Below are 133,877 nucleotides of genomic sequence, written 5' to 3' on the forward strand. Positions count from 1 at the left end.
AATTACAACCAGCACCTTAAGATCTCCCTCCCCCATCCCTCCTTTCTTCGCAGGCCCAGCTCACTGCTCCCGATATCTCTACCTCCTTCCCCATCAATGGCTCAGGGGGGCAGGGAATGGGGAATGTGGTCAGTCTCTCACAGATGGGCTCTGCCACTTCTGTCTTCTCAGATAAGGACAACTCCTGGCATTCTTCTCCTGCTCCAACATGGGGCTCCTCCCCCAGGACACAGTCCTTTACGAACTTCTCTGGTGTGGATTCTTCCCAGCAGCTGCGGTTTCTGCTGATACAGGGTCCCTCACACGGGACACAGTCCTTAGTGAATATCTCTGGTGTGGGTTCCTCTCCACAGTTGCAGCTTCTGTGAATATTGGGTCCCTCCCTCAGGACATGGCCTCTTCCAGCCTTAGTTTTAATGAAGAAAATCACTGCCCCTGGCTTGGGGCCTTTAATGAAGTGAATCATTGCCCCTGGCTCAGGGTTCGTAATGAAGTGATTGGGTTCCTCTCACAGTACATGGCCTCCTCCAGCCATAGTCACTGCCCCTGGCTCGGGATTCTTAGCAAAATGTGTCTTTGCCTCTGATACGGGGCCTGTAGCAAAATGAGTCACTGCCCCTGATACAAAGTCATTATCAAAATGAGTCTCTGCCACTGATACGGGGTCTTTAGCAAAATGCAAACAAATCTCAGCTTCACCAGTCCTCCCCACAGGATGCAGGGGAGTCTTTGCTCCAGCACACCTCCTCCTCTCTTCCCTTGCTGACCTTGAAGTCTGCATGGTTGTTTCTCTCACTCTTCCCACTCCTTGCACCACCACCAGCCAGAAAAGAAGAAGGGACAGAAGAAAGGAAACAGGAAGAACCCTCCTCTTCCGGCTTCTTAAAAAGTGATTGTGGAGGTGTCTAATTGGCTCAGCCCCAGAAGTGGGTCTGGCTCAGAGCTGGGGAGAGTTTCGAGCAACTTCTTACAGGAGACATCTTGGCCTATGTTGTTTGTGAATTTTTGGTGAATAAACAAATGATGGGAAATGAAAAAAATTTTAGGGGAAATTTAGGAGAGTGTGTACATGAAGTTAATATGAAAAATGTGTGAAAAATGTGTAAAATGATGTTTTTGTTCTAGGGGAAATTAGGCAGTGATGGAAAGTGTGAACATGTGTTGATGTGATGGCAAAAATGAAAAAATTTTTGGTGTCGTATCTAGGAGGATTCCTCTAGCCAAATTGGCAAATAGCAGAAAAGTTAGAGGAAGCAAAAATAGAAAACGTTATGTCTTTTGAGCATTAATTAAATAACCTCATATATTGAAGGATATAAAACAGGCATGAGAAATGCATGACAAAATGCATCAGTATCAAAATGATTCCCCGGACACCTGACACCGTCTCATTCAGTAAATCCGAAGGAAAGACAGGAATTGACCGAAGTCCACCAATGCCCACGTCACGCAATAGTAAGCTCTTGCAGCGCTGGCAGGGTCCGGTGAAGTTGCCCGAAAAAAAAAGGGAACCAAAAGTAGAGAACCGGCCAGTGACACGATAAAGAAACCAAATGTTGATAACACACAACCCACATGAAGTAAGTCAAGAGCAATTTAAAGGAGGTACAGCCCCTTTAAAAAAGAACACAACCTCCTACAGCAGATAACTAACCATCTCACCCAACTGTGGGCCTTAAAGCAGCCATCAATAAAGAGTGCGTCAAAGCTCTAAACTAAAAATCCACAAACAACATGACTCCCTTTATCAATTAACAGGCTAATCTATCACAATAGAAGAATTAATGCTGAAATAAGTAACTTGGGGCCTCCCTCTCAAGCACAAGCTTACATCAACACATTATTAACAAAAAACAATACCTCAACTCAAACAAGCCCACATATTGACCTACATTGTTAACCCAACTCAGGAGTGCTCATTAGAAAGATTAAAATCTGTAGAAGGACTAGGCGAACCCAGGACCTGACTATTTACCAAAAACATAGGCTTCAGCTAACCAAGTATTGAAGATGACGCCTGCCCAGTGACACTAAGTTCGACGGCCCCGGTACCCTAACTGTGCGAAGGTAGCGCCATCAATTGTCTCACAAATAGAGACTTGTATGAATGGCTAAATGAGGCCCTAACTAGAGGTGATCGGTGAAATTGATCTTCCTGTGCAAAAGCAGGAGTAATAACATAGGACAAGAAGACCCTGTGGAACTTAAAAATCATTAGCCACCCCAAACATCCCAACATCCCTCACTGGGGTCACAGACTAACCGAAACTTGGCTAACATTTTTTGGTTGGGGCGACCTTGGAGAAAAACAAATCCTCCAAAAACAAGACTTCACCTCTTGATCAAGAACAAGCCCTCAACATACCAACAGTAACCAGACCCAATATAATTGATTAATGAACGAAGCTACCCCAGGAATAACAGCACAATCCCCTCCAAGAGCCCATATCAACACAGGGGCTTACGACTTTGATGTTGGATCAGGACATCCTAGTGGTGCAGCCACTACTAAGGGTTTGTTTGTTCAACAATTAACAGTCCTACGTGATCTGAGTTCAGACCGGAGTAATCCAAGTTGGTTTATATCTATGATAAACTTCTCCTAGTACGAAAGGACCAGAAAGGTGGGGCCAATACAACAAGCATGCCCCCGCTTTAAATAATGAACCCAACTAAATTATGAAAAGAATAACCACTCTCCCCTAGACAAGGGCATTACACTAGCGTGGCAGAGCTCGGCAAATGCAAAAGGCTTAAGCCCTTTATCCAGAGGTTCAAATCCTCTCCCTAGCTCTGAAACACCAATGACCCTGCCCATGTCCATAGTCCAGCTAATCCTATTCTTATACTACACAATCCCAATTCTAATCACCGTCACCTTCCTAACATTAGTAGAATGAAAAATTCTAAGTTACATGCAATCTCGAAAAGGAGCAAACATCATAGGCCCATGCGGACGGAGTTAAACTATTCATCAAATAACTCATTAAACCATCAACCTCGTCACCTATCCTTTTCCTAATTACCCCAATACTAGCCCTCCTCCTAGCAATCACAATCTTGGCCCTTCTCCCTCTCCTCTTTTCACTCACTGACCTGAACTTAGGATTTTTATTTCTTCTAGCAATGTCAAGCCTAACAGTATACTCGACCCTGTGGTCAGGTTGAGCATCCAATTCAAAGTATGCCCTAATCGGCTCCCTGCGAGCGGTAGCACAAACCATTTCTTACGAGGTAACCCTAGACATTAATCTCTTTTCAGTAGTTATCCTCAGTGGTAACTATACCATAACCACCCTAGCCACCACCCAAGAACCCCTATACCTGATCTTCTCCTCATGACCTCTCGCAATAAAGTGATTCATTTCAACACTCACCGAAACAAATTGTGCCCCATTCGATATAACTGAAGGAGAATCAGAACTTCTATCTGGCTTTAACGTAGAATGTGCCACAGGCCCATTTGCTCTATTTTTTCTAGCAAAATATGCAAACATCATACTAATAAATGCACTAACTACCATCCTATTTTTTAATCCCAGCAGCATTAACCTACCACAAGAATTATTCCAAACACCTCTCGCTATAAAAACAATACTTCTCTCCTCAGGCTTCCTATGAATTCGAGCTTCATACCCACGATTCCGATATGATCAACTCATACATCTCTCATGGAAGAACTTTCTGCCCCTTACACTAGCACTATGCCTTTGACACACCAGCATACCAATTTGCTACGCAGGCCTGCCTCCTTGTCTAAGGAAATGTGCCTGAATGTTAAAGGGTCACTATGATAAAGTGAACATAGAGGTTTACCAATCCTCTCATTTCCTTAACAACTTAGAAAAGTAGGAATCGAACCTACACAAGAGAGATCAAAACTCTCCATACTTCCTTTATATTATTTCCTAGTAGAGTCAGCTAATAAAGCTATCGGGCCCATATACCTGAAAATGATGGTTTAACCCCTTCCCCTACTAATAAACCCACACGCAAAACTACTTCCATACTTAAGCTTACTCCTCAGAACTTCCATTACAATTTCAAGTAACCACTGAACAGCAGCCTGAGCAGGCCTAGAAATCAACACTCTCACCATCATTCCCCTTATTTCCAAATCCCACCACCCGTGAGCTATTGAAGTCACAATCAAATACTTCTTAGTGCAAGCAGCTGCCTCACCACTAATCTTATTTGCAGGCACAATCAATGCATGATACATCAGACAGTGAGACATCACCCAATTAACCCACTCAACCTCATCCCTCCTACTAACAACAGCAATTGCAATAAAACTAGGACTGGTCCCCTTTCACTTTTGACTTCCAGAAGTACTTCAAGGATCCCCGCTAACAACAGCACTTATCCTATCAACAGTAATAAAACTACCTCCAATTGCCATCCTCCTTACAGCCCATCACACACTCAACCCCACACTATTCACCTCCATAGCCCTAATCTCCGTTGCTGTAGGAGGCTGAGTAGGCCTGAATCAAACCCAAATTAGAAAAATCTTGGCCTTCTCATCCATTTCCCACTTGGGATGAATATTATTCTGATCTACAACCCCAAGCTCACGCTATTAACATTTTACCTATACCTTGTGCTTATAACCGCAGTATTCCTGGCCATCAACACAATCAAAACTTTAAAACTAGCAACAATAATAATTTCATGAACAAAATCCCCCACACTAAACGCAACTCTAATGCTCATCCTACTATCACTAGCAGGACTCCCACCCCTAACAGATTTTTACCAAAATGACTCATTATTCAAGAATTAACAAAACAAGCAATAACCACAACAGCTACAATTATTGCCCTACTTTCATTACTTGGACTCTTCTTCTACCTTCGCTTAGCATACCACTCAACAATTATATTACCACCAAACTGCACAAACCACATGAAACTGTGACATGTTAACACTAAAGCACATAAACCCACTGTCATCCTTACCTCCATGTCAATCTGACTTCTACCACTAGCCCCCATAATCACCTCTTCTATCTAAAAGAAGCTTAGGATGGACCCTAAACCAAAGGCCTTCAAAGTCTTAAACAACAGTTAAAACCTCTTAGCTTCTGCTAAAGCCCGTAGGACACTAACCAACATCTCCTGAATGCAACTCAGGCGCTTTAATTAAGCTAGGACTTCATCTAGACAGATGGGCCTCGATCCCATAACACCCTAATTAACAGCTAGATGCTCAAACCACCGAGCTTCTGCCTACCAGACTCCGGTACCTACTAATGTACATTGAAGAGCTTGCAACTCAACATGAATTTCACTACAGAGTTGATAAAAGGAGGAATTAAACCTCTGTAAAAAGGACTACAGCCTAACGCTTTAACACTCAGCCATCTTACCTGTGACCTTCATTAACCGATGATTATTTTCAACCAACCGCAAAGACATAGGGACCTTATACCTAATCTTCGGAGCATGAACTGGCATAATCGGCACTGCTCTCAGCCTTCTCATCCGCACAGAACTTGGCCAACCACGAACTCTCCTAGGAGATGACCAAATTTACAACATAATCGTTACTGCCCACGCCTTCATCATAATCTTCTTCATAGTAATACCAATCATGATCAGAGGTTTCGGAAACTGACTTGTCCCACTTATACTCAGTGCCCCCGACATGGCATTCCCACGTATAAATACCATAAGCTTTTGACTACTTCCACCATCCTTCCTCCTTCTACTAGCCTCCTCCACAGTAGAGGCCGGAGCAGGCACAGGATGAACTGTATATCCAACAGTTACTGGCAACCTAGCCCATGCTAGAGCCTCAGTGGATTTAGCCATTTTTTTCTCTCCACCTAGCAGGAATTTCCTCCATCCCTGGGGCCATCAACTTCATCACAACTGCCATCAACATAAAACCCCAAACACTCTCCCAATACCAAACACCACTATTTGTATGAACAGTCCTAATCACCGCTGTTCTCCTCCTTCTCTCACTCCCAGTACTTGCCGCAGGCATCACAATACTATTTACAGACTGAAACTTAAACACTACATTCTTTGATCCTGCTGGTGGAAGAGACCCCATCCTATACCAACACCTCTTCTGATTCTTTGGTCACCCAGAAGTGTATATTCTTATCCTCCCAGGATTTGGAGTTATCTCCCACGTAGTTGCATAATACACAGGTAAAAAAGAGCCATTCGGCTACATAGGAATAGTATGAGCCATACTGTCAATTGGATTCCTAGGCTTCATTGTATGAGCTCACCACATATTCACAGTAGAAATAGACGTAGACACCTGTGCATACTTTACATCAGTAACCATAATTATCGCTATCCCAACCAGTATTAAAGTATTTAGCTGACTAGCCACACTACATGGCGGCACTATTAAATGAGATTCTCCAATACTATGGGCCCTCAGCTTTATCTTCCTCTTTACAATTGGAGGTTTAACAGGAATTGTCCAAGCAAACTCGTCACTAGACATTGAATTACACGACACATACTATGTAGTTGCCCACTTCCACTATGTCCTATCTATAGGGGCTGTATTTGCTATTCTAGCAGGATTCACCCACTGATTCAAAGGATATATTCAAAGGATATACCCTGCACCCTTCGTGAGCCAAAACCCACTTTGGAGTCATATTTACTGGAGTAAACCTAACCTTCTTCCCACAGCACTTCCTAGGCTTAGCTGGCATGCCACGCTGGTACTTGGACTATCCTGGCGCCTATGCACTATGAAACACCGTATCCTCCATCAGCTCTCTAATTTCATTAACCGCTGTAATCATACTAATATTCATCATCTGAGAAGCCTTCGCATCAAAATGAAAGGTTCTACAACCAGAACTAACTACAACTAATATTGAATGAATTCACGGCTGCCCTCCACCCTACCACACCTTCGAAGAACCAGCCTTTGTTCAAGTACAAGAAAGGAAGGAATCGAACCCTCACATGCTGGTTTCAAGCCAACCGCATCAAACCGCTTATGCTTCTTTCTTAAGAGACATTAGTATAACCAACTACATAGCCTTGTCAAGGCTAAATTACAGGAAAAATCCTGTACATCTCTAATGGCTAACCACTCCCAACTAGGATTTCAAGACGCCTCATCCCCAATTATAGAAGAACTAGTAGAATTTCATGACCACGCCCTAATAGTTGCACTAGCAATCTACAGCCTAGTACTGTATCTCCTTACTCTTATACTCATAGAAAAACTATCATCAAATACCGTAGATGCCCAAGAGGTCGAGTTAATCTGGACAATCCTGCCAGCAATCATCATCATTATACTAGCCCTCCCATCCCTACAAATTCTATATATAATAGATGACCAACCGGATCTAACACTAAAAGCCATCGGCCACCAATGATACTGAACCTATGAGTACACCGACTTTAATGACCTGACATTTGACTCATACATAATCCTCACAACAGAACTCCCACCATGACATTTTTGATTACTAGAAGTCAATCACCACATCATTGTCCCCATAGAATCCCCAATCTGCATTATCATTAGAGCTGATGATGTACTTCACTCTTGAGCTGTCCAACTCTAGGAGTAAAAACAGATGCAATTCCAGGACAACTAAACCAATCGTCATTTATCACTACCCATCCAGGAATTTTTTACAGTCAATGTTCAGAAATCTGTGGGGCAAACCACAGCTACATACCAATTGTAGTAGAATCCACACCCCTCACTCACTTTGAAACCTGAGCCTCCCTATTACAACCCTAATTACTAAGAAGCTATGCACCAGCATTAGCCTTTTAAGCTACAGAAAGAGGACTACGCCCTCCTTAATGACATGTCACAACTAAACCCAAACCCTTGATTTCTCACCATACTAACTAACCACATGATTTGTCTTCACATTCATCATTCAACCTAAACTCCTATCATTCATCAACTCCAATCCCCCATCCAATAAAGCATCTATCACAGCTAAAACCACTCCATGAGCCTGACCATGAACCTAAGCATCTTTGACCAATTCACAAGCCCATGCCTTTTAGGAGTCCCCCTAATCATCCTCTCAATATTATTCCTTGCCCCATTAATTCCAAACCCCAACAACCGATGAATTACTAACCACCTATCCACCCTACAATTCTGACTCTTCAACCTCATCACCAAACAATTAATAATTCCCCTAGACAAAAAAGGGCATAAATGAGCCCTAATCTTAACATCTCTGACAATCCTCCTACTCTTGGTCAACCTCCTAGGGCTACTCCTGTATACATTTACCCCCACCACCCAATTATCAATAAATATAGCACTAGCCTTCCCCTATGACTGGCTACCCTCCTCACAGGCCTATAAAATCAACCCTCAATTTCCCTAGGACACCTTCTTCCTGAAGGAACCCCAGCCATTCTAATTCCAATCCTAATCCTAACTGAAACTACTGGCTTACTAATCCGCCCACTAGCCCTAGGAGTCCACCTTACAGCTAACCTAACAGCAGGCCACTTCCTCATTCAACTCATCTCTACAGCTGCAACAGCCCTATTTCCTATTATACCAGCAATCTCTGTCCTAACTACAATCATCCTCCTCCTACTAACCATCCTAGAAGTCGCAGTAGCCAGGTTTACGTTTTGGTCCTACTACTCAGCCTCAACTTACAAGAAAACATCTAATGGCCCATCAAGCACACTCTTACCATATATTCGACCCAAACCCCAGACCAATCTTCAGGGCAGCAGCTGCCCTACTCACAACTACAGGACTAACCATGTGGTTCCACTATAATTCATCCTACCTATTATTCACCGGTCTTACCTCCATACTCCTAGTCATAATTCAACGATGATGAGACATTGTACGAGAGAGCACATTCCAAGGACACCACACACTCACAGTAAAGGCCTACGATATGGAATAATCCTACTTAGCACATCGGAAGCCTTTTTCTTCCTAGGCTTCTTCTGAGCCTTCTTCCACTCAAGCCTCGCCCCCACTCCAGAACAAGGAGGACAATGATCCCCCACAGTCATCAAACCCCTAAACCCTCTAGAAGTGTCACTTCTAAGCACAGCTTTTCTCCTAGCCTCAGGTGTAACAGTCACTTGAGCTCACCATAGCATCACAGAAAGCAATCACAAACAAGTCATCCAGACATTAACACTAACAATCCTCCTAGGATTTTACTTCACCGCTCTCCAAGCAATAGAATACTATGAAGCCCCCTTTTAAATTGCAGACAGCATATATGGCTCAACCTTCTTCATCGCTACAGGATTCCACAGACTCCATGTAATCATTGGATCCTCCTTCCTACTAATTTGTCTCCAACGACTCATTAAATTCCATTTCACTTCAAATCACCACTGTGGCTTTGAAGCAACAGCTTGATACTGGCACTTCGTAGACGTCATCTGATTATTCCTCTACATAACCATCTACTGATGAGGATCCTGCTCTTCTAGTATAATAATTACAATTGACTTCCAATCTCTAGAATCTGGCGAAACCCCAGAGAAGAGCAATCAACATAATAATATTTGTATTCACACTGTCCTTCACCCTAACCTCTATCCTAACTTTCATAAACTTCTGACTAACCCAAATGACCCCAGACTCAGAAAATCCTATGACCCTATGAATGCAGCTTCAACCCCCTTGGGTCTGCTCGGCTCTCATTTTCAATCCAATTTTTCCTCAGTAGCAATCTTATTCCTACTATTCGACCTAGAAATTGCCCTCCTCCTCCCACTCCCATGAGCAATTCAACTCCCACATCCAACCACTACCCTATCATGAACTTTTGTTATACTCAGTCTCCTCTCACTAGGATTAATCTACAAATGAATACAAGGAGACCTAGAATGAGCAAAGTAATTTATAGAAAGTCTAGCAAAGACAGCTGACTTTGGCTCAACAAACCATAGTAGCACTCTACGACTTTCTCTATGTCCATTCTCCACTTAAGCTTCTACTCAGTTTTTACCCTAAGCAGCCTAGGACTAGCCTTCCATCACACCCATTTAATCTCAGCCTTACTATGTCTAGAAAGTATAATACTATCTTTATACACTATGCTATCAATATGACCTATTGAAACTAACACAACATCAGCCGCCCTAATCCCAGTACTTATACTAACATTCTCCACTTGTGAAGCCGGAGTGCGCCTTGCAATACTAGTAGCCTCTACCCGAATTCACGGCTCAGACTACCTACACAACCTAAACATGTTAAATGCTAAAAATCATTATCCCAACCATTATACTCCTACCCACAGCCCTCATATCTAAACAAAAATATCTATGAACTAACACTACCATGCACAGCCTCCTAATCAAGACCGTAGCCCTACAATGACTCCTACTTATCACCCTCATAAAAACCTAACCCTATGGACAGGCATTGATCAAATCTCTTCTCCCCTATTAGTACTATCATGCTGACTCCTCCCGCTTATGATAATAGCAAGCCAAAGCCACTTACAATCCGAGCCCATATCACATAAATGTATCTTCATTGCAACATTAATCATTACCCAACAGCTCCTCATCATTGCCTTCTCAGCCACAGAGCTTATACTATTCTATATCTCATTCGAAGCAATCTTAATCCCCACACTAATCTTAATTACACGATGAGGAAATCAGCCAGAATGACTAAGCGCTGGAAGCTACCTCCTTTTATACCCTAGTCAGCTCAATTTGCTTACTTATTGCTATCCTTTACACCCACAAACTAACACACTCTATCTCACCGTGCTGAAACTAACAAACACCCTCCATACCACCCCTTGAACAAACTTACTCCTAAACCTAGCCCTACTAACAGCATTCATGGTAAAAGCCCCATTATATGGGCTACACCTATGACTCCCTAAAGCCCAGGTAGAAGCCCCAATTGCAGGGTCTATATTACTTGCTGCCCGCCTCCTAAAACTAGGTGGGTATGGCATTATATGAGTTACCATACTAACAAACCCTCACACTACACATTCATCACCCTAGCATTATGGGGAGCCTTAATAGCTAGTTCTATATGCTTACGTCAAACTGAGCTGAAGTCATTAATTGCTTACTCCTTCATAAGCCACATGGGCCTAGTCATCACTGCAAGCCTGATTCAAACTCACTGATCCTTCTCAGGAGCAACAACCCTCATAATCTCCCATGGCCTAATCTCATCTATATTATTCTGCCTAGCCAACACAAACTACGAACGCACGCACAGCTGGATTTTACTACTAACACAAGGCCTACAACCCCTCTGTCGTGGTTTGACATGACAGCCTTTTCTGGTAAGCAGGAAGGGGCTGTAAAGATGGCTCCTGTAAGAAGTTGCTCACAGCTCTCCCCAGCTAAGAGCCAGACCCACTTCTGGGGCTGAGCCAATTAGACGCTTCCACGATCACTTTTTAAGAAGCCGGAAGGGGAGGTTTCTTCCTCCATCTTCTTTCCTTCTTCTGCCTTTTCTTTTTCTTCTGGCTGGTGGTGGTGCAAGGAGCAGGAACAGTGAGAGAAACAAGCATGTGGACTCCAAGGTCAGTGATGAAAGAGAGGAGGAGGTGTGCTGAAGCAGAGACTCCCCTGCATTCTATGGAGAAAACTGGTGAAGCTGAGATTTATTTTCATTTCTTTAAAGACCCCGCATCAGTGGTAGAGACTCATTTTGATAATGAGCTCGCATCAGGGGCAGAGACTCATTTTGCTAAAGCTGGCCCTGGACCAGGGGCAGCAATTCACTTCATTAAAGGCCCCAAGCCAGGGACAGTGATTTTGGCCGGAGGAGGCCATGTCCCAAAGGAGGGACCCTTTATCACTATGGCCGGAGCAGGCTGTGTCCCGAAGGAGGGACCCAATATCCACAGCTGTAACTGTGGGAAGGAACCCATGACAAAGCAGCTCATTAAACTTATGGCCAGAAGAGGCCTTGTCCCGAGAGAGGGACCCTGTAACTGCAGAAACTGCAACCGCGGTGAAGAATCCACGCCAGAGATATTCACCAAGGACTGTGTCCTGTGTATCAGCAGAAGCCACAGCTGTTGGGAACAACCCACACCAGAGAAGTTTGTTAAGGACTGTGTCCCAGGGGAGGAACCCCGTGTCGGAGCAGGGGAAGAATGCCAGTAGTCGTCCTTATCTGAGAAGACAGAAGTGGCAGAGCCCATCTGTGAGAGACTGACCACATCCCCCATTCCCTGGCCCCTGAGCTGTTGAGCGGGGAGGAGGCAGAGATATTGGGAGCAGTGAGCTGGGCCTCATACACCCTATATATGCTCCTAGCAGCCTGACGAGGACCAACACCAACCCACATTACATCCATTCAAAACTCAAACACTCAAGAACATCTTTTAATAACCCTACACACAGCCCCCCATACTCCTCTTAATCCTAAAATCAGAACTAATCTCAGGAATCGTCTCATGCAAGTATAGTTTTAACTAAAACATTAGACCGTGACTCTAAAAACAGAAGTTAAACCCTTCTTACCTTCCAAGGGGAGGCCCTACCAACAAGAACTACTAACTCCTGTATCTGAGCATAAAACCTCAGTCCCCTTAACTTTTAAAGGATAGTAGCAATCCACTGGTCTTGGGAACCGCCCACCTTGGTGCAAATCCAAGTAAAACTAATGGAACCAGCCCTGCTCATCAACACTCTGCTAATTCTCGCACTATCATCCTAACCCACATACTCTTGTCCTTATTATCAAAAACCACAAAAAACACCCCAACCCTAATTACACGCACCACTAAAACAGTCTTCATCATCATCTTAGCACCCATACCCTTGTTCATATGAACAAACACAGAAAGCATTACATCCCACTGAGAATGAAAATTCATTATAACATTTAAAATTCCCCTCAGCTTTAAATTTGATCAATATTCTATAATATTCTTCCCAATTGCCCTATTCGTAACGTGATCTATTCTACAATTCGCAACATGATACATGCACCTAGAACCACCTATTACAAAATTTTTCTCCTACCTATCAATATTTCTAGTTGCCATACTAACTCTCAGAGCAGCTAACAACAAATTTCTCATATTTATCAGATGGGAAGGCGTAGGTATTATGGCATTCATGCTAATCGGCTGATGGTATGGTTGGGCAGATATTAACACAGCTGCCCTCCAAGCTGTGCTATACAACCAAATTGGTGATGTTGGCCTAACCCTAAGCATAGCATGACTCGCTCTAACCTCCAATACGTGAGAGATACAAACCTGCCCAACCCAAGTCCAAACACTACCCCTCTTGGGGCTCATTCTAGCTGCCACTGGAAAATCAGCCCAATTTGACCTGCATCCATGACTACTCGCAGCCATAGAAGGCCCAACACCTGGTTTCTGCCGTAGTCCACTCCAGCACCATAGCTGTAGCTGGAATTTTCCTACTAATTCGCACCCATTACATATTAAAAACCAACCAATCTGCCCTAACCTTATGCCTATGCCTAGGAGCCCTTTCCACTCTATTCGCCGCTAACTGTGCTCTCACACAAAACATTAAAAAAATCATCACCTTCTCCACCTCCAGTCAATTAGGGCTTATAATGGTAACCATCAGACTCAACCTCCCACAACTAGTCTTCCTACATATCTCAACACATGCTTTCTTCAAAGCCATACTATTCCTATGCTCCGGATCAATTATCCATAACCTTAACTGAGAACAACACATTCGAAAGATAGGCAATCTTCAAAAAATCCTTCCCCCTTACCAGAAAAGGCTGTCATGTCATACCATGACAGATCACCACCTGATCCCGGACTCACATATTTCCCAGTCTTTCTTCTTTTTTTCTCTCTGTGCATTTGTCTTCCTGGTGTTTTCTATGCCTCACCTGTCTACTTCCATCTTACTTCCAAACATTCGACCTTCACTGCTTTTCTCCTATCTGTACTAATCCTTACCAGTCCTCCTTCTCTCCTGCCAAGACTCTCTCTCCAATGACCAGTACTGCTCAGGGATGAGATACTATGACTGTTTTCAGTCTGCTAAATGTAGACCCCAGCCTTGAACATATGAGCAGCTAGATATCTATGACATCCCTTGAGAGGGCTTTCTCCACATCCTTAAACATTTGCAGGATTTGGATCTTTGATTCTCAGACCCTTGAGTCAGAGAATGCATCATTCTTTTTGCATGATCAACAGCACTTAAGGCAATTACACTCAGAAAATAATATTCAATATGCATATGCCTACATAAAAGCAGCACGACACTGACATTTAAAATGCAGAATTAAACTGATTTGGCCTTTATTTTCTAAGAGTACTTAAGACATTTTAAACAATACAGCATCAGGCAAGCAAAAGATTTTCATGATGGGAACTGAAAATTATTTGCAAGTTAGTGCTCTCTTGGCAGTATGAGCAAACTTCCCTTATTTCAGTGGGACTGGAGCAAGGCAATTAAACCATTAAGCAATAACATTAAAAAAAAAAAAGCCCATTTCAGGCAAACAGTATTTTTAGATGGGTTTGAGGGGGGAAGTCACATAGCAGAATGTAAGAAAATCCAATTGATCTGATGGAAAGAAACCGGCAATTTGAGTTAAGCATCCAACAGCAGGTGAAACGCTTCTGTAGAAGTTACACATGTTCTATATTCCGCAAAGACATTTCCAAACCATCACATGTAAAAATACAAACTAATTATAATCTTTGCATCAAATAGGAAAACTGCCCAATCTCTGTGCTTTTGTCTCAGCTAATTTATGTTCACTGCGCTCTTCATGCAAATGAGCACATTTGTTGCAAATGGAGTGAAATTACTTTGCTAATCATCTAGCATTTTATCATCGGAATTTCAGGCTTTAAATAACTTGTTTGTGCTATACCTGTCTGTTAGCCATGGTATGGCATATGGTAGACTTTTGGTATCATCATGTTGGCTCTGCAAAATTCACCCCAGGGCACGCAAACAGCCTCTACACCAGAGTTTTCTAGGGAATGTAGGAAGAAAGACTGATCTTTGTTTAGCTGCATGTCTCTGCTGATCTGCAAGTCAGGAGAGTGCTGTGTGTCCCCTCTGGTGACAGACAGTCCCCAGGCTTTTCCCCAAAACACTATGTGAAGGGGAAAAAGCTTTCACCCCCAACTCGCAGTCCAAGTCCCAGGCAGGCTGCTTGGCACTTGTGTCTTTTTGTTGAGGTGAAAGTCCAGTGCAGACAGTACTGTCACATACTGACAGATGCAGCAATGTGGAGGATGGAAAGGGTATCTCATTTCTAACCTGCTGTCAATGACAGCCTTTTCTGGTATGGGGGAAGGGGCTGTAAAAGTTGGCTTCTGTAAGAAGTTGCTCAAAACTCTCCCCAGCTCTGAGCCAGACCCAGAAATAACAGAGTAACAGAAATAACGGCAAAATAACTCTCTTTGTCACTAGATCTGTGAATCCTCAAGCTACAGAGGCACTGGAGCTGGCATGGCTAAGCGCAGATGGCATTAAACTCCTTTCAGTGGCACTTCTTGTATGTAACATATAAATACATAGCTGCATAAATTAAAACCAAAATTAACATTTTTAATCTGTGCTGTTTACCCCTTAAAAAACCAAAACAACCCAAAAACTGTGACAGAGGTGTTTTGTCTCCTGCTCGTTAATTTACAAAAAAAATATTATTAAATCAATGACAAAGCTCTTTGACTTCAGGAAACAGCTTGTGAAATGCTCAGTAAAAAAAAAGGCAGTCAACTTCAAACACAACAAAAATGCAGAATTCTTCAAAAATGTTGTCTGCAAGAGACCTCTGGAGCTTACCCACTTACAGTGGGTCCACAGCAGGGCCAACTAAATGAGGTTTCCTCAAGGTGGAGAGATCTCCAAAGGGTGGGGGTCTGGGCTCCACCCCAGACAGTAAACACCAAGAGGATAACAGGCTCCTCTGACCTCCTGGCAATGTACCATACTACAACTTGTACCTGCTACCTTTGAGGCTGTGGTTGTGCCCTTCTGAGAAAAGTCTATCTCTGTACCCTGCCTCCTGACTGCAGCCAAAGGGATGCTGCCTCACTCAAGGGACACTCATCCACACGCTGAAACAAGAACCCAGTCACCGTGAACTTAGGTGATTAAAGACTATTCACAGTTAACATAAAGGTCTGGAGAGGCTCAGGGAAATAAGGACCTGCTGAGGATCTCTACTCACCTAATCGCCTAATCAGTAACTTATAGCAATTTATTTAGATGATAATCACTGACTAAGCAATTAGACAATTGTCTGTGGTGTGAAGCCCACCAGGATTAATTAAAGAAACTCCTTTCCTGGGAAGGGGCACAGGACTCATGAGAGGCACAGGGCAGAGCACAGGAGGATTCTGTAAAACTTATGGGACGTTTTTAAGAGGGTTGATGGAACATGTATAGCATTATCTAATGCTTAGGGAAAGGACCAAATGAAGGGAAAAAGAAAGCTCAAGATGGCTTGGGGAGGAACAAACATGGGAATGCTGGGGAAAAAAGTGGATAAAAAGGGCTGGTTGAGTAGTAAACAGGTGGCTAGTTGCTATATTTCTCTGACAGAGCCTTTCATGTCATCACTGATATGTGTCCCACCCTTTCATCAAATTCTACCTCTTTGTGAGTGCAGGCACTACTCATAGTAGTTATGTGTGAACACCAGTGAACTTCAAGCTGGACTTACCAGAAAGATAAGAGATCTGGATACCAGCAACTGGAGCATGGCTGCAAACCTCTGGGGTTCCCTTGTCTGGGTGCTCCCAGCAGTGCTTTGGTGTTTGATAAAGGAACTATGCAAATGTGTATGTATGTGTTCCCTTGTCTGGGTGCTTGTAGCAGGGAGTTGGGCCAGGTGTTGGATAAACAAACTATGTAAACATGTGTGAGTGTGTGTGTGTGTGAGAGAGAGATCGAGTGAGCAAGTGATCAGTGTTGCCTGTGATCCCCCTTGCTACCTGCTGGGTCTCCAGAGTAGTTTCCCAGCCCACAGGCCCCTCCTAGGTCTCATCACAGCCAGGGGCAGGACTCAGCATTTGCCCAGGCTCTACTCCAGGTTGCTGGCAGCTCATTTCTCCAGCCTGACAAAGGGGGACCCTCCTCTCCAGCATAAGAGTGCTCCCCAAATTTGGTACCATCTCCAGACTTGCCCTGGTTTTGCCATCCTCTCATCCAACTTGCTACTTGCTGAAGCATTGCTCCTCTGGGACACCATTGCTCACCAGCCAACCGTGGGACCGCAGACCACTGAAGCCAGTGACCTAGTCCCTCTTAGTCCTTTGCCCTGCATCTAGTTTTTGGGAAACAGTTTCCCTCTCCATTGCTGCCTGAGGACCAACTGATAGCCATTCCCCAGACCCTTCTTATACTTCTGTAAGATGGTGTAACGCCATTCTCATGAACATCACTCCCTTGCAGATGCTTTTCACAGTGTGAGTAGATCAGGCAACTCTCTCTCCTGCCCCACACATCAGTGTGGGCTATAGTTTTCTTTCCCTTCCATTCAGGGAAGCTTCACAAAGGAAGCCCTTCATGGCAGCTTGCACATGTGGCCCTTCCTTCTGTGACTGTGTAGTTGTGGAGATAAATCTTTTTTGACTTGCAAATGCATTACTTGAGGAATTCAAAAAATTGCCCTGACCTCTACAACATGCAGGAGCAGTGGTTTAGCATGAATTCATCATCTACTGCCAAGGCTGGAGCACAGGGTGTAGAAGTTCTGTGCTGGCTGACATTCAGACATGGAAAACTTCGGGTTTTTTTTATAGAGAAGAAATACTGACTTATAGTATCCAAAATACAAATAGATTTTTTTTTTTCTTAAACTTGGATTCATTTACAAGAGTCACTTCCCAGCTCATGCTTCATCACACACTCTGGAGCTTTATGATTCCCTTTGACGTACATTACAAGCTTTGCATGTCAGTGAGCTGCACTGACTGATGGCAATCTAGTGAAATCTAGCAGAGGAAGCTATATATCACCTCAGCTGAATTAATCTGGCTCTGTACCATGTGGCACAACCTTATCCACACAGAGAAGTCGTCAATATCCCTGCTCAGAATCTACTGAGGGAGGTACACCCAGGGAAGCTGCGGCCCAGGCTGACATCATGCCAGAGCAGGCACCACAGAGGACTTAGAACAAACTGGTACACTCAGAATGGCAGAAACTATCTCCTATACTTGTCTTGTTTCCCATGTAACTTGTCTGGACGTTTGGGGCATGCTGAACATGACAAGGTGAGCTGGGAGAAGGAGAGAAGGGAAGTAGCTAACCAGTGAGATAAGAATTTGCTTTCTCTGTACATTCATACCAATTGCCAAAATGTTGTGTTGATTTAAAATAAAATGATTTTTACATAATTCCCTGTTCAAGTCTGTTTGCCTGAGACAAGAACCAACTTACTTCTTCATTGCCTCAGGTTTGCACTGCCAAAAACCTGATGAAGTTAAAATAGTATTGCTTTTGTCTATAACCAAAGAGTTAAAAAACAAAAATGCCAATGCTGCATGTTTTCCTTCCTTCCTTCCTTCCTTCCTTCCTGTGGTCTTGAGGACCTAAATAACAGAGTTTTCCAAAGCCATTTACTTTTCTCCTCTACATATCTTCAACTTCAGAGGAGAAAGGGAACACTACAATTATTTAACTAAGTAATCTGAAGAAATGCAACCTTAATACATACACAGTAGTTTAGTTTCCACTGTTGGATAAAATGTCCAAGAGATACACTAGAAACAAAAATTATCAGAAGGAACAAAAGATATTATGAATGTCACCCTATATTGTTGTAGAACTCTCTACCCCAGAAGCAACTTCCCCTCCAATCCTTCCATCTCTATATTAGCCTTCTTTCTCTTCAAGCCAAACCTCCTGTAAACTTGTTCTGCATAAGCATTAGGGAGGATTGCTCAGGAATTAACCAAGTAAAGCAAACAGAGAAGATGTCAATAATCCCCATATGGTTCCTAAGCAACGGGTAACCAGAAAAAAGCCAAGAATTATGAAAATGGTAAATGTGCACAGCATTCACAAATGCAAGCTGTTTTAAATGCCCCATAATTTGCAGCAAACAACAATTTATTAAAAGTATTTAATTTTCAAACTTCCAACAGGTCACAGTGAATGACATTAAGACCCAGCAGTCTCTTCTCCAAGTGAACAGCAATATGTGGCCAGCCTAATGAAAATTTTGTTGATTTAGAGTAAAAAAAAAATCCATTATTAGTGATCAAGATGGCCTATTATTAATATATACAATATATATTATTTTATACAAAAAAATAAAGTCCTACTTTTTGAGATGTGGTCTATCAGAAACATAACATACATTGATAACATAAGTGTTACCTGTGATTCTAACAGATGTTGCTGTCAGCTGCACAGGGCTTAAAAGCTTTTTAGTTTCAGATTTATAACAAAAGTTAAAGCTCCCTGTGTGCTCCTCCTCTGCTACATCTGTAATATATTTAGATTAACATCTATTGGCTGCTAACATGGACAAAAATACAAGAGAAATAAAAAACCCACATAAAGAATATTGATTCTCAGGACAGTCATCAATGTGTATCTTCTCAACAAGGAAAACAACAGTGTTAGGAATCCATTACACATTAAAGAGTGGTGGCTAGATGGTCACTAGGGGGAAGATAACACAAACACAGCTTTTGTTCTGGGGGTAACTTAGCCCATTAAACCCATTTCCTGCTCATGGCTCACAACTCTCCAGCCTAGTGTGGAAAATACAAAATATGATCAAATATTCAGCACAGCTGCCACCAACTTGATTTAATGTTTATACATGAATAAAGAGAAACAAGATTTTAACAGGGAATGGACTTCACAAAAGGTTCATTACTTTGTTAGCCCATTAGCATTTCTTATCCAGTGCCTGAACTCCAGATCGAAATCCATTACAGATAATGACTGTACTCATCTTTCAAAGGAAATATTGCCTTTAAATAGAAATGATGCCTATGCGAAACAAAGAAACACAATATCTTACTTGGGATATTTATATAATAATTCAATAATTTCATAATCATTTCAATGCACATGCTAGGAAGAAAATAAACAACCCTCCCCAAGGCTAATGAATATAAGACCTTCTCAACAGCACTAAAGTATTCTGCATGCTTTTTGGATTCTGCAGTCTAGGAAAGTAAAAAAATTGTAGGTACAAAAGATTTTTTTCAGTGCCTATGAGACACTGGTCTGTATTCATATTATGATGAATGTTTTTAAGTTAAAATCACGTAATATTGCCATTCTGTTATTTCAAGAGTGCTATAATGACAGCTATAGAACAAAAGCTACCCATAAACAGTTTATTCAACATTTTTAAAGCAAACTCAGTTTTAAAGCAGGACATGCCTTTCAGATGCTGATCTTGACTAAAATAAACAAGGTTACCCTTCAAATTCCGCACAACAATTTAAAACCACAATTTCCCTTCTTCCATTCCAGTGACACCCTAGACATTGTAATGCAGAACTGCATACCACAGACTTATTTTCCATCTCGCATTTTTTAAGAGTGCTTCTGATCCATGGCTGTGAAGAACAGGCAGATAGCAGCTGTGATGAACACATGCACTCCCTCATAGAGCAGTTTTGGTGAGAAGACGCTCCATATGAACAGGTGGTAACGCAGAACTGTTACTAAAACAATGTAGATGGCAACTGGAATTGAATGCATTAAAGCGTAGCAGAAGCAGCCGTGACCCACTGCCGTTGAACTCCTGGTAACAAAAATAGAGGAGTTTATTGTCAGGCAACGTAGCAAAGGCATCAGAGTTCCTCCACTCTTCAGTATTATTTCACAGTAGAAAGAATACTAACAGATTTCTGCTTCATGTTAGAAAACTGATTACTGGTGCAAGGATGTAACTAACAAATCTTGTCTTTATCACCTCTACACTTCCTAAATGGGTAAATACATTAAGTGTAAGCACAGAAATCGTACCCACAACAACGGCAACCAGTAGTTTACCTCACACTTAGAAGGTTCTGTGCTTTAACAGACTTTGTTCTAATTGTTAAAGTCTCCATTAAGCAGTTTCAAGACAGCTTTGTCTCTTGTTGGCTTTCCAGTGCCTTTCCACAGAATCTGGATGGTAAGAGGCAGAGAAGAAATACTTCAGTACTCTACACAAAGCTGTGTAGCCTGTACAATGGATAATCAGATGGAGCCTGCTGTAAAGGGCATAAGCCAAAGTATGCTGCTGCCTACAGACAGTAAGATTGTACCAAGCTACATTAAAATGGTGCTATTAGGAAACTTTGCAAAGTTGGTCAACATAACACTCTCCAGAGAATACCATATTCTCAGGTTTACATCAGAAATACACTGCATTCCTGTCACAGCAGCTTAGCTCAGCTGAGCCCACTGAGAAAGAAAGATTGCAAGAAATTGCAAGAAAGGTCTGCCCAACATGTAACCTACAGGGTCCAAATCTACCACATTGATGTATTATTGGAAACAGAATGGATTTTCTGCTCTTTGACTCTTCTCTCTCCCCTGAGGTGCCAACTCGCAGCAATGGTGCTGGGTTGGCAGGCGTCTGCATTCCCTAAACCACATCCACAGAGAATAATTCACACCAAATTCAGATGCTTACCTGCTCACACAAAACGAAAGAATAAACCCATTTCACTGGAATAATCATAGAGTCATAGAATGGTAGGGGTTGGAAGAGGCTTTTAGAAATCATCTAGTCCAACCTCTTTGCAGAAGCAGGTCAACCTAGATCAGGTCACACAGGATAGTTTTTCCAGGCGAGTTTTGACGACTTTCAGAGAAGGAGACTCCATAACTCCCAGTGCTCTGTCCACCTCACAGTAATATATGTTCGTATATGTTTTCTTATGTTTAAATGGAACTTTTTGTGTTTCAGCTTCATCCCATTACCCCTTGTCCTGTTGCTAGATACAAAAGAAAAAAGGGATGCCCCAACTGCCTGATATTTCTTATATCCTGATATAAATATACATTTATATACTTGTAAATAATAAGCAAAACATTTTCCTCTCCCCATCAAAACATTTTACATCATCAGTTCCCAAAAGAACATGTCATTAAAAAAGTGGAAATTATTTACACTGAAATCCTGATCTGAGACTCTGTTCTGCTCCTCTTAGTTTTTATTTCTGATCTTCTTCCAAATAATAAAAAATTAAGATGCCTAGCACTTCTGTGAGAATTAGTCACTTATGACTAAGTAAACTACAGAATGAAGCATTTTACATAAACTATTAACCTTATTATTCTTTATATTAAAGTAATTAGGATACAGTCCTGTCTTCCAGTGAAGTCAAGAGCAAAATTCCCAAGGCTTTCAGTGGAAGGAAGAAGAGGTCATGAAAGAAGAGTCAAAAAATCAGCTAAGAACAGCAGGTGTGAATGACTGCAAAACACATTCAGTTCATAGACAACTATTTCCTTTGCTTCTTAGCTGAGGAAACTCTGACTTCACAGTGAGCTAGGCTGCTCCCTGCTTCTGCCTAACTATCTTCAGTGAGCTTGTGTAAATAACCAGCTTTGTTTTTAATAACTCATTTGTTGATGGGGATTAAGCAAACTGCAGTTCACCGAGTCTTAGCTCTTTTCACGCTGATATGAGTAAAAAGAGATTTTGTAGTAGTTAGATGATGCAACTGAATAAACAGAAGTTTTTGAGTGATATAGGCAATTTTTAAACCGTCTTCTAGAGTTAAAAAATGCACTTGATAGACTAGCTAGATGAAAGCTAACAGTGGTTGTGGCTAACACATTTATTAAGATGAATTATGGGATTTTCAAGGAAATACTAAAAAGAGAGGAGTGAAAGTGTCTGTAAACTTTGAGAGAAAGCTCCTAATCATAAATCATTGGTGTTAATTTTTTTAAAAAAATGATACTTTTTAAATGATAAAGAAACTGACTGGAAGATTATTTTGCATTGACTCTCTGTGTTCACTTCTTTGGCTTAAAAATTAGGTAGCTGCTGTATTTCAGATACTCACATTTTATACTGGAATGGGAGCACACAATAATCTTTACTAGTAACATGTAAATTCTGCATTTTCACATTATGATTACTTGCAAAGAATCCCCAAATGAACAAGTAAATTTTTTATTCCTTCTGTACTCTGATATAGTAAAAATAATGAGCAGTTCTCTGCTTATACGATACTTATACTTCAAAAAAATCAGCACTCGCTTTGTCTCTCAACAAAACACAGACACCTACTTGCAGAGGCAAATTTTAGATAGTTTCTCACTACAACACTGTGGTGCAATTTAGAGACAGTAATAGAAGGACACTGTATGCACAATGTTAAACTGCAAGTGGGGATTAGTGGCATGAGAATCCAGTTTATTTTGGAGATGGTATATGAGCTCAGGTCAGTGCTGTTGCAAAAACTGCACTGGAATGACTGAGCACAAGCAGTTAGACCTACTTGGCTTATTCTGACATTAGGCAATGGCTTCGTTCTTTGAGTACAGCATCGTTCTTTCTTGTTGCTTCTGCTGAGCACCCAACTTGCTGAATAGCTAAGAATAATGACTTTGTGTGCTCCTTCTGCTCATCCTACACATACAGTGTGACCACAGGATCCAGGGCTTCACCAGGCCACAGGGAACATAGTGGCCAAGGATCAGGCTTGTGCAGATAACACGACCAAGACAGTCCAGGTAGTTCATCTGCTTCTCAAGTTATTGCAAAAGAAGTCGTCAGCAGGGCACAGAAAACTGGCTGTGGCATGCCTCTTGTATACCCAATGTTTTTAGCCAGATCAGTCAGTAAGAAATAACTTTGCAACCTCTCAGGGCTGTTTCAGTGAAAACTACAGAAGATTACAGGACACATCTAAAGCATCAAGTTGTAGCTACTCTATATTTAATTGTCTCCACGGCAGTCAATACCTTTTCTTAGTTAAAGTAGTAGAGCACAGAGGGATGTAAACTGTACAGACTACCTTCATGTTCTGTCAGAACCAGCACAATATTAAGGCCCCTGCATAATGCAGGAGTAAAAAAACCCCAGGTATCCAGCCTCTAATACTGAGCTTGTCTAGCAAGTTAGCTTCTGGGGAACTGAACAAGAAATACAAATGCGTTAAAAATGACAAAGCATATCCAAACTTCACACAAGAGTAATGCTGAAGACTGCTAAATGCAGAAAAAACAACACCTTCAGAGATTTCTGAAGCAATGAATGCTACAGATTTACACCACTAAACACACCATATTTAGACTGTAAATGTTAAGTATAGTCTAGAGCACATTCTGGTTTTCAAGAAAAATTCTCTCCTTCAAATGAGTATTTAATATGTAGAAAGATATGGCCAAGAGATTGTGCTATTAATAGGTTTTCTGCTTCTTTGGATCTCCCAAGTCCTAACTGCCAATGTTTTGTCAACAAATCTTTCATCTTTCAGTCTGTCTCTAAGGTGCTCTTAAAATGGGTAATATAAGGTTTGTAAAATGAAAAAATCTTGATGCCAAAAACACGAAAGAAAAACAACGCTTTTCTTGTGAAAGCACATCTCCCAGAACACTTGTCTGTCACAGGTTTTGTAGTTGGAAAATCAAGCAAAAACCTCCAGACAGCTACAAAGCCTTCCACAAGGAATTTTAAAATACACTGCTTTACATCCTAGTTCTAATCCACCAAATTTAATATACACTTTAGAAATATACATATTTAGAAACAAGCACTTGAGTGAAGAATAAATACCTCAAGATTGTTTTTTCTGGGACTAGGGGAAGAGGGTCATTCCTGAAAGGTTTCAATATGAAATGTGCTGAATCCTTTGAATTAAAGTTATCACCCAGCGTTCCTATCCTCTAGCTCCTCCTTTCTAGCTGAAAATCACTGCCTAAGTTACCTCTTACTGGGGATATTGAATTTACGTATTTGAAGGCAGGTTTTACTGTATTAACACTTCTTACTGTATTCATGGCATTTTTCTCATTGACTTGCTGCTGTTTCAGTTTCCAAGATCTCCCTCAAATGCTCTCTGAAAAACAGTTGGCATCTTATTTGTCTCACATTTATTAAAAGGGTTACAATCAGAAGCAAACACTGTAGCACTCCAATTGTCTCTCTGGAACATCTTCAGACTATCTACAATGTGTAAGAAATTCTCTGATACAAGCAAATATTAATTAGTTTAGTAACAAGAAGAAATTTGCTACATTTCTCTCACATGTCCTACTCTTATCTCGTATAATTCTTAGAGTGCTATTTTAGATTAAAGCACACAATCTTGCATTGTCACAGAAAAAAACACTTTATAACTTTATCAAATCCAGGGGAACCAAGAGTGCTTTGGAAATTTACAAGATGAGCTCTGGCATAGACTATCAATCAGAACCATACTCATTCTATAGAGTCACAATTTTTAACACCAAAACCTATCAATAGACAGATGTCCAAATGGGTGGATGCCAGCAAGCAAAAAGGGTTGTCAAGTATATTCTACAGTCACAGAACTAAAGGAACCTGGAGATGACCATTGATTTTCCTGTGCATTCTCCTTCTCCGTAAGAAAAGCAGAGATGCTACAACTACCTGAGCAAGGTCAAGTGTCCATGGCAGGAAGTTACAGTGGACTATAGTATGGGATTCAGCAGGCTCTTACAAAGACTTAGACAAAAAGATAGCTAAACTCTACTCTAGGGGACATGGCCATGTAATATCTAGATTTCTTCACCACAAAGTTGTTCCTTTTCAGTAGGTACCTCTGACACAGATAACCGTGTAAGCTAGGATGGCTATTGATGAGTTCCAGTCATTCCTCAAAGACAGGATTTTCAAAAAATCCTGAGTGCTCTGCTGATGTTATTCCTCACTAATTCTGTGGTGGGCCTCACTGGTATATATGCAGTGACTGTTCCTGCCTCTTACCATTGCCTCAGGCTTTCTCATAAGGCTCTGTTAAGGTTAATCCTTAGCATATGTTACTCTGTTCAGCTCCAAGAAAACAAAAAAAGTTAAACCAACCTATTCTTATTGAACCAGCCCAAACTTTGAAGAAACAGATATTACCTAATCATTAAAAATCCTAAAAGCAAAACACAAATCATAAATTTTTTTTAGTCTAGCATTTGTCCATTTTCTGCAAGAATTTTTCATCAGCATCATTCACTCAGGGAATAACGAAGAAACTTATAGTTTGATTTTCTCTAAGGTGCATCTACAGGCTTTCCTACCCACTTTTATGAACAAACAATCTTAGCTAAAGGTGCAAAGAAAAATTGCATCCGACAGTTGTTCTGGACAGGCAGACTCTGAAGAGACTTAAAATAGTCTGTTACCATGTTATTTTGTTAAATTAAAATTTAGCAAACTAGAACATACTAGTCTAACTGGACACATGAACAGTGTCACAGTGCACTTCTAGAAAGATGGGGCACAAATTATCTATGTGATGGGCAGGAAATTACTTAAGTATGGGTAGGAAACTGGCCAGCAAGACCATGCTGAGAGGGGTGATGATCAGCAGCTTTTACTCAGACTGGCAGCCTGTCACAAGCAGAGTCTCCCAGAGAACGATACCTGTCTCCAAGCTATTCAACGTCTTTCTAAATAATCCAGATGATAGAATGGAAAGCACCAAGTTTGCCGATGACATTAAACGGGATGTTGAGGTGGATATGTTAGAAGGGAAAGCCATCTTACAGAGAAACTTGGACAGGCTGGACAAGCAGCCTAGCAAGAACTGTATGAAACTTAACAAATATCACTGCAAAGTCCTGCATCTATGACAGAATAAACAAAAGGGTCCAGAATAAGTTACAAGCTGTGTGACTGAAGAATAGCTTTGCTGAAAGGGACCTGGGGTGCTGGTGGGCAACAAGCAGAACAAGAGCCAGCAGTGCACTGCTGCAGCAACAAAGGTAAATCAGGTCCTAGAATGCATCTGCAGGGGCATCACTAAAAGAGATAGGGATGTGATGATCTGTCATGGTTTGACATGACAGCCTTTTCTGGTAAGGGGGAAGGGGCTGTAAAGATGGCTCCTGTAAGAAGTTGTTCACAACTCTCCCCAGCTCTGAGCCAGACCCACTTCTGGGACTGAGCCCATTAGACGTCTCCATTATCACTTTTTTAAGAAGAAGCCAGAAAAAGAGGATTCTTCCTGTTTCTGCTTTCTTCTGTCCCTTCCTTCTTTCTCTGGCTGGTGGTGCTGCAAGGAGTTGGGAGAGAGAAGCAACCATGCAGACACCAAGGTCAGTGAGGGAAGAGAGGAGGAGGTGTGCTGGAGCAGAGACTCCTCTGCTTCTAAGTCGAGTACTGGAGTCTGTCTTGCTCGGAACAGTAACTGGCAGTGAGCCCTCCCTGCCCTTGTCTTGATTCACAACATCCTTGGTTTTCTTCTTTCCTCCCATTTAGCTGGGGCCTCCACCATCCGAATGAAGGTGGGGGTGAATGGGGGACACTGAGCAAAAGACTGGGATGGAGGAGTAAGAGTGAAAGAGGGAGAGACATGGAGAGGCAGAAAGGAAGTCTAAAGAGAACAACAGACAGATGGAGAAATACATGCAAAGAGAGGAAGGGAGAAGGTGGGCAGGAGACAAAACGTAGAGAGCTCTATGGAGAAACAGTGAAAAAAGAAGAGAGACACATAAGGGCATGAAGAACAGAGAAAAGAGGCAAGAGAGGCAGGGAAGGGAAAAGGGGATGGGAGGAGAGAGAATAATGGGGAGAGATTCAAAGAGACTCTTGAGATTGACTAAAAAGACAAGGGAAAAGAGCAAATAAGGAGAAGATTGAGAAAGAGATAAAATGACAAAAGGTGAGGAAAGCAGAAAAGGAAGACAAAAAGACAAAGACAGCATGACAAAGGGAAAGAAATCAAGAAAGGTGGACTACAGTAAGAGACAGAAAACAGACTAAAAGGGATGTGGTGGAACAGGAAAGATAAAATTGTCAGAAAAAGGTAGAAGAGAGGAGAGAAGTAAAGGAGAGGGAGAGAGGGGAAGCAAGAGTGTGAGAATGTGACAGAGGAAGGGGGAAAGGAAAGGAAAGGAAAGGAAAGGAAAGGAAAGGAAAGGAAAGGAAAGGAAAGGAAAGGAAAGGAAAGGAAAGGAAAGGAAAGGAAAGGAAAGGAAAGGAAAGGAAAGGAAAGGAAAGGAAAGGAAAGGAAAGGAAAGGAAAGGAAAGGAAAGGAAAGGAAAGGAAAGGAAAGGAAAGGAAAGGGGACAGCATGTGAGACGAGGGTGAGAAAGCAAAAGAGACAAGTGAAAAACAGTAGAGAAAAGAGTGGGACAAAGGAAAAGACAAAACCAGAAGAAGAATGTGCATGAAAAAAATTGTATGTGCAAGGGAAATAAAACAAAAGGAAAGGGGAGAAGCTGGGGAAGTGAGAGAGGAAGAGGGAAGAGGATTGGAGAGAGAGAGAGGTAAAGAGAGTAAAAGCACATTTTGATGTTAGAGATGGGGTAGAGATGGCAATTGAGAAAGAAGGGAGTGCAGAGTGAGAGGAGAGAGAAGACTGGAAGGCAGATAAAGAGGAAAGAACAGAAGAGTGTAGTGGGCAGAAAGATATAGAAATGAGGTGACTGAGTAGGAAGGAGGAGACAAAACATGATTAAGAGAGAGGAGAATAAACAGGAAGAGACAAGGGTAGCATGAGACAGGAAAGGCAGAAAGAGTAAGCAAACGACAAAGACAGGTGAAGGGCAAGAAACAGAGAGGGAGGAAGACTTGGAAAGGAGTATATGGGATAGACAGAGTGAGTGAGAGGCAAAGAAATAGAAGCAAGGGCAAAGAAACCTAAAGTGTGACTGAGATAGAAAAAATGAGGAGATAGAAAATACTGAAGGTGAAATTAATCGGGCAGAAGGAATGAAAAGCAAAGGTAAGACAGTAAGCAAGATGGAAGGGGGAGGGAAAGAGTAAGCATGGGTAGAGACTCACAGGGAGTGAACAAGAGAGGACACAGAAGCAAAGAGGCAGAAACAGTCAGCATGAGGTAAAGAGATCAAAAGGGAAAGAGAGATTCACAGTGACAAGAGAAAGGAGACAGAGCAAGAACAAGAAAGGGGAGCAATCAGGTGAAGAGGAGAGAGAAAGGATGCAAAAGGCAGAAGGACAGTGAAGGAGAGAGAAAAAGAGGGGAGGAAGAGAACAAAAGAGAAGAAAAATGGAAAGTGTGACTTGGAAAGCCTGATTAGGAAGGGAAAGAAAATGGAGTGGGAAAGAGCAACATGTAAAGAGAGGCAGAGGAAAACGAGAGAGGAAAAGACAGTGAATGAGAAAAAGCAAATGAGAGGGAAAGCGCACAAGTGAGAAGGAGCATGAGGCAGAGGGAATGAGTGTGAGGAAAGAGAAGAGCAAGAGGAATGAAGAGCAACAGAAAGAGCAGAGGGAAAGACAAATAGTTGGAGAGAAGACACAAGAAAGCAAGCAGTTGAGCAATAGCTCCTGGTGACAGGGTCCAGAAACACTGGGGACCTTCCTGACAAATCTGAGGGTACATGCTCCTACAAGCTAAGGACAAATAAAGGGAGCCACAGTGCTGCAGGTCTGAAGGAGCTCCAGCAGTTTCTAATGTGTTCAGTCAGCTGTCCTTGACCCAGGGTGCCTGAAGCTTTTGTTACAGTTGCTGCCTGTTAAGAAAGACTGAAGTGCCTTTACAGTTGATAGGCCTTGAGACACAGCCATTGGTGCAGAAGGGTACAAGGAACGGATCCTCATTCTGACCAGTCCAAACATCCTCAGTGGTGCACTGGAGCACACACTCCAGCAGCCCTTGAAGCAGCTGTCCCAGTCTGGGTTTTGGATAGCAGATGCAGGCCTGCAAGTCCCCATTTGCATAGACTGTACAGAGCCTCTCCCTACGGCTTGCAGCAGATATACAGTTGTTGAAGAGCTGCATCACCAAGTGGAGTTAGGGGAGAAAGTGAGCAAGCTTTGCAGCATCAGAGAGGATGAAAGACCTGATCTTCACAGAGATCCCATTACTTCATGGGTCCTGAACCCCAAGTGCAGCACACACATAGGAAACAACAGTCCCTAGCAGAATGGTAAGTGAAAACTCTCTGGAAAGCTGAGTCTGGAAAAGAGTGACTTCTGGCACCAAGAGGAAAGCTTCTGCACCATCTGAAGGCTTCAACTATGGAACATGTTCACTGTCTTCAAAGCTGAATGGGATCTGGGTGTGCTTCCAGGAGAGCTTACAGCTAAGGATGGAAGAGCAGAACAGTACAAGTGACATTGTAACAACTGTTTGCTATAGGCTGTCTGACCAGCAGATGAGATCTTCTACAGGTAGTTTGCAGACCATGGTCCTCATGATGTACTTCAGTCACCCCAACATTTATGGTGGGGACAACATAGAGGGCATAAACAATTCAGGACGTTCCTGGACAGCATCAATGACAACTTCCTGACCCAACTGACAGAGAAGCCTACAAGAAGAGATGCTCTGCTGGACCTCATATTCACAAACAGGGAAGGACTGGTTGAGGTTGTGAAATTCAAAGGCAGTCTTGGCTGCACTGACCATGAGAGGAAGAAAGAGGGCAAAAATAAATTTCACGACCCTTGACTTCAGGAAAACAGATTTTGGCTTCTCCAGGGGTCTGAAAATACTATGATAAAAGATCCTGAAAATCCTATTGAAAATCCTATGATAAAAGATCCTGAAGAGACAAAGGATCCAAGAAAGCTGGCAGATATTTAAGGATCACCTCCTCCAAGCTCAAGAGCAGTTTATCCTAGTGAGCAGGAATCCAGGCACAAATATCAGGAGACCTGTATGAATGAACAAGGATCTCCTGGCAAAAGTCAAACATTAAAAACAGGCATATAGAAGGTGGAAGCAGGGATAAGTATCCTGGAAGGAATACAGAGGCACTGTCTAAGCATACAGAGATGTAGTTAGAAAAGCCAAAGTCCACTTGGAATTTAATCTGACAAGAAAGACTTCTATGCAAGTGCATGAATGGGAAAAGAATGACTGGGGAAAATGTGTTCCTGCTGCTAAAGGCAGCAGGGGACCTGGTGACACAAAACATGGAAAATACTGAGGTACTGAATACCTTCTTCAACTCTGTCACTAAGACTGTTCTTCAGAAATCTATGCACTCACAGGCTCAGAGAAAGTAGACAGCAAGGAAGACTCACCCATAGTGGAAGAGGATCAGGTATGAGAATATTCAAGGAAACTGGACATAGGTAAGCTCATGGGCCCTGATGGTATGCACCCATGAATAGTGAAGGAGCTGTCTCATGTCAAAGGAATTGAGAAGGATGTCTGAGGACTGGAGGAAAGCAACCGTCACTCTGATCTTCAAAAAGGAAGGGACAACTGCCCAGTCAAGGTCATCTTGACTCTGTGAAGGTGGTGGAACAACCATTCCTGGAAACCACTTTCAGGCTCATCAGGAATAGTTAGCATGGCTTTCCAAGAGGAAGTCATGCTTGAATAACCTACAGTGAAACATCTGGATTAGCAGATGAGGAGATAACAGTATATACAGCTTACCTAGACTTCAGTAAGGTTTTTGACACTGTCTTCCATAAGATCCTCACAGGGAAGCTAATAAGCATGGGCTGGAAAAGCAGATAGTGAGGAGGACTGAAAACTGCTTTAATGGTCATGCCCAGAGGGTGGTTAACAGTGCTACGAAGTCTAGTTGAAGGTCAGGAACTTGTGCTGTAGTGATCAACACAGGATCTAATACTGTTCAATTTTGTTAATGACCTGCATGATGGGGCAGAGTGCTCCCTCCACAAATTTTTTTGCTCAAAACAGGAGGAGGAGGTAGACACACCAGAGCACCACGCTGCCATTCAGAGGGACCTCAGCAGGCCAACAGGAACCTCATGAAGTTGAATAGAGGGAAGTGCAAAGTCCTGCACCTGGGATGAATCAACACTAAGCACAAGCACACACTGGGGGCCACTCAGCTGGAAGGCAGCTCTACAGAAAAGGACCTGGAAATCCCAGCTGAAACAGTAACATGTCTTGCAGTAGAGACCAGTAGTGTCCTCAACTGCATTAGGAGGAATGTTGCCAGCAGGTTGAGGGAGTGGATCCTTGCCCTCTCCCCAGCACTGGGGAGGCCATACTTGGAGTATTTTTGGGGCCCAGTGACAGGACAAGGCAAGGGGCACAAAAAAAAACCTCTTTGGAAATATTCAAAGCCATTTGAATATGGTCCTCAGCAGGAGGCTCTAGATGGAGGCTGTCCCTCAGAAGGAAAGAGCATATGCAAGAGAGAGAGACTGAACAAGAGGGAAAGAGTTCATGACAGAAAATGCACTTGAGAAAGATGGAAAGTTCAAGAGATCAAAGAGGGAAAAAACAAAAGAAATAAGCAGGAGAGCAGGGGAAAGATTGAAAGACTGAGAGGGAAAGAGTGAGCAAGAGAGAAATTGCAAGAATAACAGAAAGTACATATGAGTGGGAAGTGTGCATGAGTGAGGAAAAGCACATGTAGAAGCTAGGGGCAAGTGCATGCAATGGAAGAAAGGGACACACTAAGAGTGTGAAAACCCATGGAGAAAGAGAGAAAGCATTCAAGAGAAAGTATGTACGGCAAAGCACACAAGAGAAGGAAAACATAACAGAGAAGGAGAAAGGGAAAGGTTGAGAGATTGAGAGCAACTGAGAATAACTGTGTTAACAAGCTCTCTTGGTTTGATATGACAGGCTTTTCTGGTAAGGGAGAAGGGGCTGTAAAGATGGCTCCTGTAAGAAGTTGCTGAAAACTCTCCCCAGCTCTAAGCCAGATCCACTTCTGAGGCTGAGCCAACTAGACGCCTCCACGATCACTTTTTAAGAAGAAGGTGGAAGAGGAGGTTTCTTCCTCCATCTTCTTCCTGCTTCTTCTTTCTTCTGTCCCTTCTTCTTCTGGCTGGTGGTGGTGCAAGGAGTAGGAAGAGTAAGAGAAACAACCATGTGGACTCCAAGGTCAGTGCTGAAAGAGAGGAGGAGGTGTGCTGGAGCAGAGACTCCCCTGCATTCTATGGAGAGAACTGGTGAAGCTGAGATTTATTTTCATTTCTTTAAAGACCCCACATCAGCGGTAGAGACTCATTTTGATAATGAGCCTGTGTCAGGGGCAGAGATTCATGTTGCTAAAGCTGTCCATGGACCAGGGGAAGTGATTCACTTTATTAAAGGCCCCAAACCAGGGACAGTGACTATGGCTGGAGGAGGCCGTGTCCTGAAGGAGGTACTCAATCATTTCACTGCAGACGCCGAGCCAGGGCCAGTGATTTTCTTCTTTAAAACTATGGCCGGAGCAGGCCGTGTCCTGAAAGAGGGACCTAATATCCACAGTTGTAATTGTGGAGAGGAACCCATGACAAAGCAGCTCATTAAACTTATGCCCAGAAGAGGCTTTGTCCCGAGAGAGGGACCCTGTAACTGCAGAGACTGCAACCACAGCAAAGAATCCACACCAGAGATATTCACCAAGGACTGTGTCCCATGTGAGGGACCCTGTATTGGCAGAAGCCACAGCTGTTGGGAACAACCCACACCAGAGAAGTTCATTAAGGACTGTATCCCAGGGGAGGAACCCCATGTTGGAGCAGGGGAAGAATGCCAGGAGTTGTCCTCATCTGAGAAGACAGAAGTGGCAGAGCCCATCCGTGAGAGACTGACCACATCCCCCATTCCCTGTCCCCCTGAGCCACTGAGGGAGGAGGAGGTAGAGATATCGGGAGCAGTGAGCTGGGCCTGGGAAGAAAGGAGGGATGAGGGAGGGAGATCTCAAAGTGTTGGTTGTCATTTTCTCATCATCCTACTTACTTTTTGCTTTTTGTTCTGTTCTGTTTCTTGCAGGTAGTAGAATAAACTTCCCTACTTTCCTCTCTAAGTCGAGTACTGGAGTCAGTTTTGCCCAGAACTGTAATTGGCAGCGAGCCCTCCCTGCCCTTGTCTTAATCCACAACAACCTTGCTTATCTTTTTACTCCAATTTTTCTGGGGCCTCTGCCATCCTAATGAGGGTGGGGGTGAATGGGGGCACCGAGCAAGAGACTGTCGTGGTGCTGCTGTGCTAGCTGGGCCAAGCTATGACAAAAGCAAAAGAAAGAATGCTCAAGATAGGGAAGAAGAGGGGAAAGCAAGACAGAGGGAGAAAGCACATCTGCACGTGGGAGAGAGAAAAATACAACACAGAGGTGAAGGCCACAAAAGAGAGAGGAAAAGCACATGACAAAAAGCAAGTAAAATTGTATAAGAGGGAAAGAGAAAGGGGGACAGGACATGCGAGAGCGAAGGAACATATCTTAGAATATGTGAACACACATGCAAGGGAACTGTGGCAGTAATAAAAAGGGAAAGTCTGTTACTGAGAGACAGAGCAAAACTACATGATGGAGGGGGGGAGCAGCAAGAGAGTACCAGACTAGGAAGGGATTTGTAAGACTCAACGCCGCTAACACAGAAAAGGAGATTGTGCAGGACAAAGAAGGCACATGGAGGGGATGGGAGGTAGGGCAGGCAGGAGAGAAACCACAAGTAAGGGGGCAGGAGAGGTGAGAAACCTGCATGAGAGTGAGAGGAAGCAAGTTGCAGCATACTCACAACAAAAGGAAAGCACGTGCAAGGAAGAGGTACAGAATGTGAGAGACAGAAAGCCCAAGGAAGCACAAGAGAGATGGAGGTGGTACACAGAAGAGTAGAAGAGTGTGTGAGCAAGAAAGTAAAAGGGACAAATGGAGAGCAGGAAGGCATACATATGACAGAAAAGGGCACTATGCTTGAAAGAGAGGAAAACATGCTTGAAGGAAAGGGAGAATGTGCAAGACGGAGAGGGAAACCATGAATGAGCCGTGGAGAACAAAAGAAGGGTAGAGAAAAGGTGAAAGAGAAAGCATGTCTCTGAGAGAGTATCAAACAGCATTAAGAAGCATAAGATGGTAAGTGGGAAAAAGCACTTCAAGAGAGATGAGTGTGCAAGAACAAAAATAAGAAAACCTGCATGCAAAGAGGACCCAGCACTCAAAAAAAAAAAAAAAAAAAGACAAGAGACAGAAAAGCGAGAGTACAATAAGCAAAAGATAAGAGGGAATGCATACAGTGGAGTGAAAATGCATGCAAAGAGGGAAAGTACTCATCAGAATTCTTGAGCGTTAAAGCATGAGAGAGTTTGTACTTGGTCTGGCTGTGATAGAGGTAACTTTCTTTAGTGCAGCTCATTCAGTGCTGTTTTGGAACTGTGATGAAAGAGTTCCTAACACATCCATAGTTTAGTTATTGCTGAACATTGCTCATGCATCATCAAGACCTTACTTATCAGTTTCTCATGCTGTCCTTCCCCACATTTAAGTATGGTGGGGGTGTGCAGGAAATTGGGCATGGACACCAGACAGGACAACTGACCCCAACTGTTGTGACCAACATGATATCCCCTTTGTTGCGCTCAACAATAGCAGCTGGGGGAAAAAAGGAGGAAGGCCACATGTGTGTGGTTACAATGTGTCTCCACAAGTAACCCTCATGCATGCTGAGGCCCTGCTTTTCAGAAAAGTGACTAAACACTGGCCTGCTAATGGGAAGCAGTGAATAAATTCCTTCTTTTGCTTTGCTTGCACATAGCTTTTCTTCACTTATTAACCCGTCTCTATGTCAATCCATAAATTTTCTCACATTTGCCCTTCTGATTCTCTCCTCCATCCCACTGGGAGAGGAGCAAGTAAATGGCTATTTGATGCTTAACTGCAGACAAGGTTTAAGCCACATCAGAGGAAAAGTGCATGAGAGGGAAAGCCTAACATAGCAGTGAGGAAAAGGACGAGAGTGACCAAAACATCAAGAAAGCACAAGAAAGAAAGAAGGAAAGCACATAACAGATATGGAAATGGCATGCACAAGAGAAGAAAAAACACAGACTGGGTAACAGTATGTAAGAAAGGGAAAGAATGCAAGAAAAAGCATGAGAAAATGTGAGTGAGAGGGAGGAAAATGGTGCACAAGAGTAGAAATTGCTTGAGAGAGACACAAAAAGCCCAGGATGGCAAGAAAGAGCATGCAAAAGAGAACACATACAACAATGGGAAAAAGCATGCTAGAAAAGAGCGCAACTGGGGCAGGAAGCAAAAGAAGGAGAAAAAGGAGAAGTGAATGCAAGAGAAAAGAACACTCTGCATATGAGAGAAAGCAAATGGCCAAGGGGAAAGATTATGCAAGAGAGGGAGGCTACACAGAATCTATAAGGAAAGCAAACACTAGAGAGAAGTAAAGACAGAGCATTCATATGAGAAAGAGTGAAAACATTCAAGACATGTGCAAGAGGCAAACATGAGACACAAGGAACGCCAGAGACAGTGGAATTGTGGAAGACAGGAGTGGAATGTGAGAGTGTCAGCAAAAAAAAAAAAAAAAAGAAAAAAAAAGTGCAAGGCAGCCAACTACCAAAGATCTATGAAGTGCAAGGGAAAGTGCAGACAGAGCAGGGAAACAGACAAGGGAGAATGGAAAGCATGAGACAGAGGGAAAGCGTTTGTGATAAAGCATGAAACAGAAAAAGTAAATGTGCCTAAGAGCAAGAAGGCAAGGGAAACAGACGGGGTGCACCCATGAGAAGGATAGTGAAAGAGAGGGAGGGTTTATACCAGGGAGAAAGGAAAAGCACACATAATAAGGAAACAGTGTGTGGCAGAGAAATAATGCAGAAGAGTGAGGGAAAGAGAAATCAAGAAATAATGTAAAAATATGAAGAGTATCTAAGAGAGAGGAACAGATGTATGGGACGGAGGTAAAGCACGTAACAGCGACCAAGAAACTTTAGACAGCAGAGAGGAAGTGAAAGCATGCAAGGGAGAGTGAAAGAGCATGAGAGAGCCAAGTTTAACCATGAACGGAAGTATTTGAGAGGGAAAGTCAGCACAAGAAGGGAATATATGTTAAATAAGGGAGCTGAAAATAGTACGAAAGTGACAAATATTCACAGTACAGACAAGGAAAGGTTGAGCAAACAAGAAGGAAAGTGCATATGAGAATCAGTGTGTTACCAAGACAGAGAAAATTTAAATTTTATTCTTCTTTGCTTAGATTACATCAGCCTTTAAGACTCTTATAGATGCCTTTTCACTTACAAGCATGATGTGGACTTTGAGTTGAGTGATGAATCATGAGAGAATTGCAAGAAAAGGGTTTAAAGTATCGAAAGTGCCAGTGCCACCAATTCATTGTGTGGAGACCTTTGAGTGGGAAGCTGCAAAATCAGCCTGAGAAGCAACCAGGGGAAGGAGCCCTGTAGCAAGACAGTTAGATTTTGGCTATAAATTGTGGGGCAGATCAGATAGATAACTGCAAAACAATTTTAGCCAGGCCACAGTGTCCAGAATGAGATCTTTGCTTCATTAACTGAGAAATGAATATTTCAGCTACCACCCCTTTGACATCCCTAAGTATGGCAATGAGCTAAAGGAGAACATGCAAAACATGTATGACCATGATCCTCATCTCTCCACCCAAAACATGCTCAAGGTCACCCTACAATCAACAGGACCCATGGCGGTAGCAAGGCTTGTTTATTTGCAGATAAATGGCCAATTGAGGTAATCTGGGGGTTCCTGGAGCATGGGGAGCAGAGGAGAAGCGAGGAGAGCTGCCAGGAGCAGGTAGCTCTTGTGACGGAGATGGTCTTGCCGGGAGGCGGAGACACAGCAACAGCAGGGGATTTAAACACCCCTCAGAAAGTGCAAGTGATCAGGAGTGCGGTTGAACAGGATGGGCAACATTGCTCTAGCCATCAAGGACTCTACCCATGGGAGACTGTTGCCTTGGCAATGCACGTGCCGCCAGCCTAACCCCCATGCGTATGTGCCCAGGCCCAAGGTCAATGGACTGCAATCCTCCTGGGCTATCAAGTATCCCACTCCCAGATTTTTGGAAACTTTCCAAAAACTTTTAGGGATTTTCCAGGACCCTTCAGAGACAGCACGGGGCATTCACCAGCAAGAGGTGTGTGTATAAGAGCGGGACTAGGAGAGGGGCTTGGGCTCTCTCTCCTCCTCACATTCACACCAGACTGGACGGAACATTGGACAGACAAGTGGAATGCCAGGGGCACTGTGGACTTGCAGTGGTGACTATTGCACCTTTTCTCTCTCTCTCTTCCTTTTCTTTCCTTCTCCCCCTTCTCTTTTCCTTGTTGATTTTTGATAGTAAAAATACTTTAGCACTTGACTCTGTTTTGAGTCTTAATTGTGTTCCCAAGAATGCACAAAACCTAATCATGATAACCTGTTTGACTGGACATCATTCAGGAGCTAAGCCCAGCTGCACCCAGCCACCCAGAATTGTCATAGGTCAACTGGAAAGCAAGGGAGTTTAACTTCTGCCAAATTAAACCCAATAGAGGATTGTGACAAGGCTTCATCTGGAGTCCTGAGTTCAGTTTTGCGCTCCCCAGCTCAAGAGGGACAGAGAACTTCTGAAGAGAGTCCAGTGCAGGACCACCAAGCTGATTAGGGCACTAGAACATCTTCCTTATGAGGAAAGACTGTGGGAACTGAAGCTATTTAGTCTAGAGAAGACTGAGGGGGGATTTCATTAATATTTATAAGTATATAAATGGTGGGTATCAGGAGGTTGGGGCATCTCTTTTTTCTATGGTATCTAGTAACAGGACAAGGGGTAATGGGATGAAGCTGGAACACTAGAAGTTCCATTTAAACATAAGAAAAAAGTATTTCACTGTGAGGGTGAGGGAGCAGTGGCACAGGCTGCCCAGGGAGGCTGTGAAATCTCCTTCCTTGGAGGTCTTCAAGAACCACCTGGAGGAAAAGGACTTGGGGCTATTAATCAACAGCCAGCTGAACACAAGCCAGCAGTGTGCCCAGGTGGCCAAGAAAGCCATTGGCATCCTGGTTTTTATCAGAAAGTGTGACCAGCAGAGCCAAGGAAGTGATTAACCCCTTGTACTCAGTGCTGGTGAGGCTGCACCTTGAGTCATGTGTCCCGTTCTGGGCCCCTCACTACAAGAAGGACATAGAGGTGCTGGAGTGTATCCAGTGATGGGCAACGAAGCTGGTGAAGAGTCTGGAGAATAAGTCTGATGAGAAGCATCTGAAAGAGCTGGGTATGTTTAGCCTAGAGAAGAGGAGGCTGAGAGGAGATATGATCCCTCTCTAGAACTACCTGAATGGGAGTTGCAGTGAGGTGGGGGTTGACCTCTTCTCTCTAGTAATGAATGATAGAACACGAGGAAATGGGCTCAAGTTGTACCAGGGGAGGTTTAGATTGGACACTAGGAAGAACTTTTATACTGAGAGTGTTATTAAGATTTGGAATGGGCTGCCCAGGGAGGTGGTGGCATGACCATCCCTGGAGATATTCAAAAGACACGTAGGTGAAGTAATGAGGGATACGGTTTAGTTTAGTGACGGGCTTGGCAATGTGAGGTTAGTGGTTGGACTCAAAGGTCTTTTCTAAACATAATGATTCTATGATTCTAACAGATAGCAGGAGAGACAGTAGGGAATGACACTAGTAAAAGTAAGCATGAGTTGAGATGGGAAGTGCAATCACAAAAGGAAGTTTACACATGAGAGGGAGAGAAGGGAGAGTGAAAAAGAAGGAAAACAGCAAGCACAGAAAAGCACACAAGAGAGAGGGAAAGTATGAGAGAGGCAAAACCCATGTGAGAGGGAAAGCACATGACAGCAAGAATGCACACGACAGTAAAGCCATATCTGGAGTACTGCATCCAGTTTGGGCTTCCCAGTTCAAAAGTGCCAGAGAGCTTCTGGAGACAGTCCAGCAGAGGGATACCAAGATGATGAGGGGATTGGAGCATCTCTTTTACAAGGAAAGAATGACAGATCTGGGGCTGTTTAGCTGGGAGAATATTGAGAGAGGACATCATCAACACTTGCAAATACTTCAAGGGCAGATGTTGAGAGGATGGGATGAGTCTTTTTTCTGTAATTTCCAGTGACAGGAAGTTACACTTGAACATGAGGAGGAACTTCTTTCCTGTAAGGGTGAGAGAGCCCTGGCACGGGCTGCTCAGGGAGGCTGTGGAATCTCCTTCTCTGGAGGTCTTCAAAACCTGCCTAGACGCGTTCCTTTGTGACCTCATCTAGGTGGACCCGATTTAGCAGCGGGGTGAACTGGATGATCTGTAGAGGTCCCATCCAACCCCTACCAGTCTGGAATTCTCTTATTCTGAGAGGTAAGCTGCTGAGCGAGACAGGCACAGGGTATGTCATGCAAGGCAGAGGAAAAACGAAAAAGGCATGAGTAGCCTGTAAGAGGGAAAGTGTGTGAGGGAGAAAGCACCGGAGAGGGAATGCACATAAAAGAGAGGTAGAGCATGCAAGAATGGGAGAGAACATAAACAGGAGGGACGAAGCATGTGACAGGGGACCACTGTGTCCAAAAGAAACTGAGGCAAAGTAGGTGGCAGAGAGACAGTGCAAGCCACGCAACACAGAGGTGAAGCAAATGATAGAGCAAAACCATGAGACAGGGGAGTAAGAAAGTGAGGTACAGAAGGAAAGCAGTATGGAGGAAATAGATCTCAGAGAGATACAGAGGAAATATCTGAGAGAAGAAAGTAGCAAAGGTGGAGAAAAGGGAAATAAGTAAAACAGAAAGGCAAAATAAGACAGGGATAGCAGGAGGTGGAGGAAAGAAAGGCACAAATAAACATGCCAGCAAGAGGAAAAGTGCAGTCCAAGAGAATTATGTGAGAGGCAGGAAGAACATGACACAGAGGGAATGTGAAATAAAGAAGCTGAAAGCAGCAAACGTGGAGAGAGGGAAGTACTTGGGACAGAATAAACATTCAAGACAGCGAAAGCACATGAGAGAGTTGGAAAACGAGACAGAGGCAAAGCAAATGCACAAAGGAAAGCACTAGAGAGAAGTAAAGCACATCTGAAAAAAGGGAATCACACATGCCAAAGATGCAAAGCAGGAGAGATGTGTAAATGGAAAGGCAGAAGCATGTGAAATGTGCATGAGAGAGGCATGAACATAGCGGGCAGGGGAGGAAAGACAGATAATGGGGATAGATGGAGGGAAATAGAGAGGGTGGCAAAAGATACAAAGAGATAGCATGAGAGAGAAGAAAAATACAACTAAGAGACTGAAAACACATGCAAGTGGGAAATGACATCAGAGACAGAGGAAGTAATCAGCCAGTGCAACAGCATGTGAGAGAGGCAAAGCAAATCCATGAGAACAGGTAAGCATCTGAAAGAGGCTGAGCATGTGCACAAGAGTGGCAAATCACATGGGAGAGGTCAAGCATGTCAAGGGGGATTACCAAGACAGAGGGAAAGTTTGAGAGAGGAATCTAGGGGGAGGGGGGAGAGCAATCATATCAGAAAACCTCAAGACAGCAGGAAAATGAGAGGAAAGTGTCTGAGAAAAAGCAAAGAGGGTGAAGAGAGGCACAAATAGAGAGATGGAAGGACTGAAGGGGGAACAAAGTGAGGGAAAAGAGAGGGAAGCAAAGAAGAATAGAGACTGAGAGGGAAACTGAGAAAAAGAAAGGAATTCAGAAAGGAGGATTGTGAGAGATAGAGATGGCACAAGAAACCCACAAGAGACAAAGCATGAGAGAGGCAAAATGCAAGCAGGAGAGAACAAAATTGTTCAACAGAAAGAAGATATGCTAGAGTGGAAAAGAATGGGAGACATATACAAGACAGTGACACTACAGACAAATGCAAAGTGCATTTGGCAGGGAAAGGACACCCAAGATAGAAAGTCAGAGAAGAAAGTGGGTGACATGAAGTATGCAATACAGAGGAAAAATTATAGAGAGAAGTGTGTCAGACTGTGAGAAGGCAAATGTGGGGGGTTACTGTGAAGGAGAGGCTAAAAAAAGGGTGGAGAGGTAAACCAGAAAAAAGTGAATTAAGAGAGAGGGAAAGGTGTAGAGAGAGTAAGAGAGTGTAAGAGTGAAGGGGAGACACAAGAGAGAAAGAAAGCAAGGGTTACCAAGTAAGTGAAGGAAACCACAAAGTAGAGGCAGCATGAGCAAATGGAAATCATGCAACAAGGAGAAAGCATGCAAGATGACGACAGCTCATCTTGATGTAGAGCTTTATACTAACATGTACTAATAAACCTTACACTAACTTATTGCAATAGTATAAAGCTTATTTTTCAGACAAAATTCACACACAAGCTGTAAAAAGGTGATGCTTATCTCCTTACACAATACCTCCGGGGGGGGGGGGGGGGGGGGGGGGGGGTGGTCCTCCAACTTCCTTGAGGGCAAAAACCAGTTCTGCGAGGGGGCAAGTGATATCTAAAGTTATGCAAAGATCAGGGGTGAGAAAGCCTCAGGACTTATCAGCCTTCATCTCCCAAGGCCCCAACGACCATCACTGGCCATCACTGGGAGACACCAGGCAAGTGAAAGGAAGAGAAGACCTAATTTACATGCAAAAGGGGGGACAGGTTGTGTCTTTGTCTAGGCAGATAATGTCATCATATGATTTTGTAACTTTGTCAGCAAGTCAGTCTTGCAACAGAAAGGAAAAGCTAAAGAGAGGATGACACCAGAGATGAGAGAAACACATGAGAGTCAAAGCACACAAAAAACAAAAGCATGTAAGAGCATCAAAGAGTGAGCAGGCAAAAATGTATCAGAGAGCCATGGACAGAGGAAACAATGTGCAATAGGGAGGTGGATGATGAGACACTGAGACGAGAAAGCAGGAGAGAGACTGAAAATGTAAATGAGAGAAAGTGTGTGCAAGAAGTGAAATTTTTTAGAGATGGAAAAGCATGCAAGGGATTAGGAACACAAAAAACAGCATGGCAAAGCAAAAGTGGACAGGAACAAGAGAGGGAAGTGCAAAAGACAGGGAAAATGAGAAGGGGGAGACCTTGTCCAAGATAGAAGACAAGCAAGAGGCAAGGGGTGAGAAAAGGGAAGTGTATTGGAGAGAGAAGGCAGAGGAGGACACTCAGGCAAATCATCTGAGACAGGCAAACTATGTGCAAGTTACAGCAGGAGAGAGAGGGAGGAAAGGCTCAAGGAAGAGTGAGCAAATTGGAAAATGTGCATGAAAGAGAAGAGAGAAAGCATGTAAAGTAGGGAGAACTTGAGAGACTAAACATGCTAGAGGATGTGCTAGTGAGTGTGAGCACACAAGAGAGACAAGGAAAGCAAGTGGGAAATAAGAAGCACGTGCAACAGGCGCTTACCAAAATGTGCATGCATGTCCAAAAGAAAGGCAAAGCACGTCCAAAAGAGAGGGAAAATATCAAAAGAAACAGGGAAACTGTCAGAGTAGCATGTGAGATACAGGCAAAAACCGTCTAAGAGAAGAAAAAAAGAGTGTGGGGGGTATGGCAGGTGAAGACAGAAAAGCAGGCAAAACAAAGTGGGTGGGAAGGCCACAGGGCAGATGGAGGGGAGCGAGAGCAGAGGGGAAAGGGAACAAGAAAAATGGGCAGGAAAGCAAGAGAAAAGTGAAACTTCACAAGAAGAAGAGCATCAGATAATAAGGAATAGCACAACACAGAAGGAAGAAAACCACAAGTAAATGAAAGCATGAGTGGGAAAGTGCAAGCATAAGAGGGAAATTGCAGAAAGAGGAACATGTTAGAAACAGAGAAAGAAAGTATATCTGAGAAAGGAGGAAAATTTGGAGTGGGGGAGAGAAATATAGGAAAGTAAGAGCAAGATAAAGTAATAAGAAGGGGAATGGAGCAGCAAAGTGAGGAATGGAGAAGAAATAGAATACAGAAAAGAAACATGCAAGAGCATAAATGCTCACATGAGCATAAGACATAAATAAACCAAAAGACAAAGCATGTGTGAGAAGCAAGGTACACCAGAGAGAGAAAGTACACATTTAAAGATTATGAGGGAAAGGAAGTGCATGTGAAAGAGTGCATGTGAAAGAGTGAGGGGAAGCATATCTGAGAGAGACAGTTTCTAGAAGGGGAGGAAAACAGGCTCAAGACAGAAAGAAAGGTTGGGGAGACAGAGGGAACTGCAACACTGAACTGGCACATTGCAGAGGGAAAGGATTACTGAGGGGCAGAGACAAATGGAAGGTAGAGAGAGGGAGTGCAGAGAAAGTCCAGAGCAGTCAAGAGACAAAGAGGCAAAAGCAAAACAGAGAAAAGGAACATAAGAGTGAGAATGGGGGATAATTTGTGAGAGAAAGTCAGTTGAGACAAAGGGAAAGCCCAAGAGACAGAAGGATAGCAAGCTGGGGAGAGAGAGAGAGAGAGATACCAGGAGTGAGAGAGATACCAGGAGTGAGAAAGAGGGGTGAGGAGTAAAACAATGGTGGGAAAGCACACAGGAAGGATGGAAAGTATGAGTGAGACATAAAGGTCATTAAGAATGTGTCAGATGGAAAAGCATGTGAGGGATGGAGAAAGTGAGACAGGTAAAGCAAGGGAGAATAAAAAATGCAAGCCCAAGAGGAAAAAATAATGAAAAGCAAAGTGTGTAAAGGAGAGAGGCAAGACATGTCTGAAAGAAAGCAAGTTGTGGGGCAGGGACACAAAGAGGAAAAGCACATCTTTCCAATGGCAAACAGAGCAAAGAAGACTGAGGAAGCAAAGGAGAGAGGACAGAGGAACTAGAGGTAGAGACAGGGAGGAAGAGGGAATAGAAGAGTGAGATCCTAAGTTCAAGTGAGAGAAATGGTTGAGGGCTGTGACTAAGAGGCAGGGATTGTGAGCAAGAGAGAAATAGGTATAGCACAAGAGAGTAGGACAGCAAGTGAGACAGAGGTGGATAGTGAAAGATTGAAAGCTTTAGTAAGACTAAGAGCAAATAAGAGAAAAACTGAAAGATAGAAATGCATGAGAGGACAGGAAAGATTGTTAGGCTTGAAAGCGGGAGAAAATAAGAGAGAAACGGCATAAGAGGGGGAACATACAGGCAAGAGGCAGATCATATACAATCACTTAGATTGGAATGGTCACTTAAGATCATGAAGTCCAGCTGTTCGCCTAATAACCCTACCAAGTCCACCACTAAACTCTGTCCCTAAGTGCTACATCTACATGTCTTTTCAACATTTCCAGGGATGATGACTCAATCACTTCCCTGGGCAGCCCTTCACCAGCTTCGTTGCCTGTCTCTGCACATGCTCCAGCACCTCAATGTCTTTCAATAGTGAGGGGCCCAAAACTGAACACAGGATTCAAGGTTCAGCCTCATCAGTGGCTGCATAGTCACTGCCCTAGTCCTGCTGCTCACACTATTCCTGATACATGCCAGGATGCCATTGGCCTTCTTGGCCACTCAGGCACACTGCTGGCTCGTATTCAAATGGCTGTTGACCAACACTCTCAGGTCCTTTGCCATCAGGGAGCTTCCCAGTCACACATACCTGAGCCTGTAGTGTTGCCTGGGGTTGTTGCGGGAGCCCACAAGAGCAAGGAGGAAGCTTGTAAGAGGAGAACACACAAATGAGGGGAGGAGCACACAATGGAAGTATAAGAGTGCCGGCCAGGGGAAGAGCACAGAGGGAAAAGTAGTTAAGACAGAGGAAAAGCGGCATGCAAGAGAAGCTGGGAATGCATGTGGGATGGGGAGAAGTGTGTGAGAGAAGGCAGAAGCATGTAGGAGTGGGTGAAGCATGTAAGAGATGGTGCATGCAAGCAAGCAAGAAGTTGCACATAAGGCAGGGAAAATGCATGCATGAGAGGGAGAAAGCATGTGAGAGAGAGGGAAAGTGTGAAAGGGAAAGTGTGAGTAAGTGCCATGAGGAAGCACAAGATGGGGGAAGAATGCTTGTAAAGCCTGAGAGGCAGAAGCACATAGGGGGAAAGAGTGCAAGAAGAGAGAGATAAGCAGGTGCACAAGAGGTGGGAAAAGCCTGCACACGAAAGAGATGGGGAACATCCATGTATAAGAGATGTCAAAAGTCCAAGCATGTGAGATGGGAAAAGGCTACAAGGAGGGCTAGCATCTGTGAGACAGTGGGAAAGCAAGAGAGGGGAATAGCATAGGGGAATGGGGAAAAAAAGAAGGGGTATTGAACGACAGAGAGAGATGGAGAGACAGGGATAGTAAGAAAGATAAATGAGCAAAGGTGTAAGAACCCTGTGTCAAATGACATTTAGGGTGCCTCAGTTTGACTGGAATATCTCATGTACGTTAATAAATACTCTAATAATTGTGTCCTTTGTCTCCTTGTCTCTCTTCTCAGCAAGCAAGGGCCAGCTGTAAAATATTGTGACAAGACAGAAAATGCACAAGGTAGAAGCCAAGTGTGAGAGAGGCAAAGCATATCAAAGAGGTGTAAAGTTTGTCCGAGACAAACGGGAAGCTTGTGGAGGGGAAGGGGCAGAACAGATGTTTGTGTATGGGGATAGCAAGAGACAGATGGGTAGGATACCAAACAAGTGCAAGAGAATGAGGGACCGTGTGTCAGAGACAGAGGGGAAGCACACAGGAAAGCATAATTTCATTTTATAGTAGCACCAAGCTTCAGGGTCTTTCCTCTACTTACAACTGTGTGAACTAATCAAAGAAATCTTTGATTAGATATCTGTATAGACAAATCTAATCTCTCTTGTGCTGCCATTCAGCAGGATCTCAACTGGCCTGAGAGTTGGGCAGGGAGGAATTTGATGAGGTTGAACAAGAGGGAGTGCAGAGTCCTGCACCTGGGAAGGAACAACCCCATGCACCAGTACAGGCTGGAGAGCAGCTCTGTAGAGAGAGTCCTGGTGGGCAGCAAACTAACCATGAGCCAGCAATGTGCCCTCATGTCCAAAAAGGTCAACGGCTTTCTGGGATGCATCAATTAGTTTTGTTTACACACAAAACTTTGCCAACTTTGCTTTCATTGTTTTTTCATGTTTTCAGACTCTTTCCAAGTCTTTCTAGAGCCCCGCTAACAGATCCCATCTAGATTGTCCTTAATCTTTGAAGAAATTCCCTTTGCTTATCAATGAACCCTGAAACTTCTGCCTGAATTGGTGTGCCCTAAGATACTCATGCCCAGTGTCAATGTCAGTTCTCCTAATAGACTCCCTAAGCTTATATGTACATTAAATGTAATGAACTCTTTTGTGTAAGTCTAGCCAAACAGTTCCAAACAAGAATAGAGGTCAAATAACACACTTTTGTACAGCAAAGTAACACCACACATCTGTGCTCTAGGTAGAGTAAGAAGCAGCATGTAGCTGTACAAATACACTAAGAATGTACAGCAGAATGTACAGTCAGCTCAGCCATGTGCTTTTGAACATATTTCTGTAAGTGTCTGACGAATATCAGAAAAGCAAGAGGAGGAAGATAACACAACCATAAAAATCTCATATTAAAGCTTCAGTAGAAATAAAAAACAGTTTTCAGACCCCTTTCTTTTCAGCTCATGATTACTCATAAACCAATAGTGACAGGCCACTTAAAAATTAAAAAGCATATCTGATATGCTTAGACTGGCCTCTACCTAAGTCAGTAGTTCTGTCAATGAGAACAACCTCATAGCAATGGCAGTATGCAAAATCTAGAAGACCATTTTAAAGCCACATGGCCAACTCTGCAATGCATTTGGGCAGTAGTTAGCACACCAGAGCACAAGTTCTCAATCAGAGTTATCACTCTTTACTAGAAAACAAACCTCATGTGGTATAGGCCAAATCTATCAAAAACTAGACCATACTTTTTAAAGTTTCAAATATTTTCAGATATTTCTATCTACACAAAGCAAAAATAATCTAACCCACCCTAAATCTATGTACTTTTAAGTTTGGTGCTACACAGAAAGTGTTTCAGCTCCTAAGACACAGCTGCACAGTTCGTCCATGGAGCAAGAGGGTGATGTTTATTTTGCAAATGGTTTTAAAACAACTTGTCATTTGTTTAAAACATAGAAGCAACTGCAGGCAACGCTACTTTGCTGGATCACTTTTCACTACTAAGAAAATACTTTTAATACAAAGAGTCACGGCCGCGTGAAGGAAACCTCATAGTAAAAGTCAGTGCCTCACCAGTATGACAAAGCAATGAATGAAGTGGTATCAATCACATAGCACTACTGATGTCTAAGAGACATCTCCAGACATCACTGCAATGATAATATGTCAGGAGATATGTAAGTAAAATGCTCTTCCAGTTTGTGACAATAAAACCCTATTCCAATTTTATTAAATCACTTCCAGATTTCCATGCCCACGAATGAACAAGTATATACCTTCTTCTATACAAATTATGTATCTTTTATTTAGAGAACAGTACTGCTGGCAAATGCAACAGAGAAGAGGTATTGCCATTCTAGAAAATGCAGCAATATATTCTTAGTCGAAAACATTTTTTTCAGCTTTAATTAACCTAAGGAAGAAAGAATAGAGTGAAACCAGAAGAAATAAAACCTACTTATCTTAAATACTGATGGGTTCAGAGAAAAATGTTTGGATTGTTCCTTTGTCTTTAAGGAAGGTTTCACTTGCTACCTGGGACTCCAAAAAAAGAAAAAAAAAAAAAAAAGAGAGAATAAAAGAAAAAATAATGAATATATTAACATGGATTGTGAATGGTGAACTCAATGAATCAAACACATTAGGTTGAAGACAGCAAAAGCAGAGGTAAACTGCTGAAATTCCTTTAGCTAGCATGCCTTCCTGTTTCTGTTTAGATCAGCAATATAAAAATTTACAGCATGACTTAAAAGTTTGCTGTGCCAGCATTCTACATTAACAGTGTTATGGCATAATGTGGAAAGTTTTGCAACTATTAACACCCTCCTGTTGAGCATAGCTTCCATTTTCTATATCTGAAAGCCAGATTATCATTAAAGCACTGTTACAACTTTCAATCGTTGAGGAAGAAAAGCCAATAAGCACAGTCTTCTAATGCTAGGAAAGGCCCATCAGTTCACCCTGATACCTAAGCCAAGTAAAACACAAATTCCAATGTGCATGTAATCTGAAAACTGTCACAATGCTAAGGAGTGGTAATTACATGACATTGTGAACATCACCTAAATGACAATTCCATTTAGGTGGGAGCTAGAAAACTGAATCCTCTTGGATCCTACTTCAGAACACAGCAACACAGTGGTCACTGTAAAAACTATTCTTTATGTAAACTAGATGCTCCCTGGAATTCATGCAAATCACACACAGAATATTTGGTTAAGCTCAGGCATCACTTAGATCAGTACTCCTTGTCTCAAAAACAGTTTCAAGAGTTACTGTACAGTTTCCAAGGAGACTGAAGCCAAAGAATTTTTCTTACTATTTCTATCTGAAAATCCCATCACATTGAAGCTGCCAAGTTTCTCAGGACAGCCTAAAAGTGGCAGTAATATCCATGTTACTGTCTATCACATGTCACTCAATTATTTTAGAAATATATTTACCTTTCCTTATGAGGAGAATATTTTGTAGTTCCATGTGTTTGATCAGATGGAAGCAAATTGTTTAAGGAGTTCCAACTATATTTTCCACGAGAAATATATTATTTCAAAGTCTCCTTATCTTCTATTCCATTTTACCATTTTGGTTGAAGACCCATGAACCACATGCATCTAATCCACTTCACAAAGAGGCCCTTAATGCCATCTCCCATAACATCCTCGCAGGCAAACCGATAAAGTTCAGGCAAAGTGGTACAGGCAGGAAAGCGGACCTTGAGGTGGACTGCAAAGTGCTCAAACATCAGCCTTACATGGTTGTGATGCACAGCACAAAGTCGACCTGGAAGCCAGCCACTAGTGGTCAATCCCAGGGCTTGACAATGCAGCCAATATTGTTTAAACATCTTAATTTCTGTTTAAACATCTTCAAACCTGTATGATGGGGCAGAGTACCCCCTCAGCCAGTCTGCACACAATACAGAACTAGGAGTGGTTGATACAGTAGATAAGACTAATGCCATTCAGAGGCACATCAACAGGCTGGAGAAATGGGCTGACAAGAAACTCAAGATGTTTAACAGAGAGGTGTGAAATCCTGCACCTGGAGAAGAATAAACTCATGCACCAAGACAGGCTTGAGATTGACCATATGGAAAACAGGTTGGTTAGAGAAGGACATAGGTTGTTTCGGGCAGACAGTAAGTTGAACACGAGAAAGTAATGTTCCCTTGAGCCAGCTCAGGGCTGTAGAGGGAAACTGAGGAAGGTGATCTTTCCTCTCTGCTGAGCTGTGGTGTGATCACATCTGGGGGTTTGCATCCAGTTCTGGGGTCCCCAGTACAAGACAGATAAAGGTGTACTGGACCAAGTCTACTGAAAGGTCACAAAGATGATGAAGGGTTTGAAGCATCTGACATAAAATGAGAGGCTGAGAAAGCTGGAATTGTTTAGCACTGAGTAGAGAAGGCTCAACAGAGACCTCACCAATGTTCTTACGTATCTGATGGGCAGAAGTAAAGAAGATGTACCCAGGCTCTTCTCACTGGTGCACACTGAGAGGATGAAAAGCAATGGACAAAAACTGAAATACAAAAAATTCTCCTTAAACATCAGAAAATATTTGTTTTACTCCAAGGGTTACACACTGGAACAGGTTGACCAAGGAGACCCTGGAATATCTGTCCTTCAGAAACTCAAGAACTGACTAGACTTGTCCCTGAGCAATCTGCTCTGGTTGGCTTTCCTCTGGACAGGAAGCCTGGACTTCAGACTCCAGTATTCTATGATTTCATAAATGCAAAAGTGTAAAGAATGAGAAGTGAATGCATTTGTCCTTGCCCCTAGGAAGCAATGCCACAGGGGAGCTTAGCTTCCAAGAACTCCAGTAAGAAGCTCCAGTAAGCCAACCCAACTGATGCAGCTACAAACTACATGGGTTCTGCAGAGTGGCTGGAATAAACAAAGATAGTTAACACTGAAGTCAGGCTTCTCTGCCTTGGTCAGCATCTCAGATGCAACAGCTCTTAAAATAGGCTGCAGAATGCTTGAGACTTTGCTGAGAGGTTCTCACCATATCCATTCAGCTAAGACTGTATCAGGATGGAGCAGGAATCCTGATAACATCCTGTTGCAATCTAACAGGACCTACTGAGCATGCTGCAAAACAAAAAGGTCTTCCAGACCTTCCTATCTGAAGGAAGCAGGGAAGGGATCATCTTACTCTCAGGACCACATAAAAATGAAACAATTTAAATTTCACTGACCAAGGCATAATGCTTATGAAACAGTTAATAAGAAGCCTTTATAAAGAACATTATGAAGCATCCAACATTTTTTTCTTAAAAAAGCCCTATCTCCCATAAATTAAAGAAAACACACAATGCAGCGGAATCTCTGCTTTCTGCAGTTTCAGCTTTGGCTCCAAAGAATAACAACAAAGTAATGAGACATCCATTGGGCCAGCAAAACACAAGAATAAAATAAAAAGTGTGCAGACCAAGTTCCAAGCATCATAACATACCAATTTAAACATGTTCTAGTGGCTACAGAGATTCCAGTCCAGAGTTATGCACTGCACTGTAGAGGAAATAACCTTACCAGTTGACCCAAATGAACCTTAAAATGTCTACAGACAAAAACTGGTTGATGGAATCTACTTACACAAGTGATGTGAGTATTACAGGTCACAGCTACTCACTTGAGAGTAGTTTAAACCAGCACTGTACCTGGCAACACTACTAGCTGAGCTTTTAATCTGCAAAAATTCAACCAAGAAAACATCAGAACAACCAACACTACTACAGAGATAAATTACTTAATACTGGACAAGTACAGACCCTCAAAGATTTTGTTACAGAAAGTTTTTTACTATTTTGTTAGAAAAGCTTTCAAAAAACATGCTATATGTTATCATTTTTTCTTTCTTCATTGTATGTTAATGTTCATCACAGTCTGCAGTCTAGGGCTTAAGCAACATTAAAAATTCAGCTCTAAAAACATTACGGGAGCTCTTATTCTTTCCCTCTCTCTCCCTAGACAATGGCACAGAGATGGTTTACTCCAATGTACTGAGAGTCCTCCAAGCACAAGCAAAAAGCACCTATAGTGTAATAATGAAGAACAGAAAGTGGGACTGCAAAAATAAACCAACACCACAAAGAACATGGATATAACCAGTGAAACTGTCTAGCACTAATTTAAAGAAAGGATGGCAGAGGTATTTGGAAAAGGAATAGGGCAAAATCATAGATTAATAGAATGTAAGTAATATGCAGAGTAATGGACCACATATTTACTAAAAGATAAGGGGTGGGACTTTTAATTTGTACATAATAATTATTTTTAAAGAAAGATGAAAGAATGGAGAAAACCTGAGGAGCTTGGATACTGGGAAGATGTATTGATAGAGTAAAACTGTAACTAAAGCTAAACTGAGGAGCATTAGAAACAGAGAGTTAAAACTGAGTTTGGTGTAAAGGCACCAGGTAGTAAGGGAAAACTCAAGGAAGGACTCTGTAGTTTTACAAATCCAGACATCAATAATTAGTATATTGTACATCTACTCCTCTTGAAGTAAAAAAAAGAAAATCTGAATGAAAAGAGAAAAGGCTGTCTTTCTGAGGCCTAATACATAAAGACCAGTACTTAGTATCAATCTATTTAAGACCACAGATGACTTCAAGATAGCTGGCCTCAGACTAAGAGAGAACATCTACAGATACTCTTGATTTACATTATGGAGTGCATTACTAGAGCAATACAATGGCTTAGCACTGAGTTGCCTATTTCCACTACAATAAAGGAAGGAGAGGTAGACATCTTTAGAAAGCAATACGGCAGACCAGCAAGTTGGTGAATAAGGTGAATAATAACTCTACTTGTTAAAGGCGCCTGTTAATACAGAGCAATGGACAACAATTGTGCAGGAATTTAGCCTGTTAGAACAGGTCATTCCTGGTTCAAAAACCTCTACTAGTCTACACAGCTTGGTCAGCTGGGTTTCCCCATCTCCTTAGGCCTTTCATGAATACACACATGCCAACATAAGTTCACAATGTAGGTGTAGCCCAAAACAAACAAGCAAAAGGAGAAGCCAGAAAACAAAAAGCATCAACGGGATGAGACCGGATGATAAAGAGACATCAAAGGTTTACAGAGGATGACAATGGATAAGGTAAAGAGTTGTGGTAATCTAAACACTGACTGAAATCCCATCTGCCAAGCCTGATGTAACATTTTGTTGTCCATTTAAAAAAGGTACATTTAAATTCCACAGATTACAAAGACTCTGGGATGATAAGAATTTAGTCACTGTCAAAAGTTACTTAAGTGAAAAGAGATCAAGTTTTTGCATTAGCACATTGATATTCTGCAACACAGAATTTACAGTTCCTCTATTTTAACATACCACATGTCTGTTTGGATGCCCAGGATGATAAGTTAAATGCAATATTACAGAGTCCAATTGGATTTTACATGTACACTCTAGGTTACATAAGCATTTTTCAGCTATGTCTTCCTAACATTCCAAATGCACTAATTTATTTTACACTAACCCATCTGCTACAGGATGTACTCAAAAGTACAAATATTTTAGCTACAAATGACTGCAATAACCAATAACATACAATAAAATAAATCTGTTTCATTTATAAAACGTTTTATGTCACTATGCCACATAAAGACAGACATTCAGAGAACAGCATGTTAGTTTGACTCCTATTACTTAAGTCTTTCTCAGGTCTTCCACTTAATAGGTTCCAAGCAGAACGTTTTTAGATGGCACATGCTATTAAAACAAAACATAGTAAAGTTTTAAGTAATTTATCACAGCAAACTAAGAATTCATTAAGAAATAAAATTAGTAAAACATATTTTCCCAGTGAAAAACTTTTGCAGAGAAAATAAAACTGGAAGAGTGAGGTTATAAAAACTCATACCAAACAAAGAACACGCATTTTCCGAATAGAAAATTAAATTCCAATGGAAAAAAAAAAAGTGAAATAAGCTATTTATTTGAAAAGGTGTACACTACATGGATGTATTTGTATCTGCAGTACATAAAAGAATGTTTAGTTCAAAATGCAATTACCTTTTAACTTCAGAACTTAGGTAGTACAGCAGATGAATGGCCCAAAGCAAAGGTCCTGCATATGTTGCAAATACTGTAAAGAAAATAGCTGGTATCTCCACATAGCTTTCTAGTCCCACAAAACCTGCTGAAACATCCACAGTAGCAATGCCATTTGAATTTCCCTGAAAAAATGGAATAAAAAAGGTAAAGATATCTCCAAAAAGGTAAAATATCTCCAAGGAAACATTTAGAATACATTACACTAATATTAATTATTGTACCAGTTATAAGACTCAGTCTTTAAGCCACTTACAGTAGGGTCATATTCTTTACATAAAGTAATAAAGCAACTTACCAAACAAGAGCTTCTATTTAGGATTTAAAGACCAATGAAGGCATAAACAGCATGATATTTTGCTTGCCTTATTTTGTCTGCAAGTTTACTTGCTGGTTGTTTAATAAATTACATTAAAACTTAAAAAAAATTAAAGCAAGCAGCAGCACTTGCCAATTTCTGTCACTGTAATGAAAAAAAAAATCCAGTTTTCATCACCCATGGTTCAAACCCAAGATTTTAGGCCTGTTGCCTAAAATTACATCAGGAAATAAATAATTCTTGCACTCAGAGACAAGAGTGTGCCAATCTAGGGCTCTAGTGGAACAACACACCACCCATCTGCCTGCACCACAGCACAAGTTGCTGCACATAACTAGATTTAATATAGGCAAACTTGGAGAGGTTTCTGCATCCCAGGTCTCTCTACAGATTGCATTGAAATAGACCAAAAGTCAGCCTAGATAGCCTGAATCAAGAAAAGGCATTTACAAACTAGAAAAACAGAAGGAACATTAGGAACATAAGGAAATTAAAGTATCATGAGCTGCTCAAGACTTGCATGTTTTGCCTAGTTTTCTTCTTCAGTGACTAAGACCACTAAATGTAAAATTGAAGGAAGTACTTCTCATAAAAAATGTCCAACTATTTAACTTTACCCAAATACCTAACTAGCAAGCACACCCTGTGACAGAGACAGAATATTTTTTAGCTTAGCAGGTCACAGATTCGTCTCTTCAGACTAGAGTGAAACCTCTCAGATATTCTTACTTATCGGGAGAAACCGACCAGTTTTTACAGCACTGGAATTCTAACAGTCATCAAACTCTCCCTTCTCCCCTGCAGAATCCCAGAACAACCCAAATGTAAGGGCTGCTAACACCGACAGTCTCAGCCCCAGCCCTAGCAGAGCATTTGGAGAGTGGCAGCAGCAGCTCCCCCTTTCCCTCTGACCTGATCTCCTCTCATCTTAGTGACTGCAGTATTCTTGAACCACAAATCACACACGTGTCTGGGTTTCCTGTAGCTTTTTCAGGTGTATAAATAACTACATATCAGGGACCACAAATCACCTGTTCCTGAAACAGCTCTAAAATCTAAGGAAAAAAAAGTCAACAAAGACAGCAGGTCTTTCCCTGCCACATCTACTCATTTTCTCCCCCCTCCTTCTCCTTCCTATGATGCTCCCAGAACAGATGAGACATGAAGCAATTCTGCTCATCTTGTGAAGAGATTAAAGGTCCCTTCACAGTGTTTGTTCCACCTGCACATCGTTGATCCTGGTGGCATCTCACGGCTGACCCTTGCTGCAAGGCTGATCCTTGTAATGTCTCAGGACAACTCCCCATCCCAATGCATTGAAAAGGAGCAAGAATAAATGCAGCACCTGTGGATGCATGTCACTTGCCCTGCTGAGCAAGTAAGAAGTATTTTTTTCTTCATGTTTCCTATCTTTCTCCAAAACTAAATCATATATTTGAATAAAATTTTCATAGCTTGTAACTTCTGATACGCAACACAATACATAAATGACAAATCAGAGTGTCTGTTTTTATTTTGAAGTAATGCTCAAGTATTTCAAAGAGTGCAATAGCCTAGTCTGGTATGGGCAGAAAGTGAGAGGAGACAATGCACTATTGCATAAAAGCATTCTGTGACAATCCATCATGATCTAGATCAACGAAGCACAGAGATAAGAACACTGGGTAGAAAAACTACACAGTATATTTGCTACAGTAACAGAGAAGAATTCCTCCATGTAAATAATCCAAAACCCCCTTCAAAGCTGCAATAATTTTCCCAAAAACTTTTGAGATACCACATTACTCACTGAACATGAGTTATTACCTGCAGTATCTGAATGACTGTCATTGAATTGAGATGTACAGAGATGCAAGACAAAACTGACATGCTTCTGGCTTAACAACTGACTTAACACAGCAGATTTACTGCACTTTCACTGGGCCCTGCACATCACTGCATGCCTTTCTACAAACTGGAATTCTACAGACAAACATAGTATGAAGAATTTGTTTTAATTATTTGAAGCAAATAATTTGACGTGAAAAAATGAAGTCGTTGGAAAAGGTTGTCCAGAAGGGTTCTGCTGCCTTCATCCTTAGAGGTTTCAAGACCCTGAGAAGCCTGGTGTGACCTCACCTGACACTGCTCCAAAAATGGTGCTGAACTGTGGGCCTTCTGATGTCCTCTTCAACGTAAATTATCCTACCACGTTTTGAAATCATAATAAAAGAAAGCTATAAGAAACTTCAAAACACCACTTGGTCTATCTCTCTACTTAAAGGCAAGGTGAATTAGATAGAAATGATTCCAAAAATGCACAAGCCTATTCTGTTCTCCTCCAATGACAACAAAATGCAAGAAAATACATATATAAGTCTTAAAGGTCTTGTATTTTCTTTCTTATCTTCTGCAGATACACTGGTCTAAGGATGGTAACAAAAACTCCCAAAACTAATAAATAAATACACAGATTTTTTGTTCATTTATGAACTTTCATCCAAGGTATCTAAAGTATTTTAAGAAACATTTATAGCAACATATATTTTTTAGGAGCGGCTATAGTTAAGATCAGTAACCAAGATACTTACTTCTATTCTCACTGCATATGAAGAGCAAGTAGCAATGATAAAGACACAGTACACTTCTGGGAAGTGCTTGGTGAGTTGTGAGATGTGGACAAGCCAGAGCTTAAAAGAATACAATAAATCATTCAAGCTTGTTGAAAAATTAATTAAGGGTTCTCAAGTTTGCAACAATATCCTGACAAATAAGTAGTTTTCTGACTAAATGTATTAATTTCATATCTGTTTGACAATACTGGAGTATTTTTAACTTTGCTTCTCTTCATTGATTTACAAAAAAAAATAATTAAAGCAAAAATCGTATCTACTAAAACAAGACTAAAAAACAAAGCAGTTTTATCTCACTTCATGTAAATAATACAGGATTTTATCCAGCCAAGCTCTGAAAACCTCCAAACATGAAGACTGCAACCTTATGTAAGCAACTTTTTCAGCTCCTTACTATTCACAAAAATCTTGCTAGAGGGTTGGAAAAACAAGTTACGTCTTCACATGTAAGTTACAACTGTTTAATAAATGTGTCTTTTAGGTTTATATTGCCAGAGAGCAGCAAGGCCCAGATGATTCTGTAAGAGAAAGTAAGATGGGAAATGAGTGTAAAAACAAGGAAGGTGAGAGCATTTAAGTGAGGAGGACTGGCAATGCTCTGTGGTATGTTCAAGTCAGAACTGGATCCAGAGACAGGAATCAGGGCCAGACACAGTCCAGCAATCGCACAAGCAAGTCTGTAGTGACAAAGCAGGTCAAAGGTTAGTCCAGTAACACCAGCAACCAGGTCTAGATAAGGATCAAGAAGGTAAAAGACAGGCACAGACATAACTGTTTACACAGTTGTTTTACTGTACAGGCAGTAAAACATCACATTAAAAGTAGCTTCCAAAGGAAAGGAGGGCCAGGCCTTTCCTTCTAACTTTTCTCCCAACAGATCTCTCAGTGAAAGAGATGACACTGAATTCTGCTAAACTGAACACCTAGACAAGGAGACGCACACAGGGCCCTGGCACAGACAGCAAAGAATGCAAAACCAAGTGTAACTTCAAGGCATTTGTTTCCAACCTGTACTTAGTTTGGGTTTTCTCCTACTTAAGACTAAAATATCAGTTTCAACACCCAGGTATTTCATTATTTCCCCTTGCTTTCACTGACTATATTAATTGAGTAATGACAAACAGCATATGTTCCTATGAACTTTGCTTACACTTAGAATATTCACAGCTATATTTCCATAAAGTCTTTAAAGTCTTTATGACATTTTTTCTAAATAACACTGCCTCATTCATTAAACACACTACCCAGAACAAGTCTGTGTTTACTCACTACCATATTCAAAAGGCCATGATTTACATTCCACACTTACTGAGACAGTTACTGCTTCTGTCATTATGTATCCCTCTTGCCTACCAAGATTTAATAAAGGCTCAGCAACATGGGTGAGAAGTCTCATTCTCCTTACAATCACACCAGAACAAGTGCAAAAAAGTAGTTCCTATTTCCAGATGGAAGGGTTTTATATTTAGGTTGTATTTCTCTTGCCCTGCCTCATTTAGCTAACACAATTTAAATTTAGTAACCAATCTGATCTATATCAACAGTACATTTCAGTGTTTTTAAATTTCTGTCTTTCAACCATAAACTTGCTATCAGTTTTGTATGCTACATTAGATCTTTATGCCTGTCTGGAAATCAAAACCTAGCACCACTTTGCACTGAGCCAATGTAACAGTGTTAGCTTTAGTAGCCACAAAATTTGAGGTAAGAAGGACATTTAAATCTATGCCAGCAGTGCTCATCATGCCTAGTAATACAGTTGTGCTTTCTTCACATCTCTCCCTGACTAGCATTCAAGTAAAGAAACCAGTCACTCCAGAAGTAATACATGGATGACTAGCTGGTACCAAGGGAAGCTGAATAGAGGTCTATACTGAAGCTGAGAGTTTGACGGACTTCTCCTAGCAGAAACAGCCCAGTTGTTCTTCCTCAATGTTTATTCAGTATTTGAGAAAAAACGATACCAACATTGTCTGAAACACATTTTGACTCACTTAGGAAAGGGCTCTAAGGCTTTGCTATGTATTACCATGGCTAAGACTGGTAGTTGCCAAATTTGAGATACCTGCAGTTTACTCAGTAAGAACGGTATGCCTTCACTGGAGGACATAGAAATAAGAAAAAGCTGTCACCAAAGACCTCTTGTTTTTCACACAAGGAAAAATATTAAATGGTTTATTCAAAGAATTAAAATCTGTCACTAAACCAGAAAGCTACATCATGAAAAGTATGGGTACTTCAGAGTTCCAGCTTCCATTGATCAGGAAAGGAAAGCTGGAAATTCATACATAATCATGCAAAATCATCCACGGCTTCTCCTGAGGACAGTCATCTATAGTACTCTTGAGATACATGCAACGACTTAAAAAGCTTGAGTACCTGCATCTGTCACAAGAGGTGTGAGTAAAGACGGGAACCTGCACTGCCATGAGAAGACAGTGTTTTTAACACACAGATACTACCTCTATGCGTTTGGGAGAGGGAGGTTCTGGTGCGGGGGTAGGGGCTAGATCTTTTATATATCAGGTATACAAAGTGGCACAGAAATTGTTGTGTTCATCTGTTGTATATCAGGTTCGGATCTTACATCTGTAGTTCAGTGACTGCCAGATAATTAAGGGCCATTGATACATGATTGCCAGTTAATTTTGTGTCACTAATAAATCAATAAGACACTTCAGTCCTGATTTTAAGCTACAGAAATTGAGCAAATTTCCCTCACAGTAAGTCATTCATGCTCTGAATTCTGAGCTCAGAAGAAAGGGAAGTTGAAACTTAAACATATCCAAGAAAAAATAACTAATTAAGAAGGTGCTTTTGTAGGTTGTTGAGTTTTTAATCTCCCCTGGTAGTGCAGACCAGAATGCTGCATACCGAGCAAATCTACATACAAAAAGCATAAAATTAAACACAATTTCTGTTAAAAGTTTCTTCCATCCTTGGACCTACAGTCCCAGACAAAACCACCTATTCTCAGAACAAATTCAGAGAAATTTGCCAGTCAAAGAGAGAGCATTACTAGATTTTTACTTTTGTAGTTTCTGTAATGTTTTTAACTACCAGCTCAGTCATCCTACTTTTCTACAACTAATATTTTGCATAAGATAATTGCTTTAAAGTGGGAAAGATAAAAAGATCTTAAACTCTCCTAGCCTTCTATAATTCAATTTGTTCCTTTCCATATCTGCAGAACAGCTTTTTCATCAAAGAATAAAAGAATAACGATAACACATGAAGAGTGGTATTTTGGTCAAACTCATAATCTCCATCCTAGAAAAAGCATCTAATATGAATGTGCTTAGAGCATTTTTAGAAGACAGCTGAAAACCATGTGCTTATAGCATTTGAGAATACTAAAAACTTGTTCTGTAAGGAGTGAGGAGTGGAAGAAACTTCCATCTGTCTTCATGCTTAAAATCACTTCTTTCTTTAGCAGAATTGATTTCTCTATTTTAAAACATCCATAAAATGTTTTCAGAATTGAAAAAAAAAAAGATAAATAAATAGAGAAAAACAGAGAAAACAGATAAATAGGCCACAACCAAAACTGCTTTCAAAATTCCTCCTATTCTGTCATTTTACTGTGTCTTGGGCATTCTGAATAGACACATACCTTGGTTTTACAAGCAGACAGACAAAAAAGTTTGCAAAAGACTGTTGACAAGCTCTTCAGAAATTGATTTTTTTTTCAAAGGTGCCCTGTGCTAAAGGTGGTGATCAATGACACAGAATCAAATTGGAGGCCTGTGGCCAGTGGAGTTCCACGGGGATCGGTTCTGATGCCAGTCTTGTTCGACACCTTCATCAACAACCTGGATGAGGGGACAAAGTGTACCCTCAGCAAGTTGGCTGATGACACCAAACTGGGCTGATTCCCCAGAAGGCTGTGCTGCCATTCAGTGAGATCTCGACCAGCTTGAGAGTTGGGCAGAGGAATCTCATGAGTTTCAACAAGGACAAGTGCAGAGTCCTGCATCTGGGAAGGAACAATCCCATGCACCAGTACAGGCTGGGGGTCAAACTGCTGAACAGCAGCTCTGCAGAGAGAGACCTGGGAGTCCTGATTGATAATAACCTGAACATTAATCGGCATTATGCCCTCGTGGCCAAGAAGGCCAATGGCATCTTGGGATGCATCAAGAAGAGTGTGGCCAGCAGGTTGAGGGAGGTTCTGCTCCCCATCTACTCTGCCCTGGTGAGGCCTCATCTGGAGTCCTGTGTCCAGTTCTGGGCTTCCCAGCTCAAGAGAGACAGAGAACTTCTGGAGAGAGTCCAGTACAGGGCCACCAAGATCATCAGGGGACTAGAACATCTTCCTTATGACGAAAGGCTGTCAGAACTGGGGCTGTTTAGTCTAGAAATGAGGAGGCTGAGAGGGGATCTTATTAATATTTACATATATCTAAATGGTGGGTGTCTGGAGGTTGAGGCATCCCTTTTTTCTATGGCATCTAGCAACAGGACAAGGAGTAATGGGATGAAGCTGGAACACAAAAAGTTCCATTTAAACATAAGATAAAACTATTTCACTGTGAGGGTGATGGAACACTGGCACAGGCTGCCCAGGGAGGGTGTGCAGTCTTCTTTGGAGTTCTTCAAGACCCACCTGGACACGTTCCTGTATGACCTGATCTTAGTGGACCTGCTTCTGCAGGGGGGTTGGACTAGATGATCTCTAAAGGTCTCTTCCAACCCCTACCATTCTAAATTCTAAAATAATCTAAGTAAATCTACAGAAAGGGTAAGTTAATAGTGTATGCACCTTTTCTTTATTCTGAAAACATTAATAATTTTAAACCCTTCTGAGAACTCAATAAACTCTTCCACTCCGAGTTGTGGCTGTCTTTTTATTCACAATTATTTCTCTTGAAAACAACTTCCCCCTCCCACCACTGTAGCACACAGAGTATTCAACTCACCTGAAAATAGAAGAAAGCTTGGCCAAACCAGTAGTGCATGATAGTAGTCTGTGCAGCATCAAATGTCAAAGGTCTCCAGATATATTTTGTCATCATTGTCTGAATCAGCAGACAAAACACCAAGACTGGTAAATTATGAGGTCTAAACAGAAGGGCTGCTAGTAGAACCAATCCACTATACACTTCCCACAATCCTGTACTCTTCACACTGGGGTCTGTAGAAATAAACTGTGACTTCAGTAAATCCTTAGTTCCGGTGAAGACTATGCCAAGAATAAAGACATAAACAAAACGAGCTTCGGTAATCCCCCTAAAGAGGAAATTTAAAAATAAAAAGGCAATAATTAATAAATAAGACATAAAGATGAGTACTTACTAACACTTATTTCACAGGTCGAAGAGTCTTTCAAGAAAGGTGCAAGACCAATTAAGTTCTGTCAGACTAGTTAAATTCTAAGGCTGATATTGGCTAATTTCATGAGACAGCTTTATCAAATATAGAAACTCTAAAAATGGATCATACCTAAATTACACCACCTTCAAAACAACTCTCACCAAAAAAACCCAGCTTGTGCCAAAAACTAATCTAAGGTATAAAAATAAAACTATACTTCAATTACTGTAACCAAAAATACATTTTTTGGTATTACTATTCAAGGTCTAGATCCATGAATATATTCATACAAACATGCCACGTATACAGCATAGTGAATTTTAAAAACAAACACTCCCTAGAGTGATTTGGAAACTTTATTTCAGTAATTAAATTGACTTAAAAATGAGTATTCCTTTTAAGTGGTTCAGCTCACTCACACAAACATCTCTTTCTTTTAGACAACCGAAAAGACCATGATAGTATTTGAAAATCCTTATTTCAGTCTGATATTTCTGCACATTTCAGACATTTTCTCACCTTTCACAGCTGCTCAGATACATGGCCATGCTGGCTTATAAAAGCACATTTTTCCCTCATAACTGTACACATTTCAAAAATTTCTAACTAATCTCATAAAAAAGGAAATTGATTAACTAGTAAGTGTAATTAGCATCTCTTATGTTCATTGAACCTCTAAATTCATTGGCCTCTTTATTTCCAGTGAAAGTCATCTTCTGAAGGAAGCGTATCATCTCCTCCAAAAATGACAAGGACCACTAAGCTTAAAAACTGTGGCTTGCTATTCTACAAGTGCAAGGCCCAAGGGAAAAAAAATGAAAGAAAATAGTCTTATGCTTATTGGGGGGAAAAAAAAAGGTTGCGGTGCAAGCTAAACTCTAATAATAACCTAATGAATTCACCAAATGAGCATATTAAAAAATTATTGCTCTAAATATATTTTTCAACTTGTAAAAATACACAATATCTACATACTCCGATTGATATACATTTGATATACATGATCCTTAGGGATTACCAGTAACTTTATATGAGCAGACTCCTATAAAATTAATAAAGTTCATTCGAAAGTGAGGATTCTTGAGTCATCTGGACTTAGTAATATATGACACTAAAATAACAAAAGCAGAGTTACACTTGGTGTAGCTAGTGTAGGTAGCTGACCGTGGAGGACACCACCAGTCAAAATTTCTAGAAATAAATTTCTCCTTTTAATTTTAATTCTTTTTTTGAGTCTTTGGAAGGTCACTCTCCTGCTCGAACAGGTACTAACAAATGAGCTTGAATTCAATGGGTTATTTTCCGTATACAGGGAAAAGAAGCAAAAAGCAAGAGGAGACATAATAAGCAACAGTATTTACACGTTCTGTTTTCTTTTTGCACCCACAGAACAAAGAAAAAAGGTAAAACCACTGCCTGATAAGTGATGTGGCCTCCCTAAATCTGAATACAGTGCTTTGTTCCGTGGTTTAGCTTTCAATGGTTTAAACTCATCTCATGGTCTATGCAAAGGGGCTTTACTATTTTGTCCCCCTAAATAGCAAGCCTTTGTAAAACCCTTCTAAGGGCCAATAGATTTTTCCTTTTGGGGGGAAAAAATAAAAATCAGTGAAGTTTACAGAGGTCCAATGTTTCTGGCTAATGCAGAAATTCAGTGCCTTTTTTCAGTATCTCTGGTAATTCTGACATAATTACCACCATAAAAATAGCCAAATACATTTATGTGATTTAGATGTAAAAATTTAGCAAATAGCTTTGGGTAATTCTGACCATTAAATGAGTAAAGAGAAAATAGAAATTAACCAGTTGATGTAAATTTAAAAAGCCAATTTTCTTAGAAATACACTACTATTATTTCTTTTGTTTGTGTACGGTATCTATTCATCTTCTTCACTGCACAAATTACAAATTTTAAAAACAACTCTGAGGAAAACTGATGGCCAAATTACTTCCTTGACATTTTTAAATTTAGAGGTTATCCTAGTGTAAGTCATAGAAGACAGGACACATTTCAATTGTCTTTTCTCCCTCATCCAGCTTCCAGTGGTTGTAACATTCAGAGAAAAAAACCCAAAACTAACTAATCTTCAGTACAGAGAGGGGGTATTTCAGAGCAAAGATTCGCCATCTTGCAGAAGAAAGTGTTATGCATGAAAAATGCAATGGCTGCCTAGAGCTTTTTCTCATATTACACAAAACTATCTCTACATTGCACCTGAACCTGGAGCTACTTCTTATCATGAACACGCTGAAGTTACCTCTAGACACATTTAAAAGGTTAAAAGTCTTGGGTTTGTTTCTGCTGGTATTTAAGACAGGTTTTTACAGCTTATCATATCCGTCATCTAATAAAGATGAGCTAGGAGAACTACACCAACACATCAGCTAATATCTGAAACCTACTAACATCTGTCCACTGTTTCTTTTGACATGCTGTGTTGGGAGTCTTGCCAAAGACAGTGTGTTTGAGAAGTTAGTCATCTTGTACAAACCATGTCTGCTTAATACAGTAGGCCTAAGAGGGCCTTGTACTTCAGGCTTGAGAAGTGCACATGGTAGCATGAGAAGATGCTGCAAGGGACCATGCTGGAACCCCTGCACTGGCCTGTGTTGTGTGCCAGCAGGCACTGTGATAGATAATATTGTGACATAGCAGGACTAGACACAGGGGTTTGTTTTAGCTTGTTTGGGTTGTATTGTTGGTGGTTTTCTTACATAAAATAAAAGGAACCATGGTATGGGAGGGAGGCAGAACCTCTGCACAGATGGGTCCTGTGTGCCATAGCATGCCATGGTAAGATTTATGTGGAGTCTGTCTGATGCTTCATAAAAGGACCTATATTCCTCTTTCATTTTATTTTGTTAAAACAGATGTTTTGTTACACATTTGTTGTTGGTCCTCTTTCCTTGGAGGTCTTCAAGATCCACTTCGACATGTTGCTATGCGACTGATCCAGGTGGATCTGCTTCTGTAGGGGGGCTGGACTAGATGATCTATAAAGGTCCCTTCAAAACCCTACCATTCTATGACTCTATGATATAAAGGTCTGACACAAAAAACCTGTGTCTTTCTGATTATAACTGTGATCAATATGCTGACTAAACAATTAGCAAATTTCCCACAATGTTTTGTCTGTAGTATTTAAGTACTCCACATATTTCTCTAATCTTGTTTTATTTGCAGCTCAATGTCTAATGTTCTGTCCCACATTACAATATTTTTCTTCTCACTGCAAGGACAGTGTGACTGAGGTCACACTCAAAAATCAGGCAAGTCTCAAACAGAAAGCACAATCCTACAGGCTCAGTAAAGATTACTATTACTTTCACATCCAGCAGAACTAGTATACAATATTAGCATTACTATGTTCAATTTTTTGAGATAGAATGTAAGCAAATTTATCTAGATGTATATGCATATTTGCTCTGTAACAGGCCTTCTATATGTCCTAAGACCTTCTTCTAGAGGGTTTGTTTTCCATTTATGTACATCTTGTGAATCTCTGGTCCATGATTAAGAAGGTCCAACAAAACCCTCTGTATTCATATCAAATTCAAAATGTGTGTGAAAGTGTACTACATCCAGAAGACAACTGTTATACAACTTATCTTCCATGATTCTGTCTTTCTCATCAAATGTCCTAACTGATTCCAGAAGTTTTCCACATCTCTTTGACATTCCCAAAACATTGAAGAGCCAGGTACAATCCAAAAGTAAAATGTATCATAAGAAAAGTTACTTTGCACATTCCAAAAGTAGTCATTAGTGAAAGAGCTAATAGCTTCCTTACAGTTACAGACTAGTTCTATAAGAAACGTCAACATTCATGTTAGTATGCACAGCCTAGAACTCAAGAAGGATTTGGTGACATCTGGAAAGGTCATACCTTACAGGACACTCACCTGCAAAGGAAAGATACAGAAAAGCAACTCTCTCAATCACTGCCTAAGACTTTTTAAAAACTGGGAAGTAGCTAAATAAGCTTAGCATGCACTCTGCTAAATGTGGCAACTCCATCTAAAACAACACGACCTGATACATTTGAAGTTTCTTTGTAACACAAACACAGGGAATGGTGTGGTAGTTTGAGCCTGGCTGGATGCCAGGTGCCCACCACACCGCTTTACCCCCCACCTCCTCAGCAAGCCAGGGAAGGGGAGAAAATAAGATGGGAATCTCGTGGGTTGAGATAAAAGCAGTTTAATAAATAAGCAGCAAAGCCGCGCGCGCGGGAAGCAAAGCAGAAGCAGATAAGCTGTTACTCTCTACTTCCCATCAGCAGCGATGTCCGGCCACCTCCCGAGAAGCAGGGCTTCAGTACGCGTAGCGGTTGCTTTGGGAAGGCCAGAAATGAATCTCGCCTCCTCTTCCTGCTCCTTTCCCCCAGTTTATATTCCTGAGCTGACGTCATATGGTATGGAATATCTCCTTGGTCAGCCTGGGTCAGCTGTCCTGGCCATAGTCCCTCCCAAGATCATGCCCACTCACAGCTATTGGTGAAGGTGGGGGAAGGAATGCTGGAGGGACAGCCCTGATGCTGTGCAAGCGGTAGTCATAATATTGATATCAACAGTAAGCACAGCACTGCAGGAGCTGCTGTGGAAAATCACTACCGTCCCAGACCCACTACAAATGGCTATTAGATTTTTCTCCTATTAATTCTTATCTAATTGGCTTCTGATCTGTTACAGTTTAAAGATGAGGCTCAAAATTATGCACAGACCACAAAAACGGAGGGCTGGCCACCTACAAAGTGGAGCTTTATTCATAAGAAGGTTAATTCCACCTGAGACTTAATGTCCCCTCCTACTTCACCCCCTGATATCCAAAGCGCTAACACCGCTCTAGAAACAGTGGTATATATCTGTGGATTAACTTACTTTGAAATATCTTTGCTGTCATGTTGCCACGGAAATATGACATTTCCAATAGCTGCCCGGTAACTGTAGACTCCCAGGAGCCCAAGTGCCATTGCAATTTTCGAAACAAGAGAGCATCTTCTTTGAACCAGAAAGAAGATTGCAAGCAGGGAGACTGCAGCCAACAAGGAGAGTATAGATTTATGTTCAGAGCTGGGGAAAAAAGCAAAGAAAACAAACCCCTTCAAACCACTGTAATTACTGCTAAATACATTTGACAGAGTCTTAGCTACAGCACTGTATTTCCATATTAATCACTACACTGACATATGTTACGAACTTTCTAAGAGGTATGGTAAAATATTTTGGTATTTTTAGAAAAGTGGTTTTATTAATGAGGTTATCTATTCAAGCACACGTTTAAAAGTCTAATTACTGTATTCTACCATATGATAGCTATCTTGTTGATTATACAAAAGCTCAGCTGCATATTACATAAAGGAAAACGGTCTAATGTTTTTAAACTAAGTTTGTTACTTATACATTTTGAAACTGCATTTTACTTATACTACAGCATTTGAAAGCATAAGGCAGAAAAAATTTTGCACTGTAGAAACAGTACCATTCTTTTTAAATAACTGCACATATACACTTTGTTTCATTTTAGACATAGGAAACATCACATAGACAAAATGACCAGAAATAGACTTACATAGTTTAACGCATACACACAAACACATTACCACAATATGATTCCCTTACAGAACTACAGCATCTTGCACTGGATCAATACATATAAGCGATATAAACACAAAATTCACATCATGGTCAAGGAGATTTCAGACACAATTTATTTGTTCCCCTGCATCTTAAATAGGTAACACTCACTCCAGAGTCTAGGACGTTTAATTGAGCATGCTGCCAATGTTATGTATTTAAATCTACAGTGACACCAATTAGCACTGCAAAATATAATGGGGTAAGGTCTGCACTCTATCCCTACCACAGCTAGCTATGCAACTTCAGAAAGCACACTGTAATCCAAGAACTGTTAACCCCTGCCTACTGCAAATATTCCCAGTACCTTAAATCTAGAATCAAAACATAGAATATAGAATGGTAGGGGTTGGAAGAGACCTTTAGAGATCATCTAGTCCAACCCTCCTACAGAAGCAGGTCCACCTAAATCAGGTCACGTAGGAATGTGTCCAGGTGGAGCTTGAAGACCTCCAAGGAACCCACAACCCCTCTGGGCAGCCTGTGCCACTGCTCCATCACCCTCACAGTGAAAAAGTTTTTTCTTATATTTAAATGGAACTTTTTGTGTTTCAGCTTCATCCCATTGCCCCTTGTTCTATTGCTAGATACCACAGAAAAAAAGGGATGTCCCAACCTCCTGACATCCACCATTTAGATGTTTGTAAATATTAGTAAGATCCCCTCTCAGTCTCCTCATTTCTAGACTAAACAGCCCCAGTTCCCGTAGCCCTTCCTTGTGTGAAAATGTTCCAGTCCCCTGATCATCTTGGTGGCCCTGTGCTGGACTCTCTCCAGAAGTTCCCTGTCTCTCTTGAGCTGAGGAGCCCAAAAGTGGACACAGGACTACAGATGAGGCCTCACCAGGGTAAAATATAGGGGGAGCAGAACCTCCCTCGACCTGCTGGCCACACTCTTCTTGATGCACCCCAAGATGCCATTGGCCTTCTTGGCCACGAGGGCCAAGGGCTCCATCTTCCGTCTTCTACACTTCACAATGCCATGATGAAACATCACCAACTGCAGCAAACTGGCAGTAGGCCATTAGCTGCATCAACTCAGACCGCACTTAAGAAACTCCAGTTTTATCTTTGGTTCAATCAAAATTATAGTACTTCAAACAGGTTTACTTTCTTATTCCCTACTATATGCTTCATTAGGAGTCTGACCAGTAGCTGCTTCAGCTCTCGTTCTTGGAAAAATCACAGATGACAAGTGGCAGAAAAATTTCCCTGTTGGTCCTCCCTGCAGGGAGTGTTTGACCTGCAGTCAAACACTTCATACAACTTATCAAGACTCCCAAGAGATGCACTTCTCTCTGCAGGCCAGCAGAGGAAAGTGAGAAGAAGAAGTAGAACATGACAGGAGAGAAAATGCAGTCTTCTGTTTCCTGCTCACCATTGCTCTTCTATAGCAGGAGACAGCAGAAGCAGTGAATCGACTGTGAAGATAGCACAAATGTTATCTCTTAAGATAAACACAAATAACTAATTTAGTAGCCACTGTATTTTTCAAATTAACCTCTGCAGAAAATTTTAATAGCTTTTAGGCCATACTTTCCTTGGCTGCATATTGTATGAGAACAAGATAAAAGAAAACAGGCATAAATAACAGCATCACTATTGTGCACTTCAGTCAAGACACCCTTGCAAATGGAACATAACAATACTTTTTTTTTTTTTAATTCTACCTGTAAGAAGTACTTGCTGGTGCTGTATCAAGCAAGACACTCATTGACAGCTGTGATTTCCTACAGCGAACATTTCAAATCATACTCTAACTCCCCTGAAAAGAAAGTTCTCAGAAAAGGTCTAATAGACAATAAGGGTATATTTGAAGTCATATGTACATCAGTAACTAACGATGCAATCTCAACTCCTAGAAGAGGGGGTTTTATCCAATTTGTGTTTTGGATTTTTTTTAATCATGTAAACTTGTTGGGGAAAAAAAAAACCAACCTACTTCAGTGTTTCACAGTTTTCTGAAGAAACAACAAAAGGATTTCAAGCAAGTGAACTCAGGTCAGCATAAATCACCTACAGTTCCAAGATTTTTTCTGCCATGGTTCTTACAATTAGGCAGCTAAGTGCATATTAAATTTGCACGTATTCAGAAAGGGGACTGTATTTCATCAACACAGAGTCCAGTCATTTATCAAAGTTGTAAATGATTCTACCCAGAAATACAAGCATGAGCTCTGATCTCAGCTGAACTGTAGTGGGTTTTGCCCAAACCACAAAACAGAAAGTAAAGTAGCAATAGTTTCCTAAGTGAGAACTTGGGAAAGGGGGAAGGAAAAAAAACAGATACTTGGCTTTGTGTTAGTACAGTAAGAGCTTGTAGTCTTCTACATTTTTAAGCATCTAGTAACAGAAAAAAGACTGAAGAAATTTCTTTCCATTGCTTTGACCTGACCTCACTGTTGCAGCTACAAGTAGAATGAAAGGAAATATAAATGTGCACATAAAGTATACTTTATGTGGATAAGACTTTTTTAAAATTGTTTACTTTCATTCTAGTACATACAACACAATACACAGAACGCACATGATATGCTACTTTTGGGGGAAATGGTATTTGGGGATGGTTGAGCACATCACTAAAAGAAAGCATTATCCTCTTCCCGCACTGCTGTTTCTCATCACTTCTCTTTAAGCTGATGCTGTCATTGACTTCAACAGTAAGCAGCTCTGACACTTTTCAGCTATCAGCTCTGACCAAAATTAACAGCCAAATGAAGCAACCAAGTGCCAACTAATTAAAAAGAAAAACTAGCTTCCAGGCAAATTTAGGAATCATATATTCTCTTCTGCTTCATACACGTAAAGGGGATTGTATTTAATCAACACAGAGTCCAGATACATAGCAAAGTTGAGAATTATTTTTGCTCTTTTTCCCACCAAAGCTTTCTTTTTTTACTTTGTAGCAGGTTTTACAAGGTCTCTCTGCCAATCAGTAAGAACATTTTCCTTATTATAGCACTGTTGAATGTATCCATAGTAGCCAAATTCAACATACTACTGGTAGATTGACTTTCTGTGTATTTGTCATAATTTAGCAACGACCAGCTTTTGCTTGGTAACAGGGGAAGTGGGTTGCAGTGAAGACTCAGTAAAGAGTTTTTGGAGTCTCCCCCAGCTCCTGGTTTCAGACCCACCTCCAGCCCGGCTGGGCCAATCTGATGTTTCTGCGATCACTATTTGGGGACGAGAATTTGAAGTGCTGGTAGATGTAAGAGTGATACAAGATGGAAGCGACCACACAGACCCCACAGAGGAGGAAGAAAAGGAGCAGCACCAGACCAGAGATCCCTCTCTGAGCCATGGTGAGAATGCAGGCTGTACCCCTACAACCCATGCAAGGCACTGGCAGGACTGAGAGCCACCAGCAGCTCCGTGTGAGTGCACCTGGATGGGTGAGGGACTGTGTGAGGGGGTGGCCATGGCGCAGGCTGCGCTGGAGAGCCTGCGCGCCGCAGAGCAGCCCCACACGAGAGGCAGAGAGGAGCTGCAGCCTTTGGGATAAATGCACATCGGAGCCGCCTCTGCAGGGCTGCCATGTGTGTGAGGTACCCACGGACTTGCAGGGAGGATGGGTGTGGAGCCCACCTGCCCTGAGAAGAGATAAACAGTAGAAGCTATCAGAAATAGACTGAAACCCCCACTCCCTGCCCTCTGTGCCGTTCAGGGGTGGAGGAGGTAAAAACACCTGGATCAGGACTCTGAGCCTGGGAAGAGGGGAGGGGTGGGGAGAAGGTGTTCTTAAAGGGCTGGTTGGCCTCCTCATCATTGTACCATTCTGTACTGTTTTGTGTTGGTTATGTTTTGGGGTTTTATGGTTATGGTTTAGTTGGTGTTGGATTAAACTATTTTCTGTTTTCTTCCCCAGACCAGTAGCCTGGTCTGTTTTGTCCTGGATCTTAAGCAGCAATTAAGCTCTTCCTGACCTTTGGCAATCCTCAGGTCTTTAGTACTTGAGGCTAATTGTGGTCTTTGTTCCCTGATGGGCCTAAACTATGACAGTTTTCCACACAAATCTGCACAACAGTCTCTTTGTCTCAACTGTTTAAGCACTGTCAAGACAAGCAAAAATATAAGTCTGAGTACAAGCACAGATGCCTAAATAGTCAACATGTGAGGGAAAAAAAGAGGTTAGTGTGTTCATTAGTTTGTCTTATAAAGGCCTGAGTAGCTTTAACGCAAACTAACAGTGGTACATATGATTTATTATTACAAAAAATGTGCTATTAAGATATAACTATATAAATTAAACACATGTTTAAACATAGAATACATAGAAATAACATAGAATACATAGAATAACAAATCGACTTTACACGTTGGCCATGCATTTTGGGAAGGGAACTCAGCTTATCATCATCTTTTAAATTATGCCATAAGGAAAACACATCATCTCAATCCTGATCAAAACACTAGGGAAACAGACATCTTTACCACCCTGTTCTCTTGTCAAGTAGAAGCAACAAAAACATTAAAAACCCCAACAAAAGACAATGTGATCATACCTGCCAAATCACAGCTAAGCTACAAACCATGGGATGTGCAAAGATTTAGTTGCATCATTGACTGATATTCCCAAACTTGCCCTGTGAATCATTTCAGACACAAAAACTCACCTATATCCCATCACTCAAGTCCAAAAACTGTGCACTTCAAATGCTGCTATTTGGGTAATCTTTTAACTCTAAGCAACTGAACTGTATGTCAGCACAGGGACATACGTTACATTCTCTTGTTAAGCTAAAACCTGCTCCATTGATTTAAGACAAGATGTAGCTCCACAGCAGCCTAGTGCCAGGGCTGCCAGGATTCTGGTCTTCCACACATGGCAGAATTAGTTACACCAATGAAAGACAGAAGGCAGAATTGTGTTAGGCCCAATGGCACATCATCTTGGCCTGCCACAGCACAGCACCTTGGACTGTTCTGCAATTTTTTAAAGGCCTCCAAAAGTAGAGGTTTGTGATCACTGCTTCTTTCTCAATCAGGCCTGAAAGGCAAGTGGGTATTTGTAAAAGAAAAAACCTGTTTATGTCTGCAGCACTTTGAAAGATGCAGATACTTCCACATTTTGTTTCCACAGGAATTTCAATGGCAGAAATGCTGGCTTGCACACCCTCTCCTTCGTGCATTCCAGTTACTAAGCCTGCAGTGATGCATCTGAAAGCCTAGAGTTTTCAGTCTACTCATTGGGTGACTTCACCATACTGATAAAAAAACAGCTGTGCTGGTAAAATACAGGGGCAGGATGGAAGGGAGGAGCAAGACAGCAGGTACCTTGCCTTATAAGGCAAGAGCTCCTTTAATATACTACTAGAACCAAACAAGTACTACTAAATCAACCTGACAAACTTACATGATGAGATGACTAAGTCAATGAAAAAGCAGAGAGAAGCTGATGTTGTTAATCTTGGCTTTGACATCGTTTTTAACACCATCTCCCAAAATATACTTCACAGGCAACCTAATGCAGTCCAGGGTAGGAAAGTGGACAGAGGTGAACTGGAAACTGGTTGAACTGCCAGGCTCACATGGTTCTGATCAGCAGCACAAAGTTCACCTAGAGGCCAGCTACTAGTGGTCAACTCTAGGGCATGACACTGTTTAAGATCTTCATTAATAACCTGGACAACAGGGAGGATGCCTCCTCATCCAAGTCTGCACGCAATACAGAACCAGGAGGGGTGGCTGATAAAGCAGATGTGTATGCTCCCAGTCAGAGGCATCTCAGCAGGCTGGACAAACAGGCCCAACAGGAACCTTATGAAGCTCAACAAAGGGAAGAGGCAAGTGATCCTGGGATGCATCAAGAAGAGTGTGGCCAGCAAGTCGAGGGAGGTTCTTCTTCCTCTCTACTCTGCCCTGGTGAAGTCTTATCTGGAGTACTGTGTCCAGTTCTGGGCTCCTCAGCTCAAGAGGGACAGAGACCTTCTGGAGAGAGTCCAGCATAGGGCCACCAAGATGATCAGGGGACTGGAACATCTTTCATACGAGAAAAGGCTGAGGGAACTGGGGCTGTTTAGTCTGGAGGAGACTGAGGGGTGATCTTACTAACATTTATAAATATCTAAAGGGTGGATGTCAGGAGGTTGGGACATCCCTTTTTTCTATAGTAGCTAGCAACAGGACAAGAGGTAATGGGATGAAGCTGGAACACAAAAAGTTCCACTTAAACATAAGAAAAAACTATTTTACTGTGAGGGTGACAGAGCACTGGAACAGGCTGCCCAGAGGGGTTGTGGGTTCCTTGGAGGTCTTCAAGATCCACCTGGACACATTCCTACATGACCTGATTTAGGTGGACCTGCTTCTGCAGGGGGGTTGGACTAGATGATCTCTAAAGGTCTCTTCCAACCCCTACAATTCTATGATTCCACCATTCTATGAAGTCCTGCACCTTGGCACAAATAGCTACATGCAGCAGGACAGACTAGGGGCTGCCCGTCTTTTCAGAGGTAGCTCTGACAGTCCTGGTGGACACTGAGTTGATCATCAAGGGAACAATGTGTCCCTACAACAAACAACAGCATTTGAGGCTGCATTATCAAAAACATTACCAGCAGGTTGAGGAAGTTCTCTTCCCCTGTGCTCATCCCTGGGCTCAGTTATGGGTTATCCAGTGTAGTGATGGACTATGAAAATTTTGATGGGATTAGAGTATCTGTTGGGGAAAGGAAAAGCTGAAAGCACTGAGACTGTGCTCAAAACCAGAAAGTTTGGTATGGTTCTTACCAGCTTGATTGGAGGTGGAGTGTGTTAAAAAAAGACGAAATCATATTCTTCTCAGTAGTGCCCAGCAAAAAGACAAGAGGAAATGGACACAACATGAAATAAAGAACATTCTGTTTAAAACAAAGTTTTTCAGAAACAGAAGACAGGTTGTTAAGAATGTGGAGTCTCAACGCCTGGAGATATCAAAGACCTAGCTGGGCAAGGATCTGAGCAATCTGTTCCAGATTACTCTGCTCTGAGTAGCAGGATCAAACCAAACAATTTCCAGAGGTCTCTTCCAACCTCAACCATCTTGTGATTCTGTTGTTTTCACAGATGGATAGGAATTCTGCAAAAAATGCCAATTCCAATTCACAGGAGGAAAAACAAAGCACAAAAATACTTCCCATCTCCCTTAGCAACAAAAAAATCCCTATGCCAGAACAGGTGTAAATAACCTGGGTTTACCTAAGTGGGCTGCTTGGAAGCTTCTGATGGGCAATAGTGTTTGAGCTGGGCATACAGTATTTCCCAGTTTTTGTTATAAATCAGGAAGCCTTAGAAGTGCCTGCTGTAGCTGCAGGCTAGAGTCTACCTGTACTACCTCCCAGAGACCCCACAGACCAAGGCTGTAAGAGGTGTTGCTGCTCTATAGGCATGTCTAGAACCAGGAAATCAAAGGTGGGAGCACCCTTAACTGAGACAAAATCTTTGAAAGTTAAGTTCAGGCATACACATGCAGAAGGCTGGTAGCATTTTCAAGTGTCAGTAAACATTCAAAAGCAATATATCTGAAACAAACAATTTTTCAGCTGCAAGAACATCAAGTCCTTGTTTCATGGCATTCTTGCACTAATACACTTCAAAGAAAAGGTTAACAGTCTGAAAACAACACCTGGCTCAGGAACTTACTGGGAAACTAAATTTTTTAAAGATGCTCAGGATTAATCATAAAGATCTTCTCAATCACACTAAACAACAGCAAATACTGCTCACACACTGTCTTAGCTCACAATGAAGGAGTTCCTTATCATGTAGACTTTATGTTGGGAATATGACACTTTCTCAACCCCTCGCCTCAAGAGGAGGAATGAATGGTAAAAGCTTTGGTATAGAACCACTGCTATAATGCAATAAATTCCCTTGTAACTCATGTTTTTCAGCACTCATGACTATAACAGAAATTAGCATGTTATCTGTGAGGCTGCCATTAAGTCACAAGTCTCATACAAGTTCATTTGCATATGTTCCTTTTAATGAACAACAGATGACATTTTCATCCACATTACAAGATACTGACTAGCTGCACAGCCTCCTCATCTACTGACTGCAAAACCTTGACTACTCAGTTACAAGGTATTGCTTATCCATCCAACACTAAAAGAAAGTTCAAGTATCAAGTACTTTTATCACCAAATAATGACTCTAGTTCTTCAAATACTAAAAGGTAGTAGAAAAAGTGGAAGACCTTCTCCACTGTACCTCAAGTTGTCTAAAATTCCCTTTCTTTCCACACTACACTTGAAAAATTATATCAGTTTTTATTGTGGTTTAACCCCAGCCAGTGACCTAGTACCATACAGACACTTACTCATTCCCTCTACACCGCTCCCAGTGGGATGGGGAGAAGAACTGAGGAAAATTATGAAATAAACTCATGGGTTGAGATAAAAACGGTTTACTAACTACAATGAAATAAAATATAATAACAAAAATAATGATAAAATATATAATAATGAAAAGGAATTTTTAAAACAGAAAGAAAAAAAGAAAAAACCAAAATACCAAGTGATGCACAATACAGTGCAATTGCTCACTACCCACCAACTGATGCCCATGCAGCACTCCATAACTCCCTGACAACTCCTTCAATTTATATATATTAATTTTATATATACTCAATCAGTACTGAAGCACAGCTCTTATTACACTGGGCATGACACTCTATGGTATGGAATAGCCCTTTGGCTAGTTCAGGTCAGCTGTCCTGGCTATGCTCCCTCACATCTCCTTGTGCTGGCAGAGCAGAGTGAGAAGCAGAAAAGGCCTTGACTATGTAAGAGCTAGTGAGAAATAATTAAAATATCTCTGTGTTGTTATCAGCATTCTTTTCAGCAAAAACACAAAATACAGACCTACTCCACCTACTAGGAATAAAATTAACTCTATCCTCAAGGTAATCAGAACAGTTTTCTACCCACATGTTAAATATCTGTGATAGAAAAAGAATGTGCAGCATCCTCTCCTGCAGCTTCAGGAAACTTGGATTTCAGCAGAACTTTCTAACTTAATTTCAAGGATTTAATTCTATTACACGTTTTTTAATTTCCCAAGCCAGACACTGTTGACTTACACACGGAAAATATTTACTTTTTGCCTCTGATAAACCTATTGTGTATAATTGGCATTAATTACATATGTCATGGTGCACGGCAAATAGTGTAAACTATTGATAGTACAGAAGGAATTATTACTGAAAGAAATGGAAGTGAAAAATTCCTTATATTACTTCCCTGTTTACCCAGTTTGCATGTTTCTAGCTTTTTCTAAACAGAGACTGTATAAAAATGTACACATATTGCACCACAGCATATATTGATTTTAAAATGAGATAGAAAGTATGACAAAAATACAGACACTCACCTTGTCAACCAGTGTCCAAAGTCTGGCCGATGAGCCCACTGGACACCTGTTTGATTCAAGGATCGAAGTAGCCGACAGCAAATAAGGATGATCCATGGACTTGCTAAACTTATCCACTTATCTGATCCTTTTATGAATTCAGCTGAAGAGGTGTTCTTGCTCAATTTTGAATTACCTGCTGCTGAAATGTCTATATTCTTGCAATCAGAGGCTTTCTTGACAGCATCAAAATTTTGTTTCATAGTTGTTCTATGTTGAGGGTCACATTCATTCAGAAGAAAATTATTTCTACAAAGCTCCTGACCCAGCACCAAACAAAGCGTAGTTGTAAGGAAATACCAGGTTTGATGTTCCTCTTCTATGAAACTGCTTGCCCCCAAACTCACAACATGGCCAATTGTACCAGCCAGAATCAGCACATCTACTTCTGACCAGCTGAAACTGGACACAATTGGATTCTGAAAACAAACAGAAAAATCTAGCAGTAGTGAAAGTATAAAAAAATTCACTCATTTAAACACTCATAGTGTGCTGACAGTAACTTTCCCTAAGAAAACAAAATAAGTACTGAGACAAGTTATTTCTGTCTTGACAAATCCCAAAAATTCATAAAATAATCATTGTGGAGTAGCCTATTTAGCTAGCATTGCAACACAATCATACTTTTTAAGGGGAAAAAAAATCTCCGTGAATAATCATCACAACTGTACAAGTTAAGATTTTCTACCACCCCGTGAAAGAAACTTCAAAACAAGCTCTCTCCTGTGGCACATCTGTAGAAGTAAAAATAGAAATCCATCAGAAATCAAATGTGAGATACAGATAATGGGTAATTTTCTAATAGTTTAACTCAGTACAGTGACAGCATTCACTACATAAATTAACAAAAATTACTTGTTGAGAGTCTGACAGCACTCCTTAACCTTGCTTAGTTTGAAATATGCCTTTCATCATAAAATATACTTTAAACTTTATGCATCTATTATTTAGTTTACATGCTGTGTCTATCTGAATCCATAATAGTCTTTGTCTAATGCCTCCATTAGCTCCATTTCCTGCACACAGCAGCTACTTGGAATTGCCTAATCATCAACGCACTCGATGATGCAGCTAAAAAAGGAGCCTAAGGGCATGTGGAAGGTGAGAGTCCCCGCTTCACTGATGTTATCATGTAAAAGGCCTTTTCAGCTCACAGGGAATATGAAGTTAACAGGGAAAGCCATAAAAAGACCACAGAGACACACAAACCTGGTAACCAAGCACAAAAGGAGATCATAAAGATAACCAAAACTCTTCAGCCACTGATTGACAGGCCATTAAGAAACCACAGGAATAGCTCTGAAAAGCATTAGTGTGGACTTTGTAACAGATAAGGGAGAATCGACAGAACATAAGTATTACGGATATCTGATGGTGCCTTTGGACCTATACAAATTCTTTAAGCAACACTTCAGCAAAGTGTCACAGGTCAGGGAGAGGGAGTGGTGAGATACAAGATAGATGTAGTTGGCAAAGTGAAAAGAGGAAGGATGAAGGGGGCAAATTCGTGTATAAGTAGGCACCAGTCAGTGCACTTGACTGGTCCCTGTGTCTGGTCACTGCAGTCTGTCCTGTCTCATTAAACCCTTTCCAATCTTTCTGTGCAACTTCATTCTCTGTTCCACTTGTGGGTGCTGCAAGGTCACGCTGCAAGGTCACACTGCAAGTAACTAAGGACAAGCCTGCATGCCAGCAACTTGAGACCAGGGCAAGTAAATGCAAATGTCAGCAATGGACTAGGATCAGAGGGTTTCTGGACCCACACATCTGTAGTGCTAGTGACTGCAGCACGTTGAGTCTGCATGCCAGGGACCAGGCTGGAGAACACGGGCCTTTACAACTGTCCTCCCAAGAAGCCAGCAGCTGGAGGGATCACAGTGTAAGAGACATCTGGGTGTCAGCAAAAGAGACCACAGATAATGAAACTTGTAGGTCTGCAGGGCCCAGAGTGTGCATCTATGTGCAATAAGAGGTCACATGGCCACTGCAAAGAGGAACTTCTAACTTCTCCTCAAAGCCCAAGACAAAGGTAGGGACAGGGGTTCAGGCTTGGTATGCATAGCTAGGCTCCAGAGGCAAGAGTGCTCAAATACCTCAAGCCTAGAGGTCACTGGAGCCAGAAAATGTTTCCTACCTTAACAAATAAGATAATACACTTGTGAAGCATTTCGTGAAAAGATACTGCTAAAAATCATCCTCTTCCTCTATTAGAGAATAAGAGATACAGCATCTCTTAAACTGGTAAACACCTGATAACAATTTAAAAGCCAAATCAAAACTACTGCATGCCATTTTTACTTCAGAAAAAAGATCTCTGAACCTTCTTTCATGTTCATTTCTTTAACTGCACAGTTCAATCATGTCATCCTCCTACATTTGACCTCATAAACAATTTTTTTTTAAAGTCTTAAATATTCATAGACAAGTCTCAGAGAGAATATATTAACATTCAAGGACGCACAGTGTATTACAATTCCTGAATTGTAAATAATTTGTCGAAAGAATACAAAACCTCCCTAATCTTAGAGCCAGTAACAAGAAAGTGGGTGTGATACAAATATCCCTGAGCATTTTACTAAATCTTACGTGTGAGACTTGCATCTAATAGCAGTAGATGTATTTTTGTTTTATATGTAAGATGATGTAACAGGACAGCAAGCACACTTGATGAAAGAAGCTAGTCACTATCTGGAATTTTGCTTTGAGGAAAATCATTTTTGCAAAATCAAGATATTTTAAGATGAATGTGAAAGAATGTATGAGGCATAATTAAAGTTATCACCTATTGTGGTGGTTTAGCCTTGTTTGGGTGCCAAGTCATAATATCACTCCCCCTCCTAAACGGGACAGGCAAGAGAAATGTAACAGCGGTTTGTGTGTCAAGATAAGAACAGGGAGAATGCTCAACAATTAACATCATGGGCAAAACAGACTCAACTTGGGGAAAAAAAAAGGTTTTACTTATTAATAAACTATAAGAACAGAGAGATGAGAGATAACACTGAATCTTAAAACATCTCCCCCGACTCCTCCCTCTTCCCAGGACTCTCCTTCCCTCCCCCTCAGTGGTGCAGGGGATGGAAGCTGTGGTTAGTTCATTCCAGACAGATCTGACACTGCTTCTTCTCAGTGGGAGGCCTCCTCACACCTCCCACTGCTACACTGTGGGGTCTCTCCCCACAGGAGACAGTCCCTCACAAACTTCTCCAATGTGGGTCCTTCCGTTATGAACTGCTCCAGCATGGGGCCTTCCATGGGGACAGCTCCTCAAACTCTGCCCCAACATGAGTCACCCACCGGGAGAACAGTCCTTCAGGGACAGACTGCTCCTGCCTGAGTCTCTCACAGGATCACAAGTCCTGACAGCAAATCTGCTCTGGCGTGGGCTCCTCTATACTCCCGGGCTCCCAGGTCCTACCAGAAACTTTCTCCAGCACAAGCTTCCCACAGAGTCACAACCTCCTGCAGGCATCCACTCACTCTGGTGTGGGGTCCTCCATGGGCTGCAAGCGTATCTTTGCTCGCCGGTGGTCCTCCATGGACTGCAGGGGGACAGCTGCTTCACCACAGGTCATGAGAGTTTTTCTTTCAGGGCCTAAGCACCCTCCTCCTCCTCCTTCTCCAATGACCTTGGTGTCTGCAGAGATGTTCTCACATTCTCACTCCCTGAAGCTGATGAAGTTTAGCAACTGCGCAGCAGCTTCCTCCCCTTCTCAAATACATTATTCACAGAGGTGTTATCTCAGTCACTAATTGGCCAGGCCCTGGCCAGCTGTCAAGCCCATCTTAGAATTGACTGGCATTACCCTTACCAGCTACAGAGGAAGCTTATGGCAGATCTTTGTTTAAAGAAGCCACCCCTGTAGTCCCACCACTATAAAAAACCTGATCCAGGCAAAAATACTACACATATTCACGTCACCTCTATTTCTTGTGATGTCAATGAAATACATTACATCAAAGTGACTTCACTTAAATAATAAAAAAAAACAACTCACAAAAAGTCAACAAAAAAGTCCTCATGAGGTTACACACAACACTAATGGATTAAAAAAAACCACCAAAAATTTAGCCAGGAACAGGCATAATCTGAAAAACTGCCCAGGTCCTATCTAAACTTCCCAGCATTTGAAATTTCTTAGGTGCTCTAAAGACTACTCCTTTTTGCTTAATATCAAAGACCATAAGCTGATATTTGGAACAAAAGAACAAAGTAGAGATGTAGTCCTTGCAGACACCAAACACAATGAAATTCACAAGCACAATACAGGACTAAACTAGAGGAAGCTTAATTCCAGTAATTCCATTACGCTTACCTGAAAGACCTTGGCTAACTAAATAATGAGTGAGCACACAAGCACCATCTGCTTGCAGAAACAAAGGAATCTGAGATCCTCAACAAATGCAAATGAAACAGTCTTCAATACAACTCGTCTTCTTTATAAGACATAAAATCTATATAAGGATTGCTCCTTTGTATCTGGTTGCTGTCAGTGCCAACATGAAAACAAAGAAGTGATGTATTATCAATGGGGAACATGCAAAATCTTCACGAAAATGATGGTGCTAGTGTGAAAGGTCCCAGTGTCAGAAGTCTATATTTCTTGCCTGCCTGTCTGACTCTCACAACTCCAATGAAATGAGGAAAAAAACCCCAACCTGCTATATTCACATCAAAGGATTAAAGTATAATAGCATTTATTGATAAATCACATTTCGGGCCACCGTTAGTCACGGTTGAAAATGAAAAATTATCCTGCAAGTTACAATCTTTTGAGCCTTCATGATCTGAGAAATACTGAAAATAGCCTCATCAAGTTTTCTAAATTTACTGGTATTCCCACATATAGGAGCTGTGCCTTATTAGGAAAGCCATCATTACAGTTTGTATACAGCCTGACCTTAGGTTACTTAAATTTTATGAGGTTCTAGATTTGGTTTACAGACACAGAAATGTAGGTCTTACTCTGATACTTAAAACTCTGCTTTTATAGCTGCTGAGACACCAGTACCTTGGCAAACAAATGATACAGAATCTGTGGTTTAGAAATTTATAAATGCCTGGCTTTCAATTTAAGCCTATAATCTCCCACACCAAGGTAGCTTTAACATTTGATGTATTAGCATTAGTAATTAGGTAATACAGAAACTGCACTCTTTGCCCTCTTGCTAGCTTGCAAAAGTGCCAGAACATAAACAATGGAATATATGCATCTCTGCTAGTGAAACTTGCATTTCCTTCACCTTGAAATATAAACTCCTGTAGTCTATCTTCTGGGTCCAATTCCATTTATGTGGCTTCTGCATGGTTGAGCATTAAGTCCTTTTTCGAACAATTAGCCATCCCACAGTTCATGCCTGAGGAATTTTACAATCACTTTTCAGATGAGAAACGTTATTTCATGCTTGCCAACATCCAAAATTTAAATATTTTTCATTCTGTGCCTTTCTGATATTTGAGCTCCCAGTCTTCATTCCCAATTATGATAATCCTTTGACAGAGTTCTACAGGTCACACTTGCCCACATTTTCTCAGCAGTTTGAGATAATTCTTGAAAGCAATTTACTCAATCACCATCCAAACACTGGTTTTTTTTTCACCAAGTCAAAAAAAAAAATTGCTACAATTTCATAAAATTGTTTCATCATTCAGTTATGTAAGAATATCACACAGAGAAGGAAAACTAAAAATATCTTATACTGAAAGGGTATTCTAAAATGAAGAGAGAGACATTTCATTCATTAAAAAAAATCTGTAATCTTGCATAATGAAAAAAGTTGGATTTGACAAGCTTTAACTTCTATGTTCTATTTTAAAAAAAACTATTCCTTTTGATTTTTATGAGACATACAAAAAAAAATACAACTACTAGTAGTAAATATTGTACTTAAGTCAACCTCCAAACAATCAGAATAGTTAAAAGAAGAAGTTAAAATTTTTTACTATTTTGTTGAATTTGTAAAGAGCTGCTGAACTATTTAAAGACTGAAGTGTCATTTAAGGAAGGGACTGTTGCTGCTAGAAACATAATAGAGCCTACAAATAACAACCAGGAAGCAGATGCTAACACTGTCTGCACTGGTCTTCAGAAAATTTGTGAACTCGGTAATCAGCTTCTATATTCAGCAACAGTGGGGAAAAAAGCATTACAAATGAGAACCACTTCAGAGAAATCTCTCTACATGAAATGAAACAATTTGAACAAAAAAGCTCTGAAGCCATTAACAGGAGAGCTTATCTTAATTACTTTTTAAATACTTACCTTTTATCATATAGCATAAGCTTAGAAAAGGCTTTCGTTTTTTTTAACTAGCAAGATTCTGATTCAGGATTCTACTTCTGCCATCAGAAGGGTTTCAGAGCCCTTTCAGAAGTGGAACTCATACACAGATTCATAGTGTGGAGACGCACAAGTCACAGACACTTGGAATCAGAGATATCTTAATGTAATATTTGTAATACACATCAGAAGGTCTTCAAAATCAACACATAGCATACACAAACAACCAGTTTCTCCTCCTAAAGTTTAGGTATTCTATTGTTAAAGGAGATGGAAGAAGGGACATGAAAATTTGTGAAATATATCACAGAATCACACAATCTTAAGGGTTGGAAAGGATCTTGCAAGATCATCTAGTCCAACCCTCCTGCCAGAGCAGGACCACCTAGATTAGATTACACAGGAACTCATCCAAGTGGGTTCTAAATGTCTGTAGAGAAGGAGACTCCACTGGGCAGCCTATTCCAGTGCTCCATCACCCTCACAGTGAAGAAATTCTTCCTTATGTTTCTTTGGAACCTCTTATGTTCCAGCTTGTAGCCGTTGCCCCTTGTCCTATCACTGGACATCATTGAGAAGAGCCTGGCTCCATCCTGACACCTGCTCTTTATGTATTTGTAAACATTAATAAGATCTCCCCTCAGCCTCCTTTTCTCCAAGCTAAAGAACCCCAGCTCCCTCAGCCTCTCATCGTAAGGGAGATGCTCCATTCCCTTCACCATCTTTGTGGCCCTGCACTGAACTATCTCCAACAGCTCCCTGTCCTTCTTGAACTGAGGGGCCCACAACTGGACTCAATATTCCAGATGCCGTCTCACCAGGGCAGAGTACAGGGGGAGGAGAACCCATAGCCCTTCTAATACACCCCAGGATGCCTGCAAGCAACATCAGGTTATCCACTGCTCCTTTCACACCCTTCAGGCTCTACCTTGGTATAAGCAACCACCTGCAAAAAAACCCCATCATATCATTTTGAAGCAGCTCTGATACTGGTAAAAATGTTAATCAAATCCAGATCATTCTATATGTCTGGAATGAAGGAAGTTACTAACAACATCTACACATTTTTTCAAGGTTACTTTGGAACTTAAAACAGAGACTGTAATGGCTGTGTGAGTGAGGAGATGACACATCCAGCAATCCATCTACCTATGGAATAGAATTGACGGTGTGATGATAAAGAATAATTTCTATAGATCTAGAAAGATAGTCACGTCTCCTCCAAACAGAATTACAGTTGCCCACATTTCATAGTATCTACTTTAGTTTCCCACAGGTATCTCAGGTATGTCACAGGCAGGACTATGATCACAGATATACCTGGAATTGAGAATTCAATCTTTTTTCTGTCTATTTGCCCCAGGCTTTGAAAAACAAACACACACAAACCCTCTGGAAAACAATGCTGAAAGCCTCCTCAGTAATATATTATCGACTTAAAGCAGATGCTGAGCATTTGCTGGTATGTCCTGATGCCTCAGCTAGGTAAACTACAGAAAACACCTAAGTACCAGTTTCAGATACTCCCATACCTTTCTAGTTCAAACATTAAATGCCTGAATTGGTAACTGTTGCACTGCAGTCAAATGGAGGTATTTACAAACCTAACATAACAATCTGTATCTTCATGATCAAGAGACTCTAAATGATCCCTGTCCTATAATGACAGAAGTGTAATTGCCAGCGACACAAGATTTTGCTTGCGTACAAAAGGCCATTTTTCCATTCCTCAATTCCAGATGGTCTCATATATGGTACCAAAGAGGAAAAGGAGACAAGCTGCTGCTGAAGCATACTTTTTCCAGCAAGAGAGGATTAGACGTAAAGCCCCAATGTCAACCAGGAAGAAAGCTCCAGCTGCAGTGGTTTCTCATATGCAGAATATGGAGTGATGGAAGCAAAGATATGACACCGGATACAATATCCTGGATATAATTTCTAATCTATTTGTTTGGTTTTGCTTAGGCAAAGCAAAACAGACAAAATCTGTTTAAAGGCAGATGTGCAGACAAAGCAAGGGTGGAGAAGGAAGACAACTGAAATAGCAGAGACAGAGAAGACTTCTCATACATTATGGGCAGGAACCTATTATTTCACCTAATTAGGTGGAATCATCAGCAACAGCCAACAGATTATGGTTATGGAAAAGTTCCTCAGAAAGATTCATTCTACAAGTGGAATAGCATGGATTACAAGGGTGCTTCTTTTTATGTGTTCCCTGAGGAATTATTTGCCTCCTTCTGGGAACTAGCAATTAAATCCTTTCATAAGCAAAGCCCTTCTACCTAACTCAAGTTCTGAATACCAGGAGACATCTTGCAATTGCTGCTGTGATCATTGACAGAGCAGCTGTAGGAAGCCACCTGCAGGAAGCTGTTTACAACAGCAGCTCTCACCAACAAGGATGAAAACATGCCAAGAATAGATGGGAATGAAACCCTAAGACTCAGGCAAAACTGAAAAGGCAGAGCTCATACCTGTCAACTAACACTTGATAACAGCCTATTTTAAATTTATTAATAACCAAAGAAGAACAGTACTTTCCCAGATTCCAGTCTTTGATCTAGTAGAATTTTTCCTGCGTCACAAACTCAAAGGTACTCATGAAGTACTGCATGTCACAAGGAATTAACACATATTTAGCCATATAAGAACGATTTCTGATCACAGACAAGCTGAACTGCTTTGAGACAATCAACCTGAAGCAGAAAGCTATAATTTGTTGTCGCTGCTCTCAACTCGATTGAAGTGAAAGGTCTGTAAATTTTACACAGGCCTAGACGTCATTACAAGGGCCTAGTCATCATTTCTAGGTTCTTAAGTGTTTGCTAGAAATAGAAAAACTAGTGACAATTGTGTCTTCCATAGTTGCACAGTTATCATAGTTATCATTGCACATAGTTATCATTGTACAGCAAGTAAACAATAAGTTTCTACGGAATTCACTGGATCACTAATTATTATTTCAAGATCATATTCTTTTATTTTCTAATTTCCTACCTCATTTATAACAAAATACAGAAAACTGTTTAACAAAGGCCCTAAGCAGAACAATTCAGAAATGGCAGAAGTGAATCAAGCCCTTTCAAAAACGAACTTGCCCCTAAGTATCAACAGTGTCAACTGTACTACTAGAAATCTCATTCAGATTTCTACATCCATATCTATTAATTTTACTTTTTCATTTGCCTTTAAAAAAATAAAACACAAAAGCTTTAGCAGCAAAACATTAACACTACTTTGACACAAAAATTTTTGATAACAAAAGTAAACTGTGATTTGCACTTACAAGGCTATATTAGCAGGTATACATGAGATGAAAATTTTTTCTCTGATTTCAACAAGCAGATGTTGTTAGTCTATATAAATGATCAACAGACACTCCTAAAGCTTATGTGGCCAATAAATATAAACATAAGAATGAAACACCATGTTCTATCAACAATTACCTTTTTAATCACTTTCAATACATTGAAATTAATTGCACTAAAGAAAAATGGAAAAGGTCCAGGGAGTAGGGGAGCTGGCTTTAGGAGAGAAAGACACTACACTTATTTCAAGGCTTCTCAGAAAAGCGGCAATTTGAAGAATGTTATCAGTTCATTACAGTCATGTACTTAACATAGATTAGACAACAAATAAAGGTACTAAGAGCCCAAACATGACAGAAAGAAATCCAGATTGATGGAGGACTGTAATGCACAACAGTTGCCCTACTGAACAGACTGCTACAAGTGTTAAAGTTAGTAAATTTCAGAGACCTTCTGACTAATGAGTGTAAGAAAAAAACAGAAGCTGTTTTTGTGGTGACTGACAGTTCTTGGCATATTAAGTTACACAGTGAAAGAAGATTAAGACATTGCAAATCCATTTCCTCAGAACTACCATAATTCTATTCAATACAACACTAAGACTCATCAAGTACTTCACAGAAGGTAACTACTTGCACAACTGAGAACATTTCTAAGCATCCCAAAGACCGTAACAAGCACACTTTCTTAAAATTTGATAAACTTTAAAACTTTAACAGAGGGAGCAAAATTAATCTCTCTCTTCTTTTCAAGTTACAGCTTCAAAATTATTTTTAAAAAAGCACCGAGACTATCAATATAAGAAAGGGTACTGGCAAAGTACTTTCTTCTTAGTTGTAGAGCATTAAAGTCTGAGATATCTGGGAAAGAACAGATCATCACCAAAACGACAGATCATCATCAGTGAATATTACTTCAAAATATCACAACTGCTTTCATTGCAATTGTGAAACCTCACTGTGTAACAGCCTAAGATTTGTACATAGTGTAACTGTCCCTGATGTCATAATATCAACTTCAAAATAATTAATACTATTTAGAACATTTCTTACAGTAATGTAAAACTAAGCATTTCTGTGATCTTCACTATAGCAACTGGTATCAAAACACAGTAAACAAATGTTTCAACTACAATTTGGAAAAATTCAAATTACAATTAACAATTTCTTTAAGTACATACAGAGAAAAATTTAATAAAACTTTATCTTAAAGTATGCCATAAAGAGCAAAACATTTTGAACCATAATTAACACATGCTCTCACCTTCACTGGAAGTCTGGAACTCTCAAAGATCCTCATAATGGCAGATAAAATAATACACATGAGTGCAGAAATCAGCATCATTACTCCAACTGCCATTAACCAGGACATACTGCAGAAATAGCATAAACTTTTTGCCGATGTGCATATTATGACGTGAACTGCACAAAGCACCAGACACATCAAGTAAAACAGCAGAGAGAATAGTGGAGGGGAGAGAGGCACTTCAAATACTGCCTGGCTGCTCAGGGCTTTTGGAATGCTAAGCAAAAGCAGCAGAAGAACCTGGAAAAAAAAATCGAGAATGAATACCTAAAGAATTTGGGTTAGCTAAAACATACAGTGAGAATTCACATACACAAAAAACCCCCATACTGTTGTCACTCTGCTAGTATACATACTTCATTAAAAAAAAACTGTGAAAAACAAACTTTTAGTCCCCAGTAAGATATTATCATACAAATAAGAGAATCAAAGATTGTGTTTTGATTTATTAAGGGCTTAGACATACTGGTTACCAGACTTTAATAAACTACCAGGCACTCCTTCCCTGTGGTAACTGATCACATGCATAATACTCAATCTCTGTGAGATAAGAGCTTTAACTCCCAGTATATAAAATAGCTCCTAAGCAAATAAATTTGTCCCAGTATTTGTCACTCATAAATGCCTAAAGTTACACACCCACTCTGTGCCAAACATAACGTATCTCACAATGTACAAGATATACATACACAGAGATTTTGCTGAGTTAAATAGATACCTAGATTAGGGAAACTTCTCATACTATCACAGAAGTGTACACTGTATTCCCAGCTTATGAATTCTCCTGGTATTTTTTTTTTTATACACCTCTCCACATCACTTTCACTTTAATCTGCGTACAAACCAGGCAGAATTCCAAGTTTCCTCTCACATAAATGTAGCAGTGGAGATGAAGAGTATCTTGAGTAATTTCGTTCAAGCCTTACAAGTAAAAGGAAAACTCAGCCACAGGCTAAAATGCTTTGCAAGGGGCAGAGATGGAGGCAGGACCTAGACTGAGTTCAATCAGCTTGTACTAAGGCAAAATTAAAACGAATCAGATCACTGTTAGTCTGTAATCTTTCAGTCACTTGTGAAGACCTCTGCCTAAATTTTTCCCATACTACAGTGAGGTATAGTAAAGTAGACTCAAAAAAAAAAAAAAAATCTAATGTGTTGCAGTCTTCCTTCACATTCTACTCCCCACAGTTGGCTTGGTTATAAAAACAGAATGTATTTCCTCCTTGGGAATCACATTTACTCTTACAAAAGTTGACATGAATGTCATTTAGGTCATAAAGGGTCCGTGTCCAGGCAAGGGAACTCTTCTGGATGGTTCTCAAAGCATTACCACAGAGTACATTTCCAGCATTTGAGATTTGCCCAAAATATCAACTGCAAGGAACCACTTAAAATTCCTGACATGGGATATCTTATCTTTACTCCTACATGAGATATGAAGTGGCAATCTGACACCTTACAGCAAGTGCTTATTTCAGGGCTGTACACCTATCAGTACAAAGAACAATTCCTGGAATTGTGAAAATTGCCCACATAAGGTATTGCCTGTTCTGAGGGACAGCACTCACTGTTAGATGAAGAGGAACAGGCAGGAATGTATATGTCAGACTTTGTTGAAATGCAGCAAGGGTACTCAAAAAGTGGGAGAATGTTAAGGTTAATTCAAATATGGGAGAAGTTTAAGTTATAGCACATCCACATATTTACTGTAACTAGTTACAACAAAACATAAAGAGCTTATATCAAAAGCTCTCATGAATCATTCTAAAGGCCAAGTTACACTTTAAAAAGAATATCTAACTCATTCAAGCAGAAAGCCAACTTTAACAGTTCATACTAGGTAAAAAGACCAGCAAGACTATGCACTAAGTAGTCAAAAACCAGCAACATTTATGGGTGTGCACTTAGCTTTTTAAGATAATTATGTATTTTCATACCTCCATAATGATCACAGACCCCACCATCATTGAATACATGTCATATTGTGCCACTTGTTTGCTTAGTGAAGAACTCAGAGTCTTCAGGGCTTCCAAGTATTGCTTCAGGACCTTTTTGCCAAGATTTAAGAGTATTTCTGAATTATTCCCTTCTAAATACAGTTTGATCCAATTACTGTGAGATTTTTCTGCTATCTTAAAACGTTCATATCCAGGATCTAAGGAGGAGAGCAGGGGACAAAAAGAAAAGAAAATATGTAAGAGAATCCATGAACAAAGGAGGATTAGAGATGTGGTCATGTCTGCAAATGATATATAAATTTGCATGTATGGTATAAAAATAATGCTATAGGGTTGAAACTTTTTTCACACCTGGAAAGTTACATTATCTTCCTGCATCAACACTATAATGAGGTAGTTAACTCAAAATAAAAGTAACTGATCCCTAATGTGGTAAAATGTCAATATATCTAAAAAAACCCAAACAAATTAAAACATCTATTTACTCTTACAAAGTTTCCAGGACAAACTTATTCAAACGTTTTAAATCCTGAAAAAAGTCATGTTTTATACTGGAGACACTCATTATTGTACAAACCAAGTGGGAAATGTTCAAATAGCTGATCTCTTGATCAAAACACCAAAATACACATACACCATATTAGAGGCCTCAATTTTCCTGCAATGCTAACAAGAGTCAGTAGGTAACACAAAGCTAAAACACTATTTCTTTAAACAGACCATTGAAATAAGAGTTCCAGATATATTCTGAAATATAAATAAACTCTCTCCACATCTTCTGCTCTTGTTCTGTACCCTATTCATGCTTTTGCCCAGTCTCCCTCTTGGTTCTTTTTAGGATTTTTATTTCATTCTCATCTACTTCTTTCCATGCTACTGCCCATCAAACACATTCTCTCCATGTTACGAAAGATGACTGTTTTAGTCAAATCCACATTTATCTCTTTTATATATATTAAGTGAACAATTAAAAGATCCTGCAAAAAGGAATAAATTTTTTTTGAGAACTCCAGCAATATCTGTTTAGTGGAATACTTGCATGCGTAAGTATAAAATGAGAAGGGTCACTGATTGTGGGTTGTTGAAGACACATTTTGGTAAGTGGTAGGTAACATTTGCAAATCACTCCTGCACGAGATATTCAAAGACAAGTTAAACTTGACACAAAATCCAAGATAAGCTTGCCTTGTTACAGGTTTTCCAAAGCACTGCAGTAATTTACCTGAATAGCATTACATCAGCAATTTCTGCTTTAGTCTCCCTCCAATGCTATCACAAGCAAACAGCTACGCTTCCCAAGAATCTGTTTGATAACAATTTCACTTAGTTCCAGCCACAGTTAGTATATAAATCTCCTGTTAACAAAATATTTCAATCAACACATGTATCTAATATAGGTTCAGGATTAGTTCCAAATTGACAAGTAGACACTCCTTTAAACAACGGCATAAAACTTGCTCTCAAGCATGACTCTTCATTCCATTGTGAAGTGCCTTTTAAAGAAACAATACTAATTCATCATTCAGATGCATGTTCAGAAGTTCAGAACATGAGGAAAACATTCCTAGATATATACAGCTACCTTACACTGAGGTATGAATTCACTTGGAAATTTAAAGTGTGTTTCTAGATACTTCTCCTTTCAGCTTCATTTTTGCCAGTTGTTTTTTTCTCCTTTCCCAGACTGCTTTTACAGTTATCAAGCCCTTGGTCAATCTTCAAAGTTATTTAAAATTTTATTTATCTGAAGATTCCTTTGTATCTCAATAAATCAAAACCCAGTTTCCATGAAACGCTGTACCACTGCTTGGTTTGAAAATTTATTTTTGTATGAACAAATATTGAGGGTGGGGGGGAAAGACGTTAGTCTTTTAGTCATATTAGTGAGTGAGTTTCTTCCATTCTGCTCTTTATTAACAGATACACTTAAAACGCTGTCCTGGGTTTGGCGGGGATAGAGTTAACTCTCCCCAGCCGCCGCCGGGGGCGTGGCCAGGCTATTCAATCCCTTGTCATGCTCAGGATATCAGGGCAGTGGCCAGGGCTAGGCCGCGGCAGGTGCAGGAACTGCCGATCTGTCGTCCGGCTGCAGTCGGTGAGCAGGTACACCGACCATTGCTCGTTTTTCCGTGTCTTTGGCTATCATTGTAACTGCCAGCTCTTTGTGGTTTCTGTTAAATTGTCCTTATCTCAGCCCCCAAAGTTCTAGAACTCTCTTGATTCCCCTCCCCATCCTGCTAAGGAGGGGAGCAGTGAGTAACTGTGTGGTTTGGTTATTCAGCCAGGGTCCTGACTAAAGTGTTGAGTAACAGCCTTGCCCATCTAGGACACTCTTAAGAAAAACAAAAGCCTCTAAGAAGCTTACAGCAAAAGGCAGAATTCACCTCAAGACTTTAAAAATAAAAAATCTACCATGGCTTGGATCTAATTCCATGTTACTGAGACTTTCCATTATTGATAGGAGAGAAACTCATCATGTATGCTTAGCCCCTCAAACCCTTTCCAGTAGGGTAGCACTTCTAATAGCAGTTTGCAGTCACAAGCAAGTAGCATGAAAGTTTCTTGTATTTCCATCCACAGCATTTTTTTTTTCTCAGATGAAAACAAGGAGTTGAAATTAAGCTGTTCCGGGACAAAAATTAAATGAAAGTGAAGATATCCAGAAGATGGTAGAAATTTCAGTCTGTTTCACTCATGCTTGCAGAAATACTGTCACATGGAGTTTTGTGTTGTAATTTCCAGTAACACAGCCATATGCTGAACTCCACAAACAAGGCAAGTTTCCTCATTTGATGCAAATGGGTTAAGTGAGGAAATCTGTGCAGAAAAAACTATCAGAATAGATGGAGCATGGCTCCTGCTATTTACATATTGCTAACATAAGCAGCATTTGTTTTGTTAGGCTCCTGGACAGGGTTTAATTATGATTAGAACCCATAATGTTGAAAGATAATTAATTCTTGACCTACAGTGATCATCTTGCTAAACTTTACATGGTTATCTACTTTAATTATTCATAGCTGTAATACAGCTCTGCATTCTCATTGTTATTTTAATGATTCAACAGATTATAAATCATGTGAGAAGTACTTCAAGCTTCACAGTCACTTTAAGATAACATTTTGTAATATCCATGGTAAAATATTCTCCTTTATCCTCTCTTTTTTTTCACATAATTATCATATTAACATGCTCACTTATATTACAGTTTGCATCACAGTTCTTAAAGAATTACTACATTTTCATAGGTTCAGTTTCTTTTTCCACTTTCTTTTTGTTCTTTCCACCAAATGCGCACACACACACAAAAAAATATATATATGCACATATGTTCATATTTTTAAAAAGCAGCTTTGCAGTTCTTTAAGTTCTTGCTCCATGTAAATTCACACACAAGAATGAAATAATGATGTGGAGCTTTATACTGACATGTATTAATAAACCTTATACTAACTTATTGCAGTAGTATAAAGTTTAACTGTTAAAGCTATCTCATACAGACAAAACTATCTGCACACACAACTGTAAAAAGGTCATGCTTATCTGCTTATACAATACCTCCGGGGTCCTCCAACTTCCTTGGAGGCAGAAAAGTGAGTGAAACCGGTTCTGTGAGGGGCCAAGGGATATCTGAAGTTGTGCAAAGATCAGGGGTGAGAAAGACTCGAGACTTAACAGCCTTCATCCCCCAAGGCCCCAAAAAGACCATCAGCGACTATCACTGGGAGACATCACACAAATGAAAGGAAGAAAATACCTAATTTACATGCGAAAGGGGGGACAGGTTGTGTCTTTGTCTAGGCGGATAATGTCATCATATGATTTTGTAACTTTGTAGCGAAAATAAATCAAGCAATAAGTTGCGTGTGCAAGTTTGTGGTGGAGAGATCCCCCGTGCGCCCAGCGCCAAATAAACATACCTTCTTTGTAACTCTTCGAGTTATAGAGTCTGTTTCCACAAGTCATTAAAAAGATAACCTACTTTAAATTGTCTCCCAGCTTTACTTGATGCATCTTTTTACTTAAACATTGTGTTATTCTTCAAAATAGCTCCAATTGGGTGCCTTATGTAAGATATCTCACAAATGGCAGGTATGAAACCACAAAGACTTAACTACACTGACAGTTTTACTTTACTCTTTCATCATTATTTCTTCTCTCTTGCATACTCTTCTACTATGAGTAGTACTGGTCATTAAAAACACTTTATTCAGAGTCAGTGTGCCAGAGTAGGTTACAGTAAAGGCTGAACTCAGTACCATTTCTCTGAACACTGCTCTCAACTGAAGGACTAATTTTCAGTGGCACACTATACTCTGGTACCTAAAAGCCCAACTGTGTTTTTTCAAATGACTTACCTTTTTCATATGCAGGTGTATTCTCCTGCAGCAGTCTGCTAAGCTGGAACCCATTCAAGTGTACAAAACGCAGCTGTTCTCTCATTGTCTTGCCTCCCACAACTGGCAATATAAGCTTCCCAACACTGTTTCTTGAAATTGGCAGACCAAGACTTACTGCCAGTGTGCTAGCTAAATCAGTTTGTTGCACAAGTTCAGGTTGGGTTAGAGGACCTAGAATTTAAAAAAAAAAAAGAAAAGAAGAAGGAAGTAAATATTAAAAAAACAGGCCCATCCTAAGACAGCTGGCATCCTCTTAGTTTCAAAATTTTTCATCCATGTGCAATCAGCTGTTTCAAGTGATCTACAGAGAGATGATCTTTTTCAACTGCTGTTCTCTGCTGTTGAAAAAACAAAACTTATTCAATTCTCAGTGAGTATCACTCTTCAGTGCTAGCAACTACTGTAAACAACATGAATGTTGTACAAGTAAAAAAAGAGATGGTCCAGATCATCTTAATATTCAGTTCCAGCCTACATCCTATGGGACTGTGATAACTTTTACATTAGAAAGAACAGAAAGCACTACAGTACGCTCATTTAATGCATGAACAAAGAATGAGAACCTAAAATAAAGCTGACAGCATTCCAGAAGCTTCTTGATACAATGACAACAGCTCAATATTTACTTAATACCAGGTTGCTAAGTAAACAGAATTAGAGGTCAGATAAAGAACACTGAGGCTCCAATGTCCGTGCAGTCAAACCCAGTGATTTTTTAAGGGTTCTGCACAGGATCCTGTTACCTTACTGCAATCAGTCCCACAGACATATATACCTGTAAATCATTTCACTAATGTCAGCAACCTTTTGTTTCAGATTGTCTTGTCAGTTGTTTCTTTGAGTGCTTTACTAGTTACATAACAGTAATTTTCTACTTGGCTTTTACTTTCTTCTTTTTGTTACAAAAAAGCATTGAGTGTTTTGACCTAAGTATGGCACAGAAAGAATTCTACATACAGTCATTATTAATCTCAAGGCTCTCTTTAAGAGCATTAGAACTTCTTTCATTTCTTGTCTAGCTCCAATTAATCCCACACTTGTACAGAATGCCATCTGTAATCCCTAAAGCCTCTTAGCATGAGTGCCTGTGTGTCAGCAGTTTTCAGATTTCATCTTTGAAGGCAAGTTCTTAACTGGTTAAGAAAAGGCAAAGTACCAAATGCATTTAGCCAATCATAGGTGACACATCTCTGTAGAAGACTAAGCAAGTAATACTCTGAGAGCATACCAAATGCACAAAGCCCATAGGATTACTATTTTGAGGTCTACTAAATTAATCAAAGCACATTTTGTTTACAGTGGGATCACAAGAAGCAGTCACTAGAAATTCTAGTTACTGTAGCAACGAGAAGCAAGCTGCTGGATATTTATATGGGGATCATTAAACATTACAGATGCAATCTCAAAATAGCGGTGCATAGATACACATAGAATGACTGTGATTCTATTTCACTCTATTGCATAACTACACGTTCAGTTTAAACCTAACAGAAACTGTACCAAATTAACAAGAGATCTCATTTGCAGAATCTACATTCACGTGGCCTGGTTGTCAACACATTCTGGTGAAATTTATAAAGCAAAAACTTACTTGAGAGCTTTGGTCAGCTCTTGACTTTGTTCTGCTTTTATATCTGAAAAGAGTTCAATGACTCCTCAAGCAATGCTGTCTACTGCAGCTGGATAACAGCTTTATAAATGACAGATAAATGTACTTCCACTGCACTGCAGGAACCTCCATGCAAAACAAAGTAAGGTTCTGCAAACAGGCTTTAAAAGCAAGGAAATCAGATGGAAATGAGCAAGAGGCACAATAAATGGCAGAGGGAAGTATTATTTTGAAGAAAATACTCACTCCTGGTGTAACTACATTTCACTAACTCAGTTATGGAGTTTATTTAAGCACGACGCTAAAAATTTAAGCTACAGATTTTCTATCACACCATTCCCTTCTTGCTTCTTACCTCAAGCTATATAATACAAGTAGGAACAAGTCAGAAACAGATAAACTCACATCAATCATTTAAAATTAACTGCCTGCCAATACAGTAAATACACTGATGCTCCATATTTTTTCTTTAATGCTTAGCAATCAAAAGTCATGTTTTCAGTGCTGTCATTTCTCACCCTTTCACAAGAGCAATTCTTCCTCTTCCCTGTTACACTCAGGATGAGAAAATGTCATTCATTATTTTATCCTGGTTGTTGGAGAGGGAAGAAAAGGAAAATAATCCTGGCCAAGAAAGACAAAACTCAAAATATCACTTCAAATAGGATTTTACTTCTAATCCTATCCATTCACCAGTATCACAGAACTCCTACAATAGCTGTCATTAGCTCTCAACAGTCAAGTAGGACAGTTGCAAATGTTGTAGTCTGAGGAAATACTCAGTTCTGTCAGTGTCTAAGTCATGGTTTCACCATGACACAGATGCAGACTCTGACTAAAACCAGAGTTTCAAGTCACACAAAATGGGCATTTTCAGGTATCTGTAGAAAAAACCAAAACAATTTCAGGAAGAATTCTAGATCTAATGTAAGTTAGAGATGGCAGTGTATTCTGAAAAAAGGTCAAGCTTCTTTGATCCTTACCACTTCTCTTTTCAAAAGCTGAGCTGATAAACAGCAGTGGTGTGTGTACTTCCCCTTCTGAAGAACCACCATGACTACCTGTTTCAGACATCCCATGATCCCCACAAACAACTAGCAAATTGGGCAGAGAAGATTGTTCCTGCAAGTAACAGAAATACATTTAAGTTCCTGTACAAACAAGATGCACATATATAATGCATCGCTACCTGTAATAATTTTTATATATGAACGTTTCTCAAAATCCATGTTTTGAATTGTCTCAGGACACCTAGGGCAGATTACAACAGATGTCTGCAACTGAGTGTTATCGGGTAATATTAATTTTAACAGTGAAGGGACATACCAGTAGCTAATATACTTGTCAGTATGTTACAAAACCAAAAAAATGCTTTAATAAAACCCCTCATTTACAGTCACAAGAAACCAACTAAGGATTAAATAAAAGTCATCATATTGTGGGAAGAAAATAAAGAGTCCAAGAGCTCCAAGTAGCTTCATTGAGTTTTTAATATAAATGCTAAATTATTAATACTGTGTATGTTAATACAATAGACATTTAATACCAAAATGTAATCATATTTCCAATAGTCTCTAGCCTCTCGGGCACTTTTAGGGTCGAAACCTGACATGACTGATGTCAAAATATGTTTGTTTTTCTGAAGACTGAGAAACAGAAGCATAAGTGAGGCCTGTCCAGCAATTTTGAGCTAACAAATCAGAACATCAGAAAATAAAACATTGTCATTCCATAACAAAGCAGCTTTTTGGCATCTATAGTTATTACCAGTACCTGTGGTATCCAAAAAGTAAAGTCTTTATTATGTCCCTACTCTAAATCTCAGAGAAAAGCTTGCATACTGTTGGCAAAAGCAAGAAATACTAACCACTGCCATGTTCACAGGACTGTAACTTCTACAAGCAGAATTTAACCTCTCTTTCATACAGTGGTATCCATTTGTCTCAAAATACATTGAATTTTATGAACAGCTATTCTGAATTGCAGTTGTCAAGAAGCAACAAGAAAAAAGCTTCAGGCCACTTAGAATTGGTATTGGAATACTCATAAGTGACACCCTATATTTTCAAATCTAAAACTAGATTCAGATTCAATAATTTACATGCTATATTTAGTGTAAGAAAAATAGTTTTTACAACCACTATTTCCATTTGAATCTTTTCAGTATCTAAGAATCAAACAAGCTTCCCAGTTGTAGAAATCTGAGCAAGCAGCTATGCACATTCATTACTCCTTCTGCTGAATTCATTACCTGAAAGCAGATCAGCCTCCATTTTAATTCATGAGTGCTAAGAGAATTTGAGCATGCATGCCTCTTCTTCCCACACACCAAGGGACACTTATTTACCACAGCTGCTCATAACAGACTGCTAACAGATGTTTCTAGGGTCAGACAGTAACCCTAAATGCTACACTAAACTGGTAACTGTCCACGAAAATAAAAACAAACAGAATAATATCCACTTTCATCTAGGTCTGTCAGTTCACAGCTAACAGATCTTGATCCAAGAAGGAGCTGTATTACCTTTGAAAGAAGAGAAATATGAATTTTTTTCAAGACGTTATCCATTTCACGAAGTTTTGGTCCCACCAATGGGCTATTTGGCCCCATTATATGTCCAATATGGTCCAAACCCAGGTAATGCAGTATTAGGAGATCCCAGTCTTCTCTCTTTAAGACTCTATCCAAATGCCTGGTAACATTATCATCAACCTCAGATATAAAAGGAAAACAATTAAAAGGTAAAAGTAATTTCCCTGTTATAAAAAGCACAGAAAAATTAGATAACATTATCAATGAAAATTCTGTAGAAGCAAAAGAGAATTACAGTCACTTAAAATGAGATAAGTTGGGGGGGAGGGAAAAAATACCCAGACTGGTTAGTTCAATGCCTGGAAGCCAAAAAAATCTGTCTTACAAAACAGATTCTTTCCCCAATTTCACTCTCTTCTGGTTATGAGACATCCAACTACATAGAAACAGAGATAAAGGTTTGCCACACTTCCACAGATACTCTTAAAAAATTTTTCAAGACATTTTCAGTCACTTTCATCCTTCAAACTCCTGATTCATCACATCACTTCAATGGGAGAAACCTCTCTTCACTGCTTGGAAGCACTGGGAAAAAAACCCCATTCGAGCTATTTCAACTCAATTTTTGCTAGTCTGCAAACCCAACAAGATTGTACTTGCTGTGAGCAAAAGGAAGTGACAACAGAGTAAGAAAGAAAAATTATTTGAAAAGTGCTATTTGGGGCCTAACTCACATGTTCCCCAGCTTAGGCTGACAACCTATTTTTGGCTGCATTTTTTGGCTTCTCCTTGGATATTAAAAATCCTTAAAACATTTCACATGCAACATTGCTTTGTTGACTCTTGATACAGCTACCTAGAAAAATAAAAAAAGCTTTCTGCTTAATGGACTATACTCAGAAACCATACAGACCACATAAAATTCTTGAGAACCATGTAATCGCACACCCATAAGCACACTCACATTTTTCCACTCCAATTTGAAACTTCTGCAAGCCTTCTAACATGAATCAATTAAAAGTGTCTTCTAATGCACATATTGGTCCTATCTAACTTCCTTACACATGATAACAAACTGCTTACATTAGTAGCAGCAGGTCAATTACCTGAGGTTTTATAAATCATAAAGGTTCAAAATATGAACTAAAACTGCTTCACCATTTACTCTTTCAGAGTGCCCTTACTAAGAACTTTCACAGTTTACTTTCTATGCTGCCTCTTTGTTAACACACTGACACACTATTCATATCGCAACTACAGAAGTATACAACACTTCTAAGTGTTGGACCCTAAGACCGAGAGGGTTGGGGGGTGGGGAGGATGCCTTTTAAAGATGGCATACACTAACACAAACATAATCACAAACTGGAAACGTGGATAGTGGAATTTTTAAACAAAGCAAGTGGACTGATTTCCCACCCCAACAAGTTTTGTAAGAATCTCATATTTGGAAAAGTTATACAGTAACCGACTGCCACCATATCATCCAAACACTTCCCACACCACATGTATGCAGGACTGAAACGCTTATTTCTGTATGACCAATAGCAACAATACACACAAATCCAATTTCTATCTAATTGCCAGGTTCATATTTCAGAACAAGGATAGTTTTACTCATTCATTCTTTGAAGTTGGCACTATGTGTTTGTACTCACACAATTTAACTTGGTATTATACAAAGTCTCTCACCTCTGTAAAGTCTGACACAAAAAAAGACGTTGTTCCGTCATATTCCACAAAATGCTTTGGAAACAATTTAACCCAAGTGTCATCACCATAAAAGATTATTCTTTTCCCAGCTGTTTTTGCCTGCCATATCAGATTGTCATCCAACAGAGCCGGGGTATTGAGGTTCACAATAACATCAATGAAACCAGGTATGCTACCTGTCATCAAAGCCTAAGTAAAACAAGAGACATGTTAACAGAAACCAAAAAGTTTCCAGTACTCAGAAGACAGTACCAGTGTAAGAGGAGGCGATGAAGCACAGGGCAGAGAAATTACACTGTCAATAAAAAAGCATAATAGAGTAAAAGAACATATGAGCTGCCATGCCATATCAGCTCACCTGCCACAACACAGTACTAGATGATATCAGAGACACCAATTGCTTTACAGAAAGATAAAAGTAATATTTTCTTAATCAGTGGACAGCAAATTGACCTTGTATGCCATTTGAAATTCACTTTGTTAACTGCTCATTAAATCACCAAAATGAAAGTTTAGAAGGCTTAAGTAAATTGACTTAACAAAACAGTAACAACAGCAGCACATTCAAAACAGTAATTAAGACTCTTCTGGAAAATCCAATTATGCCCACCTATTAAGAGCTACCAGACTGCCTTCCCCCAGTCTCTCACTGGCCTTCTAGCTGATGTACAGCTCACTTCCTCAGTTTCTTCAGGGTAAGAAATGGCACTCAGATCAATTACTGAGAAGCCTAGATGATCAAGTATTTTGACGACACAAGCACAACTCATCTTTTAGTTACCTGGAACTTGGCACAATTTTCTTTCTAAGCTCTGCAAAAACATTACTATGACAAAACAAGTTTACACTAAACTGGTTTTCCTATTAGAAGTTACAAGGACGCATATACCAACAAAAATATTCTTGGAAGAAGACAATTGGAAAATTTGACAACTGTGAGGCTACTGCTTTCCCGTGACTACAAATAAAATCTTTACATCAGTAATTTAAGCCTGCCCTGGGTCCTTAACTGCCCTTAATTGGTTCTCACAGACCTTCCCATTGTCCTGGTTCACACTGTGACACAGTTCATTATCTTCCTAGTAGCTGATACAGGACTGTGGTTTGGATTTGATGTAAGAATAATGTTGATAACACACTGATGTTTTAGTTGTTCTAGGTAGCATTTAAGTGAAGGACTTTTCATTTTCTCAGACTGTCAGTAAGGAAGTGCCCAAAGAGCTGGGAGGGTGTATGGCCAGCACAGCTGGCCCACAAAAGCAAACATAGACTGTCATGTCCAGTACATTTCTTGGGGGAGGAGTGAGTGAGTGGCCATGTGGTCTTCAGTTGCTGGCTGGAGTTAAATCATGACACACATACACTACAACAGCAAAGTAAGCTTCAGCCACAAATTGCAGTAACAGAGCAAACCTTCCTTTTATGCCAACTCTAAGCATATGAAACAACAAAGCCTTCAAAATTTTCTAAAATGAAACAACTCCAAATGGTAAAAAAACCCACTTACCTTAATTCGAGGCATAGTCACTGTGGGTGGCTTCGCTTCAGCAATGAAACTGTAGGATGTCCCTTTTTCAACAACTTGTGTAGTATAGGGCATGAATTGTTTACCTTTGGATCCAAACACAAAGTCATCTCTCAAAGCATCTATCAGCACAATGACAACTTTTTTGAAAACTGGTGGTGGAATTTTGGTCCAGTTAGAAACCATTCCTAAAGAACAAAACAAAAGAGTATATGGAAGTTACTTACAAATTTTAACAATGGTTAGACAGAAGTTAAAGGACAACCTCACCACAAAAATGAGTCCTTCCAATTTCTCAGTAACTTTACGTTCAGAAGCAAGAAACTGTAAACAATAGAAGTCATAAGAAGTAATCAGAAGAAGCTGAGTTTTCGGGCCATCCACCCCAGGAATGACACAATAGTAACAAAAAATTCAATACAGCATACAAGACAGAAAACAAAACGTGAATCAAATGCACACCATGAATATGGGAGAACTAAGGAAAAGCTACAAAACAGTGAATGGTCAAAGAAATGAGATGGGATAGCTGCTACCTTCTCTCTGGTTTGGTAAAGCCAAACCACATATATCTAAGAGACAACTGCTGTTAGAAAAAAAGATGCACGTGCCTGTGCTAACAATTTTGCAATTTTTACCCAATATCTCAAGCAATAAATCTAAATCAAACCCCACCATAGGAGAACAGGAAAATTAAAAATAAATACAGTTTCATTTAAATTTCAAGGGAAAAATATTTGTGCACAGTGTGCCTTTCAAGGTAGAAGACTGTATGCCAGGATAGTTCTCTGATGGCAGCTACAGGACCAAATTACAATTCCAGAATCCCCTGAACAGGCTATGTACTACAAGAAGAATAAAATGCTGCTGTGCACTGGGTAGCAGGCAGTGTCACGCCTCCAAACACATCTCTTTCTCTTTTATGGTCTTAATGATGGCCTCAGTAACTCTTCATTTGCATTGATCTTGGTCCACATGGTGACATTTAGCTTTTACAGCAGCAATTTTTACCCCAACTTCTACAAGTCTTGTATCTCTACCAGGAAACAACACGGAAGGATAAATGAAAGCAGAATGGATTGTACTCAGAGATCTCTTCTGTTGAATCTAATTCTCAGTACATTCATCTTATAAAGTTAGGGGTTTTGCACTTCCTTAGAGTGAAGTGTTTCTACATAAGTGGTTAACAATTTGGAAAGGTCACAGACAATGTTGTGTCTAATAATGGAACTTCAAAAACCAACCTGAGAAACTGCCTTTTTGGGTACACAGATAAGCACCAATAAGTAGATATTCACAGGCTCACTACTGTTAGTGACTGGTTTTCCAGATAAGGAAACTGGGGAGAGCAGCTCAGCAGGGGATAGAAAGAAATCTCAATGAGGACAAAATGCTGAAAGCAACCCTGATTAAGATGATAATGTTATTCTTCCTGGACTTGGGTGACAAGATGAGATCATGACAAAGAACCAGACATCCCCTGAGGAGTTTGTAGTCACCTCGGGGAAGTTGTAAACCTTGGAGTACCTAAGCAATGGGAGGGAGGGACCTTGCTGGGCTAAGGAATAAAAAGCCGAATTTTGTACCTATCAGGAGTGCCTACTAGCTAGGACACCGCTCTTGCAAGAACGCTTTATAAAAGTGCTTCACTGCAGAGTCTGACCTGAGTCTTTCCCGAGAAAACTTGTTTTGCTTCTTACAAACATGGCCTCCATGGGCTGCAGGGGCAGGGCCTCCCTCACCATGGGCTGCACCAGAGGCTGCAAGGGCATCTCTCTTTCAGTGCCCAGGCACCTCCTCTCCCTCCTTCTCCAGTGACCTTGGTGTCTGCGGAGATGTTCCCACTCACAGTCTCACTCCCTTCTACTGCTACTGCAGTTTTGCATCTGCACAGCAATTTCTTCCCCTTCTTCAATACATTAATCACGAAAATGTTACCTCCATCACTAATTGGCTCAGCCTTGGTCAGTGGTAGGTCCATCTTAGAGCTGACTAGCACTGGCCCTGTGAGATACAGGGGAAGCTTCTGGCAACTCCTCGTTTAAAGAAGCAAAGAAGCCACCCCTGTAGCCCCTTGCTACCAAAACCTGACCAAACTACCCAATATAATTAGTAAGTCAAATTATTGAGAATTACAAAGGAATGAGGAGTTGCTTGCAAGACATCTGAAAACACTTCTTATAGGATAGCTGAAGTAATACATTGTGCAACTCTTAGCATGCAGCATGTCTACTTACCTCTGCTATGGTTATTCAGAAAGTAGCTACTTTAAAGGAAGCAGGGAAGAAAATTATAGGTACTAACAAAAACATACCACAGTGATGTGCTGCAAAGATTCACTATTATACAAGCAACAACACCATTTTTTCAGTCATTCCACAGGTAAGACAGCATGGATTTAATGGCACTCATGGCCCACTTTAGTGCTTTAGTGAAGTACTAAAGAAATATTATTTTCTGAACAGATCTAAAGTAAGCTGAAAACCTTCTGTGTCATAGTTTAGGAAGCCATTTCCTGCCATTAGAATTTATCATCCAGACCAACAGATGTTGGCTTAGGCCCATCAAAGAACAAAAGACCACGATTAGCCTCCAGTACCGAAGAACTGAGGATTGGCAAAGGGCAGGGAGGGCTTAATTGCCACTTATCCTCCAGGACAAAACAGACCAGGCTACTTGGCTTGGGGAAGAAAACAGAAAATAATTTAATGCAACACCAACTAAAGCATAACCATAAAACCCCAAAACATAGCGAACACAAAACAGTACAGAATGGTGAAACAATGAAGAGTACAACTAGCCCTTTAAAATCACCTTCTCCCCACTCCTCCCCTGATCCATGTGTCTTTTATATCCTCCCCTGCTGAATGGCTTAGGGGGGCAGGGAATGGGGGTTTCAGTCAGTCTATTTCTGATGGCTTCTGCCCTTTGCCTTTCCTCAGGACAGGTGGGCTCTGCACCAGTCCTCCTTGCACCTCTGTGGGGTACCTCACACACATGGCAGCCCTGCACAGGCTGCTCTGACATGCGTTCATCCCAAAGGCTGCAGCTCCTCTCTGCCTCTCGTGTGGGGCTGCTCTGCGGCGCGCAGGCTCTCCAGCGCAGCCTGCGCCATGGCCACCCCCTCACACAGTCCCTCACCCATCCAGGTGCACTCATACGGAGCTGCTGGTGGCTCTCAGTCCTGCCATTGCCCTCCATGGGTTGCAGGCGTACAGCTTGCACTCTCATCATGGCTTGGAGAGGGGTCTCTGGTCTGGTGCTCTTCCTTCCTTCCTCTTCTCTGACTGTGGAGTCTGCATGGCCACCACCATCTTGTATCACTCTTACACCTCCCCCTAAGCACTTCAGATTCCTGTCCTTAAATAGTGATCACAGAGGCACCAGACTGGCCCACAGGCCAGAGGTGAGTGTCAAACCAGGAGTTGGGGGAAAGTCCAAGAACTCTTTACTGGGTCTTCACTGCAACCCGCTCCCCCTGTTACCAAGCAAAAGCAGCTCCTTGCTAAACCATGACAACAGATCACTCAGCAGACAAATTGGAACTAAAGAACTATGAAGTATTCTTCCACTGTCATTCCATTTTTACCTACCCATACTGAGGATTACTGGTGACATACCTAAGATCAAACTGTTTGTAGAGCCCCCAAGTACAGACTTATACTTTTCAACTCAAACCAGTCGTTTACAAAGCTCAATTGTCTGACACTCTGCCCTCCCACCTTGTCAGTCTCTTGCTAATAATCACATGCAAATGCAACATTTCACTCAGCTGCCTACCAAACATCTGTGACAGTCTTGGTAATCCCCAGCTAAAAAGCAACCTGCAGAGAGAGACCTAAGGGTGCTGGCTGATAACTAACCATGAGCCAGCAATGTGCCCTCCTGGCCAAGAAGGCCAATGGCATCCTGGGATGCATCAAGAAGAGTGTGGCCAGCAGGTCGAGGGAAGTTCTGCTTCCTCTCTACTTTGCCCTGGTGAGGCCTCATCTGGAGTCCTGTGTCCAGTTCTGGGCTCCTCAGCTCAAGAGGGACAGAGGTCTTCTGGACAGAGTCCAGTGCAGGGTCACCAAGATATCAGGGGACTGGAACATCTTTCATACAAGGAAAGGCTGCGGGAACTGGGGCTGTTTAGTCTAGAGAAGACGATACTGAGGGGAGATCTCATTAATATTTACAAATATCTAAAGGGTGGATGTCAGGAGGTTGGGACATCCCTTTTTTCTATGGTATCTAGCAACAGGATGAGGGGTAATGGGATGAAGCTGGAACACAAAAAGTTCCATTTAAATATAAGAAAAAACCATTGCACTGTGAGGGTGACGGAGCACTGGCACAGGCTGTCCGGAGGGGTTGTGGAGTCTCCTTCCTTGGAGGTCTTCAAGACCCACCTGGACATGTTCCTACGTGACCTGATCTAGGTTGACCTGCTTCTGCAGGGTGCTGGACTAGATGATCTCTAAAGGTACCTTCCCACCCCTATCATTCTATGATTCCATGAACCTGCCCATTGGGCAGCATCCACTCAGGTCTGTTATCAGATTGGATTCTTTCAGTGCTCCTGCTTAACTCATATCAGCACACCATGCTCTAAATAACAGAATCTTCTCTTCCCTCCACTTTTTATCACAATTTAAGTAAGCCTGTCCCAACAGTCGTTAACATCATACAGTTTAGAAACAACAATAACAAAAAGCAGTTCAAGAACCAGTATGGCAGTTGCAGTCCTGTTCCACCACTTTAACTGTAAGTAGATGTCCTGAGAAAGAGCTTTGTATGTGCTATTTGCTGGAGCCTCACCCCACAAGCTCCAAACACTGGTGAAGAACACTCAAGTACACATTGCTCTTCTTCACAGTAATTCAATCTCTGACCAGACATAAAAGATAGTCACCTATCATATCTGCATGCAATCTACCAGCTCTTCAGTAAAAAGATGCTTGAAAACTTTCATTTCACAATTTCTGCAGAGGAACAGAGCGGGTCCTGCAGAAATCGTAATTTCAGAGAAACAGTAAAGAGACTGTAATACTGTGCACTTTGCAAACTGATTGGACTATGAAGGAAACCCACCTCACTACAGAGATGCTGAAGTCTCACACGCATACCACAGTGAGCATCACAAAAATAGTAATTCTCAAGCACAACATTAACACAGCACTTGAACCGTTTTAACGGAAATTGTATTATTTAATGCAAACAACTTACCATTAAAGAGCATGGGTATGACAGTTGTGCCAGAGTTAGGGAAAGGGGAATAACACGACAGAAATGCATATCCTCCAAAAACATGACCGCTGATGCTCAAGGCTTTTTGTGACCATGTGGAGACACTGCTGGCAGTGATCGTTAGCTACCTGCAAAACTAGTTAAGTTCTAAACTATTTCGGAAACAAGTCTGGAAGTGGGACGGCGCTACACAAAGCTGTCCTGTGGCACCGGAGGGCCTGGCTCGCGGCACGGGGCTCGCCCCGGCAGCTCTTGCCTCCGCAGTCTCGCAGCCCAACACAAACCGACGGCAAAAGGACCACCAGTGAGCCAGACACCCAGCCCCACCAGGGCGCGGCCATGTCCCTCAACCCGCCAGACTCTGGCTGAAGAGGGAGCGCAGACGGGGCCCGCCAGGCCAGGCTACGGCAGGGAGTCACCGCGACAGATGCGGGAGGGGATGCGAAGAGGGCACAGGACGGGAGGGGCGGTTGCCCTGGTGACCAGGAGCCGCCCGTGTGGGACCACGGGGGAGGGAGTAGCCTGACGACCTGCGGAGGGGCGGGCTGTCGCGTTACCTGTGCCGGACGGGGCCGGCTCGGCGGGAGGATTTCCGCGGGCCTCTCTCCGGGGAAGGGTCCTGACGGGCACCGGGAAGAAGCCGCGGAGGAAAAGCGCGACCCCCAGGGCCTCCACCAGGAGGCAGGAGAAGGCGAAGACGCCCGAGCGCATTCGCATCCTCCCTAGCAGTGACGGCCCACCGCGTCCCTACACCCGTTCTGCTCCTCGCTATCTCCGCACCCCCCCTGCTGCCTCTCCCCGCCCCTACTCTGACGCCAGCCAACCACCGCTCACTATGCCTGTCCACTGAGCTCCTACTATTGGTTGCAGGTCAGCCAACCCCTCGGAGGGAGGTGTGACCTCGAACCGGAAATAGGCTCCTGCACTAGCGCTGACGGGCAGGCGGAGCGGGATGGGCTGTGTTTCCCAGTAGCCTCCACTATGGGGCAGCACAGGGCGCGGGCTCAGGTTACGCGTCCAGTGGTGGTTGAGCTGCGGAGCGGGGACTTGGAGGGCTGATGAGCCTCGATCAGGTCACACAGGAATGCGTCCAGGCGGGTTTGAAAACCTCCAGAGAAGGAGACTCCGCAGCCTCGCTGGGCAGCCTGTGCCAGGGCTCCCTCACCTGCACAAGGAGTGAGGTTTATCCTCACATTCAAGTGGAAGTTCCTGTGTTTGAGCTTGTGCCTGATAACGTCTCGTTGTGTGACTGGGTACCACAGAAAGACTTGTCTCATCCTCCTGACACCTATCCTTTAGATATGTATAAGCACTGATGGGATCTCCCCTCAGTCTTCCCTTCTCCAGGCTGAACAGCCCCAGGTCCTTCAGACTTTGCTCATATGGAAGATGTTCCAGTCCCCCGATCACCTTGGTGGCCCTGTGCTGGACCCTTTCTAGAAGCTCCCTGTCCTTCTTGAGCTGAGGAGCCCAGAACTGGACACAGGACTCCAGTTGAGGCCTTACCAGGGCAGAGGAGAGGGGGAGGAGAAGCTCCCTTGACCTGCTGGAAACACTCCTCTTGATGCATCCCAGAATGCCTCTGGCCTTCTTGGCCCTGAGGACACATTGCTGGCTCATGGTTCAGTTTATTATCAACCAAAACTCCCAGGTCCTCTCTACAGAGCTCTCCAGGAGGTCAATCCCCAGCCTGTACTGGTGCTTGGGGTTGTTCCTCCCCAGATGCAGCACTCTGCACTTGTCCTTGTTGAACCTCATGAGGTTCCTCTCTGCCCAATTCTCAAGCCAGTTGAGATGCCACTGAATGGCAGCACAGCCTTCTGGGGAATCAACCAGTCCTCCCAGTTTGGTGTCATCAGGGAACTTGCTGAGGGTGCACTCTGTCCCCTCATCCAGATCACTGATGAAGATGTTGAACAAGACTGGCCCCAGAACCCATCCCTGTGGAACTCCACTGGCCACAGGCGTCCAACTCAGTACTGTGCCATTGATCACCACCCTCTGGGCTCTGTCATTCAGCCAGCTCTCGATCCACTTCACCGTCCACTCATCCAAGCCACACTACCCGAGCTTTCTGATGACGATTGTTGTGGGAGACAGTGTCAAAAGCTTTGCTGAAGTCAAGGTAGATGACATCCGATGCTCTCCTCTCATCTAGCCAGCCAGTTATGCCCTCATAGAATGCTATTAGGCTGGTCAAGCAGGATTTCCCGTTGGTGAATCCATGTTTACTCCCCCTGATAACCATCTTTTCCTTCCTGTGTTTTGAGATGGTATCCAGGTTCCATCACCTTTCCAGAGAGGAAAGAGAGTCAGCCAGTGAGGTTGACTGGCCTGTAGTTTTCTGGGTTGTCCTTCGTGCCTTTTTTAAGACTGGAGTGACACTGGCCTTCCTCCAGTCCTCAAGCACCTTACCTGTGTTCCACTATCATTCAAAAATTACAGAGAGCAGCTTAGCAATAACATCAGGCAGCTCCCTCAGCACATCCAGGTGCAGCCTATGAAGACCATGGATTTTGAAGCATACATAACAACTCCTTAGCTTTATCTGCCAAGTGGCAGTTTTTTCACTACTCTGACAAGTACAGTGCCCCTAGAGTTTCTGTCTGTCGGCATCCCGAGCTTAGCTCATTGTCTTTTTTTAAAACACAAAGCTGCACTGCAACAGCTTGATGCCATTGTAGTACCTCACCTGTTTACAGCCATCTTCTCATAGCTATTGATGAGACTCTATAAGCACCTTATAACTGGATTCTAGATCAGTTTTCCTTATGGGCTGTTTCCCTCGACATAAAAAAAGATGGTTTGTGTGAAGATAAGCCAAATGCATTTTGCCATGTTTTTAAGAGTGCTTTTTCACTTAGATTGGTCGATTTGTGCTTCATACTGAGCTTTTGAACAGCTGTCATTAAGCAAAGCTGCCTTGATGTAAAAGGCATATGTGAGTAGGTTCAAGATAAAAGCTTTGTATAACTTTATATCCCTCAAAGTCTTTCCTAAGGCCTCCAGAGAAAAAATCATCAAGGAGCCTGTGTCCAGTGGATCATGGTTATGCAACAGATTGGGTAATAAATCTCTGAGTACCGTTCTATGTTTAGGCCACATAAGTGCTTTTTCTGGTCCATCTTACCACCTTATGCTTCTATTCAGACTGTTTGTAATATTTCTATTCCTTAAGAAGATGCAAAGCCATTATGTTAAAAAGTAACCACATTTCTTTTTAGACATGGTTCAGTTGTTTCTTTCCAGAAGCACAGCTTTCAAGACCCATGAAATTAGTATTCAGTCGTTAACTGCACTTGGCTGTGGACAGGGCAATGAAGTTCAGAGAAAACATGCAAGGCTTTAAATAGGTAGGAAAGAGCAAAAGGAAACTTCTGTCTTTTAGTGCACGCCATTGTATGGGCTCACTGAAGCAGTAAGAACACATTTCCTTGAGCTCTTTGTAAACAACACAATGCATCCAGGTGATGCTGTTAGTCTCTCTGGCATCCTGTTACCAAAAATCCCGTTACCAAAACAACTCTCCAAACCAAGTGATAGTTTAGAAAGCTGACATTAGATTATTGCAGTGCTGGGTGCATGGCAGAATTTCTCCTCCTAGCATGCCTCTTTTTAACACAACCCATGCAAGTTCCAAAAACAGTTATGATTACGACTATGAAGATTATTCCTTCCAAGCCAGACAGACTTAAAAGTCTGTTCATAGAACAGAATCATAGAATGGTAGGGGTTGGACCATTAGAGATCATCTAGTCCAACCCCCATTTATTAATTTTATTAAGCTAATAACTTTCAGCTGCATCCCCATTTCCTCCAATATTTTCTGATACTTTTCTCATCTAATTGTTCCTGCAAGTTACTGGTTATATTTGAGATGTGGATGCAGCGGTGTTCTTCGTCTACTTTAAGATATCCACATACTCCTTGTTCTTTCACTCATAGCAAATCTAAAGCTAGTCTACTTTATAGTCTCATTTTAGTATTAACTTAGACTTATTTCTTAATAATTTGGAATCCTTTTTGAGTGGCTCTTGACAAAGTTTCTACTTGCCAAATTAAATTTGCTATCAATACTTGATTTTCTAAAACCATTAGCCCTGGTAATAGGAAACTCTGAAGTCTCCAACTAGGTTACACTGCTGCAGAAGGCCCTGTCCAAGTATCAGGGTCTTTCTTAGTTTTATTATCTATTTTAATTTGTCCTAAATATCAGGCCTAGATTGGACTCCTTTTCCATGTAAGACATAGGATCAATAATCCTTATGTTGCTTATCTAGTTATTGTGCTAATCTGCAGTAAGATAGTCCAATATACACCTGATATGACCCATGTCATGTAACCTGGGTATGGAATTTCTAGTTCGTAATCTCTATTTGAGTTTTTTATTTCTTGCAATATTCCATCATCCAACAAAGTAAAATTTAGGATTGATGTTTTACTATGATTTAAGGCAGTGAGGCACATCCAAGTGGCTCTGCTAATGTTATAATTAGACTCTGCTAATGTTATAATTAGGCTTTTTGTCCCAATTAAACTACCAATCTACATCTCCTATATACTTCCAATACCGTTCCAAAGGTTTGGTCCAAGTTTTGAGATCCTTTCTAAGGTACATTCCAGAGCAGAGGTAACATTAGATACTGCTATTATTTCTGTTATTAGTAAGACAGAGACTCAATAATTCTGCAGCCTGTCCACTGGAGGCTGAAAATGCTATTGGTAAAAACTAGGCATTTGAGGATTGGGGTCCTCTGGGACATTGTTCCTCTAAACACCTCTAGAACACTGTTCTGTTATCTGTTTGACTTTCCACTGCTTCTTTTGCAGCTTTATTTGCCATACAGTTCCTGATGTGTTCTAGACTATTCCCAAATTCATGCATCTTGCAATGTATGATTGCCAATAGATTAATTGCTTGTAATAATTGTTGGATTGTTGGCCCATATTTTACTAGGGATCCTTGATATGTTAAGAATCCCCTTTTTTTCTAAATGGCTCCATGGGCATGGACTATTCCAAAGGCAAACCTCAAATCTGTCCGTGTATTGTTTATTCTTTGGCAGTTCTAGTGCTCTTAGTAAGGCTCTTGGTTCTTCTTTCTCAGCCAAAGTGTTAGATGACAGAGCTCTGTCCTTGATTACTTCCTTACTGGTCAATACTGTGTATCCTGCTTTCCAAGTTCATCCTGCATGAAACTGCGACTACCAACAAACAGGTTCCAGTCTGTTTCCCATCAGCATATCTTCTGAGTCTACTCTTGTCATGGTTTAGCAAGGAGCAGCTTTTTCTTGGTAACAGGGGGAGTGGGCTGCAGTGAAGACCCGGTAAAGTTTGTGGACTCTCCCCTGGCTCCTGGGTTCACACCCACCTCCGGCCCGGCTGGGCCAATCTGGCGCCTCTGTGATCACTATTGAGGGACAAGAAATTGAAGCGCTAGCAGGAGGTGTAAGAGTGATACAAGATGGAGGCAACCACATGGACCCAACAGTCAGAGAAGGAGGCAGTAAGGAGCAGCACCAGACCAGAGACCCCTCTGCAAGTCGTGGTGAGAATGCAGGCTGTACCCCTACAACCCATGCAGGGCAATGGCAGGACTGAGAGCCACCAGCAGCTCCATGTTAGTGCACCTAGACAGGCGAGGGACTGTGTGAGGAGGCGGCCATGGCCCAGGCCGTGCTGGAGAGCCTGCACGCCGCAGAGCAGCCCCACACGAGAGACAGAGAGGAGCTGCAGCCTTTGGGATAAATGCACATTGGAGCCGCCTGTGCAGGGCTGCCATGTGTGTGAGGTACCTTGTGGAGGTGCAGAGAGGACTGGTGTGGAGCCCACCTGTCCTGAGGAAGGACAAACAGCAGAAGCTATCAGGAACAGACTGACTGAAACCCCCACTCCCTGCCCCCCTGGGCTGTTCAGAGGGGGAGGAGGTAAAAACACCGGGATCAGGGCTCTGAGCCCGGGAAAAGGGGAGGGGTGGGAAGAAGGTGTTCTTAAAGGGCTGGTCAGACTCTTCGTCATTGTACTACTCTGTGTTGTTTTACTTTGGTTATGTTTTGGGGTTTTATGGTTAGGCTTTAGTTGGTGTTTCATGAAATTATTTTCTGTTTTCTTCCCCAAGCCAAGTAGCCTGGTCTGTTTTGTCTGGGACCATAAATGGCAATTGAGCTCTCCCTGCCCTTTGACAATTCTCAGGTCTTTGGTACTTGAGGCTAATCTTTTGTGGTCTTTTGTTCCCTGATGGGCCTAAACCAGGACAACTCTGCTGGCTTCTGCAAGATCAGTGGTTCAGAAGGCTGATGAATTCAGGATCATAGTTACTTTCAGCTACACATCATCTTGTTGTAAGAAAACATCTTGATATTTCAGCATCCAGCTCAGTGACAACCAGTGTCTTCCTTTTTGTTCCAGAACCACTGTGGCTGCACACAACACACATACAGTTAGCTTTTGCCCAAGTGTTAGTTTCTGGGCTTGTTGAATCAGTAGTACTGATCGCTGCTACTGCTCAGAGATATGCTGAACATCCTTTGCTAACATTGTCTTATTGTTTGGAAAAGTACCCTGCAGGTGTTTTCCATGGTCCCTGTCTCTGGGCAAACATTCTTAAGGCAGTATGTAGTCTTTTATGTACAAATAGTTAAAACAATTTCTTTATATTCAGCAAACCTAGAGCCAGAGCACTCATTAAGTCCTGTTTCAGTTTTGTAAATGCATTTCTGAACTCCTGAGTCCAAACAAGGAGGTTTCCTTCCCCTTGCACAGCTTTGTATAGGAGTTTGGCAGTGAGCCCAACATTTATTATCTATAGGCGACACCATCTGGCAATTCCAAGAAACACTCTTGAGCTCTTGCTTCAGTTTGAGGTTCGACAGCCTCTTTTTTTTTTTTTTTTTTTTTTTTTTTTTTTTTTTTTCCAGTTCAACTCTATGCTGACCCTGGGAAATTGTGAGCCCTAAATCTGTCACTTCCTGGATAATGTGTGTCTTTTTCTGGGACACGTTGTACTTTTCCAGCCCCAAAATATTTAGGAGGCCTGTTGTCATTTGCATGGAATCCCCTTTATTTCCTATTGCTAGCAGAATGTCATCTATATACTGCTGCAAGGTGATATTTTCATGCATCTTTTTCCAACCTTCTAATCCTTGGCTAATTCACTTCCAAAAATCATAGACTTATTTTTAAATACTTCCTGTAACACTGTCCAGCATTCCTACCAGTCTAAGGGCTTTCCTGTTCGGAAGCAAACAGCTCCTGACTCAGCAGCAGGAAGGCAGAAGAACACATCTTTCAAACCCAAGACAGTAAACCATCTGTCCCTTTCCTTCAAGGTGGCCAAGAGAGTATACAAGTTTGTCACTCTTGGACATCGTGCACAACTTGATTTATAGCCCTTAAGTCCTGAACTAATCTATATTTTTCTGAATGCAGGTTTTAACTGGCAATATCAGGGTGTTGTATTCTGATTGATGCTCTCTTATGAACTCAAAATTTAAGAATTGTTCTACTCTTTTTCTTGCTCCTAGTTTAATTTGGTATTGCTTTTGTCTTACCGGTCTTGGGTCTTGTGTCTGATATCAGCTGGGTCATTACCAGTTCTGCTGCTTGGGATCATCCTGATGTCCCTGATACTCACACAAGTGGTGTTACAGGGTTTTCAACTTCTGCTGGTATCTCCTGTAACTCACCTTCCTTCTGTAACACAAAGACTTAGGCATCCAAACCTTTGTCTTCAGGAATATGAATTTGTATTTTGGCTTTCTGAAAAGTGATTTGGGCATTCAATTTATTTAATATATCCCAGCCTAATCGCAGTACAGGGCAATCTGGTTTATAGAAAAACTGATGGATTAACACTCTTTCCTGATTCCAGACTCTAAAGGCTGGAAAACCAGAAAAACTTATTTTCACCCTGTGGCACCAATAATTTATGTGCTTTGATTACTCAGATTACCCTTGCATGTATTTAATACACGAAGAGGTAGCTCCCATATCTACTAAAAATTTTACTTTCTTATTCCCCAACCTCACTATGACCAAGGGTTCTGTTAGGGAAGGTTCCAGCTCTCTTTGTCTTCTGTCCTTCTCCCATTTCTCCATCTGTGCTAGCATATCCTGCTCATTTCTCCTCACCCATTCTTGGTCCAGCCAACATCTCAACATCCTCTTCTTCCCATTTCTTCTTATATGTGTTACATTGCTTGCCAATGCAGCATGCTGAACAACAATGCTTAGGTGGTCTCCTATTTTCTGCTTCAAGCACTAACATGGCACTATCAACTTTCAACCAAACCATGTTCCTTATGTACACCATAGTCATTAAGCAATGTAAAGAACAAATCTACGTATGGAATTTCATCCCCCTTTCCTTCTCAGAAGCAAACAATCCATTAATTGTAACACTGTATTATAGTTTATATTTCCATTTTTAGGCCATTTCTCCTGATCTTCTAAAGTACACAAAGGCCACCAATGACTAAAATATTCTATCAGCCTTTTCTGAGTGAGGGGGCTGTTCCCAAAGTTGCTCCAATGTCTTGAGGAAGAGCCCTCAAGGCTTTTCCTTACTAGGACAACAATTAAAAGCAGATAAGAAAGATGCTGGTGTGTCTTCTGTGAGGGAGGGGCACACCATCCTCCAACACTCTCTCAGACCTGCATACATTAGTCAGTAGCCAGCATGTCTGCTTCCTCAGCTCTTCTCCTGATTCTTTTGCTTCCAATGTTTCACATTTTGACTGGAAAAAAGGGACAAATCTTCCCCTCTTCTCCAGTTTGAGATGCAGTCAGTTTCTTCAGTTTCTTTTTCTTCTTTACTCTTCCATTACTTAACCTTATTTAACTGATTTCCTTTAGTCTTGCAGCTTTGTTAGCATTACTGTATATGGAAAGTTAGAAGTAGTTAGGCTAAGGTCTGTATCGAGGCCTAGTGAGCAGTGTGGGATGTTGATGTAACCTAGCAGTCTAGGGAACTAGTGGGGCATGCTGAGCTTGTGCATTCTTGCTTAAACAAAGCAAAGAGATTAGTGAAGAATACTGAAGGCTGAATCTTGTTTTTCTCAAAGAAATCGTTATCTCGAATGTTTACCTGTTTGTTATCTATGGAAATTTCTTGTTGTGGATTCAGATAAGCATAGTCTCAAGTAACTACATGAAAGAGCACAACATAATCCTAAAGTCTAAGAAAACTGGTAAACATCACGGGGACCTGATGAAGTAATCATTTGTGGAAAGTATATAAACTCTGTGAAATTTTTTGTTAATGGGGGCTCTGACTTTGGACACTAGTCCTCAGGTCCCTAGGGCCCTCAATAAAGCACCGCATAAAACGACCTCGGTTGTTTTGTGTTTTCCTTCGGGAACGGGCAGCAGTTTTCTGGCGACCGCGGCAGGACTCCGAGGGTGGCTGGGGCGGTTCGCGTGCTGATTTACTCCACGCCGGCACCGAGAGTTTCTCGGGGAGTCATCGGTTCGTGCCCGACCCCCGCACCTGGCGGACGACTGCTATAAGGTAAGCCCATAGGTGCTTTATTTTCTGGTATGGGTGCCTGCTCATAAGACGAGGCGGCGATCCTCGCTGAGTTGGGCTAAGACGTCTTGGTGGATGCCTAGGCGCCGGCTGTAAGACGCGGCGAAAGCTGCGCAGGTCCGGCACTTGCCCCTTGCGGCGTCGAGAAGTGGCAAGTTGGTTTGGTACTGGTTATTGGTTTTGTGGTTTTTGTTTGTATCGTTACAGTGTTTGTGTTTGCTGTTATTTTGTCTGCTGTTATTTTGTTTCGTGAATACTTGAAATGATGCCGCTTAAAACTTTTAAGCCGTTAGTTCAGTCTAATAGTAAAATCCCAGGAAACACCCCATTAGGATGTTTGCTGGGAAGATGGAGGAGTGCTGGATTTTATCAGGATTTGAATAAGGGTAAAACGATAAACTATTGTAATCATTGGTGGCCTTTATATGAGTCAGAAGGGGGACCTGCGTGGCCCCTAAACGGTACGGTCGATCCGGGTATTATATCGCCTTTGATACAGTATTTACGGGACAATGAGAAATGGGGATGAGATCCCGTATTTGGATTTGTTTTATTATTTAGGGCGAAAACTGGATTGGCAGAAGGAATGTGGTATTTTAGTTTTGGAAACAAAGGAATTAGGGTGTAGTGAATGTAAGAAGAGATCTATGTGTGTTAAGTGTTTAGCTGCCTCCTCTGGTCCAGAGGAAGATTTATCGTTATTAGTTGCTCATAGTGGACAGGGTCCCTCTGCTCCACCCTATGTTCCACCTCAGATGGAACAGGATAGTGAGGACGATGATAATGAGGAGGAAGAAGAGGATGAAGATGAGGACACCAGGAACTTGGATAAAATGTTAGAAGTTGCGTGGAAGGTTTATAATAGTAGGGGAAAAAGAATCAGCTAAGCGGCAACAAGCAGGTATATTGGCTGTAATTCAACAATTAGGAGGACAAAGGGGCCGAGGTCCTGGTAGGGGAGGCTCTGCCCAAGGAAGAGGTGGTTATGGTCAGGGAAGAGGGGGATTTCGAATGGGAAACCTTAACCAAGGAAAGCTAGGTTCTAATCAGTGTGCTTTTTGTCGACAGATAGGACATTGGAAAAATGAATGTCCTGTGAAAAATGGAATGGGGGGTGGCGCCGGGACAATGGGTAGTTATCCTATGCCTCAGGCAGATGTCGCCTAAGCCCTGGTTTTGGGGAATTACCAAAATCAGAGCTGACTAGAGCAAGGGTTAAAGGTAAGGTTAGAAATAAATGGTAAAGAACAGGAATTCACAGTTGATACAGGAGCTACTTATTCAGTTCTCAACAAAAGACTGGGAACAATAAGTGATACCACCGTACAGGTGGTAGGGGCTATGGGTCAGCTGGAAGAAAGACCATTTTTGCAGCCTCTAAATTTGAAATTTGGGGGAAAGGAATTGGATCATCAATTTTTTTATATGCCCAATTGTCCCAAGCCCCTGTTTGGAAGGGATTTATTGTCTTTGTTAAACGTGAAAATAATATTTGAAAATGGGAGAGTAAAATTGGAGATTCCAAATGAAGAAATTGGGAAAATTTTTGTAATAAAGGAAATAGAACCTACTCCCATTCCAGAAGAAATAGATCAGGCAGTTGTACCCTGGGTATGGGAAACAGGGACCCCAGGAAAGTCAAAAGCTGCCCAGCCTGTTGTTGTAGAACAGGAGAAAAAAAAAAAAGAAAGAAAAAAAAAAAAGGAGCCCAGCCGGTTAGGGTTAGACAATATCCAATTAAGTTGGAGGCTAGGAAAGGAGTGGCTCCACTGATAACCCAATTTGTGATTCAAGGAATTTTACAGGAATGTGAATCTGAGTATAACACTCCTATTTTTCCTGTAAGTAAGCCTAATGGTAAATATAGGCTAGTGCAAGATTTAAGGGCCATAAATGAAATTGTAAAGGACATTCACCCAGTGGTTGCTAACCCTTATACTCTGTTAACATCTGTGTTGGAAAGGTTTAAATGGTTGACAGTAATTGATTTGAAAGATGCCTTCTTCTGCATCCCGCTGGCATTACCAAGTAGGAAGTATTTTGCATTTGAATGGGAAGATCCAAGTTCAGGAAGGAAGAAACAACTGACATGGACACGGCTTCCGCAGGGTTTCAAAAACAGCCCCACTATTTTTGGAAATCAATTAGCCAAGGAGTTGGAGGAATGGAAGACCGAACAGGTAAGAGAATCTCCATTCTCTTATGTGATTTTGCAGTATGTGGATGATATTCTGTTGGCAACTGAGGAAAAGGAAGTTTGCCTGAAGCTTACAATTGCCTTACTGAATATGCTGGGACAAGCAGGATATCGAGTATCTAAGGAAAAGGCCCAGCTCCTCAAAGAGAGTGTTCTTTATTTGGGATGTGAATTAATGCAAGGTCAGAGACGATTGGGCACAAACAGAATTGAGGCAATATGTGCCATACCCCTTCCAAGGAATCATCAGGAACTGAGATCATTTTTAGGAATGACTGGTTGATGTAGACTGTGGATTCTAAATTTTGGATTGTTAGCCAAACCCTTGTATGAGGCTTTGAAGAAGCCCCAATTGGAATGGAGTCCACAAAGGAAAAGAGCCTTTCAGGAGCTAAAACAAGCTCTGAAAGAAGCGCCTGCCTTAGGCTTGCCGGACTTAAATAAGGATTTTCAGCTTTATGTAAATGAAAGGCAGAATCTGGCTCTGGGAGTGTTGACCCAGAAAATAGGGTCATGGAAACGCCCAGTGGGATATTTTTCAAAACAACTGGACAATGTTAGTGCTGGTTGGCCGTCATGCTTGAGGGCAGTTACGGCCACAGTGATCCTCATACAGGAAGCCCGAAAACTGACTTTGGGAAGGAAAATGGAGGTCTTTGTGCCCCATATGGTCTTGGCTGTCCTGGAACAAAAGGGGGGTCACTGGTTATCATCCAGCAGAATGTTACAATATCAAGCTATATTAAGAGAACAAGATGATGTGGAATTTAAGATAACTAACCATATCAACCCAGCAGAATTTCTTCACAGCAAACAGGAAGAAGGGGAGCTGGTTCATGATTGTGTAGAAACAATTGAACAGGTGTATGCGAGCCGAGCAGACCTAAAGGACACACCGTTAGAAGATTCAGATTGGGATCTCTTTACCGATGGATCCAGCTTTGTGGAAAATGGAACCAGGTATGCGGGATATGCAGTGGTCACAGCTGCACAAGTGATTGAAGCAAAGGCTTTAGCCCCTGGGACATCTGCTCAAAAGGCAGAGATAATTGGACTTACCAGGGCATTAATTTTGAGTACTGGAAAAAAGGTAAATGTATGGACTGACTCGAAATATGCCTTTGGAGTTGTACATGTTCATGGTGCCTTGTGGAAGGAACGGGGACTGTTAAACTCACAAGGGCCTATGATAAAACATAGATCGGAAGTTCTCGCCCTGTTGGATGCGGTACATAAACCAGAAAAGGTAGCAGTAATGCACATCAGGGGACATCGTAAAGAAGAAGGAAAGATATATCGAGGGAATGAACTAGCAGACATCACTGCTAAAGAAGCTGCTCGACAGGTTTGGACTCAGATGGCTTTAATACCAACCAAGGTGAGCCCTGTTTCTTGTTATATGATTCGGGGACCGAGCTATTCTGCTGATGATGAGAAATTGGCGACATATCTAAAGGCCCAGAAGAATGCAATTGGATGGTATGTAACGACAATGGGACAAGTGGTGGTGCCCAAAAATGTTATGAAGTCCATATTAGAGACTGAACACAATAAATGCCATTGGGGAGCAGAGGTGTTGGTAAAATTTTTGAAAAAGGAAATAATTTCCAACCAAATGTTAATGCTGGCGAAAAGGGTGAATGCCATGTGCCCAGTTTGTTTAAAGAATAATCCTATTGTAAGGAAATAGGTGCAGTTGGGAAAATTACAAATAGGACCAGAGCCTGGAGATTATTGGCAGGTTGACTTTTCAGATCTTCCAAGGGCTCAGGGACTTAAATACCTGTTGGTGTATGTGTGCACCTTTTCGGGGTGGCCAGAAGCCTTCCCTTGTGGAACAAACCAAGCAAAGGAAGTGGTGAAAACATTGTTGAAAGAAATAATACCTAGATTTGGAGTACCACTGGGATTATCATCAGATAGAGGCCCACATTTTGTGGCAGGGATAGTTCAGGAGGTGGCTAGGACGTTAGACATTACCTGGAATTTACACACTCCATGGAGACCCCAGTCTAGTGGTCAAGTAGAAAGGATGAATCAAACATTGAAAAATCAGATCAAAAAGATATGTCAGGAAGCCAAACTTCAGTGGCCCCAAGCTTTGCCGTTAGTGTTACTTAGGATTAGGATAAAACCTAGGGAAAGGATAGGAGTAGGTGCGTACGAGATACTGTACGGCAAGCCTTATCATGCCACCGTGTTAAAAGGAGACCCGCATGTATTGGGAGACCAGGTGATTTTAACTATGTTATGTTGCTCAATAGAGTTCTCAACGCCTTACGGGGTGCCCTTCAATGGAATTGGCTGCTCCTGCTGGAAAATCCAGTGCATGATATTCAACCGGGAGATCAGGTCTATGTGAAGAATTGGTTCACAGACTCACTGAGAGAGACATGGGACGGTCCCCATCAAGTGATCTTGACAACTTTCACAGCCATAAAGGTAGTGGGAATCGACGCTTGGATCCACTACACTCGAGTCAAGAAGGTTCCAACCGAATGGGAAACCCAAGTGGTATCCCCCAGTCGAATGATATTTCGAGCCAAACAGCATTCTTAACTGTTGTACTGTTGATATTATTGAAAATGGTATCGGTCAATGGATTTGTATTTGTCACTGTTACAGAGCCTGTGGTTACTGTTATGGAAGGGATGGATGTCAATTTAACCTGTGACATTGCTGATGACCAAGGAGCTGGAGCCGAGGAAATAATTGCGATTTGGAAACAAGGACAAACCAGATTGACTGCAAGTATTGTTACTGTTTGGAATAAGGATACCCAAAAAAGGAAGTGTTACCTTGCAATTGACTAATTTAACGTTAGGAGAAGCAGGAGTATACATGTGTTTGGTGTTAATTCGGGAAAATTTTGATTATAAGCGAATAGATTTGAGAGTGGTACCTTGGTCCCCGATTCAGTGGGGAGTAGAAGTAATACCAAAATAGCTTCAATGGATATGTGGGATGGCCCACCCTTGAGGATAAAACTGCACTTTTACTTCACAAAGAGAATGTGAAGCCCCGGTTCAAGTTAAATGGTGGAAAATGGGACCTCAAGGATTGTGGGACAGGATCGAGCAAGGAATCAGTTGGTGGAATGTGGGGAACAGAGGGATAGGATGGCTGAATTATACTCAACCTCTGTTGGGTAAGGTGGATGGACAATATCTATGTGTAGTTGTATGTGGACCCTACTCTAATTATGGAAAAAGAAATGTGCAGGGCCAACCTCATTTGAATCAAGGAATTAGGGCCACACAAGGGGTGTATCAGGCCAACGAAGGGAAAATAGTTATTTTAACATGTAAAGTGAATCCCAGAATGAGTTTTTCAGATTTTGGGTGGCGGTTTGGAGATAGCAGTATACAGCCTGGAAGGAAATATCGGATAGAGAAGAGGTTAGGCGGCACCATAGTATTAATAATAAATGACGTACAGTCAGATGATGAAGGGATGTATTGGTGTTGGATAGCCAAAGATGCGTGGTGGGCCCACTCTAGGATGTTAGTATCATTAATTAGAGGCAAATATAGCCGAAGGAGAATACGGGATCTAGGAAATGGGACAATAAACTTCCATCGAGATGAAGGACAGGAAAACTTAGTGGTCGGGTTGATTAGAGATTTTGGAATGATTCAGAATGTATCTAAGAGTACAGCATGTTTGCCACTACCTTAGGCTGCAGGTGAACCTATACCCTGGGGAATTATTCCAATAACAACCATGCCAGAAACCTCTGTTAATTTTACTTGGAACTGCAAGCAAGTATCAATAAAGTATGAAGAGTGGATAAATGGGTGTTTAATAAAGGGGGATTTAACGGAAAAAGAGTGTAGATCATTGCCGGAGTATTATAGATGGGTTAGAACAGGTCCTTATGGGAGAGGTGGCAATATTAAAGGTCGCTGTACAGTAGATAGTACTCTTCCAATAATTGGATATTGGTGTAGTAGCACAAAAATAAAAGTTGAAAAGATTAGGAATGAAGAGATCTGCCAGAATGTTACACAACAACAAACTTTCGAGGATGAATGGGACACAGTATGGGGACCTGGTTTGTTGGAATTATATAGTTACCTAGGTCCAGTACAATGGTGTATACAATGGACAGGGGAGAAAGATCAGACTCACGATGGTGTGATGGCTACATACACTTCCGTGAGACCATCCAGAGATCAGAAAGAAATATGGAACTGTACGAAAGTTTTTACTTGTGACTCTCCAGAGAGTCAGATAGGTTTAGTCCCTGTTAGAGTTCTGCTGAAATGGGGGTGTGAATGTCGGGGATACAATCATACGATTAAAGACTAAATAAAGGGAGATGTACATGAGAAAGGGATGTATGGAAAAAGGGTCATTAGTTGCAAATCCACTACAATCAGAAGTCCAGGAAACTTAGTTTGGGTTATGGGTCATGGGCAATGGACCACCCATTTACCAGTTGATGGTCCAGTAACTCAAATAACATTGGGAGTTCCCACATTATGCCCATTTTGGAGACAATTATAGCTCGGAAGAAAAGGGAAATAGGTGATGATATCAAGGTAGAAGATGAGTGGCATGAACCAAGTGATGGAGTAAAATTTGGCTGGGCTTTAGAGTCTTTGTTTGCACAGGTTGCATCTTACCGTAATAGGGAAATATTGTATAAGCTACTGGGCCAGACTAAAAGATTAGCAGCAGCCACCAAGAAAGGGTTTAAGGATATGAATTTGCAGCTACAGGCAACTAGCAGAATGACTTTGCAGAATAGAATGGCCTTAGATATGTTGCTGCTGTGGGAACATGGGGTCTGTGGTTACCTGAGCAAAAGAATTGATCACTGCTGTATCCATATTCCAAACATGACAATCGAAGTAGAAAAAGATATTTTAAAATTGGAAAAGGTTGAAACCGAAGCCAAAGAAATTGAAAAAGAAGCTCAACATAATTGGATAGGAGCAATATTTGATTCATTGGGGCTCCAGGTCTCTGGGTGGATTTCCTCAGTCATCCAATATATAATTATGTTTGTTATACTATTGATGATAATTTATATAGTTTACAAGTGTATTTTAGGAACCATTACCAGAGAAAAGCTCAACACCTGCAGATTAATGAATGCGATGACCAGAAATGGAACTGGAAATGGGTCTCCTCCTCCATCATATAAGGAAACCACTACTTGAGACACGGACAATAAAGACAGATGATGTTGAGCATCCTTGCAAGATAGAAGAATGCTCAAAAGGGGGGACTTGTTAGCATTACTGTATATGGAAAGTTAGAAGTAGTTAGGCTAAGGTCTGTATCGAGGCCTAGTGAGCAGTGTGGGATGTTGATGTAACCTAGCAGTCTAGGGAACTAGTGGGGCATGCTGAGCTTGTGCATTCTTGCTTAAACAAAGCAAAGAGATTAGTGAAGAATACTGAAGGCTGAATCTTGTTTTTCTCAAAGAAATCATTATCTCGAATGTTTACCTGTTTGTTATCTATGGAAATTTCTTGTTGTGGATTCAGATAAGCATAGTCTCAAGTAACTACATGAAAGAGCACAACATAATCCTAAAGTCTAAGAAAACTGGTAAACATCACGGGGACCTGATGAAGTAATCATTTGTGGAAAGTATATAAACTCTGTGAAATTTTCTGTTAGTGGGGGCTCTGACTTTGGACACTAGTCCTCAGGTCCCTAGGGCCCTCAATAAAGCACCGCATAAAACGACCTCGGTTGTTTTGTGTTTTCCTTCCGGAACGGGCAGCAGCTTTACCTGCTGTTGTCACCTTCTGGGGATCTGCAGTGTGCAATCTTGCTCTTTGAACTGCCTCTGGTATGCTCCCACTCTGATCCTAATTTAATGGGATTTCACCTGTGAGTGTGTGTTTATGTGAAACTTGAACATTTCTTCCAAACTTGACAAAGTCAGGTATGTAACCATCTCTTGCTGGAGATTTGAATAAGGATCCCTTTTCTGTAATCAGAGTAGTAGTCTGAAACTTGCCCCTAAGCCACTCAATAATGTTTTTGGAAGTACCCAAGAGGACCAGGAATGCGGACAGTGGCAAAATTCACCATTTTAAGTAAGAGCCACCATTTTTACATACAAGGAGTGTGTAAGCATATCAGCTGTAATTAAAAAAAAAAATTAAAAACCCAACCAACAAAAAAAACCCAACCAACCAACTAAAAAACCCACAAAACTTTCCAAGGTGATCTGACACTCCTAAAGTTCTGCTATGTAGCTAAAAATCCAGAAGGACATATAGTAATTTTTTCTCTCCTATCATTTCTGGGTTTTTCACTACCTGACAATTTGAATATATGTCAGGTCCATGCTGGTTTTAAACCAAGGTAAAACATTGAAGAATGCTATCAAAGTGTCGTGGTTTAGGCCCATCAGGGAACAAAGACCACGATTAGCCTCAAGTACCGAAGAGGCTGAGAATTGCTCAAGGGCAGGGAGGGCTTAATTGCCGCTTAAGGTTCAGGACAAAACAGACCAGGCTACTCGGTTTGGGGAAGAAAACAGAAAATAATTTAATGCAACATCAACTAAAACATACCCACAAAAACCCAAAACATAACCAAAACGAAACAACACAGAGTAATACGTCAATGAAGAGTCCAACCAGCCTTTTTAAGAACACCTTCCCGCCACACCTCCCCTCTTCCCGGGCTCAGAGCCCTGATCCCGGGGTTTTTACCTTGCCCCCCCCAATGGTTCGGGGGGGCAGGCAGTGGAGGTCTCAGTCAGTCTGCTCCCAATAGCTTCTGCCGTCTGTCCCTCCTCAGGATGGGTGAACTCCACACCAGTCCTCCCTGCGAGTCCGTGGGGTAACTCACACGCATGGCAGACCTGCACGGGCCGCTCCAACGTGCACCCATTCCAAAGGCTGCAGCTCCTCTCTGCCTCTCGTGTGGGGCTGCTCTGCGGCGTGCAGGCTCTCCAGCACGGCCTGGGCCATGGCCGTCTCCCCACACAGTCCCTCGCCCGTCCGGGCTCACTCACATGGAGCTGCTGGTGGCTCTCGGTCCTGCCACAGATCTCCACAGGTTTCAGGGGCACAGCTTGCATTCTCGCCACGGCTTGCAGAAGGGTCTCCGGTCTATTGCTTCTCCTTCCTTCCTCCTCTGGCTGAAGGGTCCGCGTGGTCGCCTCCATCTTGTATCACCCATACATCTCCTGCCTCGTATTTCAAATTCCCGTCCCCTAAATAGTGATCGCAGAGGCGCCAGATTGGCCCAGCCGGGCCGGAGGTGGGTCTGAACCCAGGAGCCGGGGGGAGAGTCCGCAAACTCTTTACCGGGTCTTCACTGCAACCCGCTCCCCCTGTTACTAAGCCAAAAGCTGCTCCTTGCTAAACCAGAACACAAAGGATGACTACTGAAGTGTGAATCTCCCTCCTTTACTCTGGTGCAATGCAAAGTCTCCAGAGGTTTGTAGATGCGGAGGCAAAAGGCAATGCAGAACAACCATCATTGTAAAACCCGCTTTTCATATCTGAGACCACATGGGAATTTCTGCACATACGAAATAATTAAACAAAAAAAAAAAAACATATTAAAAGAAGAATTCAGTAGTTTTATACAACTCAAATAAATGATTGTCTGTCTTTAGACACACACACACCCATGCACCCAGACACAGGGTCTACCTTCAGGTTTAGATAATTTGCACCCGTTGCTTTCAGAGTTTATGGGATTTGAGACTGGGGCAGCCAGGGATCACTGAAGAAGATAACCCTTGATAACCTTTGAGGTTGTGAGCTGTAGGATGGCAAAGTCTGTTTTGTTAATATAGACAGCAGACTTACTCCTTGCTGCAATATGAAATTCTGTCATGGTTTATCGAGGAGCAGCTTTTGCTTGGTAACAGGGAGAGCGGGTTGCAGTGAAGACCTGGTAAAGAGTTCTTGGACTCTCCCCCATCCTTGGTTTCAGACCCACCTCTGGCCTGGCTGGGCCAATCTGGTGCCTCTGCGATCACTATTTAAGGATGGGAGGAGATGTAGGAGTGGTACAAGATGGAGGCGACTACCTAGACCCCACAGTTAGAGAAGGAAGAAGGAAGGAGCAGCACCACACCGGAGACCCCTCTCCAAGCCGTGGTGAGAATGCAGGCTGTACTGCAACCCATGCAGGGTGAGTGAGCCTGGACGGGCGACGGACTGTGTGGGGAGGCGGCCATGGCACAGGCCGTGCTGGAACCTCCGGGCCCAGAGCAGCCCCACACAAGAGGCAGAGAGGAGCTGCAGCCTTTGGGATAAATGCACATCGGAGCTGCCCATGCAGGGCTGCCGTGTGTGTGAGGTACCCCGTGGAGGTGCAGAGAGGACTGGTGTGGAGCCCACCTGTCCTGAGGAGAGGCAAACAGCAGGACTCATCAGGAATAGACTGACTGAAACCCCCACTGCCTGCCCCTCCTGGGCCGTTCAGAAGGGGAGGAGGTAAAAACGACTCGATCAGGACTCTTGAGCCTGGGAAGAGGGGAGGAGTGGGGAGAAGGTGTTCTTAAAGGGCTGGTCAGACTCTTCTTCATTGTACCACTCTGTGTTGTTTTACTTTGGTTATGTTTTGGGGTTTTATGGTTAGGCTTTAGTTGGTGTTTCATGAAATTATTTTCTGTTTTCTTCCCCAAGCCAAGTAGCCTGGTCTGTTTTGTCTGGGACCATAAATGGCAATTAAGCTCTCCCTGCCCTTTGGCAGTCCTCAGGTCTTTGGTGCTTGAGGCTAATCGTGGTCTTTTGTTCCCTGATGGGCCTAAACCGTGGCAAATTCCCTGCTTTCAAAAGGGAAGCAAAGCTGCAGAACAAGAACTAATTTAATAAAGAGGCTGGTCCTTAGTTTTCCCCAGAGCTCTGCACTCAAACCTTCTATGCTTCTTAGCCAGATCTCTATTTCCCTTTCTCTTCAAAGGGTTTTACAGAGCCATAAACAGTCATTCCTGCCTAAGAAAGCCCTGGGTTTAGAACTGCATTTGTGCTCCCATCCAGGCAGGTTCTCTCAGACCTATAAGCACAGAATGGAGTGGTTAAGCCTGATCCCCACAAGTGCTGCTAGTTGGAACTGATCTCAGGATGCTCTGATCCAATGTTGGTTTTTCACTCGGTCAAACTGAGATGAATAAAACACAGATGAAAATAATAAATCCTCAAAGAAAACTTCCAAACTTGCGTAAGTAGGTGGATTGGTTCTGGTAGTATAAAAGCTTGAAACCCACCAAATGTCAGCAGACTTTATCACCTAGAGTAATGCTAGCCATCTAGCCTTCAAGGCAAGCACTGAGATGAGACAGATCAAAGCACAGCCAAACCAATAACTCTGCTTTACATGTGAAAACTGACCAGAATCCCTCTTCTTTCTAATTTTGCCCCTTATTTTACTGCTTCCCCCTTCAATCCTGTTTCCTACTTTTCTTCTTGTTCCTAAAGAAAAAGCTTGAGCAACATTGCTTTATGTTTGACAGACTCTCTCCTGCTCTTCCTGACAGCCTTAGCTCATTTCTAGAGAGGCAGTGAAGAGGGTTCCCAGTGATACAAGTTCCTTCCAGGTTTAATCACAACCTGAAAACTACAAATAGATACTATAGCGCTCCTACCAACAAAACCCTCTGTGCTCTAAGCTCACTCCTTAGCAAGTGCTAAAGAACGCTCTGGGTAGTGGGAGAAAAGAGACGTGATACAAATATTGCAACCAGAATACATGCAAGAACCACATTTGCATTTTGGTCAGCAAGGAATCCAGTGACTGCACCCAGCAACTACAGAAAACAGGACTGCCCTTTTCCTGCTTGGCTAGTGCCTCACCATGGCATTGGTACCTTTGTCCCCAGCATGCAAACAATGACTTCAACCCCTCCTTTTTTGTGTGATGTGACTACTGTAGTCATGTAGTCTTTGCTAGTTTAATTTCCAGGGTACCACAAACACCAAGACTACACAGTATAATAGCTAGAACAAGAGGTCACTATTTTTTTCCTTTTTTTTTTTTTCCCCCCCCCCTCTGATATGTGTGGGTTTTAACTGGTAACAGTGATTAATCTCAGTCCCAAAAAGCTGTCTGTCACAACTCTTCAGGGAGGAACTCTTTATGACAAATCACATCTCTTTTTTCAAGCAAAATGGCACAGCAAGTTAGACGAAGGGGCACCACTCAGCCACCAAAACCATCCCTTTCCCATCATCTTATATGCTGTCTTCCATAAATCTTGCACACACCATCTTGCTGTTATTCAGTCTTTTTAGGCTATACTAAAAAGATTACTTGCAGTTGCTAGAAAGCTGCTTTTTTCCACTCTCAATGTATTTGCAATCCTATATTGATGTGCCAGCACTCCCTGTCACCCAGCTTAGCTCACCTCACTCCCAGCTGGTTTTCCACTCACCCCTGCACTGATGACTTTGTAGAGGACACTGTGAATACACCTCAGCCCCCTTCAGCTGAACTGCACCCTCATTTGTTATCATTTGTTTCATTGGGCCTCATTTCAGTATGTTAAGTGTCCAGCACTGTACATAGTGTTTCAAATGACACCTCTATAGGTCATTGGGACTCTGAGGGTCTCTTTCTGTGCTGCTGGCAACGGCTATCCCATAGCTTAAGAGCTTCTTTTTGGTTATGCCCCACCAGCACTCTGATCACCTTGTAACTGGCATGCTCTCACATGTTTCATTTCTCCTCTACCACTTCAGATTTAATTCCAGCTGAAAACAAAGATTCTGGAAGCTGGTTCTCTGTAGCATAATCTTCCCACTTTAGGTTGCTGAAAGTCACGTTATATCATTGCTCTTGTCTCCTTAAACAACATAGTTCTAATTCTTGTGCCAAAAATCATTAGTAAAAATGTGAACAAGTTATGACCCATAGGACATCCTGGCCCAGTCTGGTCTGTGAGTGGCCTGTTGCAGTCAGCACCTACTGCCTCTGTCTTTCCTTCTCTAAATCAGCTATCCCTCAATACCTTAAACCAGTAAGTCTGTCTTCCTTATTTAGTTGTTTTAACATGACTTTACTGAATGGATATTTTCTCTCTGAACCTCATCATCTTCTTTAGTAGACAAGCAAAATAGTCCTCTCCGCCTAAGAACAGGTTTCACTCTCACTGTGCTTCTCTCCCCGAATATTTCTGTCCATTGTGTTACCCTGGCTTTATCAGGTCCTATGTTCCCTTCCTGAGTACTGAATACAACAACAGAAACTATTTGGCTATTCCACAAACTATAGTAGTAGCAATCTTAGTAGTTATTAAAAGCTTAGAAGTCCATTATCAGTTTGCGACTCTACCTGGAGATAAAAAAATATCAAAGTCACCTTGGTTTTCTTTAGGTAGTTGAAGTATAACTTAAGAATAGAAGCAACCATTAAAAAAAAAAAAAAAGACATCAAAAAAAGGAAAGAAATACAAACATCCTTGACAGTAGAAGTAAGGAAATTTAGAGCTGCAAAGAAAGATACCAGATTGTGAGTACAAAGCATCAGAATATACCCTCTGTCCAGGTATAGCACCATCTTCCTATCAGCCTCTTGGTGCCTGCTGTGCTTGAAGAATATTCAAAGGCAAAAAAGGGAAAAAACTGTCACAGGAAGGAGGGGTTTTGGGAGAGCTAAGCATTGTGAAACACTGACAGTCAGAAAGAAAAAAGCCATTTCTATGGAGGAAGCTCCAAAACCATGAAGATATAATCAGTCCCATCACTAAGCCATGGTTCCTATGCTTTAGGATGCATCAAGGAGAGTGTGTCCAGTGTGAGAAATATTGATGTTGCTTTTGCAGAATCCGAAAGAAATTAAGACAAGGAATTTTGACGGCTGTCTGCCTCTGTGTAATATAAATCGGTGGTCTAACCATGACTGTTATCTGCCTCTGTGTAGTGTAAATCAGTGGACTAACCATAAGACTGTTATCTGTTTGTTTGTAATTAGAGTTTAAATCTTAGGATTGTGGGGGAATCCACGATAAGATACAAAAACCAGACATCCTCTGAGGAGGATTTTAGGCGCCTCGAGAAGTTGTAAATCTTGGAGTACCTAATCAATGGGGAAACAAGGGAGGGACCTTGCGGCCGGGACAGGGAATAAAAAGCCAAATGTTGTACCTGTCAGGTGTGCCTACTAGCTAGGACACCCGCTCTTGCAAGAACGCTTAATAAAAGTGCTTCACTGCAGAGTCTGACCTGAGTCTTTCGCGAGAAAGCTTGTTTTGTTTCTCACAGTTGGGGGCTCGTCCGGGATATGAAGTTGTCTTCCTGGGGGACCTCTGTCGCTGAAGGAGGGGAAGACGCGTCCTGTTGATTTCAATGGTCCCGTGAATCATCGACAGGGATTCCAGAGGAGACCGACCGGATCCTGAGACCAAGTTTTAAAGGCAGACCCAGTGAACCACAGGGGGGAAGGATAGGAATAGCAGGCACAATCATATTGACCAGGAAACACGGACCAAGGTAAGAAAATTGACTATTAAGTATTACTTTGGTGGTCGGGTATCCATGGTAAGAAAATTGACTATTAAGTATTACCTGGATGGGGCATTCTGAGAGACTTTCTGTGTGCGTGTGTGTGCTTGAGACGTACCACAGGTATGAAGTGAGTGCGGAGTCCGGATCCGCGGTTCTGTTGTTCCGCTAGGAAAAGAGCTGTGAAAGGATTAAGCAAAAGCACAGAGTGACAGTAAAAGTCTCGGGAAGTCAGAATGGGAAATAGAAGTGCCAGGCCTGAGGAAAATAAAAAGGACGAGGAAAAGGGTCCCAGGAACATTCCTCCAGATAGTCCGTTGGGAGGATGTTGAAAGCTGAGAAGACACGTCGGGTACTCAGGATACAGTACTGTTGCTTTACGTGGTCTAAAGAGATGAGGAAACAAGTTTTGGCAGCATGAGTGCTTGTGGACCTTAGATTTTGTTGCCTCCAAGCATCCAATTATTGACATTGAGCGAGCTCACCTGAAAACTTTCGTAATATATAAATGATTACGTGTGTTGTTTTGTTTTGTCATTTTGTTTTGGTTTTTGTTGTTGTTGTTGCTCAGAGTGTAGTGGACTTTTTGTGGTGGCTGAATGCATTGTCTTGTTTTCTGTGACATTTTGACGTAGAGAGTAAAGTGGGACTGATCTTTTTGTTGATGTCTGCGTCTTTCTCATTGTCCCTGTCATTTGACAAAATAAATGTAGTGTCACAGAGAGAATTGTTTTATAAACTAAACGCATCAGTTCAACTTAACGTTCCTGAATGAGGAAAAAAAGAAAAATTAAAATTGTCTATTGAAATAGAAAAGGATCTTGTGGGCTGGGGAAGATAAGAATTGATTTTGTTAACAGCATAGTGAAACCAGCTCCAACAAAAGGAGAAGGTGCTATTAAAACACTCATAGAATGACAATGAGATTTGTAAAGTCAAATTGTAATATCGCAATCTCAAAACAAATTGTTTTCTGATAAGTTAAACACTTATCAGACTGTAGCCAAAAAAGCTGCAGTTCAGGTTGTCTGCTATAAATATTAGAGAAAAAAGAAAAAAATTAAGCTGCAGCAATTGTGTGTGTGCTCTTAACTAAAGGCACCTGCAGAGCCGGTCTCTGCACTGTATGTACGAGGAGTGTGTTTGTGTAAAATGGTTTGCAATCAGTGAGTGAGTTTTTGTGGAAGGTTTTTGACCCCTTGATATACTATGTGTGTGTGAGGAAGTCAGTGTGTGTTATTTTTTTTTTGATGTTCAGGGTATAATCTAAAGTTGATGTTAAAATGTATGTGAAACTTATTTTGTTTGAAGAGAAAGAACAGATAATTGACAGGAATGTGGGATGAAATTTTAATTTAAGCCTCAGAATGACTTTAGACTGGGATTATGGAAGTTGAGCAAATGGATAGAGTTTGTCGGATAATGGTTGGAAATTTGATGTTTGTGATTGGAATGTGAAGGAAGACAGGAGTGTATTGAATGGAACAAACAAAGAGGCACGAAAGGAGTCAGGGAAGAAATGTTGGGGGAAGGTAAAGGACAGCCTGGTCAGGCAATGTAGATGTTTCCTCCCCAGCGGGATGTTTTAAGTGTGGGGAAGCGGGGCACTTTGAGAGACAATGCCCCAAGTCGAAGGAAAAAGAAAAGGTGATGTCATTACTGTCTTTTGAAGATACTGAATGGAGAGGTCTGGGTTTCGTAATTAGAAGTCCCATTGGCAGCCCTTGATAAATCTAAAGGTGGGATCCCAGGAAGAAGAAGTGGTCCTCTTGGTTGGCATGAGAGCTGCCAGAATCTCATTAAACTTTATACTCTATGGGGCAAAGTTATCAACAAATAAAACTCTCGGGAATTAAAGGAGAGACATTTTCTTTCCTTATGTTTAAACTGATGTTATTAAGAAAGAATATAAGAACAAATAAATCTGAGAGTCCTTCTTCTGATGTTATTTTACTTCAGTATATTGTTGACTTTTTAATTTTGGGCAAAGAAAACAGTGTGGTAAAAGAAGCCACAGATTTGTTTGTTTGTTTGTTTGTTTTGTTGATTACTAAACTTTTTAGGAGAGCAGGAAGTATCAAAATCCAAATTGCAATCTGTCAAAAAGGAAATTAGATATTTTGGACATTTTATTTGTGAAGGGAAACACAGAATGAATCCAGAGAGAATAAAGGGAGTTGTGGAATTGCCCTTCTTGCCAATAAATAAACAAAAAGGAATTAAGAAAATGTTTGTGATTGACTGTGGCCCTCTGTGGGTAAAACTGTTATGCACAGAAAACAAATGGGTTAGGTTCAAAATTGCTAAATGAAGAGACAAATGTTTTAACTTGGACAGAAGGAGAAGAAAAGCCAATCCAGGAATCAAAGTGTAATCACCACTCCTGTGTTAGCACTGTCATCCTTGGGTTAACTGCTTGTTTTGTTTGTCACAGTAGATAAGGGAGTGTTAACTCAAGAATGGGGGGGGTGAATGACAACCAATAGAACATATATATCCAAACTTCTGGATCCCATATTGAGGGGATGACCAGAATATGTACAGGCAAAAGCTGCCACTGCCCTCTTAGTAGAGGAAAGCAGAAAACTAAAGTTTGGCGTGATATTAGTAATAAATACCTCCCAATAAGTGAAAACTCGAAAAGCTGAAAGGTGGCTAACCCATTCTAGAATATTGATATAAAAGACAATGTTCTCAACTTTAATCTTGATTACCAGCCCATGCCTTAATCCATCCACTTCCCTA

At 41.5% G+C, this 133,877-nt stretch overlaps 1 protein-coding gene and 1 pseudogene across 13 annotated transcripts; one reads left to right on the forward strand and one right to left on the reverse strand.

Annotated features, from left to right (window-relative positions):
* Positions 1–3,986: 3,986 nt before the first annotated feature.
* LOC133628701 (NADH-ubiquinone oxidoreductase chain 2-like) lies at positions 3,987–5,016 on the forward strand (annotated as a pseudogene).
* Positions 5,017–18,990: 13,974 nt separating this feature from the next.
* On the reverse strand, positions 18,991–107,749 carry PIGG (phosphatidylinositol glycan anchor biosynthesis class G (EMM blood group)). Of its 13 annotated transcripts, XR_009820842.1 has the most exons (16): positions 107,536–107,749; positions 101,732–101,937; positions 100,204–100,413; positions 98,503–98,691; positions 96,962–97,100; positions 94,328–94,540; positions 89,949–90,166; positions 87,970–88,251; positions 77,076–77,533; positions 66,967–67,158; positions 61,692–62,001; positions 56,731–56,829; positions 53,803–53,966; positions 21,565–21,868; positions 20,937–21,053; positions 20,621–20,685 (listed from the first exon to the last, which is right to left on the reverse strand). XR_009820842.1 is itself a non-coding variant. In XM_062018124.1 (14 exons), exons 1-14 carry the CDS (start codon positions 107,693–107,695, stop codon positions 20,475–20,477), a joined length of 3,051 nt encoding a protein of 1,016 aa, XP_061874108.1. In that variant the 5' UTR covers positions 107,696–107,749; the 3' UTR covers positions 18,991–20,474. The 13 variants fall into 13 exon arrangements, 9 of the variants coding, with proteins under 9 accessions (XP_061874108.1, XP_061874112.1, XP_061874116.1 ...); XR_009820845.1 differs by lacking the exons at positions 20,937–21,053; positions 21,565–21,868 and adding an exon at positions 48,230–48,306 and having other exon boundaries at positions 20,601–20,685; XR_009820844.1 differs by lacking the exons at positions 20,937–21,053; positions 21,565–21,868 and adding an exon at positions 48,230–48,312 and having other exon boundaries at positions 20,601–20,685.
* Positions 107,750–133,877: the final 26,128 nt, after the last annotated feature.

This window comes from Colius striatus, chromosome Z (assembly GCF_028858725.1).
Source record: "Colius striatus isolate bColStr4 chromosome Z, bColStr4.1.hap1, whole genome shotgun sequence".
Lineage (NCBI taxonomy): Eukaryota > Metazoa > Chordata > Aves > Coliiformes > Coliidae > Colius > Colius striatus.

What these genes read in the sequence shown, in the direction of transcription:
- PIGG (XM_062018124.1), bottom strand. Translation starts at nt 107,695, where the DNA reads ATGCGAATGCGCTCGGGCGTCTTCGCCTTCTCCTGCCTCCTGGTGGAG. An exon ending in GGTCTGTGATCATTATGGAG is followed by an intron (nt 88,252 to 89,948) that starts GTATGAAAATAC and finishes TTTTTTTTCCAG; the next exon opens with GTTCTTCTGCTGCTTTTGCT. An exon ending in GTTCCAGACTTCCAGTGAAG is followed by an intron (nt 77,534 to 87,969) that starts GTGAGAGCATGT and finishes GTTTGTTTTCAG; the next exon opens with AATCCAATTGTGTCCAGTTT.